Source organism: Dermacentor silvarum, chromosome 1, assembly GCF_013339745.2.
Source record: "Dermacentor silvarum isolate Dsil-2018 chromosome 1, BIME_Dsil_1.4, whole genome shotgun sequence".
Lineage (NCBI taxonomy): Eukaryota > Metazoa > Arthropoda > Arachnida > Ixodida > Ixodidae > Dermacentor > Dermacentor silvarum.
In genome coordinates this window covers 38,126,213-38,266,882 of record NC_051154.1, presented here as the reverse complement: position 1 = coordinate 38,266,882, position 140,670 = coordinate 38,126,213, and the positions used below count along the sequence as shown (strand labels likewise).

At 46.8% G+C, this 140,670-nt stretch overlaps 7 protein-coding genes across 14 annotated transcripts in view; 2 read left to right on the top strand and 5 right to left on the bottom strand.

Annotated features, from left to right (window-relative positions):
• Positions 1-3,755, bottom strand: part of LOC119460774 (delta-1-pyrroline-5-carboxylate synthase) — a 4,900-nt gene extending 1,145 nt beyond the window's left edge. The window contains exons 1-4 of the mRNA XM_037721863.2: positions 3,032-3,755; positions 2,687-2,914; positions 1,454-2,621; positions 1,298-1,393 (exon numbers count right to left, since the gene is read on the bottom strand). Coding sequence (XP_037577791.2) covers positions 1,298-1,393; positions 1,454-2,621; positions 2,687-2,914; positions 3,032-3,649 — 2,110 coding nt within the window. The 5' untranslated portion in view covers positions 3,650-3,755. The remainder of the gene's footprint in view (positions 1-1,297; positions 1,394-1,453; positions 2,622-2,686; positions 2,915-3,031) is intronic.
• An 11,606-nt stretch (positions 3,756-15,361) lies between these two features.
• LOC119460849 (60S ribosomal protein L26) lies at positions 15,362-25,582 on the bottom strand. The gene is made up of 3 exons (XM_037721963.2): positions 25,476-25,582; positions 24,822-25,008; positions 15,362-15,686 (listed from the first exon to the last, which is right to left on the bottom strand). Exons 2-3 carry the CDS (start codon positions 24,990-24,992, stop codon positions 15,417-15,419), a joined length of 441 nt encoding a protein of 146 aa, XP_037577891.1. The 5' UTR covers positions 24,993-25,008; positions 25,476-25,582; the 3' UTR covers positions 15,362-15,416.
• Positions 25,583-25,684: 102 nt separating this feature from the next.
• On the top strand, positions 25,685-34,467 carry LOC119460824 (synaptobrevin homolog YKT6). 2 transcript variants are annotated; one of them, XM_037721930.2, is made up of 9 exons: positions 25,685-25,767; positions 25,989-26,126; positions 26,265-26,347; positions 26,407-26,507; positions 26,679-26,737; positions 26,797-26,842; positions 26,924-26,989; positions 27,052-27,153; positions 34,240-34,467. In XM_037721930.2, exons 2-9 carry the CDS (start codon positions 26,020-26,022, stop codon positions 34,273-34,275), a joined length of 600 nt encoding a protein of 199 aa, XP_037577858.1. In that variant the 5' UTR covers positions 25,685-25,767; positions 25,989-26,019; the 3' UTR covers positions 34,276-34,467. The 2 variants fall into 2 exon arrangements, with proteins under 2 accessions (XP_037577858.1, XP_037577851.1); XM_037721923.2 differs by having other exon boundaries at positions 25,709-25,877.
• LOC119460785 (DDB1- and CUL4-associated factor 10) lies at positions 34,456-62,528 on the bottom strand. Of its 3 annotated transcripts, none has more exons than XM_049666825.1 (7): positions 62,312-62,528; positions 60,147-60,345; positions 58,771-58,884; positions 58,502-58,699; positions 56,737-56,908; positions 53,153-53,365; positions 34,456-35,441 (listed from the first exon to the last, which is right to left on the bottom strand). In XM_049666825.1, exons 2-7 carry the CDS (start codon positions 60,332-60,334, stop codon positions 34,698-34,700), a joined length of 1,629 nt encoding a protein of 542 aa, XP_049522782.1. In that variant the 5' UTR covers positions 60,335-60,345; positions 62,312-62,528; the 3' UTR covers positions 34,456-34,697. The 3 variants fall into 3 exon arrangements, with proteins under 3 accessions (XP_049522782.1, XP_037577803.1, XP_037577818.1); XM_037721875.2 differs by having other exon boundaries at positions 62,315-62,528; XM_037721890.2 differs by having other exon boundaries at positions 60,147-60,353; positions 62,321-62,527.
• A 26,462-nt stretch (positions 62,529-88,990) lies between these two features.
• LOC119460766 (spondin-2) lies at positions 88,991-109,551 on the top strand. Its single transcript, XM_037721853.2, has 4 exons — positions 88,991-89,191; positions 98,717-98,931; positions 101,208-101,646; positions 107,192-109,551. Exons 1-4 carry the CDS (start codon positions 88,993-88,995, stop codon positions 107,395-107,397), a joined length of 1,059 nt encoding a protein of 352 aa, XP_037577781.1. The 5' UTR covers positions 88,991-88,992; the 3' UTR covers positions 107,398-109,551.
• A 5,589-nt stretch (positions 109,552-115,140) lies between these two features.
• Positions 115,141-132,502, bottom strand: LOC119460757 (exosome complex component CSL4). Its single transcript, XM_037721841.2, has 7 exons — positions 132,374-132,502; positions 132,015-132,133; positions 131,419-131,579; positions 131,306-131,339; positions 127,228-127,278; positions 126,981-127,062; positions 115,141-115,302 (listed from the first exon to the last, which is right to left on the bottom strand). Exons 1-7 carry the CDS (start codon positions 132,387-132,389, stop codon positions 115,205-115,207), a joined length of 561 nt encoding a protein of 186 aa, XP_037577769.1. The 5' UTR covers positions 132,390-132,502; the 3' UTR covers positions 115,141-115,204.
• Positions 132,503-132,634: 132 nt separating this feature from the next.
• Positions 132,635-140,327, bottom strand: LOC119460726 (hexosaminidase D). 5 transcript variants are annotated; one of them, XM_049666806.1, is made up of 3 exons: positions 140,195-140,327; positions 139,888-139,991; positions 132,635-134,669 (listed from the first exon to the last, which is right to left on the bottom strand). In XM_049666806.1, the coding sequence occupies exon 3, from the start codon at positions 134,645-134,647 to the stop codon at positions 132,884-132,886; it is 1,764 nt and encodes a 587-aa protein (XP_049522763.1). In that variant the 5' UTR covers positions 134,648-134,669; positions 139,888-139,991; positions 140,195-140,327; the 3' UTR covers positions 132,635-132,883. The 5 variants fall into 5 exon arrangements, with proteins under 5 accessions (XP_049522763.1, XP_049522771.1, XP_037577721.1 ...); XM_049666814.1 differs by lacking the exons at positions 139,888-139,991; positions 140,195-140,327 and adding an exon at positions 135,709-138,258 and having other exon boundaries at positions 132,635-134,591; XM_037721793.2 differs by lacking the exons at positions 139,888-139,991; positions 140,195-140,327 and adding an exon at positions 135,709-138,256.
• Positions 140,328-140,670: the final 343 nt, after the last annotated feature.

Genomic DNA, 140,670 nt, shown 5'->3' with positions numbered 1-140,670 from the left:
AAAACGGGACTAGTCTGTGTTGATATACGTATCAAAATATTCGCGTCACCTATGTGCAGGCCTCAGAACGTAGCCCCGCGTTTGCCCTCTCCTAATATGAATCAAATTATGGGGTTTTACATGCCAAAACCACAATCTGATTATGAAGCACGCCGTAGCGGGGGACTTTGGAATAATTTGGGCCACCTGGGGTTCTTTAACGTGCACCTAAATCTAAGTACACGGGTGTTTTTGCATCTCGCCCTCACCGAAATGCGGCCGCCGTGGCCGGGATTCGATCCAGCGACCTCGTGCTTAGCAGCCATAGCCACTAAGCAACCACGGCGGGTGTCCTATTACGAATACTGCATGAGCCCAATGCATTGCATTCTAACTCTGCTAACTGTGGCGTTGGTAGCGGATCGTTTACGCGGCGATCACATGTAAGCGACTTTGAGTAGGAAGCAGGAGGCTGAGGAAAGTGCACAGGCTCTATTCTTAACGTGTGATAGTATACTACACACACTCATGTGCATGCCTCACAGTTATTAGTAGTGATAGGGTATTTATAGCAACGAAAAATATTACATGTATGTCTTCATTTAAGGAAGCTTAACGTATGCAGAAAATAACGCTATAGTCATTTTGTAATCAATTCTAACATTCTTGAACAGAGGTTAGTTTAGGGCGAGACGATTAGACACGAATTACCCAATTGAAAGGATTCGTGCGTTCGGCTACACCGTAAAGGTTACACGTCGCAGATGTTATATGCCAACCACATACTATAATTTGCCTATATGGAGCACGTTGATGACGCAGTCTTAGGTAGGATATCTTAATAAAACTAGAAAAACGGCTCATTCCTCTGATTTCTTCCTTCTGTGTTATTATTAAAGTGCCTGTTTGTTTTGCTTATTCTCGTATATTGTACTAATTATCGGCTTATGCGTCGCGTCCCCTCTTTTTTTTTTCTAGATCACCAGTGTGCGAAGAAGGGAAGTCTTAGGCCAAAACCAACGTTTCGACAAGAGCGTTTCATCAGGACCCTGACGAAGACAAGTCTATATATGTCGAAACGTTGGCTTCGTGATGAGGCTTGTTCGCCTTCTGTTGATCAATTCTAGTCTCCATGCTCCTGTGGCCCATCGTGGCAGCTTGCCTGCTCGCTGGCGTGTAGTGTATTTGCTTAATTGCTGTATCTGTCATGCCTGATGAGTGTGCGATCCCTTCTCCTCACAAAAATAAGAGCAAGAACACAGTGCGAACCCGCAAGCCGCCAACGGCGTCTTGACAAGACGAGAGTGGAAACACGTACCTAGCCCGAAGCGATAGCCGTCAGCGAACCGCGTGCTGCAGTTGTGGAAGACACAGGCACTGTCTGCTCCCTGAAGAAACCGCTCTGCATTATCCTCTGCAAAGCAAGGAATCGTTTGGAGCAAGCCTAGTATGAGGCCTGTAATTCCTCACTTACTGTTCTCCGTGACGATTGTGTCTGTGTGAGAGCTGCCGTGCGTGTTGATGTGCTCGAGAGCCTCTTCGACAGAGTCGACCACCTCGACGGCACACTCGAGCCCGCTGTATTCGATGCGCATGGAGGGTGCCGGCGGTGGCCCGAAGGTGAGCAGTTGCGCTAACCGAGGGCCCGAGTACAAGCTCACACCACGCGTCTTGAGTGAAGAGCACAGCTCCGAGAGCAAGCCGCCGTCCACGTGGTCGCGGTGCACCAGCAAGGTTTCCATGGCATTGCAGGCTGCCGGGTAGTCGCACTTGGAGTCCACCACAATACGCATGGCCTTTCGCGGGTCCGCTTCTCGGTCCACGTATACGTGACAGATGCCGTCGCTGTGACCTAGAACGGGAATGCCACGACTTTTACGCTGAATTTCGCGCACCAACTGGTTTGAGCCCCTGGGTATAACCAAGTCGATGTACCCCTCGAGCTGAAGCAGTTCGTCTACGTCTTCACGCGTGCTGACGAGGGCGAGAGCGTCGGCAACGCCGTACGGCTTCAAACACTCCTGCAGGAGCTCCCAGAGACAGCGGTTTGTATGAGCGGCTTCACGACCACCCTTTAGCAAAAGTCCGTTGGCTGTTGCCACCGCAAGCGCGGCCACCTGCGGCAAGCAGTCCGGGCGAGCCTCAAAAATGACGAGCAGAACGCCGATGGGCACCGTCACCTGGCTCAGTTCCATGCCTTCAGCCAGGCGCGTCCTACGTACTACGCGGCCCAGCACATTAGGCGACATGTTTGCGATAGTGCGCAGTCCGTCAGCCAGCGAAGACAGTTTGGCTTGTGTCAGGGTCAGGCGCGCCAGCATAGGTGCACTGAGGCCCTGCTCCCGCGCTGTGGTTAAGTCGCGCTGGTTGGCTTCCATTATGACTGGCGCGCGCTCTTCCAGCACACTAGCCATGGCCATCACGGCCTGTGAGCGCTGCGCCGCTGTCAAGGACTCCAGTGTGCGGCTGGCCTTTCGTGCGTCGGCGGCCAGCGACTCAAGGGGGATCGTCTTGGAGCGGTGCTCGGTGAAGAAAGTGCCCACGCGCTTGCCTTGCACGATGCGCGTGATCGCCATTTCCTCGAAGCCACTGCCAATAACCACGGACACGCCGCGTTCGAGCGCCCACGAAGCTGCCTTGATCTGTGAAAGAGAGAGAGAGCGCATTAAGAAACCCGCGACACAGCACGCAGCGCAGCCTGACTCACTTTGGACTCCATGCCTCCGAGGCCTGCCTTAGATTTGGACCCGAACTTGATGGTCCCATTGAAGGCAGGGTTGTAAGTGTGTAGAAGTTTTGCACCGTCCTGATTCGGAGGGTGTGTGAAGATTCCTTCCACGTCAGACATCATGAGCAGTAGGTCGGCATCTGCCTGGACGGCCAGGTGGGCCGCAAGGCTGTCGTTGTCGTTCAGACCCACTTCGTCGCTATGTGCCTGCGCGCGATTAGCTCATGATCTGTCGTGGAAACACCGAGACAGTTCTCGAATGATGTCATTTAGCAGCCTTCTGTTTAATTCAGTGGCTGCAAAAAGCGACTGTCAGTCACTTACCTGTTCCTCGAGCTGCGGCGAGGTCACAGCGTCGTTGGTGTTGATGATGGGTATGATGTTAAGGCTGATGAGCTCCAGCAGCGTCTTACGCAGCCAGTGCCTGCTCTCCGGGTTGTAGAAGTCTGGCCGGGTGACTAGCACCTGGGCGATGTTGACTCCGTATTGGCTGAACATGGCGTCGTAGAGAGCCATCAGCCCGCTCTGACCTACGGCAGCTGCGGCCCGCTTCTTGGGGTTTTGCGCCTCCTCGGCGGCTAGCCTCGAGCTCCTCTCACCACGCAGAGCCAGTGTCTCGCGCATCGACATGGACATGCGCATCTCGCGGTTGAGCCGCAGCCTTCCGAACGCCACGGCGCCGCTGGTCACCACGAGCATCTCGCGGCCCTCGTTGTGGAGCTGCGACACCTGCTCCACGATGGAGGCGAGCCGGCCCAGCGCCAGGCCGCACTCGTCCTCGCGCGTCAGCACTGCGGTGCCGAGCTTGACCACCACACGTCGCGCGGCCGCCAGCTCGCTGCGGTACGCCGCCGGCCTCCGACCGACCGCGGCTCGCTGCTGTGGCTCCAGCCCGGCACGGCTGCTGTAGGCCAGGCCACGGGCGCTCGCTCGAAGCCACATGGTCACCCCGCTCAGCACCGCCCAAGGACTGCTGGCAGGCCGTCCAACACCGCAGACGACTTTTGACGCGTGCCTTATCAGCCCTGCATTAGCTGGCGCATGGCCGGTGCATGCATGCATCTATCTCTCTCAACAGCAGCGCGCGCTGTCGGCTGAAGTGAGCGCAAAGAGCGTGATACAAAGGCTTCCCCGTATCCGTCGTCGAGCAAGGTCGAGAGTGGCTGGAGAGCCCATTTGTCGCGGATTCGCCTCTCCCGAGTCAATGACAGGTGAGATACGTTCGCCAGTCACGGCTGCCAATTGCTCGGCGATGCTGGGCCCACGTGCAGAAGCTAACGTTATCCGTGTTGCACAAGCACACATTTCAGAGGTCAAGGACTTTTATGAAAGTAGGAAGCACGATATTGCGTTACACATATATGCCGATGTGCTCCAGCTTTCTGACATTTTAGTACCAACCAAAGGATCGCTATTAAAAAAAAGCATGATATTGCGTATTAACTCTCATTACCAATAATTATATGTATCACATGAGACCATACGGGCTTTCACATAGCATTCCATATGATCATAAGTTATCATTGGATGCTGGAGTTATGAGGTAAATGGGTTCTTTTGGATAAGGATGTTGACTTTTCGATACGCGAGCAGCGCTCGGCTTCCCAGCACCTCGGCCCGACTTTTTCTTCCTTTAACTATAGATATTATATAGATCATGTGCAGTGAATATCCCTAGAAAGTACTGCACACAGTGGCCACGAGTTCCAGGCTGCATAACGCACTGCATTGACGTACCAGACCTCGTTTCGATGATGCTGTATTGCTGCCGACGTCTTCGCTGCGCTCTAAACGTCTCTGATTGACAAAACCAAGAAACTGCAAGTCATCTTCGTTTTACTCATGGACGTTGCTCTCACGTTGGAATACCTCTCTCTGCATCTTCTCCACACCGAAGCGCGCTTTATTTTGTCAAATGTCGAGCATTGGCTATCTCAAAAGTACTTGCTGACGGCCTATAGTTGGTGCATATATACTAGACATAATTATTGAGCGCAAAAAGCGCTTGTTCCGTATCCACCCCCCTTTCCTTTCATGCTGTGCTCGTTTTTTTTTTTTTTTTTTTTTTTGAGCTCAGTAATTATGTCAAGTTGGTTATCTTGCGTTCTGCTTATCTACCCACTTCTCGCTAATGCTTCGGCGCTGAAGAGATCACCACGACTAACACTTCACTGATTATTTTTCTGATTCCCTTAGGGAAAGATTTTCGCTGCCTTTTGTGCATATCTAATCAATCCAGTGAAGCAAAAATAATCAGGGAACAGAGAGGCTGGATTTGATTTTTACTCACCAAGCTTCATAGCAGCGGCGGACATCAGAATTTGCGCTGTAATCGCCAATACGATTATTAATTATTATCACACTACTTAACTGCATTCCCTGCTTTTCACAAGGCTCGGAAACTATCGTACTTAAAATCTGTCGCGAAGTGCATTGCAGTTCCAGTTTATACGTTTATGCACTGTGGGAAAAGGGAGTACAAAAAATATTGAGCAATGCATTAAACGACACATTTTGATTTCATATTTTTAGGAATGGGGCTAAGTACGAACCTTCTATCAAAAGTTTATGCTTGGAGTAGTTTGCTTTGAGTAGTTTGAGTAGTTTGTTGCAGTTTTTTATAAAGTTGCTAATAAAAATTTAAGTGAAATTCTGTTCATTAGTAATTAGACAAGCGATTACCTCACCAATTTTGATGTCCATCAGTGCTGAAAGCCTTATGAGTAAAAATTATCAAATTATCGTTTTGTCGCGAATCCGCTATATTTAATAATACGAAATAGTTGTCGCATAAACACGCGATAAAGCTAACAGACAATGAAGCCAATGAAAGCACAAGAAAAATCTATTATACAGCTCATATTTTAAAAAAGGAGTAATTTACCCTGTGCTTTTCTTGGCTTCATTGCCTGTTATTGGTTTCACATTGTTGTTACTAAAAAATATAATCCTCTGATTATTCTCGCTCCATTCCATAGCGAGGGCTTAGACTCTATGGTAGCCTTGATACCTTGAGGTAGCGTACAAGGGTTATTGGACAGTTTCCTGCTCCGAAGATCGCGCGCGACGTAACGCATGCGGTTTCATCGACATTCCACATCATGTTAGTGAGCAGGCGCCGGCTATACACTTTCAGAGCGAGGTTATAAATGCAGGTGCTCAAGAGAGTGGACGGAGGGATAGCCGTCGCCGTAACTCAACTGGTAGAGCCCCGCACCCTTCAAGCGTAGGTTGCGGGTTCGGCTCCCACTGACGGTAAATCATCTTTATTCCAATTTTTCTTGCAATTCATCGTTTTTGTTTCCTTTATGAAGAACTTGAAGCTTATCGCAAATTTATTCATCACCCCTTATTAATGATATGTTTCAATTAAAAACCAGTAATTTTCCACTGTGCTTTTCGTGGGTTCACTGTCTCGGCTTCACATCATCAATACACTGAAGAACCGTTTCTCTCTTTTGCTGTTGTCGTTACCTCAATCCTGGCCCCTCACATGACTGCAAGGGGCTAGTGTCTTCTGCGTAGCCACATAACCTCCCGTTTCAAGGCCTTTCGAGGCAAACAAGGAAACAGATTTAACTATAAAAAAAACGTTCCCTTCGCCACCGAAACATTTATAAAAATTAATAAACATAGTACTTAAAAAGAACCTTATAGTAAAAGTTTCTACCCGAGCGAGTACAATATACTCCTGCGTAACTACTCAGGAAGAGAGTGGTGTGGATCAGAGAGCAAACGGGGATAGCTGATATTCTAATTGACATTAAGAGAAAGAAATGGAGCTGAGCATGCCATGTAATGCGTAGGATGGATAACCGGTGGATCATTAGAGTTACAGAATGGATACCAAGAGTAGGGAAGCGCAGTCGAGGACGGCAGAAAACTAGGTGGGGTGATGAATTTAGTAAATTTGCAGGCGCAAGTTGGAATCAGCTATCGCAAGACAGGGCTAATTGGAGATCGCAGGGAGAGGCCTTCGTCCTGCAGCGGGCATAAATATAGGCTGATGATGATGATGAACCACTCAGTAGCACTTTTTCTTTCCTCACCATCTCCTTTACACTATACAGTACATGCATATAGCGCAGTTACTGTCGTGTGTAGAACCGTTTCAAAGTTTCAGGCTACACATATTCTTCGCACATATTATGCAACAAAAGTGAATACTGTATTGGTCTTTTTGTTTGGTTCTCCAAATGCTGCTGACCTAGCGCCAATCCAAACGATAGCCGTCTTTCTGTGAACCTCTTCCTGTAAACATCGTAATTTTAATTTTGATTAACAATGCCGCTCTAAAGGCTACATGCACTGCCAAACATATACCCCCCCACCCCCCGCCTTTTTTTTTTTACCCGAAAAAAGAAAAAAGTGAACTGGCTCCCAACGATTCGCCGTTGTGCAAAATATGCGCACCAAGTTCATTTACGTACGCAGAACATGCAGCGTTGTATCAATTCACCGCAGTCTCTATAAGGCGAAACGAGTCGCTTGATCAACACCAGCCTCTGTCGCAAATAATGAGAACAGCGCGTGATCCCCTAACTTCGTCACAAAATGCCTTGCTCTAAACCAAGGTTGTCGAGAGACTGACGTAGCAAATTGCTTCTGCGTGAGGTTACCGGTCCACTGTCCCCGTTCACTGCGCATGATCCATGAGACTCTCGCAGGGTATGGACAGTTCTTATTACATCGAGTAGCTGCAAGTGGCACTGGCAGCGTGCATGCGCTCCGCGTCGCCTGGGCATGCATGGTGGTGTTATATGCGCGGCCTCTTGGCAACCTCGATCAAACAACCCGACGTACGATTTATGGCGCGAGGGTTTGGTTCCTCCAGCATGGAAGTCCAGCCGCCTCGTTCCACTGCTCAAATCAGGCATATGACCCGTAGACTGCTAAAACAAGAGCGCGAAAAAACACAGACATAAAGAAAGGGCTGGACACCACAGCGCTATTTTGGGTGTTTTTTTTTTGTTTTTTTTTTTCGCGCTCTTAGCCTTGCAGTATACTAACACGCTCAAGCATCCACTCTGGTGACCCTTGGATACTTCTTGCTGTCCCATTTCTAGGAAAGTTGATCGAGATAATGGTACCGGTGCGCACAGAGTGGCATCTATAGAAATAAACATATGGGCTGACGCTATAGCCTCAGCTTTCGGTGCGGATGTTTATCTACTCATAACATCATTGACCTTGTCTCGTCTGGAGCTTACGATAACTTAACTTACCAAGCCATCTTTGACGCCTTGGAGGATGTCGAATCAGGTGGCTGTGCATATATAGAGCTATTTGAAGGATATGTCCTTCTCTGGGAAAACAAAGGATGACATCGCACCATGAAAGATGCCGAGAAGTACTACAAGGTGTACTCTCGAGCCGCACGCTCTTCATACCCTAGCGCTCGTCGGTCTTTGTTGATTCCCTTCTCCGATTTATTCATGTCTCAGTCTATATGCAAATGATATATGTATTTTGGAATCTGGAGTTAGGCGTCCGAATGTGCGTGCTAGACTCTAGGAAGCGGTCACGCTAACGTCAGATTGCCTTCGAGGACGAGATTTGGATATATCATCTAAGGAGTTCTCTTTGGATGAGAGAGAGAGAGAGAGGAAGACGGGCCGCATTCCAGGAGCAATAATAAATTGCAACATGTACTAGACCTGTGACGTTTCCTAAAGAAAAGAAAAAAACTTACTATTTTACCCGTGCTTTATAAGTTCCCACTGGAAGGTAGTGAGGTGCGTCTGTGTGATCGACACTTTTCTGTTAAAACTCACTGTTTCTGATTATCTTATATGCTACAGCTCGCTTTTTCTCGGCGTGTAGAACGAATCTCTGTGCCCAGCAGTCTGCAACAAGCTCAAGCCCTGTCCTTGCATGTCTTGACCTTCCCAGGTGTGCATCTACGGCAATTGCAGTCATCACGCGTCATGGACACCACATGCATCGCTATGTACACTCTTGTCGACGTTGCGGGTGCCTCTCAGACACTTCGCCCCGCTTCTACTGCACTATCTCACCCCCCTTCCTGCGACTATAGACCATGCACATCAGGGGCGTAGCCAGAAATTTTTTTTCGGGGGGGGGTCAACGACCTGAGCGTCAGCTTTCTTCGACGTGACGTGATCGATAATACACATCGGTAGCTTGAGCAGACTCTATACGTGCATATCAAAGCCATATGTCATAGGCGAAGTGCGTTTCACAAGTCAAGGGAGGCTATACACGTGAAAATGCACGTGTGACCAGGCTATACCTACTCACATAGCAGTAGCTTGTTCGCTGCGTCTTTGCGCTAGAAAACTTAAGTCGCGCAAAAACTCGTAATGTTTTTTGTTTTTTTTTTCGAAGCTTTCGTCGCCCTGCTCCCTCAAACTGCATTTCCTGCGGCAAGTGCATAGGCCACTGTGTCTTCCGCTGTGTGCAAGCGAGCAGCCGTCATTTGCCTTTACATCAACAGATTCAGAATTTTGCAGAATATTTCACCGCAAAGCATAGATATGACATGTGTACGCAGTTTTAAGTAGTACGTGCAACTCATTTCTGCTTCACTTACGCCGGCGCTAACAGGAAGCGGCCTGGTACCTCACAGAATCTCGACTGATCGGCCGAGATTCTGTGAGAACAACAAATGAAATATTGGTTGCCATCGCTCTTCTAAACATCCACCGTATCTCAACCGTATTCCGCTTGAGATACTGAAGCACTACTTTTGTGCCGCATGTGCCTCGGCATCGGGGTAAACTGCAAAATGTACCAACCTCACGCAAGATGCTTCCTCTACAGCACAGACGATATGCGGTGAAAGCCAATGTGCAGTGCAGCAGTGATAGCACCGTGTGTTCAGGCAGCACAGGCTACCTTGGTCAGTGCAAGATGGAGAATTACGTTAGGAAATGTTCACTTCCATAATTCAGGCGGAAGACAACCTTCGCACGTTTCATTCATGAGATATTTCCGTTTATGAAGCGCCACCCTACATATCTGTGGCTAAGCCAATTTGTACGTTGCCTGATTTACCAGCTTCTGCGCCAGCGCGGTGCGCCTTGAAGAGTCGATCCGCACGAGCTTCTGTAAACAAGCGGCACTTCGAAGTATACGTATGAAATAATACACTGTGCATGCATTGTGAAGTAAAGAACGAAATAAGATATACAAAACGCTGTCAATGAGAAGCTTTCAAACGCTGTCACACGTATGCGAAATGTTTAGGTCGCGATAATGCTCCGACATGGATTCGTTTTAAGGGAGGAGATTAAATGCACAGTCGGCCAGAAATGAAGCGATCAAACCTTCAAGCCCAACAGATTGTACTACCAGGTCTGCCCCATTTCTCAAACGACTATTGAGTGATTGGTACTGGTCATGCTGCGATAAGAAGGTGCTTTTGCCTGAGAAGCGACTGTTTACATGCTGTAAACTCACAACAGATCGAGCCATGCAGCAACGCAGCTTAACAGATTACCACACGCTGCAATGGCGGCATCTCATTTTTGGCCAGTTGAAAAGTTGATGCCCTGAAAGCACAAATCACTGTCACAAGTGGAGTTTCCATTTTTTTTTTTTTTTTTTTTTTCAGCTGCAACGAGCGCTCTCGGGTTCAGAATGAATTCTTCCGGAGCAATGTCAGCCCCGGTGCGCTATAGTAATCCGATATTATGGAGATGACGCACGTTGATGTAAACAGGGTGTTAACTTACGGTTATGAAGCGAAGTGAGGACGGTCGTCAGCGCAAGCACGCAGTTGACAGAGGCAGACGCGCAGGAGATACTCGTCGCTGTTGAGCAGCCGTGCAAATGCGTACGCGCTGAGGTGTGGTACCCAGGGGCGCGAACTGGAGAAGCGGCGCAACCCGATCGTCTTGGCAAGCAGCGGGCGGCCCGTCAACAAGGGATTGTCTCCGCTGGCTCGATCGACTTTGGATGCCGCTCCTCGGAATCCCGCGCGACTGTTCTCTCGGAGAGGAGGCCGGTTTTATTTCGCTAGTCAAGGGCGTCGTTTTCTGTGACAAGAGCTTGTGGAGCAGCTTGCAGATTTGTGATTCATCACTCCTTGTCATCAGTGACAAGGAGGCCACTGCAGCACGCATGCACTCCGTGCAGATAAACCTTTTATTTATCGTTCGTATTTGAAGCAGTGATGACCCCTTCTGATAAAACTATCTATGGTAATTAAAACATGCAGTTACAACTTACAGGTAGCGCATCAGTACCGTATATGAGACTTTATTTGGAGACGTCGGTAGCATATATGTCAGCCCGTAACATCAACATCAACAGCAATGCAGGCTTCTGCCATTAGTTAAAATACTTTTCCATAAATAAAATACGCGAAGACGCAGTAACATGGCGACAATTACAAACCAACACATGCCCCCATTTAAGCAGATTACACGCAATACACCCTGCACTGTACTCGTACAAATGCCCCCTTTGTAACGACTACGCTTCCCTATATCACACCACATGGGCGTGCCCCAAAATACAGGTAGCCCCACATATACCCAACCCCACACCCGAGCAGTGGGAGGCCGTGCTGACTAGCTCGGACCCTCGTGACCAACAACTGGTGCGGCGGGCCCGGGAGACAGCAAGAGCCGCAGGAGCCCTGGACTGAGGGCACCTCCCAGCACAAGCAGGAAGACGCCTGCTTGTTTGTTTCTCTTAATAAATGTTTTCCTCCTCCTCATGAGGATGTAAGGCAAACGCAAAAAATGTCACTTAAAGAATTTAAAAAAGAAGTTGCTGTTTCGGTTCAGAGAGCGTAGCAGTGACCGTGACAGCTACTGCAGTGCGTATTACGCGCTAACACTGGCACTGCTGTTTCGCGTAGTATCTGTTGCAACCAACGTTCGATGTAGAGCACGAACTGTCCGCTCAAATAACGGTCCGTCAAAAATCGAGCTTCGTATGTAGCCCGCCCGTTGTATGCGAAGGCACTTTGGTTCAAGACCGTCCGGTGCCCAACACCGAACGGTCCTGGACCCGTGACCAACGCGCAGTCTGGGCCGGATTTACAAGATCTCTGGTGAGAACGAGCCCCGTGCAGAGGTGTGCAATGACGAGAGCCGAACATCACAGGGAGCTGTACGACCGCCTTCGATTGCGCGGTGAACGCAGTTGTATACGTATGTGTGTGTGCGCGCATTCCTTCTTGTCCCTTTCATTCTCCCTTTCTTTTTTTGTAGCGAGAGCTACATTGGCCGCATGCTCGCCGTTTTGCTGTGGTCGGTGGCCTCACCGCAAGCTGAGCCATTGCCTAGCAACCGCCGCAGCTGGCAGCGCCATCTGGCATGACGTCAGAGGAGGAGCTGGTGAAACCGCGAGCTGAGCCGTTGCCTAGCAACCACCGGCGTTGCATCGCCCGAAGAGCCGGCGTTGCATCGTATATATAGAAGGGGCGGCTCAGTGGGATTCGTGGACAGATATAGAAAGTGAGTCGGAGAGACTGAAAGAAGCCAGGCTTCGTCGTCGGAACGAATCCAAGAGGAGGCAGAGAGCCGAGGAGACGGAGGAAGAAGGAGCCGCACGCCTCGAGAAACGTCGTAAGTACGAAGCGGCCAGGCGAGTGCATTCAGATGAGGATGGTTCGTCGTCTAGTTCGGCGTTTCGTGCCAGGGCCGCGGATCAACGACGGAATGAAACACCAAGCTAAACAATAACATTAACCGTACCTCTCGCTACGCACACCCAGGCATAACTGAGTTAAGCCACATCCAATTTTCTGCCCGCTGTTCCCTAACGCAGTGTATGGGAGCAAGCCAAGTGCAGGCTAACCTCTCTGCCTTCCTTTTCTTTCTTTCCCTGTTCAGTTTCTCCCTCAGATGCTCCGATGTAACAATCCCGTTTTCTGCACGCGTTGGGAAAATCACGGCTTTTGTATATCCCTCCTTCCCGACTGTCCTCGCACACCGAATAGCGCGCAATGTAGTGGCTGCCTTTGTCTGTTTATAGTTGCGAATATGAGTGTTTCTTTCGGTTGCTAGTTATACGCATCGTGCTTCCCGAGTCTTTAATTCCGAAGGCATTGAAGTTTGGTGCATACTGGCTTGTCTGTGTAATGCTCGCATTCGATGTTGCACTCACTACAATAAATTATCATCATCATCAGCCTATATTTATGTCCACTGCAAGACGAAAGCCTCTCCCTGCGACCTCCAATTACCCCCGTCTTGCGCTAGCTGATTCCAACTTGTGCCTGCAAATTTCGTAACTTCATCACTTCACCTTGAATATGTGTTTCGATTTCTCGTGAAAGTAATGTGCGCCTCTGAATAATACAGCTCAAGGACTAGAACTAGTATGTCATCTGCAACAGACGACTTTTAAAATTTCTGTAAAACTTAAAAATGATCACCGCGTATAGCACTGATGATACGTATATCGGATGTACGGTCGGCCCATATTGGAATTCGGCTGCGTATTATTTTCCGGCGGCCCCGCCTATAATACTAAATCTCTTGGTACTTTTATAAAAAGAAGCCAAATTAACAATTAATTTAGACGTTTCGGCCGGGGTCCAGCTTTCATCAAGAGTGAAATTGCAAGTACCCCTGCAGAGCCCAATCATGACCACTAGGGGCGCGATCTTGTACGTGTTCCAAAATGGAACGGAGGCGGTCCGTTCCATCGAGCCGCACACGATTGGTCAATTTCAACCGCGACGTTCAAATTGACCAATCGTGTGCCGCTCGATGGAACGGAACGCCTCCGTTCCATTTTGGAACGCGTACAAGATCGCGCCCTAGATTACTTTGCCAGTTCGCAAACTCCGCCGGGATGCAGCGGCAAAACGTGGCCCCTTTCGGTTCCCGCTCGCGAGGTGGCGCTTCCGACGCCGTTGGCCTAAAGTCCCTTTACGTTGGCCATCATGGTTACGGAGCCTGCGTGCTGCGTTTAACGCAATTTACGCAGTTAATTCTGTGTAAGGGGAGTTATTTCCGAGATTGTGAGCAAACGTTATTTCGATTGTGCAACTACAGTATCGTGTCAGCCACTTTGGCGATTCCACACGGCAGAGATGCGACTGAGATACCTCAATCTAGCTAGTGCTATGCGGGACTCTTATCCATTCAGCTGTGAAGATATTCGTGTTCAGTTCTTTTTAATTCAGTAATAAGATTACGTGTTTACGGTGGGTCACGGAACATAAGTATCTCATGCCGCCGAAAATATTGAAACCTAGTACTCGTTTGTTCGAGAACACTCAATGCCAGGATACGCGTTTTTTTTTTTTTTAAACAAGATACCAAAGTACTTCAGTGAAAGCTCGCCATTTTTAAGGCTATAAAACACGAAAGACGACGAGAACAACACAAGTCAAATTGAAAACAATGTATTAAGGCGAAAACCGTAGATGGCTCATGGGCCGAAAAATCCGACGTCTGGTGTTACGGCACCTAAATTCATGGTGCCACCAACAAAGGCTGTGGTTTGACCACCTGGGGTTCTTTAACGTGCCCCCAATGCACGACACACATGCGTTTTTGCATTTCGCCCGCATCGAAATGGTGCGGCATTTAATCGCGCGATCTCGTGCTCAGCGGCGGGTGGGGAAAAGAAATTATTAAAAGCCCTTCTACTACTGTGAAGATGGAAGCCAGCGAAACTGACTATGGTTGGTCTGCTTAATGAATATTGCCCCCACAAAGAATGGCGTATCATCGTTAGGCGTCACCCAACCGAACGTCTACTAGAAGCTGGCCGAGGCGTGCACCATTGTCGGGTTCCTGGAGGGCAAGACGACGCTGACGTTTGGCCTCAACATCGCGCTCCCTCAACTCGGGAGCGCGGTGAAAAAAAAGAAAACGTTAGCGGTAACGAGTTTTGAACCTACGACCCCACGCTCAGAAGCAGTGTCTCACCCACTGCGCTAAATGGGCGCCTCCTAGATAGTAGGCCTGTGCACTCCGCTTTACATGGTACGTGGACCGAAATTCCCATTGCCAAGCCCAGTGCAACGAAAGCGGCGTCTAAATCACCGCGGCTTACTCGGGAGTGTCCCCATTAGATTCTATGGCAGTCAGGCAAGATAGCATGACGTCACGGATCGAAGTGCACAGGCCTTGCGCTATCTAGGGCCGGTATTTTGTAGGGATGCCTTATTCTATACTAGTCTTATCATCCACCGCTCACGGCCGGCTGATCCCGTTGATAAGGTGAGCGGACCGTCGCTCTGACCACTGACCAAGCGCGAAAAGGCATTAGCATCGGAAAGCCACCGCTACAAAATACCGGCCTAGGAGACGTTGGTCAAGCGTCTCAACGCGCTCGCTTGCCCGCGACTTCGTAACTCAATGGGACCGCTCATAACGCGGCGTTCAATTGCTCATTGGTGCTTTCGCATTCACAACTCATAGGTGCTTAGGTATGTCAGGCCGTTCTATCATCACTGGTCTTGCAGACTTAAAGTGCCCTTAGGCAGATGGAAACCTTCGACGGTTATCGTTCTTGGGTCGATTTTCATAAGAAAAACCTGACAAACGAATGTAGAGACGGGAGGTGGCAAGTCAGAACCGATTGTGAATCTTCCTTACACGAAGGAACAAGTTTATTTTTCACAGGAATGTAGGCACATTAAAGCTGTCAGTACTGAATGGACTCGTGCAGAGATAAAATTGATCCGATCCCAGCACTGACTAAATTCGACCACTCAGGACAAGCCAAGCCCTTTATTAAACAACTCAGCCAGCTTCTATGTGGGTTTTACACTTTATGTCTCCATGGCCACACTCTCCTCTGTGTGCTTTCCCTTGCCCTTGTCCTTGAGTTGGCGGCCTCGTGCACGCCTTTCGAGGATCTTCTTGCGATCCTTGTCCATCTTCAGCTTGACAATCACCACCTTGGAGGGGTGAATGCCCACGTAGACAGATGCACCGTTGGCCTTCTCTCGCTGAATCCGCTCAATGTAGATCACATACTTCTTGCGGTAGACCTGCACCACCTTTCCCACCTGCTGACTCTTGTGGTGTCCACGTACCACCTGCAACAAGTCATCACAATTAGGCCAATGCACATACACCATACAAAATGCAATCCTGCTCTGCTGGGTGTTGCAATGGCAAACCAAACTGTCGCAGGCGGATTCATTTTTAATGCCTTAATCTTTCCACTGTTGTAAAACTGTAATGTTACCCTTCACTTTTTTTTCTTTCAAGTTTTCTCTGAGTCCCAGCGCAACTTCTCTCCAATACATCTTCTCAGTGGCCATCCACTGCTGCCACGACTAGTTCAGGCCATATGAGCGAAGTGGACACCCTCTCATGCCTCCACACATCCTTGGTTTACAGACAAGAACACTCAATGAGTTGCTGCTTTCACTCGCTGGTCTCTTTAAAAATGTTAAATAAAGCCTTTCAATAAATTTCTATCGCTCAAAGTTCGCACTCGAATCACCACTTTGCATTTTCACATATAGTACTTATCGCACTTGCCATTGCATATTGCAAAGCAGGAAAGCTGGTAGCTACTGCTCTGCAATACCGATTCCACCATAAATACATGACTGTCGGGCGCCATCTCTGCCAGTGCCCAACCCACAGAATCCAATGTTGATGTACCCACACTGGTCATCTGGACCCAACCAAATGGCAGTAAATAAAAAAGGTAACTAGCTGACCTGATTTTGTAATGGCATTTCACATTCCTGGCCCACACCCTCCCTCCCTCAATATCATCCTGTGCCCCTACCAAAAACCCCAATAAAATGATGGAACACATCCAGACCTCCCACACAGACCACACCAACAAACCTCTTCCAGTGCTTTCTACTAGGATAAGGCACACGCACATTCCAGTCATGCAAAAGCTGAAGACTTGAATCATGCAAGTAGAGTAAATAATTATATAATGTGCATCTGAGTCTAGTATATAAAGCTAAAGCAAACACCTTAATTCCTTAATAACGGTCATGGTTACCTCCTATAATACAAGTTAAAATTCTGCCCAAGCTGCTGCATATGTTCACACACCTATGCAGTTCCCAATATAACCAAAGAAATAGCATGAAAATTTGTAATGTGCAAGCTGTAAGCATACTGGTGCACCATGTTCAGAGAAGGCACAAATCAAAGCCAACACCACAAGGATGTCATGTGTTGTCTCCTGCCAACACCAATTTCACAGTGCGTGCTATCCAGCAAATAGGCTGTATCAAAGTGCCTTCTCTCGTCGACTTTATAAGTATGGGTAAGTTGGCACTGGGGAAGCGAATGTGAACATTCACTCTGTATTTGCCGTCTGTTAAGGTAATAGGCTGGAATGATTAGCTCCATGAGCTTGAACTAATACACTGTGATGCAGTACACCTGGTCCAGCCAGTCTAAGAATTGAAGCAATTTAGGAGCAGCCACATTAGCATTTTGTAGCAGTTCTGTAGCACAAAATGTTTGAGTTTTGGATCAGTTGGAGAAAAGCAAGTGCAAGATATTTGGTGCGGGTGATTACTACTACACAATTGTTAAATACTTCCTTAGAGCAAATGGACACAAGCAAGACGGACTGACGTAGCCATTTAGTTCACGTGCCCAGAGCAGAAAACACTGCAAACAGACTTTATTTGCCTGTGTAATTAGCACTTGTAGACTACTGAGAATAGTTTTATGCAATCAGACATAATACAAAAGCTACTAGAAATGCAAAAAAAAAAACAATTCTGTTAAACAAAAATGCCTAACCGCGGGCCCGAGGAGTCGACGCTCGATGTGCTTACTCAGCAGTCTGAAGTGCCGATGGAGTCAACACTTGATGTCCTTAGTCGCGAATTCCTAAACATCGAGTGCTGAAAGCAGTGGTGCAACAGCCAAAATAGGATGTGGAGCAATTTATGGAGCAGGAAAATCCAAATTTGGAGCAGTTTTGCAAAGAACGTTTACTCATAAAATTTACCCCACATAACGCACCCACCAACTTTGCATTAGATTTGTGGGGAAAAAAGTGTGTTCAGCACGCGAGTATATGCGGTAATTCACATTAGCAGCGTAGGTGAGGGCAGGGACACGATCGAAGATCGTTCGCAGTGCGCATTGTTTTGCCGTGCACGGTTGACCTAGGCCGCACCCAGCGAAATTGAACATGCGCTCCATACGACATCAATTGTGTCCCAGCAGTGCACTGCACGCAACTTTTCTCGCCAAACATGGGGAAAGTACACAATTTCTTCGCGAGTTTTTTTTTTTTCTGACGAGCAACTGACAATTATTTGGCGTTTCGGTAGTGGCCTCCTGTTTCGGATACTATTACGATTTCAGATATTACGGACTTCGGATAAAACGGACATGGTGATGGTGGTCCTGCCCTTTGCATCGGGTCTCCGTAGTTGGCCCTGTCCAGACCAGCGTGACCACATAAAAAAAAAATCACGGAAACATCTTTTCGTGAACTTCAGAAAAAAATATATATATAAATTTGCACAGTCATCGGCTCCACGCTGCCACCAAAACTCGAAGCGTTTCTTGGTCACCTCCGCAGCCCCGACTTCCTCCATCCTGAAACCAAAGTGTGGTAGGCAGCGCCTGTGTGCGGGCTGGTGGGAAAATGTCACCGCACTCCAGGACCATGTTGTGGAAACCCCCTCGGTGAAGCGTGCTCTCCAAATGCGTGTGCGCAGCACACCCGCACTTGCCTCCGCCAGCAGTGCACTTCCCTTCGAGTTGTCATAACAGCACTCTGTGCGGATTTCGAGCTTCTCACTCCGATATAACTTGAGGGACGACTTTTCTTCTGTGGCACAGCTGCCTCGTTCTGTCGACCTGGAACCGTGTTTCGGCTTCTGCGCCGCCTCCTTTAGACCGATTGTCGGTAATCCAAAGTGCCGACGCAGTGCAGCTGTTCTTGTCCATTTCGTCGACTTGTCGGCGAAAATGGTGCGAACCATCACCTGTCGTGCGACATTCTCCTCCGGAAGCCTCAGTAGCCGATTCTCGTATGTCGCATTTGCTACCGCCTCTCTCACGGTGAAGGAGGTCCCCCTGTATCGCTTCCACGAGTGTGCGCCTGTGCACTCCCAGCGCCAGCCTGCCTATCTCTCTTGCGCCCCTCTCCAGGAATTCTCACACTCCCGAGGAGAGGCATAGTACGGCGTTGCTGCCATCTTCCACAGCGCTTGCATCACCTCATATCTACTATACGACCACAAAGACCTCTGGCACAGAACTCCTTTTTGCCTGGCTGCTTTGCCTCTCATCTCTCTCGTATGCCGAGAAGTAGTCCGAGCTGGTTGTCAGTCTGATGCCTATATATTTTGTGCTGGCGCTGCCGAGGATTGGGTTGCCCTGTAGGCTTTATGGTGTGTCGGGCCGCGCGTCTCGTGCCCCCCAAACCAACACCACACACTTTGTGGCGCTGAAACTCAGTCGCGTCATCTCCTTGCCACATAAGTAACAACTTCTGCAGCTCCTCTGGAGAGCCTGCAATGAGCGCAAAATCGTCAGCATACACCAACGCTGGGATCCGTCTCTGCACCAGCTGCCCTCTCTCCTTATGCCTGAAAGTGAAGCCACAATCCAAGGCATCGAGACGTTGTACCACCCCTGCAACATATACCATAAACAGGAGTGGGGACAGCGGACAACCCTGCCGGAGGCCTCGAGGTATTTCTATCTGCACAGTCTTATGGCCATCCCACTCCACCTCTGCCACCAGATCACTGTAGATTGCCTGAAGCAGTACGCGATCCTCATCAGCCAGGCCCATCTCTGCCAGTATCTTCCAGAGGATCTCTCGGCCCACACAATCACAGGCCTTAGCTATGTCCAGGAAAGCCACATACAATGGAACCCCGGCCTGGAGCGCCAGCGTGATGACAAAGAGGCTGTCCTCTATGACGTCCCTGCCAGAAACCCATCTGAAGCTCTCCAAGAATTCCCACTGCCTCCACCCACCGCTGGAGGCGTGCCTCCACCACTTGCATGGTCACTCGATGCAGGACCAAAGTTATGGCAATCGGTCTGTAGTTTGTGAGGTCTCACTTATCACCTGAGCCTTTGCACAGAGGTCTCAGCTTGCTTCTCTTCCAATCCCCCGGTACCTTCTCCACAAACTCCTCGACCCTCGCCTGTGCTTTGGCCCCAGCGTCTTGATCAGGCTCACCGCTATCCCATCACACCCTGCTGCTGTCCCTGAATCCACTCTGCTCACCGCTCTCTTAAATTCTCTCTCAGTTGGTGCCAACCATAGATCGGCAGGTTCCTCAGGTGTAAGCAGCACATACAAGCCAGCCATGTCTTCAGACAGGGTGTTGGATTATCAGGGTGGTCCGTTGTAATGACAGTCGATGGTATATATGTGTGTGTGTGTGTGTGTGTACAGCAAAAATCGGCACCGTTTCATTGCAATGTGGTGCCTGTTGCCACATGGAACCAAACCCTTGCTAGTTTTGTACATTGCGTCGCCTACAAAGCTCGCGCCATCAGTGCCGGGTCGCAGGAGTACCGTACAAGCGAATTTCCCGTAGAGGATACGTACCCGCTCCGCTCGTGACAGCGCACACGGATACAGCGAGGATTTTGTTGAGTGAACGCGGCAATGGCGAATTACGCTCGTTACTGCATATACAACACGCTGCACTGCAACCAATATTCTTCGGGGCCCTCCACTACCAAACACGCCGTCTCATCTGGGCATGTGTTTGGATCTCGTCTGCACTAGCGGATCAGACTGGATTGCATAGCGATGTCCAAGCTGCAGGTTGCCAACGCAGCTTTTGTTTCCCTAGCATAACCAAGAAATTTCGCGAATGGTCAGGCATTTTGGCGCAGCGCGGCGCAATTTCAACATATATCGCGGTTTCGGAGCAGCTCAGCGCAAAAATACGAAATTGGTGCAGCTGTTGCACCCCTGTGAAAGGCTAAACCACGCGTCCGATCGAGGATTCTCATGCGCGAAGTCCGCGTCGCAGATGCTCGAATGCTTAGCCGCGGGTCTGTCCACGAACGGAGGGATTGGCCACGATACTGCATGTGAGGTCCGCGTAGCGCCCAAGGCAAAGGTGGCGCTTTGGCACAAGTTGCAGCACAATGGCGCAGTTAGACCACCACTGACCTACTGTAAAAGTAGGTCAGTGGTGGTAAAACCTCAAGTAAAGGCCATCACAGCCCACAAACAGGGAGGTTCCTGGACGCTCCAGTGGACAACATGCCCGTGACCACGGAGGCCCTTAAGGTAAAGGCCCATGAACTTACGAAAAGTCGAGGCCTTCCGAGAAGCCAGTCATGACTAAATTAGCAGATTTATGAAGCGAAAAGAATTTTCTTTGCAAAGGCAGACTGGCATGTGCCAGAAGTTACCGCAGGAATTTGAAAAGAAGCTGTTTTCAGCAGTATATTTTATTGTTGCGACAAAGCAACGCAGATCAACTCAGCCAGATTGGCAACGCCAACCAGACTCCGGTGTATTTTGAATGCCTGTCAACTCCACAGTGGAGTTAAATGGGGCCGAACAAGTTCGCCTGCTTTCGTCCGGCAATGGCCACAAGCTGGTGCCCTTTCTTGTTTTTAAGCGCAAGACTGTCCCAAAAGCTGCAAACTTTCACCGAGGTGTTTTACTGCATGCCAATGAGAAAGGTTAGATGGACACCGACCTCGTTCTTGACTGGATAGACTGTGCGTGGCGCAAGAGGCCCGGCGCTAGCTTAGGTCTCCGCTCTATGCTTGTGCTTGATGCCTACTGATCCAATGATGGGCTACATGCTGCTCAGTTGCTGGTGCAAAGGTGTCCCCCGACAACAATCATGAATCATTTTCTTTCAACAGCAGCAGTATGAAATGTTTGTGTCACTGTGAAATGTTTGTGACCAGCATGTAAAGGACAAGCTGCAGTTTGCCACACAGACCTGGTGGTAATACCGGGTGGGATGACTTCCCAGCAGCAACCACTAGACGTGTGCATCAACAAGCCTGTCGAGGACCGCATTCAGGCCCTTTATATTGAGTCACTGATGAATAGATGCCACACATTCACAGCCAGCAATAGGCTAAAGCGTGCCTTGATCGAGGAAGTGGCAAGATGGGTGGTGGAAGCTTGGATTGTGATTGCGACCACTATGGTCGTAAAGTCAAATGCGATGGATGGCACTGAAGACGACATGCTGTGGTCCGAAAGTGAAAGGGAGCTTTCTGAGAGCGATAGTGAATGAAGGACAGGCCTAATAAAGAGGTTCACTGTTAAAAATATAAAATTCTTCACACTTCTTTTCTTTCGGTCACAGAAGTCACGTGCACGTTAAGATTCTGGTAAATATGGTACTTTGAACAACACTTGAGTATAGCTTTGTTTTTTTGGCGCTATTCCTTAAAGTAACGATAGTTCTTGCTCACTGAAAGTTCAATTGTGCAGTTATGGTCCCAAAACTGCACAGTAGATTATGAGGGACGCTATAGCAGAGGGCTCGAGATCAATTTTGACCACCTGGGATTCTTTAACAAGCATGACAACCGAAACACATGCAATATTGGATTTTGCCTATCAAAATGTGGCGACTGCAAATGGGAATTGAACTTGGAAATAGCTGCAATTTGTAAGGGCCCCTTGGGCAACAGAAATATGCATCTAGCACGCAGATGAAATTATGGTTGGCAACTATAGAACTGCGAGCTGGCCAAGTTGGAATCAACTCAATTTGAAGAAGCTGCAATAAAAATGACCAAAAGCACGAAAAGACAAGGACACAGCACCATGTCTTTCCTTACTTAACGTCCTATTTATTTCACCTTTCACATTCCTGATGCACCACACATTTTATGAGCAACGCTGTTTACTGCCGAAATAGTTATGTACACAGGTGGTTTACAACCTTTGCTGCCCTGCAATACACTAAAAGCAAAATTCTGCAACCCTGTATTTCAACCTCAGCCAGATTAGTAGAGACAAAAGAGCAACATGCACATACAAAAAGGAAGCAGACAAAAAAGTGTCTTAAAATAAGGGCCTTTATCTCGGGTAAATCACAAGCAAATATTAAGTTGCCATCTCGTGGAAGCAGGAACCCTACTTACTAGAGTGTACAAAACTATTCATCCAATGATGGGCTACATGGTGCTCAGTTGCTGGTGCAAAAGGTGTCAGCATGATCATGAATGTACAGTGGCTTTTCATTTTCTTTCAACAAGAACAGCATGAAATGTTTTCAACATTTGTGGTCAGACCACCGCAAGAAGTCAGTAACAGTGCTGCCATCCACACTAGTGTTCCTGTATTACGTTCTGCATTCCACACAGAAAAGCTAAACATCTAGTACCTAGTTTCAGTAATGGTACTGCACAGTTAAACAGCATGCAATTTATTGTTCTTGTTCCTGTATTACGTCCTGCATTCCACACAGAAAAGCTAAACATCTAGTACCTAGTTTCAGTAATGGTACTGCACAGTTAAACAGCATGCAATTTATTGTTCTTGTTTTACAGTGACACCCTATCTGCAGTGGTACTGCAAGCACAAAGCATCAAAGTGCAGCTGCAAAGCTCTATGCTAACCTCAAAATGCCAATACACCATTCCACCCATACATCAAGTAAAATTAGAACTTGTTCACCTTCATTTCAGGGCATGGAGTACATTCACAAAATACTATGGGCTTTGCGTTCAGTTAATCGCATTTAAATATGAATTGAGTCATCCAACTCAATGAACTAAAACAATCGATATGATCTTATGAGAGATTAGCAGTATTGTTAAATAATAATTACATTGGGCTTTGTGGGGCTTAAGTTTGGCACTGTTGCAGACTGCATACCCCACTTCTAACATGCGAAAAGATTGATGAGAAATCCCATCCTAAAGCTGTTAACAGGGCTGACACTCCATCGTGGGTACTGAATAACGCAAGATTGTTGAGCGACTCATTTAGTGTAGAATTAGGACAATGCAGCTTTATATTTCTGGCTACCTGCAATATTGCTTGGCCTTTGTGGACACAGCACATTCACAAGTTCTCGAGCAGCTCCTTAACTTACAGCTGAATCTGAAGTGACTTCAGTGGGTAACTGCTAAGTTCATGAAATACAGATGCAATGCAGAGTACAAACAATTGGTGAATTGAAAAGGCGGGCTCTGCCATGCATGAAGAATATGATACTGAGACAGTCCTACAGCCTTTGTGAATAGGGAGAAATAAGTGCGCAAGACCGTGACTTGTCGATACCACGAGTGTCGCATTATGAAGTAGCACACTAAGTGTACAGCCTGTTGACAAGAAGTCTTGCTTCTTCCCTCCGCATCAATATTTTGGTGTTTAGACATCTTACTGAACTCCCAAAAATGGTTTTGCAATGCTCACAATGTTGCTAAAGCTAGCAAGGCACATCACGAGGTGAAGCTTAGCATGCGAACACGATTTGAAACAAAAATGACTACGAGTGTTACATGTGCAAGCACTGGCAGCACCACTACCATAAATATTAAATCACTTCATAATGTGCATACATGGTGCCTAAAACAACATACCTAAGGCATCCTAAGGCGTGTTTGGTGGAATAAATTGGTTTTGGGTCTCGGTGAACGTCTAACAGCATAAGAAAGATGGACAAGACAAGAATGAGACAATACATCAGTGCCCGCGTGTGTCACCTTGTCGTGTGTCATCTTTTTCACGCTGTAAAATATTCACCATGATGCCTAAAGCAGTATTAATAAAGTATTACTAAGGTATGAAAACTGGTAGACCAAGCAGGTAAAGTGGCCAGACTACAGACAACCTAGTTGGGCCACCAGATTTGTCATACCATGCCTCCACGAATATGCCTACGCACGTGTCATAATACGAATATCGCCATCAGTGTAGTTGGCCGAACGGTGGCAAAATTACGCAGCTCGTAGAACATTTAGTAGCGTTAAAATATTCGCAACAGCAACATACTAACGACGAACTTTAGTTCCAGTGTTGCGCGTAGTAGAGTTCGTCATGTGCATTACGTCCGCAAGGATAAAACTTGTTTCGCATCGCGAATTAGGAATTGAATCATGCGAAAGCGACAGGCCTGCCTTCTGGGCTTTAGATTAGCAGTATTTGCAACTAAGGATGCTGGCGGTGACAAGCAAGAATTTAATGGAAAGGCCATGCTCTCGCCACTACGGTCACGCACGTGGGAGCGAATGAAGGGCAACGAGTTGAGAACATATATTACCTGAACTTCGTCGTCTTTCCTGATGGGCATGCTGCGCACATTGTACTTCTGCCGAAGATCCTTCGACAGCGGTGAGCTCATGATCTTTCGCCGAATGTGTGATGGAGCATTGAAGTGCCTTTTCCTGTTCTTCCTCCGCGAAGAGGACACCAATCGGTTGAGCTTGGCCATGTGGTCCTTTTAAGGCCTTGAAAAAAGAAAAATGAGAAAACACAGCAGTACTTAGTAATGTCGCAAACGCTGCAATACAGTGACAAATCAACAAAATGGCAATGGCGATCGACAGTGGAGACGGGGCATGTGTAAATTCAACGTTAGCGAATATAAATAGAGGATGGCATTAATCAAAAAAAAAGTACAGCCTAGTTACAGAACCCCAAATAAGTGGAAACAGCAAGCTATTAAAACAAATGCCAGAAAGGTCAAGAACGTCAGAACACACCAATGGAAACACACTAATGGAAACGCACCGTAGGATGGGGCCTGCCCAAAATAATCAATAAGAACGTTTTTCTAGCTAAGAAACAAAAAAATAGTACACAAGTGGTTAAAACAAGGCACTATTACACGCGAACGGCACCAAAACGATTCAATATTTGCGACAGAATTTCGAGATTTGCTAAGATTTTCACAGCAACTACATTCGCCACTTACATATGCCTTCCAGCAACCAGAGAAGAAGAGGCACCGGCGTACTCTTGTTTCAGGGTCTATGGTCTACAGCTTACTCAAAGTTTCCCAAAATGTTTTCACAAAAGCAAGCTATATGACAATTAAAACAAAATTATAAAAAAATTGAGAAAATAAATAATATTATTAAGGTTAACTATATTATTTTAATAAATATGTCATTGGCAAGGAAGGTTTTGGGTGATAGGGTATAGGCTCACTTCCGCCTTCCGCTCTGAAATAGCTCGTCGATTTGGTCTCGGGCAATTTTATATCTGTGAGTAGGTTGCTGTGGGAAATTCGGCGAATAGTTTTGCGTTATAACATACGTTATGCTCATGAACGGCCAAGCTAGGTTGCTCATTGCTTAATCTTCCTATTAAATAGGTATGCAATCTGGTGACTAGCTGATGCCGTCAGTAGTGGCGATAACATACCAAATGGGAGCTTCCCCGAGTTGTCTTCACGTCAATTCAATCGGTGTTTCTTGTTTTCCAGACCAACACAAAACCCGGGAACCGACGTCAGTATGGTCAAGTTATTTCACATAGCCGTGTTGTATAAGCACCCAACGAAAGGCGTCATATTAAAATGCGCGAGCGATGTATCGTCGTTCAGCTTCTTCCAGCGATCGAGGTGCGTGTGAGCCGGTGACAAAAAAGTTTGTGTCAAAAGTTGGCACATACATTTCCTCGCATTATGTAGACCCTAAGTGAATTGTTTTAAATCTATTGCTCCTGACTACATGTAGCAACGCGCTTTCACCTGTTGCAGCGTTGTGGAATTTCTCAAGTTTTCCAGTCAAATCATAGTGTCTCGAAGCTGTGCGGCGACTAGGTCTTCTGTACGGGAGCGAGGTAGGCGCGACACTTTACGGGCGAACGGTTGTTTTAACGGCATTCCGTCTCTTATGCAGAATACATGTGCCACGTCTACGTTCGCAGTGACAGCTTAGCGGGCGTCGTCGTTTCTGACCACGAATACCCGAGCCGAGTGGCGCACACGTTACTCAACAAGGTAAGTTTAATATGTGAAACCCGGCTGAACACCAGCTTTGCGGATTCATGTTTGTTTACACACAGCTCATGAGTACGTGACGCCCTTTTCGAAAATGTTGCCTGCAAACAAACAGGAACGTAAGCGCTAGTACTTGCAGATGACTGTTTCGATGTTTCTTGTCCACCCTAGGTACTGGACGATTTTGCGTCGAAAATTCCGGCGCATACGTGGTCTTCTCTAGTAGAAAGGTAATATCAAGTGTAGCTGACTTTCTCGCATCTTATGCCTGCCTCTGCTACCCTTGTAGCACATGCCAGTACCAGGGCTTGGAGGCGTACCTGGCAAAGTACCAGGTAATTTGTCCGATACCTTTGGAGTGCACCATTCATTTGTATACTTGCAAGCACCGATCTCACTTTTTGGATTTTTTCAAGGTACCCACTGAAGCTGATGCAATGACCAAGATCCAAGCCGACCTGGATGAAACAAAAATCATCCTGGTACGTTTGCATCTGTGCTATGTTGTAGCATGAAATGAGCCCACCATGTTTTATCTGTGCAGCACAATACCATTGAAGCTGTCTTGGAGCGTGGCGAGAAACTGGATGACCTTGTGGCAAAATCTGAAGACCTGAGCATGCAGTCAAAAACATTTTACAAGACAGTGAGTGCTACTCTGGATTACTTTACGAGTTAGTCAGAAGCAACTCTTGCATGCCTACCTGCAATATTGCTTGGCCTTTGGGGACACAGCACATTCACAAGTTCTCGAGCAGATCCTTAACTTACAGCTGAATCTAAAGTGACCTCAGTGGGTAACTGCTAAGCTATTTAGCACAGAATTCTTGCCTCACAGCTATTCATAAGTACTGCTTTCTTTTTGTTAATTTCATCCTTGACCGGTGTTTACCCCTTTGTTATAACATCACGTAGGCTACATTCTAGATGTCATTATTTGCATCTGTGATGCAATACGAAGCATGTGGATTATTGTGGCTTGTCAAATGCACACTTATAAGCCATGGCTTAAGTCTTTAAGCTTGCCGCTTAAAGCAGCATATCAAGCTCTTCAGTACTGTGCCTCATTGGGATAATCAAATACAACTTACAAGAGCTATCCACTGTGAATTGTAATTTCATTAAGCATGTAGCTTGCAGAGCACCCAAGCCAACTCTGAAGTTGCTTGAACATGTACCCAATGGATTAAGAAATGCACCTGCTTCTACACACTTGTGGCATGTTGAGAAGATGGCAATTTTATCTATAAAACATGGGTAGCGTCAAAGCCCAGAATTGCTGGCTTTATGACATTGCGGCAGTATCTCTGGGCAGGACCTTCCGTCCTTGTGGCCACAGCTGTCAAAGCAAATTCATGTAGGATGCACTATCAACAAATCTGTTATATATTGTATTATTTGTACTTGGATAACCTGGACAGGTAGCAGATCATTGGAAAGTATTTGATTCAGAGCTTTGTGGCATGGGTTTGATTTGACCTAAGGTCACTGTTCAGCTGTCACCGTGACTGTGTGCACTCCATTTAAAGCACTGTAGCAAGGTGCATTGCTTGGTTAAGTAGTGGCATAAAGCGACAACATCCACGGTGTGCCGTAGCCTACACTGTCTCGTTCTTTCTATGTTTACCTCTCATAACAGCAATTTGCTCTGACCAATCCTATCACGCCAGTGCAAGCACTGCACACTACTTGGCACCAAAGTGTGACAAAGGTGCTGCAAATCAATTTGCCTGGAGCTTGGGGAGTTGTTAACTGCTTCTGCATCGGCACTTCTAGCAGACTGGTCCTAGTATTCTATAAAATGGCCCCAGGTTACATTCGGTGCTGGCACAGCCAAATGTGGGAGCAAAACCAATAAATGCAAATTTTGCTGGGCAGTGAGGCTGCCGCTCAACTTAAGTACTAATAACATGCTGATAAAGTAGTGTTCGAAAAACTTATGCTTTCTGTGTGATCACTTCAGATGTCCAAAGTTGAGTGCCCTAGAGGCCGTAGTATGATGTAATGGTGTATGGGCACTGATTGCCATGCCAGTCGCACCCAACTGCAGCCAGATATGAAAGCTGCTATATGTAGGCTGTAGAAAAAGACGAATAAACGCGCTCAGGCGGGCGCTGCGAAGAGAAGTTGGAACGATGAGCTCTCTGTCTGGTTTGTTCGCGTCTCGTTAGTTTTCTACATTTTGGTGCCGAAAACCTCCGTGCGGACTCGTTACTTTCATCGCACGTCTCCAAGTACCTTCTACTCTACCACTTCGCGCTGCGGGTGGCGAGGACTGACTGGATAACGCATCGTTCATGATTGGCGTGGAGACCAGATCTCTATCAAGAGTAGTCGGATGGATGGCCTCAAGACCAAGCGGTCGGCTCGACGAGCACAGAATACGAAGATTCTGCAGGAAACTCGGTTGCTGCTTACAGATCCTACCTTGGACAAGTCAAAGCTTTCAGGTATTTTTGACCGTCTATCTGCTAGCAACAACGAGCTCTCAAAACTTAACGATGCACTTGAAGAGCACATTGTCGATGATGAGCTGGAAGCAGAATACGTAACTGCTGCAGAATATAATGATCAAGCTATCAGCATGCTTGCCGAGATTCGTTGCAAGATCGCCGCTTTGGAACGCGCGGACAGTATAGCGGAGACTGCTTCTCAGAATCCAAGCCCGACAGTTCCTCACGCTATGCCCAGAATTTGATATGCTAACGAATCTTGATATGGCAACATTTAAAGGCCACATTCACAAATGGGCAGCTTTCTGGGAGCAGTTAGAGCAGACTGTTCATCTCAACAACGCTATATCGACAACGACCAAGTTTTTCTATTTACGGCATTATCTTGCTGGGGAAGCGGCAGCGGCCATTGCCGGTTTACCGACTTCTGAAGCTTGCTACGCAGATGCTGTTGAACTTCTCAAAGAACGTTTTGGCGATCTGCCCAGGAGAAGACAACCCGTCAGATTTATTGACTAGGGGCATATCTTTAAAGGTTCTACGTACATGTCGCAACTGGTGGAGGGGACCTGAATGGCTATCCCAGCCAAGATCAACCTGGCCTACAGACTCAGACATGAGCACATAGATCTACAAAGAGTCAGAGTGTGACATGCATCATGTGCTTCTTCAAGCACCGAGAATGGTGGACACTCTGACTTAAGGAAGTTTGGCAACCTACAGAAGCTCCTTTGCGTGACCGCCTGGGTACTTCGATTTGTGCACCGATGTCGTCTTATTCAAACGTCGTCTGGTGGAACTCTTTCAACAGAGGAGCTAAACAAGGCGGAAATGTTCTGGATCTGTCGTGTCCAGCTCGAAGTATTCACGAATGACATTGAACACCTTCGGCTTAGAGAAACTGTCAAGAAACACTCTGTATTGCACGATCTCCACCCTTACCTGGATCACAGCGGGCAGCTTCGACTTGGTGGCCGACTTGAAAGAATGAACGCTACGTATGACGAAAAGCACCCAGTTATTCTACCGCAAAGGCATCCCTTCACGGCCTTAGTTGTTACTGAGGCTCACTGTAGAGCTTTACATGGTGGGGTGGCAAGCACTATGATGCAGATTCGACAGCGTTACTGGGTTGTACGTGCTCGACAAGAAGTTAAACGGATCATCAATGCTTGCTTTCTCTGCAAAAAATAGTGTCAAACCTGTGAAGGTGCAATATGCTCCAATGATTGAAGACAGGCTTCTCACATCACGGCCGTTTGAAGTTGTGAGATTAGACTTTGCAGGCCCACTATATGTAATGTAAAGCAACATGAGACTGATGAAGTTGCATACAAAGCTTATATTCTGTTGTTCACATGTGCGACCACGAGAGCTGTACACCTTGAATTGACGAGTGGAATCTCTACAAGCTCCTTCTTGCTAACGTTCCGTAGGTTTTTGGCTCGTAGAGGAGTGCCCGTTACACTGTACTCCGATAATGCGAGAGCATCGCGAGATTTACATTTGGAACACCATGAAGAGCTCTCCATTTGCATCTTTTCTCTTGACGCATCGCATAGAATGGAAATTTATTATGCCAGGTGCGCCTTGGTGGGAGAGACTTATCCGATCAGTCAAGTCATCTTTACGCATGGTGCTGGGAAAGAGCAAGCTCAACAGCGAACAAACTCAGACTGTACTGCTGGAGGTAGAAGCGGTTATCAATTCAAGACCCCTAACCTATACGTATACGGACACTAGAGAGCCTTCTCCACTATGTCCTGCTCATTTTCTGGTCGGGAGCTCATTTCTTGCTTCTCCAGAGCGAACCAACAGTGGCGACGAAGCTCTAAGTGCACAGTCTACGCGACGTGACCTCAGCAAGAAGTTGCGATACTGCCAGAAGCTCGTGGACCACCTGTGGATCCGATGGAAGAAAGAATACCTCCTGGAGCTGTGGACACTTCACCTCTACCCATCGCATCCTAGTAGCAGTCTACAAGTAGATGATGTCGTACTCATCGAGGAGCCTAACATCTCTAGAGGTATTTGGCCACTGGGACGAGTCGTGGACGTCTTCCCTGGTCAAAATGGAATCATCCGAGCCTGCCGTGTGAAAGCTGAAGATGGCAAGTTTATAAGACCAGTGCAGAAATTGTTCAAGCTTGAATTGGACAACGCTACTGGGGGGCGGGAGTATGTAGAAAAAGACAAATAAACTCGCTCAGGCAGGCACTGCGAAGAGAAGTTGGAACAATGAGCTCTGTCTGGTTTCTTCGCGTCTCGTTAGTTTTCTACATCAGCAAAATTTAAGTGGTTTCTACCCAGCCTGTTCAACTTTTAGTCTTTAAAAAATGATGCCATAAGATCTCGAATATCATTGGTCAATCTTGGGCATCTCCTAATGAGAGCAGGCAGGCTCTCTTGTAGACTGCCACATTTTGCACCTTGAGAGCTTTGCTTAAACTACACTTCAAAGAATAATGGTTCATGCAGAGAAAGAACCAAGCTATATCGCTAGTTCTACAATATGCATGGGAAAATGAGATGTGTAAATTTCTTAACTGCCTACAGAGTGGCAGTCTGACTTCTCTGTGTAGCAGCTGCACCTAGCCTCTCCTCTACGTGTGGCCAGGACAACTGTGCACACAATTCAGCCACTTGAATTTAGCATGTGGAAATTTCTGTATCTTATGTGACCTGGTTCCCAGAGCACAAGTGCCACTGTGCTTCTTTCTTACTGCTTCATCAGAGTTAAGTGGCAAGCAGGGATGACCTTGCAGAATTTATCATGAAATCCATTTTCTGTGAAAATGTGCACAAGGGCTTGGCTTTGCAAGCAAGTGAACTATACAGCTTTGTTGCAGAAGCATTTGAAGAAAGGAACACACTCCATGAGCGTAAGCACAAATAGGAAGGAAAATACATTAGAGCATTTTTTGTACATGATAGAAGTTAACCGCGAAATCATTGTGCACACAGTTGTGGACCCAAAGCTTAGGACTATGGCCATGGAAATGCAAAATGCCATCTACTTGATTTTTTTTTTGTTTACAATTAATCCTGATCGTACCTGAAAGAGACAAAGGAGTGTAGTACACACACTTTGTACAATCTGTTTACAAAATAGTTTTGCTGCTCCAAGATAGCTCATCATTGTGCCTGTGCACAATTTTTCAGCGAAGGCATGGTTCTCTTAAAGGGCCCCTCGCCAGGACACATAGCAAATTTTGGTGATACGCTGGAAGTTGTTGCATGCCCTCCAAGGAGTGTTCTATGGCAAGGATGTTTCAAATTAGTTGATTAATAGCAGAGATAGAAATATTTGAAGTGCCGCGAACTCATAGCTTCCGGAGGTGAGCGACACCTTGGCAACATACTCTCTCTACTTCTTGCCCAGTCTAGCCTCCGCAAGCAAAATTCCTTCCCTGCATTCTCCGAGAGATGGAGGATTGCGTGACAAATATGCCAGGGTCCCGCCTTCTTTTCTTTCTCACGCGCGTTTTTGCTGAGTGGCTCTCTTCCGGTGACGGTCTTGTGCGCGAGCTTGTTGCAGTGTGCCACAACCACGAGCACTGAGGTAGGCACGAGAGGATGAAAAAGCATGATGCAGCACTGGAACATGGTAGAAAATAACATAGTTTGTAGAAAATGACACTACAGGATGTGGGAACAAGCAGCCGAAACGGAAGTACATCTCTCTTGCTACGGTACGAAGTAAAACAAAAACACGCAGGCATTCGGTTTGTATGTTTTATTATTTCTCTAAACTTTAATTTGTCTATTGAAGCAACAGACTAAACAAATAACTGAGGTTGCCTTGAGTAATTCAAGTCACATGTCACCATGAGTGACGTCGCAGCACGGCCATGTACGTAAGCACACTTGCGCGATTGATGTCGACTCGACATGCTGGCAGCGCAGCGCCCGCAAGGATAAGGGCAAACAGCGTTTAGTTTGAAATTTACGCTCTTTCTGTGGCAGGTAGGGATGTAATACTTAACAGACACGATCGTTAGCGTGCATTGTATGCACTGCGCTTGTCAGCTCAACATGGCCAGACTTGTTGAAGGGCCCTTTAAAGGGACAGACCACCATTCAGAATATGAATCGAGATAGCCCCACTGATGGAAAGATCGTGCCACGTATTGACTGAAATAAGCATTTTTTTTCCTACTAAACGAGAATTCAATTTTTACACAACAAATAACAAAAAATGACCTTTGGTGCCATCACTCGGCAAAAGCACAACCAATAGAATGCCCTATTATGTGACCTTCTATTAGTGTATGTGGCTCCTTGGCCTTTTTTAAATATTGAAATGCTATACTTTTTTTTTTCTGTTACAATTTTTTATGGAACTTTCAGTGTGCAGCTAAATCTTCAATATTGTTATGAGAAGTGGCACCATAGCCTTCGAGATCGGGTGGCGCACACTGTAGCCCATTCTCGGAGGCCATAGTGATGATGTGAGAACTTGCACCCATGGCCAAAAGAGGGCACCACATTGCTGCTTGGGTTTAAAGTGGAAGGAAACATAAACAGATCAGCTGTAGAGATCAGCAAGAGACGATTAGAGTACTGGTGGAAAAAAAGCAGGGAAAGATGGATACGACCTGATCTCTTAAAATCATAGGCAGCGGTACAAGGTAAATTTTTGAAAAAGAAAAATAATGAGAGGTATACAAAAATGCTAGATAAAGAACATGTATAGTATACCTGATTAAATCAAGCAGGCTAGGTGACTATTTGTCGCCGCCCCGTTTCAAAGGGGATGCCAATAAATCATCATCATCATCTAGCACTCGGATTTGCAGCAGCCACAGATACAACTTCTTACACCAGCATTTTATTTTTGGAAGAGGCGAGAATGTCTAAATGCAGATGGTTAATGAAAGTTGCACTCCTGCGAAATCCACCCACTGTTCTGCTTTCCCAAGTTGCAAGGCGGGCTATAGGCATCGCTCTCACTTCTCAGTGTTGCTGGCGACGGGACTGCTATTTTTTTTTTAGACTGTTCAGATCTAAAAGCTCTTACAAAATTTCTAAGCACTATGGGACTAACCACTGCAGCTATCAACACTACTGAAAATTAGCATTTCATTGCACCATAAAGAACTGGGTTCTTAAATACCGGTTGTTAGTCCCTTTAAGACAATTGCAGAAAACATGACTGCCAGCCAGTTGTAGGCATGAAAGGTGTGCTTAGCTGTTGAGGTACCTGTTGCATTGACTGCAGAAGTATAACATCAGATTTGTTACTGTAGAAAAAGTAATCTGTCTGTATTATTTTTCAGGCCCGCAAGACCAATCAATGCTGCACCATCCTCTGAAATCAACTGGAGCTTGTTGACTTGTATGTGTAGATATATATACGTGTTCTGTCAAAGCTGTTGTGGGCACCTGCTGGACACAGGGCGCTACTCATTGTGCAACATGGCTTTGTGTGAAAACAGCCACCCTAAAACAGTTGTAACTAAGTGGACAAATAAAACTTGACGTGGGCCAGCCAGTATATTCTAAAAGGTGCTATACAGACAACGTATGCATACTTTATTTGCCTCTGTGAACATATATATATACAGAGTGATAATTAACAATGCATGGCACCAGACTTGGTGTCTCAAATGCATGGCACCAGACTTGGTGTCCCATGTGCAATGTTCCTGTATCAAGACGCTCAACACGCGGGACTGCATTTGGCAGTGCTTAAACCATTCTCTTTCCATCCCCTCACACCCGAGGTCCATTGCACTCACAGCACCGGCTTGTGAAAGCACACCTGTCCATTGAGGCAGCCAGAGGCCAGAAGGAAATGGGTCGGTGAGAATTTAGTGCTCACAACGTAGTTGGCATGGCTCACATTTGTCAGCACATGGACCAGGGGACGAGGTGGAGATGCAGGTACACAGTCACTGAGTTCCTGAAAGTCGGAGTCAAAGGCAAGGAGGCGCACACCCCGTTCAAGCGGGGAACACACAAGTCGACCGTCAGTGCTGAAACAGAGTTCTTTGATCCAGCCCCTCCCACGATTGGGTTCCTGGGCATAATGAAGCAGCCGTGGCTGGGCTGCCTTGCACCGGACATCCTTGGAAGTACCAGGCCTGCCCAATGACTGCAGGCCCACAAGGGGTGGCTGGCCGGACAGCAATGCCATGGCCTCCTCCATGGTGCCTTCACTCACCACTGGGGGGCCATTTGAAGCACCCAGTGACACATGGAAAACACGCGACTCTGGAACATCATCAGACTCCTCAGCAATGAAGACCGGTGGCATCCATAGGCGATCCCAGTCACCATCCCAGAGCGGCTCGATTCCTGGCTGCCGCCGTTCCCAGTCGCCACCAGCCAGGCCCCCAACAAGGAGCTCGTCCTCAATGTCAGAGTCAGTGTCAGGCCAATCCCGTTCCTCGGAGGAGCTACTGCCAGCTGCACTGTGGCTGCCACTGCTTCCACTCTCTGGTGGTGGCTGCTCTTGAATGTCATGCACACAGGTCCACTGCACACACAAACATGAAAGAATATTTTCCACAACCACAGGTCTGACTGCACTTATTACACCTGCTCGTGCTGCACTGAAAGCAGGCAAGAGTGCCAGACACTTTCTCCACAAAAGCAACATTAGAGAGTTTGATTTCAAGACTCGCGAGAATAGTGGGCCATGACAGCGCACTCACGCAACCCAAGGCGGTTTTTGCGTTCCCGTCAACCCAAAATAGAGAAATACCATTACGTTCCCAAGCTGTCACTCTTGCTAGCAATTCAAACTGGCATGGTCGCCAAGGTAGCCGCGGCCCACACTTCATATACTGCCGTAATGCAGCTCATTGTTAGTGCAAACTTGGCCTGTTGCAGCTGATTAAACAGCATTATTTAGGTATGTTGGACATAGTGCTTTGCAACGCATTAAGGGGACCCTGAAATGATTTTGTACAAACTTGCTGAGTCGTTACGAAGGTCCTTCTGATCATTAAGTGAGGCATGTAAGTGTTTTGTGTAAAGCCTGTATTTATTAGGTTTTAAAAATGCACATAGCCACCGATCGCAGCGGCGCCGCCCCGTTACACTACACAAGTAGTTATAGCAATTGCGTCAGTTGGGCGAGCTTTCTGACTGGCTACCCAGGTACTATCATCGACGTTGGTTAATTTGTTCCTATAAAAAAATAGAGAATACACATGACAATTTATCACTACACTTAAGCACTTCCAGAACAGCAAGTGTCGTATGCTTATGTTATGTGCTCAGTGTTGATTTATTTATTTCAGGGAACCGAGTGGGTTACATTCGAAAAAGTGGAAAACAAGAAACAGCAGTAAATTTATATTAAACTAAGTATAATTGAGGCTCACGGGGGAAAAAAGAAAGTTGCATCAGTACAAGGAAAGAAAATAACCAGCTGAACAAATAAATCATGCTCAAAGTAGTTATACGTGCCTGCAAAACGCACACCACCTGTTTTAAAAAGATTGGCGTGCTAAGAAAAATACCAAAAAAGCTGACAATGATAAAATTGTGTTTATGACAACAGCAGGTTTGTTAAAGCAGCTTTGAACTTAGCATTATCAGATATTTCGACGACGGATCGGGGAAGGCGATTACAACTTGCTGAGGTACTGGGGATGAATGAATTTAAAAAATGGTTGGTGTGGCATGAAGGAATCCCAACCTTATGATGATGGACGATGCGGGCTGAAACGTAACACGAGGGAGTTATCAATTTATTCTTAAGAATGGGGTTGTCATGATATGCCTTATGGAATAGGCAAAGACGGAATATTTTCCTACGTTGTGATAGCAGTGGTAACCATAAGCTTGCTTTCATAGTAGTGACGCTGGAGTAGTGATAATTATAAAGAATGAAGTGAGCCGCCCGGTTCTGGACAGATTCCTGTTGATAGATGAACGTCTCTTGACTGGGGTCCCAGACAGATGCAGCATATTCCAGTTTAGTACAAACTAACGATTTGTAAGGAAGCAATTTTACAGAACTAGAAGAAGATAAAAATTGTGGCATGGCATATGTAGCCCAGCATGTGATTAGCGTTGTTGGTTATATGGTCTACATGCATGTTCCAAGAAAGATTAAAAGAAATAAATATGCCTAGATATTTGTAACAGGACACAGATTCAAGGTTACTAGTATTGAGAAGATATGAGGGCAATGTGGCATTCCGAGAAACACGCATGTACTTGCATTAGTTCCCATGTTAGCCCAGTCACGAGCATGGTTGATATTGAACTGAAGAAGACCTACATTAGAATCAAATTTCGTGGTTTATGATGCAGTCTGCAAAAAGGTTCATTGATGAACGTAATCCAACAGGTAAGTCATTGATATAGATAAGAAAAAGCAATGGTCCCAACAAAGAGCCTTGTGGCATGCCCGAATCAACTGCAGAAGTGAAGGAGGAAGTGTTAATAGCTGTGACAAATTATGAACAATCTGTATAGAAAGAGCGCAGCCATTGAAGAACGTTAGGATCAAGGTTAAGTTTACTTTGATACAATGTCGACCGGGTAAAGTGGGTCGTCACCGCAAGAATTGGGAGACGGCGACGATGACGAAAAATAGAAAAGACTGTATTCACTTCATTGGTACATGGTTGTGACTATCACAGTCTTGAGTGGTTTTGTCTCGCACAGGGACCAGGACGGCCTTAAATCACCCTTCGCGGTCTTGTGGCAGTGCCTTTGTCGGGTTGTCAAGTTGACCACCTCTTGCCCCTCGTTTCCTCTCCTTTGGTTGCGTCTGCTCAGGTTGTAGAGGGGTGACGCTTTCTCGGGGATGAAGGGGATTATCTCGTCACGGGAAAAGCGCTCGGGCATGTTTTCCACATTTGAGAGGTAGTTTCCAGGAAGATCATAACCGCCTTTTAAGGATGAAGATAATTGCCCCGACACGGGAACGTGCGCAGGTTTGGTTTAGCCACACCACTCTTCGTACAATAAAGTTTATTCATTCATTCCCGCAATTGAGATGCAGAGTTCTAAGCCGATCATAACAGCGTAGTTTTAGAAAAAAGCAGTTGATGAGAAACCTTGTCAAACGCTTTTGAAATATCTAGGAACATACAGTCTACAATGGAACCCCTGTCAAGGATAGAATTTAGGTCATGTGTAAACGATATAAGTTGCGTTTCACAGGAAAATTACTAACGAAATCCATGCTGGTAATCTGTAAACAAGGTGTTTGACTGTAGCAATGATGCAAGGTAAGAGTAAATGACACTATAATTTTACAAGCAATGCACGCAAGTGAAATGGGTCGATAATTAAGTGGCAAATGGCTATCCCCAGACTTGTGCAAAGGAATCACCCTCCCTCCCGACCTTCCAGTCTTCCAGAATGCAGACTGCCTGAAGAGATTACTGGAATAGATTAGAAAGTATTATAGCACTGTATACTTTTGTCGTGATTAAAAACTTGGAATTTATATTATGAGCGTCACATGACGAAGAAACTTAGTTTATTATTTTTTTCTATGCCAGCAATATCAAATAGGGTCCATTGGTAAAAAATCAGTACTGGGATAAGTAGGGGTTAAAGGACACACATTTTCGTAAAAAGCAGAAACAAATAGAGTTCAGAACAGTTGCGCACTCATCAAATAGGATTAGTAGATTGCTTGAGAAGATGGACTAACAGTAGATTTAATCAAAGATGGAGGAGATATGCTTGAAAAGCTTGCGGCCCTTTATACGCAATGCCTCACAACTTCAAGTGTACCAGAGAGCTGGAAGAACGCCAACATTATACTTATCCATAAGAAGGGAGACGTTAAATAATTGAAGAATTACAGACCCATTAGCTTGCTTTCAGTATTGTATAAAATATTCACCAAGATAATTTCCAATAGAATCAGGACAACACTTGACTTCAGTCAACCAAGAGAACAGGCTGGCTTCAGGAAGGGATATTCTACGATGGACCATATCCATGCCATCAATCAGGTAATCGAGAAATCTGCGGAGTACAATCAACCTCTCTATATGGCTTTCATAGATTATGAAAAGGCATTCGATTCAGTAGAGATACCAGCAGTCATAGAGGCATTGCGTAATCAAGGAGTAGAGGAGGCATACGTGAACATCTACAAGGATTCCACAGCTACCTTGGTTCTGCGCAAGAAAAGTAGAAAGATACCTATCAAGAAAGGGGTCAGGCAAGGAGACACAATCTCTCCAATGCTATTCACTGCATGCTTAGAAGTATTCAAGCTCTTAGACTGGGAAGGATTAGGAGTGAGGATCGACGGCAAATATCTCGGCAACCTTCGGTTTGCAGATGACATTGTCCTATTGAGCAACAATGGAGAGGAATTACAACAAATGATTGAGGACCTTAACCGAGAAAGTGTAAGAGTGGGGTTGAAGATTAATATGCAGAAGACAAAGATAATGTTCAATAGCCTGGCAAGGGAACAAGAATTCAGGATCGCCAGCCAGCCTCTAGCGTCTGTAAAGGAGTACGTTTATCTAGGTCAATTACCCACAGGGAACCCTGATCATGAGAAAGAAATCTACAGAAGAATAAAATTGGGTTGGAGTGCATACGGCAGGCATTGCCAAATCCTGACTGGGAGCTTACCACTGTCGTTGAAAAGAAAAGTGTACAATCATTGCATTCTACCGGTGCTAACATATGGGGCAGAAACTTGGAGGTTAACAAAGAAGCTCGAGAACAAGTTAAGGACCGCACAAAGAGCGATGGAACGAAAAATCTTAGGAGTAACGTTAAGAGACAGGAAGAGAGCGATGTGGATTAGAGAACAAACGGGGGTAGACGATATTGTGTAAGAGTGGGGTTGAAGATTAATATGCAGAAGACAAAGATAATGTTCAATAGCCTGGCAAGGGAACAAGAATTCAGGATCGCCAGCCAGCCTCTAGCGTCTGTAAAGGAGTACGTTTATCTAGGTCAATTACCCACAGGGAACCCTGATCATGAGAAAGAAATCTACAGAAGAATAAAATTGGGTTGGAGTGCATACGGCAGGCATTGCCAAATCCTGACTGGGAGCTTACCACTGTCGTTGAAAAGAAAAGTGTACAATCATTGCATTCTACCGGTGCTAACATATGGGGCAGAAACTTGGAGGTTAACAAAGAAGCTCGAGAACAAGTTAAGGACCGCACAAAGAGCGATGGAACGAAAAATCTTAGGAGTAACGTTAAGAGACAGGAAGAGAGCGATGTGGATTAGAGAACAAACGGGGGTAGACGATATTCTAGTTGACATTAAGCAGAAGAAATGGAGAAATGAATTAACCATGTAATGCGTAGGATGGATAACCGGTGGACCATTAGGGTTACAGAATGGATACCAAGAGAAGGGAAGCACAGTCGAGGACGGCAGAAAGTCAGGTGGGATGATGAGGTTAGGAAATTCGCAGGCGCAAGTTGGAATACGCTAGCGCAAGACAGGGGTAATTGGAGATCGCAGGGAGAGGCCTTCGTCCTGCAGTGGACATAAATATAGGCTGATGATGATGATTGCTTGAGTCTTTAGGGGGAAAGTTGAATTATCTCTTTTGTTGACTACTGTTATGATCGGCAAGGAATTCGACAGGTCAATGGGGGAAACCAAACCCGCGCACATTCCCGTGTCGGGGCAATTATCTACAACCCCAAGAGGCGGTTCTGATCTTCCTGGAAACTGTACCTCTCAAATGTGGGAAACAAGCCCAAGCGCCTTTCTCGTGACGAGATAATATCCCCTTCATTCCCGAGAAAGCGTCACACCTCTACGACCTGAGCAGACGAAAAAGGCGAGCTACCAGGAAAGAGGATGCAAGGGAGAGGAGATCGTCAACTTGACCACCCGACAGAGGACTGACACTTCCACAAGTTCCCCGAAGGAGACATCGGCCACCACGAGGGGATTTAAGGCCGTCCTGGCCCCCGTGTTAAACAAAACCGTTCGAGACTCGGATAGAGTCAAAACCATGTACCAATGAAGTGAATACAATCTTTTCTATTTTTCATCATCACGAGGCCCGCCTTCATCGCAGTCTCCTGATTCCTGCGATGACGACCCACCTCACCCGGTCGAGATTACAGTAAAAGCTCGATGATACGAATCTAACGGGGTCACGAAAAATATTTGTATTAGCCGAAATTCGTATCATCGAAACAATTAAAACTACTGTCGAATCTCGATAAATCGAACTCGAAGGGGCCCGAAAATTTGTTCGAATTAAAAGGACGTATTTTTGAAGTATTCGTGCACCATAGCACGATGCACGAACGGTGCGATCGTGAAATATCGCGGCGCGCAAGCGCATAGCAAGCGCGGGCCACGAAACTGCCCACACCGGCTAACGGTCGCTTCCCCATAACGACAAAAAACAAAGCTTCAGGGAGCGAGCGGGCGGCACCGGCACACGGGTGCGCACGGAGACCGTCGAAGGTGAGGGAGGAGGGCGGCAGGGAAGCGGATTTGGCCCCGTCAACTCCGCCGCTTCGGTGGCTCCCCTCGCCCTCCCTCTCAACTCCCTCGTAGCTCTCTCACCTTCGACTCCATGCGCACATCTCCGTGCGCGCCCGCCGCCGTGCTGGCGCCAGCTTATTTTAGCCGCCCCCTGAAGTTTCGTTTTCTGCAGTTATTGGGAAGCGAGCGTTTGCGGGCGTGGCAGTTTCGTTGGCCCGACTGTGCCTCCGCCGCTGCTTCCCTCTGCGCTGCTGCCGCAGCGTGCAAGGTCAACATGTGACTAGAAAATAGAGGAGAAGGGTTCACTGCCATTTTATACGCGTGGCTGAGACGTCGGCACTAGTGTGTGCTAGAATACGGTTGTCTAGAACACTCTAGTCGGCACGTACACGCTTGTTCCAGCGCGATGCAGAAACGGTGACCTTGCAATTTGAGAGAGGGGGAAATTTCCGCCGCTGGTTCTTTTTTTTTTCCCTCGTTCGTTCGCGTGCGGCATTGAGGGGTCTCCTGAGCTTTTGCTCTATGGCGGTGTCGGAGCAATGCCGGTCGGAGGTGCCGCCTGCTAAGAGCATTGTCGGTGCGCGGTATGTTCGAAATAAGCGTGTTCGAATTAACGAGATTCGACTGTAGCTAAATTAAAGAGTCAGAGGTGAACTCACTCAGGCACATGTACGTAAAAAGCATTTATTTCTTGAAGCGCCACCGCTTCAAACTCTTCGCGCCCAGTCGCGGAGTCCGCGCTGTCCGGCGCCGCGCCTCCGCACCAAAAGAGGAGAGAAAGCGCGTGACTGCGCGCTGTTCTCTTTCACGGCGGTCGGTGGGGCGGCGTTTATTCGTATCAACCAACGCAGGCTGTAAATCGATTCGTAACAACCGTTCTCCAGCACGTTGCAAAGTAATGGGGCTCGGCCGGGACCACAGAAAAATTCGTATCATCCGGAAATTCGTATTAGCCGTGATCGTATCATCGAGCTTTTACTGTATATCACTACACTCCAAAATTGCCTAGGGTTACTAATTAAGAGATGGCAATTTAGTATTGAAAAATGAATCGTTGGCATGCTTAAGAGCTTTTTTGTATTCGGTAGCCACAGCCTCATGAGCTGTCTCAACGTTCTAGAGTACCGGTTTTGCAGAGAGAAAAATGTGTTTTTTCTTATTACACAGCCTCTTTAACGATTGACTGAACCATGGCAATTGCCAGTTTGACGAGATGACTATACATGGAACGTATTTCTCGATGAGTGATGAAACTTCTTCTTTGAATAAATTCCTGTTAGCATTCGTGGAGCAATCATGAAAGTTGGGAAAGTAATCATCTAAAAAAGCAGAAAGCTCATGGTTAATAGGATCATAATCAGCATGTTTACAGTCAGATATATTTTTTGTGGTTACTCTGGTGAGGCACGGTGCAGCTCAAAGAAAAATGAAGCAGTAAGTGATCACTTAACCGCTGTAGGTACAATATGAGATGGAAAAGATCAGGCATAGTGGTGAGCACTAAATCCAGGATGTTAGTTGTAGTAGTCGTAATTGGAGTGGCCTGCATTACAAGCTGGGACAAGTTGAAATCATTGCACAAATTCAGAAACCTGCCGCCTTCGCTGGAAAAACGATCACAATTCCTAGGAACACACATTGGACCATACTATATTAGGGAAATTAATGTCACCTACTAAAGGAATGGACTATTCGAATACCGCAATGTAATCATATGGATGACATCATGAAGGTCATCAGCAAAGGTGGGTGAACAGGGCGGCAGACGATAAACGCTTAATATCAATTTCTTAGAGCAAGTTTGTGTTTCAACCAAAACAAGTTCTGAAGCATTAGTAAGATGGATAGCAAAAGACAAAACAGCTTCAGAGACTGCTATAAGCACGCCTCCACCACACCGAGCACCCCTGTCACACCGATAAATGTTGTAGTTGTTTTTTACAATTCGCTGCTATCAATCTTCGCAGATAACCAGGTTTCAGCAAGACAAATTATGTCGGCGTCAGAAGCATCGATAGCAGAGCAAAGATGGTCACGTTTTGGAAGAATGCTTCGGATATTTGTGAATAAAAGCGAACGTTGGTTAATGACCGGTAACTTTGGTCCACTGCTCCTCTCGCAGTGCTATTCAGTGGCGGGTGGCGCGGAGGCGCTGTGCACGGAATCAGAAGAATCAACCGATGGCTTGAAGGCGCTAGAAATTTGACGCACGCAATCATCACAGGGATTGTAGGTGTAGCACTTTTTATTTATGTACAGCTTGTTGAAGCGAAGCTTCAAAATTAGGGGTTGGCTTTTGCCGAATTCAACCAGTTTCTTCCTAGCAGGATGAGTAGCGGGTGAATAGTCACACTAACGGAAATATTTTCTGCCTTCAGCTTAGAGTTATTGAGGAGTATTTGCTGTTTGAGTTTGAAAGAAGAGAATTTGGCAATAATTGGCCTGCACTTATTCGGAGTTCACCTGCCAAGCCTGTGTGCTCTCTTGATCAGTATTTCAGATGGTGACATTTTCAAGCAGGATGAAAGCACGTTGACCAGCTTTTCCTCTGACTGAGCCCAGGACTCCAACTGGGTGTTGGATAGGCCGTAGAATAGAAGGTTGTCTCGCCGCTGCATGTCTTCAAGCTCGACATGCTTAGAGCGCAGTTGAACGTTTTCACCATTAATTTGGTCAAATGACTGGCGAAGGCGCTGTGCCTGCTCCTGGTACTTCTGAAGAGCAACCGTTTTGCATTCAACCTCCTTTAATCTTTTGTCTATACAGTCGCGTCCCGCTACAACGGAATTCACGGGACATGCGAAAAATTTCTTTGTGGAGGAACTTCGTTGACGCGAAATTAGTATGTATATATGTACGCCAAACGGCAAAGCCACGAACGAAACCATAGTCTGGGAAATCTTCGCGATGGCGTGGGGGCAAAGGTTGATACGTACCGAAGATGGTCAATAAAGTGTCAACTTCACGAGGGAATGCATTTCGCGCCGCTGTTACAGCCTTTTTCGTACATTGCGGCCGACGCCTAACTCAACGCGCGTGCCCGGCCGATCACGATCAAAACACTCATTTTGCGGCACATGCACCATCGCAATGAAGCAGTTTGAATTATCACAACATTATTGTATATTTATGACAAAGTCGGCTAACTGCGCAAGCTTGCGCTTACCGTAAGTTTTATTTCCCGAAGTCGGTCAGCCTGGATTTCTTATGCTTCACCGCAAGCAAAGGCGTTACGCAAGCCTCACAGTCCGTTAAAAGAGCCATCGCAATGTCTCTGTCATGGGCTCTTATAACTTTTAAGATGAGGTCAAAAGGATCCATTACCAATACTTTCAAAGCAGTTCCCGGAGTTAGAGTGTCTAGCGGGTTGTCATTTTCCCCAGACGACGAGACATTGGCATGATGTTGACAACAGCGGCTGCAGCGCGGCTGCCGTATCTTGAAAGCAATCTGCGCCGTGCGCAAAGTGCGCGCCCGCGCGGTCATCTTCAAAGCACTACTGGCAACTAGTGCCAGTAGTGCTTTTGACGTTTAGTTCACATTGAAGCAAGAGACAGCACGGAGGTCAATTCGCTCGCTGCTATTGTCGCGCCTCCTCTCACTCCAGCGTGGTGACACCTTGCTAGGTAATTTAATTAGTAAGCGAATGTTTACAAGTTTATACGGCCGATGAAAATACGATCCTTAGTTTGTATAGCTGTCTACTATTATCTGCCATCACAATCGATGCTTCGCCTTTCGGGCGAAACTGCGAAATGTTTTCCTTCTGCTTTCTGCCTCAGCATCATATGTGCCTTCTCCTCGAGAGAGAAATTTACGCTTCTTCGTTGGCGTAGCCATTTCGACCGGACACACACCACAGAAAACGGCAGCGATTGTGGTGATCCCGTGCAGTCTCGCGCAGGCGCGTGATGACCACGCGTGGCTATGGATTGCAGTGGCGAAAATCGGTACTTTGAATTTGATTTCGTTCGCAAAAACCTCGTTCAAGTGGCACGGCCGCTGGATAAAAAAAAAAGGTGCGGCCTGCCGCGTCGGGCGCGCTGCTATGGGAGCGAACGTGACGGCCGTAGTTGCATTGTCGGCCGCTTGGCTGGGCCGAACGGCGCTAGCTGATGGGGATGGAACGCGTCGGCTTGCACGTGCGACGGCATTCCAAGCGCGTTCCTGACGCATTTGCTATGCCGATGCCAGACAACAGGCACCGGCGTGTGGCGCCACGGCAAATCAGCGTTTTCGATGCACGTGGCAGGCCGCACCTTTTTTTTTAATCCAGCGGCCGTGCAAGTGGACATACGATCGTCACAGCTTTCGAAGGGCCTTTAATTTGACTACTCAGCAGTTCTAATTTCAATTCAGTCCCAGTTTCGTTCTCGAAAAGTTCGTTGAAGCGGAAATACCGAATAAAACGCCTTCGTAATGGAGATACTTTTTTGTATTATTTTCTATCGGCAGCTGACGAGGAATCGGAAAATCTTTGTTGTGGAGGAAATTTCGTTGTAGCGGCATTCGTTGTAGGGGGATTCGACTGTATCTGTTAGATGTTTCTGAAAATGCACCTGTGTTTTTTTTAAGGTAATCAACAGACTTGATTTAATCCATCTGGTCCTTTTCCATTTTTTTTTTGTTCGCGTGTTTTAGTTTGTAACATTGCGAACATATCAAACTGCTTAGACTGGAAAGCAAGCAAAGAGCCCTGCACTTGGGTTTGGGTTCTCATGCTAGGTTAGGTTACATCCTCGGACCGCATAAGCAGTTGGGTTGCAACTTCAAAGCACTCATGGAACACGCAAAACAAAACTCCCGGGCATGGGAACAGCAACAGACAGACATTGTTCAATTTCTTAGCGTACATAGACGTAACAGGGCTAACCTGGACGAAGAAGCAGAGCGGATTAGTAAGATGCATCGCAGTGCTGTTCACACGCCCATTGTTATGATCGGCTTGGAACTCTACATCTCAATTGTGGGAAATCAAACCTGCGCACGTTCCTGTGTCGGGGTAATTATCTTCATCCCAAAGAGGCGGCTATGACCTTCCTGGAAACTACCTCTCAAATGTGGGAAACATGCCCGAGCGCTTTGCCCGTGACGAGATAATCCCCTTCATCCCCAAGAAAGCGTCACCCCTCTACGACCTGAGCAGACGCAACCAAAGGAGAGGAAATGAGGGGCAAGAGGTGGTCAACTTGACAACCCGACAAAGGCACTGCCACATGACCGCGAAGGGTGATTTAAGGCCATCCTGGTCCCTGTGCGAGACAGAACCACTCAAGACTGTGATAGTCACAACCATGTACCAATGAAGTGAATACAGTCTTTTCTATTTTTCATCATCACGATGCCCATCTTCGTTGCTGTCTCCTGATTCTTGCGGTGACGACCCACCTCACCCGGCCGAGATCGTATCACCACTAAGGGCGCTGAGGTTCCGCCAGTTCTTCATATAGGCAGCAGAAGATGATGTTGTCGTCGATCCAAATCCTTGCTATGGTAGAGGAATGACCACGAACATGTGTCTATTGCGCGGCCAGGCAGATCCTCTTGCGTTGTTGGAGTGTGTGGTGAAAGACGACGACAATGGCAGCTACATATGCGACACGACGCGGCAAATAAGAGAGCACGAGGGTTGGTGGCAGAAGAAAAGGAAGAAGACACGAGCGAACGGGCAGCTGCGGCCATGAGGGCCGATCGAACGAGGGCCGAGGAAGCTTCGTGGAAGCAGTCCCGAGAGGGCTACCCGGGTGTATCGCTGGGCAGCCTCGTGACGGGTCGCAAGCCACCGAACCAAGGTCCTGCCCGTGTCCCGTGCCTGGCCGATTCCTGAGATCTGGCAGTTCCTGTGCTCTCGGGAGTCTGCTGCGTTCGCAGTTCCGGCGTCAGAATCCTGAGCCACCAACCAAGCAGCTGTCGCCGCGTCACCGCCACTGCCTACCCAAGCCACCTCCGACGCATTCGGCATGTCAAGGAAGGTTACGACCACACGTGAGCGACCAGTGGGGGGCCGTATACCGCGACGCTCGGACTTTGCGCACTAGTGGGCTAGGGACTGAAACTTTGTATTCTGCCGCGTAGGGCTTCATATGCTAACAGATAATATGTGTTAGAGAATCTTACTTGTGTCTGTGTAAAATAATAGTGTGAATTATATGTGTGTCTGTGCAACCCATCCCAATATCGCCTTCGAGTCTTTCCTCACCGCACCGCACGTCAACAAACGTGACGGTCCACGTTATTCTTTTACAGAGTGAAAGGGCAACTGGTTGGTATCACTGGTAGATGAAGATAACGCTATGGTGCTGAAGTGAACCCATGCCGTAACCTGGACGAAGAATCAGAGCGGATTAGTAAGCCGCATCGCAGTGCTGTTCACACACCCACTAAGGGCACTGGGGTTCTGCCAGCTCTTCATTTAGGCAGCAGAAGATGATGTTGTTGTCGATCCAAATCCTTGGTATGGTAGAAGGATGACTGTGAACATGTGTCTATTGCATGGACAGGCAGATCTTCACATAGACAGCAGAAGATGATGATGTTGATCCGAATCCTTGGTATGGTAGAAAGATGACTGTGAACATGTGTCTATTGCGTGGCCTGGCGGATCCTCTTGCGTCGTTGGAGTGACAGGGCAACCTGTTGGTATCACTCGTAGATGAAGATAGCGGTACGGCGCTGAAGTGAACCCATGTCGTAACCTGGATGAAGATGCAGAGCAGATTAGTAAGCCGCATCGCAGTGCTCATTGTTGGTCCTGAGATTTCTTCTCACAAGGACCATGAATCGCCCTTGTTGTATTGTGGACTTCAAACGTAGTGATTGGCCACCACCAGGATCTAAGCGTTATGGCTGTCACTTCATGCCGAAGGATTACTACCACAATAGAGAGCTTTAGCGTGCCGGGAAACACAGGCGGACTGGGCGTTTTTCCAGATGGGCGGAGGCATAAACGTGAGCGGCCTGCAGGGTGCAGCCAGCTGGTGGGACAGAGCTCAACCAGACAAACACCCAAATGTAAGCTAAACTCGGAGCATTAGCTCCGAGGAGGCCGCTCACGTCGACTCTAAAGCCCCTTCATCACAACAGTAGTAGTATGGAGGGGCTTCAGATTAAACCTCCGCCCAGCTCGCCTGCATTTACAAAAATACCGGACACACTTGGCACTGCGACAGAATACTCGCAATCGCTGCGGATAGACGGCCAGGCGGCTAGCGGAGAGGTTGGAGAGGCTTCGTGCACTGGCTCTGACACCGGAAGTAGACGACACATCGTCGCATCATGATCCAGAGCCAGTGAAGGTAGAGCTTAGCCCTGATCGCTCAGCGAACGAGTTTAGGAGAAGAAGCATGGCTAGAGAGGCGGGTAGCTCGTAATCATCTGCAGCTCTCTTAATACGAGATGCTTCACTTAAACTGTGACACGAATGTTTCAGTATAGGTGTACCCTACGTATCTACAAAATTTGTCCAAGCCGTTTCAGGGGCTCAGGGCCCGGCCACCTCTCGGCAGGTCAACTGTAGCACTGCGGCATCCATACGACAAGCCCTGGAGGAGATTTTATTGGTTTTACAGTTAAACCTGCTTATAACGAACCTCCATATAACGAATTCCTGGATATAACGAAGTTTTTCTATTCCCCGCCGTTACTCCATAGAAGCACATGTATTTGAGACCTCTACGTAACGAAGTGGCAGCGGGAGACCCCCTCGATATAACGAATTTTCCCCTTCGACAACCTAGAGATTTCGCCCCAAATTTTGCCATTTTTGCGCGAGCAGCAACCGGAAGCACCTTCTCCACCGCGACGGAATGCGAAGCGAGCGCATGTGTGCATGCGTGCGTGTGCGACGCGGGCCTGCATCCCTTGACCCAGCGATCTTGCTGCCGCGGGCGTGACATTTCCCCTTCCCTTCATTCAAACCTGATCCTGCCACTTGCTGCAGCTGGCCTAGCCCGCCAAGCCGGCACTCTCTCCTTTTCCAGTTGATGTTGCCGACGCGCTGGTACACGCTGTGACACATCACTCAATGAGCGCGGACACGCTCTGTCAAACGCTGGCGGCGTGTGAAAGCGCCGCTGGAGTGACCTTCGTGTCGTTGTCTATCGCTTCAATGCAAACTGAGCGCCGAGAACACACAGCACGCACAAAGCTATGAGCCGCTGACGCAACTACACTGCTAGACTCTGCCCCAATGCAGATTGCTTTCAAGATACGACCCGCGCGGCCGCGCGCCGCCGCGCAGTACGCAGTTGATGCCAGAGTGCAGTACAACACCGCCCTGCTATCCCTCCCCCCTCGCTCCCGTGCCGGTGCCTCAAGCGCAACGGAAGGCGCGCTTCCTCCCTGCTTTTCTTGCGCGCACGAGATTTATACGCAGTCGTCGGCTCCCCTCGCACTTTTTCCCTCACACATACAGCATATGGCGCACGGCGACAGCGTTATCGCCCTTAGACTTTATATGGAATATCTATGAGCCAAAACCAATTTTAGGGCCACAACGCGTCATGGACACCATCATTATATAGCAATATACGGATATCAAGGGCCATACCTTTGCTGGCGGAAACCGAAAATACGTCATAGTTGTCGCCCCCGGCACTTTGAGCGGCCAATGCCATCGTCAAGCCATCAAGCCAAGCGACATGAAAAGTCAAAATGGCCGCTTGGGCCGGCGCAGGGTGGCAGTTCGCAACGTATGATGCGGGAACGGTCTCACAGTTGCGACGCAACAGCGGGGCTACCAATGCATTGGGTTCTATGGGAGCTGTGCCGGGACCGGCCGAAAACGACGTAACAGCCGGGAAAACGCAGCCACCAGGAACGTAACAGCGGGGTTCTACTGTAACACTATACGACACTACGACACCATCGTGATGGTCGCTCTTCGTTCCCGATGCCTCGCGCTTGCACGAAATGACACGCGTCCACGCATCCGGTACCTGGTGCGACATTCCAAGGATGAGTGCTTCGACGAAAACAGAAAACGGGTGCATGTTACAATTAGGGCGCGTTAGAATCGATAAATACGGTAAGCGTTTCTTTTTCAAATTTTGTGCCGAACCTGCATTTAACGAAATCCTCTTTAAACAAAGTTTTTCGGGAATTTGTCAATTTCGTTATATCCAGGTTGAACTGTATTACCAGTAGCGCTTTGTGGGGGGCAATAATAACTCTCCAATTTTTCGATAAACAATTTAATCGCGATTAATCAGTTTATGTGACATGAGCAAAAACAGGAGAACAGGTATTGTCGTACTGCTGCGTGCATTTCTGCGAGGCACTGTACATGGTGGTCACCATACTTTTTTTTACAAAGATTCTTGGCACAGCTAGCTAGTGTTTCATGAGCCACCTGAGCGTGAAGCTACCTGCTCATGAATTAGTGAAGGTTCACTTTGGTTTCTTTAGGTTACCAGCTAATTTTCATTCGTTTCGTTGTGCATTACGAGTGCTGTGTTATACGAAAGACGCATGAATTTCGTCCACTTTTGTAGGTAAGTAGGTGTGAAACCATGAAATGTATTAACGCGACAGCATTAAGGGCCCTGTGTTGCAGAAAATACAGTGTCGGCGTCGTGGTCCGGTAGAGAAAAATCATTCCAAACCACGCATCCCATACCACGCAGGTCCTCCGCGTGGTGCATAGACGTTACTGAACTAATTCAATTTCTCAAACTAAAGTGTGTCAGAAAATCCGTAAAGTACGACTTGCATACAACCTACAGACATGATAGCGTCGGACTGTAATTTGAATATACGAGAAAACACAATTCTGTTACGGAAAAACTCAAACACAAACTCCTTTTTTAGCTGCAATTTGAGGTATATCTTAGGGGGAGCAGCGCGCCCCACTCGGTTCCTTGCAACACCATCCAGATGGCGCTCGCCTCCGCGCATCCATGGCAGCGGCGGCGGCCACCTTGCGAGAAAAAAAAACAAAGAACCAGAAAGCTCGCCTTCGTGCATAGCGTTCGCTGCCAGCGTTTCCAGGTAAACATTACGGTAGCTGCAGTTGCCGGGAAGCGTGAGAAGCAGATAGAGATCTTTGAATGCTATCGCGTTCCACTCTTAAAGGCAACGCTTCAGCGTTGTTGTTGTGTCTGAGGTTGTCATTGATGCAAGGAAACTAGTGCGCTGTGCTGCAGCTAGACTCAATTTCTCTGAGATATATCTTTACCTTTACTTTAAAAAAGTTGCCAGATTGCCAATTTTGCTTGATTGTAGTGCTTGATTGAATCGGCACATTAAATAAATGCTTGAAATACACTCAAAATAATATATTTATTTGCAGAAGACCCATACAAAATTGTTTAATTCTAGATGAAGTTGGCTTCACTACACCTGCTTGAAGTTTGCTTTTTAAGTGCCAAATAAGTAAAGAAAAAGTGAGCATTCAAAACACAACTTCTGTGGGCTTTCAGAGTTGTGACGCAACTGACTGTAGATTCATATTTAATCATGTAAGAAGGTCCTAGTACAGTACACACGGAAGATAACTTGTTTTAACATTGCAGCAGGTGGTCCTGCCTTCATCGAGTAATCACTCTGATGGAGGCAGGACAACCACATCAGGGGATCGCAACTATCATGCACCAAGATTTAAAAACATGGAAATGCCACGTAGCTGGTCAGAACCAAAGTAATGTTGTTTGCCATCGCTTCGAATTCTCAGATTATGTTTTGCATTCCGCCTAATTGCATAGTCTTAATTATTTAATGAACTTCTCAAATATTTTAATTAGATGAAAAGTGTCAATGAGAAAATTGTAGAGCAACTTGAAAAACTCCCAATACAATTTTCTGTTGCTGAATAAGTGCTACATAAAAGTATTTTTCTGGTCCTGAAAGAAGCCTGCGAATACACGCAAAGTGCCTCGAGCCGCCAGTTGCGCTTCAATTTTGCATGTATTCGCGGGCTTCTTTCACCGTAATGCCAATGCATTTCTCAGCAAAGTTCGGGAATTAATATCTCGAAACTGGTGTCATCCTGAGAATTCGTTCCAAGTGGATCTGCCTTGCGAACTCCACGGCTAGAATGCATTTCAATTGCTTGTGCAAGTAATGTCCGCCTCTTCGAGTAGACCAGCTCATGAACTAGAATTGTGCTATTTGCCACAGGCCACCTTTAAACATTTTTTTGAAAGTGTTCGCTGACACACCCTGTATATATATATATATATATATGAGCGTGTGCGCGTGCGCTGTTTACTGGTCGCCGTCCTATGAGCACCCCCTCCACTAAAGGGAGACTTTAAGCCCTGTCCTTATAGGTTCAATCCCCAGGCCATAACAAACTTTCCTTCAACTGCAAAGTTTACTTTTGAAGGAGCCTCCATGAACAAACTTTTTAGCATTCAGCTGTAGTTAGTAAGATTACATTTTACTTCACCTTTAGAGGCCACAAATACCAATAAGGCCAAAACAACTGTACTGTTCCCAGTCTCTACATGGCAAGAATGATGAGACCGAAAGGAAGCAGATTGCATCAAGAAAAGTTCAGCATGCATAAGAGATGGTTCGATAGTTGCACTATGTTTTATGTTCAAGAATAAGCTTCTTTGACAATAAGCTTCTTTGAATAAGCTTCTGTACCAGCAGGCACTAATTATAGTGACCTTTACATGCAATTTCAGTGTTGTATTTTGTGTATGTCAACTCTTTGTGTTGTGTTTGTGTTCCAAATAAACTATAGTCAAATGTTACAACCAAAGTCATCGTCCATGTTCCTTGCTTCTGCATTCACCTCTCTAGCAGCAAAGTGTGTTTTTTAAAGGTACCCACCTCTGATTTTTCATTCCTGCTTGTGTTGCGAGATAGCACACACCACCCATGGGGATGAACCTGGAGGGAGGAGATGATCTCCGCATCATTGTCACTCGGGAAGTCGCAGATGAGCTCAACCCTATTGCGGCGTGCAGTGAAGTGATGCCCACTGCAGTCCCCCACATGGTAGGCCGCTTTCTCAGAAGCTCGCCAGCGGTATGCCTTTGGAAGCTGCATGCCAGGAGACAGTGAATAGTATCACACTAACTCAATCTACACTGGTACAAATACACCATGCAACAGCTACAGTGAACAATGAAGTTGTACATTAATTACATTGAGAACAGCGTTTGCAAAACATGCCTTGGCTCAAATTTCAAGCTAAAGTGATCAAGCTGTGATAATGTACACGGGACCTTGACCTTTGTCTTCCTCTTCCAAGGTTCTGCAAAATTTCATCATCATCAGCCTATATTTATGTCCACGCGCGGAGGCGATGTTAACGCCCTTGGACAAATTTATACGGTACACCGCGGCAACCACGACGGCAGAAATGCGCCTGGAGTGGAAATATATGTCACCCATACGCTTGCGTGGGACCCTCGTTCACGGAGTGAAAAGTCACTTCTTTTTTTTTTTTTTTTGAATCGCTTACCAAATGAACAGGTGTGTCTTATACACTGGTGTGACTTATATACGTTTTTTTTCTGGAAAAACTGCAGTTTTAAGGGGGGTGCGTCTTATACAAAGGTGCGACTTATAGACCGGAAAATACGGTAACTGACAAGTTCAAGATGTGCTTGGTGCATTTTTCTGCAAAGATTAACAGCAGACCGTACTTCCTATTACGCAAATCCAGAAAGTCTTCAAGTCTGGATACCTAAAAAGTGCTCCAATAGCACAAGCTGACATTCACTTTATCACAGGGCAACCAACACAGTAGTGAGGTGCCAACAAGTGGCTTCACGTACTGTGTAAATGCCGTTAGTAGTGCGTGACTAGTGTTTCATCATGTCTCGCACAGTTTTACTGTTTTGTTTTAATAGAAGGGTATCACATTACATGCATCTGTGTGCCTTCCAATCAGCAAAATAAGACTACAAACTTTCAGGACAGAAATTAATGACCCCTCTTGGAAGCCACACATTAATTACTGTATACACTCGAGTAAGCGCTGGACCTTTTTCATAATCCTGACGAGATATGGCCATTAAAGGAGTGCGGGTCATTTCAGTTGAAATTTTCTGGCTATGTATGCGTAATCCACACGATGCCTTGGCACCAAAACAACAACCGCTATTGTTTTCATAATGCATTTGTTTGTTCATACATGCGCGGCAAGCAACTGCTAATGCCTGTATAGCCATCACAATTGGCACTGCCGCCACTGCTCAGAATCGGTTCGGCAGCACACTTGTGTGGATACAGTCATCCTCCATGGCATTAGATATATGCCTAATACTTCAAAGCTTTTCATAACATCCAAAAATGCATGCCACATGCTCAAAATTTTCTGCAAAATTTCTGCTAAATTCATACTATTTCATTGCTGCTTTGCTTCAATTCCGCAACTGGGACATGCGCATTATGGCAATTAATTACAAAGCAAATTTGCGGCATTTAAAGTTACCTAACATCATCCTGCAATTTGTCTTGCAAGTAGTGTCCGCCTCTTCAGTAATCCAGCTGATGTAGCAGAATTGTGATATCTACTACAAACAATCTTTAATAAGTCTGTTTCCACGAGAATAGATCACCCAGTAATGCATAAATGTAAGGTATGCAGACACGGACACAAGAGAAGTGGACAACACGAACCTTTTTGCACTACGAATCCTTACCAACTAGCTTAGTTTTCTGTCGTTCTCAGATAACCTAGTATATGGTTTTTTTTTTAAACCACACAGAATTTTTGTAAGTAACCTGTGGCAGATAGCGTAATTATAGCTTTTGAGCTGGATTACTCGAAGCGGTGGACATTACTTGCATGAGAAATTGAAATGCATAATAGACTAATCAACAAAATTTCACTAATCAACTTTTTATTGATTACTTTACGGTACATATTGCAATTTATTAATTGTAGCCAGTGAGTTTGCAAGGCATATCCGCCTGGAAAGACTTCCAAGGATTGCACGGTTTCCAGATATGCGCTGTGAAACTTGTGGTAAAAATGCACTATTGTTCCACTTGCTTTTTTTCTCAAACTGCAGTTTCATGCATTGAAGCACAAAAGTAACTGGAATGCCCATGTACTTTATCTCCCACCGTGAGAATACGTATCTCGAACTGGTCATCCAAAAAATTTGTTCCAGGTGGACATGCTAAATGAACTCATTGGCTACAATTTGTAAATGAGAATAAGTGCCACAAAATAATTAATTAAAAAGCTAATTAGTGAACATTTTTAATGGTCGATTATGCATTTCAATTTCTCATGCAAGTAATGTCCGCTTCTTTGAGTGATCCAGCTCAATGAATAGAATTATGCTATCTAAAATAAATAAATCTGTCACAGCCGATTTTAAAAAACACTGCATGTTCTAAAACAAAAGCACCCTGTATGATCTCATAAGCCTCTGCTCCATCTTGTCATACAAATGAGCACTTCCCCTCGTTCAATCCTTAAAGCAATGACAGGAACTACCTGCATGCCTCCATCGCTGTGAACATGCTTTAAGATACACTTCGAGAGTGTATATTTTAATATTTTTTTTCTCTATGTATGTTTTTGCAGTTCTGAAACCCACCCCTTTCTGTAATACCCCATGTACCCTGAAGGTGTGTTTGTTCTCTTCTGCATCCGTGTCTTTCTTTGTGTCTGCTTCGCTAGTATGACAGGGCCTTATAGCCCTGAAGGTATTGAAACATTTATTCCAGCTAAAGTGCTGCAACTTCTACTGGTTCATAAAATTAAATTTAGGGGCATCTTATACAAAATACTCACTGCATATAAAACTAGCATTCAAAAATAATGCCTAATGCCACATGTGCATTTTTTTCATGCAATTTTGCAATGGTGACGACTACACTCTCAGTGCTGCACTGGTCAACATGTCGTGTGCTTTCACATTTTACACTGGGCATTCTGGATCATGTTGTTCCACGGTGGATTGCTCTCTCTTGCTCTGCCACCAAGGTGAGCCCACTTGCATCCACAAAGAGGACAAATTAGGCCATTTTTAGCATCCTGTGCAAACAATGGTGCAATATGTGCTTTTTAACATTACAGCTGCATTTGCTGCTGCTGCAGGGCTTTATTCTAGCACCACGGGTAATTTTATTAGCATTTAAAAAGATAGCAGCAGCAATATTCTTGTTCTTCTAACAACTTCGTAACTACAAAATCAGAAAACACTGCAGAAATTAGAGACATTATTTCCACAAATAACTGCATGCAACAACTCACTCCGTGAAACAGCACAGAGTATTCCGTTTTCTTCTGGTCGATTTGGAATCGTGAAATCTGAACACCTGTTCCTGTTCAAGTAGCAACTCCAGAATGACCAGTGAAATTCAGGTCTCTGTGGAAACTTTCAAGATCTGCTTTACCAATAAGACATTCAATAAAAATGAAGCAAAGATGATGTTCTAGCGCATACCTTGAACCCACGTAAGTCATATGCCAGTGTCTGCAAGTTGAGGTCATGAATTACTACCAAGTAGCCCCCTGTTGTACAAATGACCATCTTCTGGTTGTCTGGAGTAAGCCGCATCCTCATTAGTCCATTTGTGTAGAAGATTCTCTGGAACTCTGTCCCATTCTCTGAGAACCTGAATAAAGATGACAAGTTTCTCGATTAATGCACATATATGGTAGTACAGCTGTATAGCAAATTCAAATAGCAGACCAAGATAAGAATTACTAGTGCTAAGGTCTAAAATATATGTAGGAGATCACATCCTTAAGTGAGTCACTTAAAAGTGCAGTCAATAGTACGCATTCACACAGTGACACATGACCACTGTTACTCCTCCAGGCACCATTACATACCTGCCAAGTTCAGACTAAATCCGGGAGGTCTTCCGACCTGGGGGGGATCAGTGGGTTACACAAGCCCCCCTTTCCCCAAACTTCGATATTTTCAAGTACTGCCAGGAGAACTTCATTACAATTTTATTTACAGATATACAAATGACCACATGATCATCAAGGTCTCACTTTTATAAGCATTTCGTTGTTGCTAATGGTGCCTTCAAAATTTCATTAAAATTTAATTAAATACTCGGGTCTCACCCGTCCCACAACTACCATCTGATTATGAGGCACGCCGAAGTGGGGGGATTAATTTCGACCACCTGGGGTTCTTTGACGTGCACCCAATGGACGGCACACGGGCGTTTTTACATTTTGCCGCCAATGAAATGTGGCCGCCGCGGCCGAGATTTGATCCTGCGAACTTGTGCTTAGCAGCACAATGCCAAAGCCACTAAGCAACCACGGCGGGTGTCCAAAATTATTCAGATAATGTTTGATTGTAATAAATTTCTTTCCTTTCACAGTTTGTGAGGATGACGTTTCTCAGCGTCTTGAATGAGCGACACATGGACGAGCGGCGCTGCGTCCTCGTATTTTTCACAATGTTAAATTGCCGCTCGCACTCTACATTGCTCTGTGGTATCAACAAAAAACCCAGCATCACTTCGGCTGAGCACTACATTAAAAATACTTGAAGATACTTTTTGCGCTAGCGCTCCTTCCTTTTAAAGCCATGGCTGACCTTTGCCCTACGCAATGCCAGAGCGGCCGACGCCGAGGAGAACAATGGAGAGTCTAGTGGTGCTAGTAACGGAAGGCGGCATTTGCTGGCTAGCTTAATAATGAGACTACGGCCACTATGGCACCCAACAACCCCATCAGCGTAAGGAGCGCCTCTGCAATTAATGAAATAGCGCATGTATAGGGTTTCCCTACTACTTTCTTAACAATGTTTGCTACCTTCTTAACAATGTTTTGCACGACGAACTTCCAACTGGATTAGATTAGAACACAACAGCAATTTCCGGAAGAGTTTTCTGTCAACTGTACAACCGGAAGAAATGGTCCAAATCCAGAAGTCTCCCGGGCAGGTATGCCAGTGTGACAGTGCAACATGTGATTGGTGGAGCTTTTGCTAGGTAGCTGCACATATACGAGTACATTCAAACATTATTAAATGAAATAACATCCCAGGAATGCTCACTTATTTATGATGCAAAGGAGTAGCAGAATCTGCCAGCTTTTTCAAATGCATGCATGCCACTTGATCAGTCCTTTACATCAAGAAGTGTTATGTCGAAGTGCTATGTTTTTAGCAGTCTACTGCTAGAACTCTAGATGGCATGGCACCTACGATGTTAATGAACAAGTACTTGGAACAGACTCACTTATTGATGTCCCACGTGTGTATGCTTCCATCGAATCCAGAAGTCACAAGTAACCCCTCTGCTGATGCATATTCAATATTCTTGACCCAATTGGAGTGGCCAACAAGGGAGCGTATCTTGCGCGTCAAGTTTCGCACATCCCACAACGCCACCGTGGTATCATCAGAACAGGTGGCAAATGTCCGAGAGTCAAGAAACCTGTTGAAATAAAGTTTTTGTTTTGCTTTCCTTATCTCCCTCTAAAAGACTCACCCATTTGTAATACATACCTAGCATAGTTGACACAATCACTGTGTGCTTGTTCGACTTTCCTAATGAGCTTGTGGTTGAGTGGGTCAAATATTAGGATGCTTTTGCCTTCTGTGGCTGCAACCAATATTGAACTGGAAACGAAAATGAAATGGTTTCAGCCACTGAAGAAGGTCACCCAGAGTAAATGCACAACACATCAGCGACAAAACAAGCTACCTTTAACAGAGTGTGCACCACTGTGCATGTGCCGGATGTTTCTAAATAGTGTATGTTTTCTTTGTTTGTTCTTTCCCCACCCTATCCTTTATAAACTAACCTTTACAAACCACTTAATTGCCCTTCCCTCCACTGGCCGATGTTCAGTTGGCAGCCCTGAGCCAGGCAGTTACGGCGGGCTACCAGCAGAACCTTTCCTTTTCCTTCCTTTCTCTACCTAAACAACTAAATACTAATACAAAGTAAGTTCGTAACATCAAAATAAACTAGAAGACGAATGGTGAACAATTATGGTACAGGCAACAACACGGCAATATATTGTTAAGTGAATGGAGCAAGACTCCACAGCAAGATAATCCAAGTTGCCATCAACGCAGCCTTTTTCGGCGTGCAACAAAAACGGTTTGCAAACTACATTGAGGACCCCTTTTATGTGAGTGAAAGTAGACCCAAATGAGAACAGGAAAAACATTAAAACAAGAATGTAATGATTTATCGAACTGCAAGTATGAAACGAGCTTACTCAAAATGCTTGAAGAAAGTCTGCATCACTTCCATTTAACTGTCCAACTACATATTTGCACTTATGTTTAGCCTGCATCATTGATCATTGCATCATTTTTGAAAAAGGGTCATTCACATGCATACATAAAATCTCGAATCATTGAAGAGAGCTGTCCAGGCCAGTATTGAAAATGAGGATGGGGCTTCATTAAAAAGGGGCCCCACAATTAAATATTCTTAAGCAAGAGCTCGCAGACACTCGATTGTAAGCAATTTTCAAGCATATACATTGCCTGCTTTTGCACTTTACTGTCAGCATAAGTTGAAATGCGAGCAGAAATAAGTAAATACAGACATGTGTTGAGCATGATTGCATGAAGGTACGGTGGTGTATTACAGCATATCCAGACGCTCAACATGCTGTAGTACCCAACCCCCAAGTAAGGTATTTTATATCACACAAATACCATGCATACTGGTGAACTTGCAACGAAGAGGCATGTTCTGGTCTGCTCTGTCATGTTTGCATGTCAATGTAAGTTACGAGTGCATAAAAATTACTATTGATGCACTGCTATTACAAAGGTGCAAGTTTGCACACATGCACAGACACCAATTTCAGACAATATTAGTAAAAGCCACAAACTTGCAACAATACAGAGAAAATGAATACCCTTCAGGGGCAAATGACAAGTTGAAGATGCCCCCATGGCTAGAATGGATCATTTCAGGTTTTTCTGATGGCACTAGTGCACGGTAGAGAGTCTGGTACATGCGATCATTGGCACCAATGTACGAGTGCAGGCCTAGGCGTTGATGGTCCATTTTTCTTCCCCAGAAGTCCACCTTTTTTGGTGCCATACCGGATCACTCTTTTACACTGCAAAAGTAACATTGATACTTCAGAAGAACTAACTGTTGGGCTAGTTAGTCTGACAATGTTGACTGGAAAACTAAGGGAAACTAAATTACACAAAAACACATGGAACAGCAAAGGACAAGCACTACTACTAACTGCATTGGTAGTAAAACAGATTGGTAAAAAAAAGTTGGTAGTAGCACTTGTCCTCGTCTGTTCTACTATGTCTTTGTATAATTTAATCAAGCTTAGTTTTCCAGTCAACATAACATTAATAGATCAGCAAAACAAACAAAATATTTGACCGAGCATGGACATTACTACACTTCAACCATGCCAATTTGTAAAAACATCTGAACAAAACCTGCATGTTACCAGCCTGTTGAAGCTTCTGATAATAATGGCATATATTTTCACCATTTCTGTGCAACAAAATGCAGTAAAGCAAAAGTTTGGTCAGGTTGGTTGGGGGTATCCATTCTCGGGTGTCAATGCTACACAAAAGGGCAACTGTACTGTAGCATCCTTTTGTCTAGCTTTGTGCACAAAATGAAAATGAATCACCAAAATGCAGACAATTTTATTTTGCTTGTGTAGCAACATGTCTATTTATCCTGACAACTTAATTTTTTTTTAATTATTTTACCACCTGCTCTTCAGCATCCGAACATTTCACAGCAGTTGCGTTTTGTGCTATAGTTTATATAATAGGACACCTAGGCAATGGTACTTCCTTGGGTCTGCCAGAAGTAAAGAGCACTGGCATTCAAGAACGCAAGTTTAGACAGGCCTGACCACTTGTCTGCAATGCGACTTTACTATTATCTTTGTACTACTCGAGTGTCGTTAAGAATGCAAAACAAGTAACGTGAAAGTAGCAGACACTGTACAGGTAGGTGTCAGACTCGGTGCTCATGGCATGTGTTTCAACATATTAATTTTTTGAGTGCCAGTGTCGAATAATTCTAACTTTTTCATTTGTAATGAAACTAGGGGGACACTGATGCCAAAGTGCTGTTATACTAAAGATGACAAAATGGAATATCTGAGATGAGAGATTTGAGCACATCTATGATAGCGTCAAACTTCAGGGACACTCATCTGCAGCAGTTACATAGCCTGAAGTCGCAGAGTCTCAATAAACGACTTCCACTAACCCAGAAATACTTATGGCGCAGAAAAAGGCGGGTACGCAATAACAGACGGTTAGTAACAGATGTAGTGACTTTAGTACTAGATTATTTGAAAAGTTTCTGCACGCATGTTGAACTCGCAAAGGCTCACGGTCGCACAATACTGTTTTCGAGTTGATTTTAATGTTTTCGCAGTCACAGAAAGAACCACTCTCCGTACCTGCGTGCAAGCTAATGGAACGTGACACAGCACTCCACTAAATGCTATGACCAAAATGTAAAGAACCCAAAAGACATTAACGATTCAAAAGCAGCTTAAGATGCGCAAAGGGAAACTCACGAGAAATTGCAAAAAAAGGCACCCGTGCACTAGTCGCGCAAAGCCAGCGTTCGTCGACGAGACAGCCACTGCCAGCGAAGAACAATCGTCAGCTAACCACGTAGAGAGCTTACGATCGAGACACGCCAGGCGCAGCGGAAGCACAGGCTATGAAATTACACCCACATCGCAGCTCAGGTATACCGAGCAGATTCCCACAGCCAACACGCACGACAATGGTGCATACAAACCACACATACCCGACACGGTAGTAAAGGCTTCACTTCGCTTTGAGCAAATCGTAACGTCAGATACGAACTTATAGCTTTCACGAGGCCTCGGCTGACCTCAACCGAAACTCAGCAGTATAGAAGACGTGTTTCTGTAGCTTGCAGACTATAATGTGTTACTAAGAGCTAAGCGGTCACTGAAATGGCACCTGGCTTCTCGAGAATCATCTGATCATAACAACATCAGACCCCATCACAAGGTGCACAGTACACAAAACACGCAGAAGATCGATCGACAACGGTTACCTCTGCTCCACAACTTCGTCGTTACACTAGAAGCGGACGATTGTTAGTGATAGAAGCCAGTGTACTTATTCGAAACAACGGGGCTGATAGAATGCTTGCAGGACACATTGGATAAGGTGTCGAAAACCACTCTGCACGAGCTACACGTTCCAACTCAAGCGCAATACACAACACACAGTATACACACACACGCACACCCGATGGAGCGGTCGGGGAGCCTCCTAGCGTCGGATACACGCGCCGTGGCTGTTGAATGTGAAGTCCCTAGATATTTAAAAGCATCAAATCTAGGGACTTTAATTGAATGTATGAACAGTGGCACGAAGAAACCGGAAGGCCTCAAGCAATAACGTTGGCCGCGAGCGGAGAAAGGAGCGAAAGAAGAAATGAGCCGTGGGCACGCGTGCGTAAAACGTGACACAGCAACATAGCAAAACGCCAGCATAGGGGCATTATGATACAGGGACTTGGGGACTTTGCGGTCAGGGAAACCGAACTAAATAGGGAACCGGCCCAAATGGGGAACTGAACTAACAAAACTTGTTGCTGAGCTAGTTGGTTCATGACTTGAAAAGAAAGGTTACGGCGCTAAGCAGACAAGGACGAAGTAAGACAACAACATATACGGACGCCATGCCGTTTGTGTCTCACTTCTTCCTCGTTTGCTTAGCGCCGTAAAATGTCTTTTGAAGTCGGGAACTGAACGCCCTTCAAAACAAGAAACACAATTATGTAGAAGGCGGTGGCAAAGCACCTTCATTTGGCGAATAATGGCCTTGTTTCTCGGAACACCGCGTGAAATGCGCCACCGCGCCTGCGTGTTGAAGAGATCAGTTCTGTCAAATTGGCAGTGAATTAATATGAAGGAATAGATTCCACCTATCGCACTCGCATACCCATTATGCTACGACCACTTACACCGTGGCTACGACACTCTGACGCAATTCCTTGTGCTTCACTTGCCACGGGACCAAAACAAACGAATCGATAAACTTGATGGAGCTAGTGCAGCGTAATACATGCAGGTGGGTACACGACGGTTATGGCTCCAACACTACGCCGCAGTCGGCGTGACGTGATATGAGGATCACGTGTGCTCCACAAGCGCCGAAGCGAGGTGAAAACGAATGTTTGAAGTTCCACCTGCGCTTTGGTTCTGCTTAAATGAGGAGAATTTCCCGCTTCGGGGTCTGCTTGAAAACACTTGAAAGCACTATAATTGGTAGTGGTGGACTTAGAAGGCGTCCAAACATGGCAGGCTACTGCTCGGTGCCGCAGTGCCCGACGTACGCAACGCAGCGCGGTGTCAGCCTTCACACGTGTCCGCAGGACAAGAAGCTGCGTGAAGTTTGGATCGCGAAACTTATAACCGGCAAGCAGCCATCTGCTACAACTTGGTTGTGCAGCAAGCACTTCCGCGACAAAGATTTCTGCTACGATTTCTGCTGCGGCGTCCGGGCTGCGATGTTCGGTGAGTAGCAGAAAGCGCGCACGGAGACGCTGCCCGCGCTTCCCTGTTAATGTCACGAAGCTTTGGTCTATGAAGTTGTTGATGCTAGATACTGGCAAATTTACTGGAATGGAGGAGGAGGAAAAAACTTTATTCTGACAGGGCATTCGGGACCTCCCAGGTCCCCTGGGTCCGCGCGCGACCCCACCGCACTGAAACGTTCATGTTTAACAAAAGTAAGAAGCACATTAAAAAAGGGCACGGCATATGCTTATGTGCGTGTTAGCACCAAACAATGTAGTGGGCTAAAGAAAAAGGAAGCAGCAGCGGGAAATTGCTCGTTGAGAAGACCGATAAACAACAGTGCGGGGCAACTTGAGAAAGAATGATAAAAAAAAATTGAATCGTTGCGACGGCACATCACAAGTCGCCGTATAGGCGTCGAAGTCCCAGTTATAACGAAATTATTTTTGAACAGCTCTGATAGCGTCCACGCAACAATGGTTGCTTGTGTACTGTCAAATGCTCATATGCTGCGGCCTAAAACTCACGGCATGGTGCGAGCACGTGCTCGCAGCGAACGCGAAACGATGTGCGCGGGCATGCATGCTGACGCGCAGTCCTTGACTGCGAACCCGTGCAATGGCTTCATGGAAGCTTCGTTCTGTTATGCTCCATTTGGTTATACAGACAGCCCGCTATAAGAACATATTTCACATAGTTTGCAAGAAGCCGGTTCGGGGAACTCCATCGCGGCGACCGCGCGCGCGGTCGCCGCGACGTGTTCGATAAAGAGATAGCGTTTGTAAACCATTCTGTGCTTTCTGTTTGCCCATGATTACTATTTCGACAGTGAAAAGCTTCTCTCGTTAAGAGAGTACTCACAGAAATGTCCAGGAGGGCTCCCGCGTGGTGCTTAAATTGAGCGCCGACAGCCAAATGACACAACACTACGCAAACTTGCCGAACCAATGAGGGAGCGCGCCTCGTTATCCTTCATTATATACGCGAGGCGCTTCCGATAGATGGCGACTCCGCCCCAGATATACTCTATCTGCAGTTCATTGCAGCACTGTGGAACCTACACGTAGTCTAGCCAATAGGAAGGCCGAATGCCCGACGAGTCCGCGTCGCGTCATAGAATAAAGAACCAACCGGCCGCGTCGTAGCGCCGGTTTTGAATCGCAGAACACTGTACAGTTAGCGAGGTTTTGTTGCAGTATGCAGCGAACTGCTTCTCGAACGCCGTTCAACTGAGCTGCTGTAGACGATGTTTTGTGTCCTATCTTGAACCGCTGCGATATCCCCATTGCAGGTACCGCGTAAGCGGCCGCGGAAGAGGTCTGTGTAACAGAACTATCTGCAAAACATGTTCGGTATATCCGTACTTGTAAGCAATGTAGGATAACGCGAAATTTTTGAGACCCGCAAGCGGCATTTTCGACTTATTCTTTATTCCGGGGATTGAGATTTTCACCGTCGGCTTTGCCATCGTCCAGAGTGGAACTTTCGGTATGTCATGCGGTGCAAGTCCGACGGCAGTAGATCTCGTTGCGACAATACGGCTTCTGAGTATGGCGGCGTTAGGCCGTATGCTTGTGACATTTGTCAGTGGATGATTCCTATGCCTAGTTAGTAGCCTTAAATGCACTCGCACTGGCTCATGTTGCAGATTAACTCGAGCTGGGCATGCGCGTGCCTCTGCAATAGTGGAAGTACATCGTGGTAAGTAAGTTGTAAGTGAGGGCGAATGCCTTTATAAATGTTCACCTGCGCCACTGCATCTGCTCGGCGTCTACTTGGCGTTTTCTCGCTACTGTCATCACTTACCAGGCTAGAGCGGGGTAGTAAATTAATGGTGCAGTGAATAAGGCCTTTACAGCGTTCCGCATCGTCAGTGGCGTCATCTGCTAACTCGAAATCAAACCGGTTTTACGGCTGGGCGCCGTGCCTGTAGTCTTAACAGCGTGAAAACAGACAGCCGATCTGAATAATTACGACACAACATGCTTTGACCTCAGCCACAGGTGAGACTTAGCGATGGCGGATTTTGCTGCTTGTTTCTTGCCGACAGGGTGTTGCGCCTGCAGTAACAAGCGCGAATTCTGATCGAAGCTGGTGGTCGGTGCTGTATGTGCGCTGCCATGTTGCTATAGGGTAATCACGGTTAGGGTGTCTGTTACAGTTACCGGTGGTAACTGCCACAGTAATTCTCGATTACGACGTACATGCGCAAATGTCCTAACATGTTACATATCGCTGTACCGTATCATGTAGCGAGCAGAAATAAAGCTCGTTTGTGGTGCCAATAATGAGCCAGTTGCACCCGCAACTATATATTTCGCTGCGCAAGAAGATTACCTGTGTACGCCTCGTACTTGTCCTTTCTGGGCCGAAGAGATGAGTCTCCGGAGATTTAATTCAGTCAACTACTAAATTTATTTGCTTTGTGAAAAATATGATTAAGGAATTCAGCAGTTTGCATCAGGCCATAACTTCTGAATGGTCAACAGAACATGACAATTGCTGCGCTAAAATGAAAAAAAGAAAAGAAAACCGCTGGCAGTGTTTTTTCAACTTTATTGTTGAGCGTAGCGCGCAAAATTCAAAGAAAGGGCATCGATCGTTCGGTCAATATCGTCATCTGACCATCCTGAATGGTAACTAGCTCCTGTGGCGTAGCCAGACATTTTTTTCCGGGAGGGAGGAGGTACTTTTCGGGAGGGGAGTTATGAAGGCCGCATACTAACACAGAAATTTCGTGGGGGAGGGGGGGGGGTGCCACCCCCTGACTACGCCACTGCTAGCTACATTTAGCATTTAGAATTTATTGATTATTGATCGATTAGCTATTTATTGGCTACGTATTTGGGCTAGGCTATACTTTCTACCGGTGCTAACATATGGGGCAGAAACTTGGAGGTTAACAACGAAGCTCGAGAACAAGTTAAGGACCGTACAAAGAGCGATGGAACAAAAAATGTTAGGCCTAACGTTAAGAGACAGGAAGAGAGCCAGGCGCGGATCCAGGGGGGATGTCCGAATGTCCTGCCCCCCCCCCCCCCCTCAGATTTCTGCATCGCCCCCTCGCTGACAGGGGGATGGCCCTGTCGCAAAAAAAAAAAAAAAGAATATGGCCACCAGCATTCTTCAAAAGTATTTTTCGCGAGTACCAGTGGTATCAGCCATGTAGAAGTAAAGCTAGCTCACTCACAAGCTTAGTTGTATTCCGTAGGAGTGTGGTGTCGCGAAGTTGCCGTTGTTATTTTTTCTCATGAACACCTTGGACCTCCTGGCGCCTACCGTTCCTTACTCGTCCCGTCGGTGGCGTCGAATGAACGAGGGGACGTCCCTTTTGCCAAGCACGCCGATGTCCGCGCGAGCGCCTTCGCGCCTGATCAACTTAGTTCCCCCTTGGGGTGTCATCGGTTGCCTGATTGGCGGTCATCGGTTCCGCGACCAACCTGCTTAATGAAAGAGATCTCTCGCTGAAGTGTTCATATATAAATAATAACAACTAACAGCTAAACTAAGAACTACGCATAGGCAACTTTTTTTAAACTGTAGCACTCATTGTGATCACAGTTACACGTTGACAATATCCAGTACGAGCACAGTACCGTTCGTACGCTAAAAGTTTTTCATTGTAACTTCGCAGTTTTATTGTCGTTCATTAAGCATAGGAGGCTCAAGCCCGCCGGATCCGTTTATCTGAGTGGGCGTCCTCGCGGAGCGGGGCGAAGCCTCGAGCCGCGGCTGCGAAGTGGGGGAGCGTGACGTCAGAGGCCAACGCCAGCGCGCGGGCCTAGGATGGCGTCGCGTGGTTAGAGAAACGGGAGCAGATGCGCGCCTTTTGTAAAAGGATGACGTCGCGTGGGAAACAAAACATGAAGACGCTGGCTCGCGCTCTCGCCTACTACGCCACATCGTTATTCTTGTAGGTGGCGTCGTGAGTCTTCATACGCGGTGATTCGCATATCGTAAACAACCAGCGTAGTGGTTGCTGCGTTGGAGGGAAGCGTTACGCCCGTATTCAAGAACGTTCCTCTAGTCAACACACCACCACGACTCAAGAGAGAAGATGGCACCGCCATCCCTCCACAGAAGTGGTCACTGAGCTTCATGATCATTCACGGGAATTCATGAGAATTGTCGCGTCTTTATTGTCGATTATTCTGCGCAGTACGACAATTGAAATTTGGAGTCTGATATCTCGGAGCACGGACACGCTAGAATAATTCTTCCGACTGATACTGTGTAGCAACTCGATTGTCTCTAAATTTTCAATACAAACATACCCACTTACTGCAGTCAACAAAAAATAATTGTTCAACTTTAGTTAATTGGGCTGTTCACAGCGATAATTATCATCTCACTTTGTGCCCTCCTAGCCACATAACTTATTTGCACAGGTGGTCTTCGCGTGCCTCCCAGTGCCTAACTTTAAGAAAACCATAAAGCTCAGTTTTGAACACCCTGTATTATCAGGCGCAGCCGCCAAGCACATGGCTGTATTGGGTAACGTCCTTTTCCTATAAGCTCGGAGAAACCGATACCTGGCTTCGCTACAGGTCTTCTTCCTCTTTCGGGGGTTTTACGTGCCAAAACCAGTTCTGATTATGAGGCACGCCGTAGTGGAAGGCTCCGGATTAATTTTGACCACCTGGGGTTCTTTAACCTGCACTACAACGCAAGAACACGGGCGTTTTTGCATTTCGCCTCCATCGAAATGCGGCCGCCGCGGCCGGGATTTGATCCCGCGATCTCGTGCTCAACGCCTGAGCTGACTGAGCCACCACGGAGGGCTACAGGTGTTGCTTTGGCCGTATAAAACGCGGGTTTATCGTCAGGAAAAACGGTAAATTTCGGTAAATAAGAAAGGCTACTATCATCATCATTATCATCATCATCATCATCATTGACAGAAGCTGACCCCCCCCTCAGAAAAAACCTGGATCCGCCCCTGAAGAGAGCGGTGTGGATCAGAGAACAAACGGAGATAGCCGATATTCTAGTTGACATTAAGCGGAAAAAGTGGAGCTGGGCAGGTCATGTAATGCGTATAGGATGGATAACCGGTGGACCGTTAGGGTTACAGAATGGATACCAAGAGAAGGGAAGCGCAGTCGAGGACGGCAGAAAACTAGGTGGAGGGATGAAGTTAGGAAATTCGCAGGCGCAAGTTGGAATCAGCTAGCGCAAGACAGGGGTAATTGGAGAACGCAGGGAGAGGCGTTCGTCCTGCAGTGGACATAAATATAGGCTGATGATGATGAAGAAACACTACCAAGTCATCCCCAGCATTTTCCGGAATTTATTGATTATTGATCGATTAGCTACTGATTGGCTATTTATGACTGACTAAGCTTAAGAAGTCCCAACCATGCTTAGCTGACTTAGCCAGGCTGAGCTTCGCTAGTTCACAGGGGTATGTGCCATTGCGCTTGGACCCTTTCTGCACTACCGCCAGGATCGGCCCATATTTTTTGTCCGCGACGGACGGACTAACGGACGGCTTAAACAGCTAGTCCGCTGTTAGAAATCAGCCTTTTCTTGGTGTCAGGAGTGGCAGATGACTCTAAATGCCCAAAAATCTGTAACGCTAACAGTAAGTAAAAAGAACCAGATATCTGATTTTACTTACATTATATGAATGACTCACTTCTCACTTGTGTATTTCAGCGTAAATATTTAGGAGTCATTTTAACAAACGCTCTACGAGGGGAAAGCCATGTTAACAAAATAACCTCAAGTGGAAATCAATGTACATGCTGAGCACTAAAGCGACATTTCTCTCTTACGCCCCCAGATGCAAATCTGCTGGCCTACAAAATGCTTGTTCGATTAGTGCTTGAGTACGCCAATATTGTTTGGTTTTCGTACACAAAAGAACTCATTTCAAGAATGGAGGGGGTGCAGAGGAAGGCAATAAGGTTCTTTTTTAATAAATACAAGTTAACGGATTCATTGAATGAATTGTTAAAGAGAGCTGGTTTATTAACACTGTAAAGTAGGGCAAAACTAGCACGACTAAAGTTTTTGTTTCAATTTAATCATGGTGACATAAACATTCACGTATCCGTTCTTGGAATCGTTCTAGGTCGACACGCCAGAAACACTCACGAACACCTAAACAAGTCCTAAATAATACACCTTTAACTGAAATTGCTTTAAATGTTCATATTTCCAAGCACGTTTACAATATGGACCCGCCACTTTCGGTTGTGTTGTACCACGGCTTGCAGCGAATATCGGGCGCCGAAGATTTTTCCATGGTTGGCGTGCTGCGTAAAGGCAAGAAATCATGCAACGCCGAATACGTGTACGCCGTTCAAGAAATAAGCGGCGAAGTTTTCGCGCGGTGTCAATCACAAGTCAAGCGAGTCACGCACGTGCGAAGTTGAACTTCAGGTAAGGTTTGCACGCTGCTAGATTCAGGCGCACAAACGCGAGGAAATGCTTTCTATAAATGAATTCACATCAGCGATAAGCAGACATGTGTACGAACTTCTCGAGCGCACGATCGTACGCGCCGCGACGGCAGCGGTCTTTCGACATGCCGCAAAATGGCGGGTCTCCTGCAATCTTTGATGACTGCATGCCGCTAGACAATTAATTATGCCTGCGCTGTAGTAGCGGCCATCTGTCCCTTTAGCAATTGATAAATAACTGATGCAATGCATATAAGCTCGCAGTAACGTACGTACGTGCGAATCGCGCTGCAGCGCGCGCTCGTGCACTGTTCGCTTGATGTAGCTTTTAATGACAGCGCTCGAACATCGATGTGCTGTAATCAATACTACCTTGCTGTGCTGCCTCAACGTGCTGGCTTGTGGTCAAGGATGAGCACATTCAACTCTCTAACCTGTGCTGCTCGTAGTGGGGTTGTGAATTGTCACCGAATCAGCCCGACCATTTGTGGTCATTTGCACACACCTGGTCACTTCACCACTTCGCACTGGTCGAATTGTTAATTTTCGCTGTGGCCGGGTCTCGAATCGAGAATCACCAGCCATGCCTGCTGCTATTTCGGTCCTCCATTTCGCTTACCCAGCGCGACGAACTGCAGTTATCCAGCGCGCCCGACGCTCCACTTCGTGAGGCCTTGAAGGAAAACGGTAGAATCTGATGTTGGGATTCAGGCCTTCTTGTTCATGGCAGCCCACGACGCAGCAGTAACGACGGTAACGCTTTTTCGAGGCTGAGCTAGGTCTGTCCGGATCGGCGTCGCCGATGTCTTCTGCTTCCAGCATTACGTCCTACGGCACACGGAGAGTCCGTTTTCGTAAAACTATAGGCTGCGGCCAGCTCGCAGCCTGGTCGCCATGGTCTGTGAGAAGTGACGAGCCTTTTCGCACTCGAAACAGGGCAGAAAAAAGTGCGAATCGACGCAAAATGCGGGCTAGAAACGTGCTTCGCCACAGCCAGGGCTCAATACTATCCAAGCTGGTACTACTAGAGCACTGCACGGGCCGATTTTTGTGGCCCGGGCCCGGCCCGGGCCCGTTTTTACATTGGGCGGCCCGCCCGAGCCCGATCAAAACATTTATGGCGAGACCCGGGCCCGGCCCGGGCCCGGAAATAATCTACGTTACCCGCCCGGCCCGGCCCGCCACCCCTTTACCTTAAGCCCGAGCCCGGCCCGAGCCCGACTCGAAACCGGCCCGAACCCGGCCCGAGACCGAAAAATACATGTTTTTCAGAGTTGAGAAGCCCGAGAATAACTCGCAGAAAGCACGAGCCCGGCCCGGGCCCGCGTTAAAAAACCCGAGCCCGGCCCGGGCTCGGGTCAAAAAGCACACGCCGTGCCCGAGCCCGGCCCGAGCCCGTGAAAAAACTCCTCTACCCAGCCCGGCCCGGCCCACGGACCGGGCCGGGCCCGGGCTTTCGGGTAAGCCCGAGCCCGTGCTACCCAGATGACCGTGCTCTAGGTACTACCCAGATGACGTTTTTCGCCGCCACCAGGCGCCGCTACTATACCTCAAACTCCAGCGCAAGACGCCCATGGGCGAGCGAACATGGAGGAATAGAGCGACGTAGTGCAGCAAGTACAAAAGTTAGAAGCTGAGTTCTTATCTACAGTGCAGCGCGCTCTCTCTTTATATCCCGTCCGGGGTTCTGTCTTCACAGCACTGAGTCTGGAACAAACAATGTCAACGCGTCTTTATGCTTGTAAAAACACATTGGCATTATTCGTGTACTCGCGCGTGGCGCGCCGTGCATTCTTTGTGTATTTAAACTAAAAAAAAAAAAAAACAGAAAAAAAAAGCTATTTCGCGGTGTAACGCACGCGCATAAGAAAAAAGGGCCGAGCACAGGCAAAGAAAAAAAAACTGCGCGCGACATTGGGGTAAGGGGGGGGGGGGGGGGGGGGGTGGCGAGCCGGCGGTCTGGAACGCGAGACACGGTCTGGTCCAATCAGGAACGCAGGCGTAAGATCGGGCCATATCTGGGCACAACCTAATAATAGCACAAGCGTCTCGTGCGCGCTCCTGCAAGCTCCCGGCGCCAACCTGCTGCGTCGGCAGACGGGGAGGAGTGAGCGTCCGAAGGGAGAGTAGGCGCCGTTGGTACACACACGCACGCACACACACACTGCTCGCGTGACTTCCAACGGTCATGTCTCGCCGACTCGTCGGCGCCTCCCTAAAGCCGAGGGGCCTTACGCCTCACGGCCCCTTGGGCCTGTCTGCTGATTTTGAATGTCTGCGCTTTGCGCTCGCGCTATCGTTTGCCACACTAGCTAAGCGGAACATTAGCAATGGTGTAAATGAATGTACATGCTGAGCAGTTTCTGTGAACAAGTTTTTTTTTAAAACCTGTATCGGGATTTTGGCTGAATAATCTGATCGCACCATCGCGCATCCTGTCATTGTATTTTTCGTGATTTCTATTTTTTTTTTTACTCATGCCAAGCTTATTGTTACTAATAATTTCATGTATTCTCCTAGCGTTTTAGTGCTTTCCATGTATAAGTTACTTGATTGTGCTTCTTTTGTATTTGTATGTATACCCTCCCTGCAACGATCTCGAGATAGCAGTATTCATAGAAAATAAAAACAAAGGCTACGCGACTTCCGTTCGCCTGCTTGAGTAGCTTTAACCCGCTCTCTTTTCGCTGCAGGAAAGGAAACATTTTCCCACCCTTGGCCCGCCTAACAACGAAAATGATTGTGCGGAAGAGCCATTTGCTCAATAAATGCCGAGAGCACGACAAAACTATAACCTACAGCAATGTAGTACGCGCAAGTTTGGCAGGGCTGGAGAAAGCGACCTGGCTTCAAAACACTTCCGACTGGCAGCAGAGACAGCACAACGCGACAAAAAAGAAAAAAATAGCACTGATTTTCTGCTGAAATGCACCAAAATCACTTGCTTCACGCAGGTCAACAGCGCTATCTCATTGTTTCTCAAGTATTACACAATATAAAATATAATCAACGCCAAGATGACATATAAGACAGACCTATAGCTGGTTCTTGGCAACCACCGAGTGTACGTATATGCAGCCTTAGCCACGGTGAAAAGCCATGCGCAAACCGCAGAACTTATTATTTAATGTCTCAACTCGCGTAACTCTGGAAGTGGCTCCACGCCTCCCGAGCAAGCGCCGAAACTGGAGAGCCAGTACGTGTCAAGTGACGAGAGGAAGCGGGGCCGAGAGGAGTTTGGGATGAGGAGATAAGTCTATGTGCTTAGTTTTTTTCAGCCCCGAAGAAACTAATAAATTAAAACATTTTGCAGATTTTATTTCACTTTGCTACCAAAGCAGTTTTGGGGGTAAATATCACAAACATGTGATCTGCCCAGAATACCTGTAGTCCTAGAATTTACACCAGTAGACACGGTACATTGACCATAATAAAATCCGCTGGCTATTGGATTTTGTGTTTGTGCTCTCTTTTGAGACTATTCTTGAGGTTCTGCCAAGCGCCATTACATTTGAAATAAATGTTCAAGAACAAGCATGAGATACTATGGCTCGAGTGTTCAGTTCCATATTTAAAACAGCACTAAAAAACACGGACAAGGGAGAACACGGAACGAGCGATCGTCCCGTGTTATCCCTTATGTTCGTAGTAGCGAAATAATTTTGAATTTTTACTTTTTGGATTTTTTGCGCTGTTTTAAAATGAATGATCCGTACCAACTAGCTCGCACCCAAACCCTTCTGAGGCTCGAGGACACGGGTTCGATGCCCAGCCGCGGGGGCCGCATTTCGATAGGGACCGAATGCCAAAACCCCAAGTGCTCAAAGTTAATCCGGAGTCCGCCACTGCGGCGTGCCTCTTAATCATATTGTAGTTTTGGCAAGTAAGACCCCGGAAATTATTATTATATTTGAGAATTCTAAATATTGCTTATTTCGGCCGCATTATTAGGAAAACTAATAAAGTTACATGAATGAAATTTTGCGTCCTAAATGTAAATTTTTTGAACTCTACTTTATCCAAAATGTAGCTTCCTTGAGCATGTAGTTGCCGGGCTGTTTAAAACAGAAGATTGCAATATTTGGCAATTTTCAAAAGCAAATTATCCAAAAAGCAAAAATTAAAAATTATTTTGCTACGCCTAGGAACTAGATAAATATGTCCTAAAGCTACAGAGCAAGCCGCAATGCAGTAAGTGCGGTAGTTTCTTCTAAATATGGTCACAACTGAGACACAGTTCGCAAAAACCATGTATCTCATGCTTGTTCTTGAGCATTTATTTCTAAATCACACCAATCAATTTCTTTATATTATATATAGTTGGAATCTACAAGAATTAAGCTTTTTATGGTTTATACGAAAACTTCATATCTTAAGTAGAAGAGCCGCCACGGTTGCTCCAAAAGTACTGAAAACGGGGGGCTCGTGCCGCCGGAGTGGGACCGCCGCCTTAATGCCAGGCATTCCAGGAACAAAAAAAACAAAACAATTATCTTGCCTTCAACTTCCGTAAAGATCAATAACAGCTTTTGGGGCATAAGCGAATACTATGCTGCGTCACAACAGCTTTGCAGTCTCCGTCGAAGACACATCAGTGTGCTTGAGTCCTTGGCGCCATGACGCCGCTTTCTTACACCCCGCGCGGCGGAGACCACCGTTTCAGTCGAAACGGGCGGTGAACAGACCAAGCACCGCTGTTCCAGGCTTCCAGAGAATGTTTCCTATAGACGCCATAGGTGTTTGTCACCGCGCCTCTCGCATTGGAACTGCGATTCTCTGTGTTCTGACAAGTTCGAAATGTCGCCGCATTCTGCTATCTAATCTGCTTTCGCAATGGTGCACTCCAAGACTTCCAAAGGTTAATGTTAGGATTGTCTCGGAATGCGGTCTCTATGAAGGGTATACAAGGTTATTTTAATACGCGACTCGGCCTCAGGCCCCTTTAAAATGCAGCCGATTTCCCCCTATAGCAGCTTCTCTCGTAGGCTGGGCTGCCAGAGGTAGAATATCTGTTGCTTCGATGACGCTGTCTCGGCCCCTAGGCGATAATGTGACCTGGCCTCAGCTTCCCAGAAGCGTGTCCTCGGGGTGGGAACATAGCACGGCCAGTTGGAATGTGAGAGGCATGGTTACATGCGAACACCTCTCGCTTCTAGTGAAAATTCACGGAAAGAGCTGTACGTGCATGATCTGTTCATCATTTCAACGACAGAGGCTGTTGTCTCCAGGGCGCGGAGTTTGGGAAAACGTCATAATAGCGTTCGGAGCTCCAGTTCACCGATGTATCTCGGATAGAGTCCCCCCCACAGCCAGCCTCCTGTCTTGCTACGCCAACGATCACCGGCGAAGTACTTGGTCGAGTTCCAGCGGTGTGAACGTCAGCCTGGGTCGTCAAGATAGCTATTTGTTTTGGTTTCTCACGGGGTCCAGGCCCGTCGCCAGGAATTTTTTTCGGGGAGGGGGGCACTTGCTGCAGGCCTTGATTACGTGAAGAAAACACTTAGTTTTCAGTAATTATTTTCGGTAAAGATCAAAATTCCGTGCGGCGGGCCCCTAGCCCCCTCCCCTCCCGGCTACTTCTTTCTAGGGTTTTACGTGCCAAAACCAGTTCTGATTATGAGGCACGCCATAGTGGAGGGATCCGGATTAATTTTGACCACCTCGGGTTCTTTAACATGTACTACAACGCAAGCACACGGGCGTTTTTGCATGTCGCCTCCATCGAAATGCGGCCGCCGCGGCCGGGATTCGATTCCCCCCCGGCTACAGGCCTGGGTCATAGTAATGACGAAGAGAGCAATAGTGGCGCTGCTGCAGCTGGGCGACTTAAGTGCGAAAGACGATGACCCAAATCTCGCTTTGCCGACGTTCAACGCTGGTCACTTCACTGTTTTTAATAAATACCGTTACAGCCCCAGCCTCTCTCTGCCTATCTGTCTGTCATTGACATTAGACGTGTGCATGCTTGCCGCCCATGCTCGCTTAGCTCGCCTTCGGTCGGATTCAGCCAAGAGAGCGGGAAATAGCACGAGATATTGACTATCCGTATACTTAGTCACCCACTCAACGCCGAAACACACACACACACACACACACACACACACACACACACACACACACACACACACACACACACACACACACACACACACACACACACACACGCACGCACGCACGCACGCACGCACGCGCGCGCACGCACGCACGCACGCACGCACGCACGCACGCACGCACGCACGCACGCACGCACGCACACACACACACACACACACACACACACACACACACACACACAACACACACACACACACACACACACACACACACACACACACACACACACACACACACACACACACACACAAAAGGGAGAGCAAAGCGGTATCTATCATTGCATATTCACTTTTTCTCATGTATGCGAGCGTGCGTGTCTGTTACTCTGTGTTAACTTGGATAACCCCTCTTCCGCTCTGCGTGTTTATCGGAGCCTGTACGTGTACGTTTAAGAGGGAGGGAGAAAAAAATGAGGACCCATTCCACCCTCTGAAAGCGGATGGCCAGCGAAGCTGTAGCAAATCACACAGGATTAAGCGTCTTCACTCAGTGGAAGTCATGGCAACATTTGCCCCTCATAACTTTGATATGTCTGCCATGAGCGCACCAGCCCATCCATATTCTCAGGCGTATTAAAAAAATGTTGCAGTTTCACCCGAAAGGCGAATCCTCGATTGCGATAGCAAATTAGTAGACAACTATACGAACTAAGGATAGAAGTTTTATCGGTCATATAAACTTGTATACATTCCTTACTAACTAAATTAACAAACACGGTGTAACGCGTGCACAGGTAAACGTGGACACATCTCGCCCGATGACCGCGGAAACTCGCTGTCAGAACGCTGGAGTGAGGAGGCGCGGCGACAGCCGCGAGCCAATTGACCTTCGTTCCGCCTCTCGCTTCAAAACGAACTAAACGTCCAAAACACAGCGCATACGAAGTTACCGGTACTAGTTGAACTTTGTTCACGTCGCAAATCGCTTTGAAGATGAGGCCCGCGCGGGCGCGCTCTTTTTCCACGTCGCACATCGTTTTAAAAATACGGCGCCCGCGCGGCCGCCGTCGTACCGGCCCACATGAAGCGAACTTCGCGCGGCCCGCACAAGCGCGGCGGAACGCCTGCGTGCCGCCGCCGTGCTGCACCCACATGCGGCGAACAACAGGCGGCCGCCGCCGCCGCCATAATTTCAGTGTTGCTAGAAACAGCGTGATTCCATGCCCAGTAACATGCAGTGACACTGAACCATATTGGTCGCGCCTGGACAGTTGTGATCAGTCAATCATTGTACGCGATGCGCACAGCTATTGGGCCCATTCACACTTGCCACTAGTAGGCGAGGTCGCGCGACCAGTCGCAAGTATAGTCGAAAATGGTCGCTTTCTCGAAAGGCGACCGTTTCGGACCAGTCGCTCGCTGCTCGATTTTTCAGTCGCGCGACCGCAGTCGCAGAACAGCTGAACCAATAAGATGCGAAGGAACAGGACGTTCGTAAACTCCGTATACGCTGTCGCTTATTATTTTACGCGGCGATGACATTTCAAGCAGACGTGAACGGCATATCGCGAGAGTCGAGACATTTCGGTTTAGCGACTCGTTGGTCGCATTTGTCAGTGTGAACATCGTTTGTCTTGAGTAGCTTTCTGGTCGCCAGTCAGAATCGGTCGCGGGACATCGTCTATAGTCGCAAGTGTGAATGCGCCCTTTGTCGCATTCGCTCTATATATAGGCTCTTTGGCTGGCTAGCCGATTCAAATTCGGCGGCAGAAAGTCGGATGCGACGGCGTCCTGATTGGTCCGCGCTGACAGCCGTCATTCGCCGCTTTCGGCGAGCTGTTGACTGCCGGCGAACATATTCAGCTCGCCTTGATCGACGGCGAACAGCCGCCGGCCTCAGGGCGGACGCCGCGCGCGGCTGTTCGCCAGTTTTACGCAAGAAAATCGCTCCATGTGGGTCGGGCAAGACGACACCCCCGTGCCTCGCGCGCGACAGAAGTACGCTTCGGCCCCGCCTTATTCCCTCGCGCGCGCGAGATTGAGCAGCAAGCGTCGGTTAATTGATCCTCGCAAGCTTTCACTCGCACATACAGCGTAACGCCGGCACGCGGCGACGATGTTACCGTGTTTTTACTATATACGGAACCTCACAGCGACGTCCACGGCCACGGCAGAAGTGCGCTTGGAGTGTCCATATAATTGCTATCGCAATATAATATAACCGCTAGCTCATTTCACTATACATTGTCTCACTCATTGTCTCCCCATCATCATCATCATCATCAGTCTATATGTATGTCCACTGCAGGCCGAAGGCCTCTCCCTGCGATCTCCAATTACCCCTGTCTTGCGCTAGCTGATTCCAACTTGCGCCTGCGAATTTCCCTAACTTCATCACCCCACCTAGTTTTCTGCCGTCCTCGGCTGCGCTTCCATTCTCTTCGTATCCATTCTGTAACTCTAATGGCCCACCGGTTATCCACCCTACGCATTACATGGCCTGCCCAGCTCCATTTTTTTCTCTTAATGTCAACTAGAATATCGGCTATCCCCGTTTGTTCTCTGCAGATCCACACCGCTCTCTTCCTGTCTCTTACCGTTAGGCGTAACATTTTCCGTCCCATCGCTCTTTGTGCGGTCCTTAACTTGTTCTTGAGCTTTGTTGTTAACCTCCAAGTTTCTACCCCATATGTTAGCACCGGTAGAATGCAATAATTGTACACTTTTCTTTTCAACTACAGTGGTAAGCTCCGCGTCAGGATTTGGCAATGTCTGCCGTATGCACTCCCACCCAACTTTATTCTTGTATAATTTTCCTTCTCATGATCAGGGTTCCCTGCGGGTAATTGACCTAGATAAACGTACTCCTTTACAGACTCTAGAGGCTGGCTGGCGATCCTGAATTCTTGTTCCCTTGCCAGGCTATTGAACATTATCTTTGTCTTCTGCATATTAATCTTCAACCCCACTCTTACACTTTCTCGGTTAAGGTCCTCAATCATTTGTTGTAATTCGTCCCCATTATTGCTGAATAGGACAATTTCATCTGCAAACCGAAGGTTGCTGAGATATTCGCCGTTCATCCTCTCTCCTAAGCCTTCCCAGTCTAAGAGCTTGAGTACTTCTTCTAACCCTTGGATTATTACGACCATATTGAGTGGTTTCTATCTTGGTGTGCACAATCTGCTAGCGCGATAAGTCATCACTTCGAGTGAGCTTGTACACACAACATGCTTCCATTTTTCCGCAAACAAGATGAACCAATATCACCGCTGCTTACGTTCAAGCATTCACCACGTTCACACTCACTTCCACTCACATGCACTCACTCATGTTCACACTCACCTGCCCTCACACTCACTCAGATTTACACTCACTCACAAGCACTCAAACTCACTCACGTTCACACTCACCTCCACTCACTAACAAGCACTCACCACGTTCACACTAACCTCGATTCAAACTCACAGCACTCAGTCACGTTCACACTAACCTCCACTCACACTCACTCACTCATGTTCACACTCACCTGCACTCGCACTCACCTCCACTCGCACTCACTTCCGCTCACACTTATTAGGCACTCACTCGCATTCACACTCGCTGGCATTCACCTCCCCTCCCACTCACTGGCACTCACCTCCACTCACACTCACTGGTACTGACTTCCACTCACTGGCACTCACTCGCGCTCACCTCCACTCACACTTACAGGCCCTCACCTCCACTCACACTCACTGGTGGTACTCACTCGCACTCACGTTGACTCACTGGTACTCACACTCACTGGCACTCACTCACACTCACTGGCATTCACCTCCACTCCCACTCACCTCCACTCACACTCACTGGTACTCACTCGCACTCACCTGCACCCCCACTCACTAGCACTCACTCGCACTCGCACTCACCTCCACTCACACGCACCGGCACTCACCTGCACTCACACTCACTGGCACTCGCTCACACTCCCTGCACTCACACTCACTGGCACTCACTTCCACTCACACTCACAGGCACTCACTCACACTCGCACTCACCTCCACTCGCACTCACTGGTGCTCACTCGCACTCACCTCCACTCACTCAGTGGCATTCACCTCCCCTCACACTCACTGGCACTCACCTCCACTCGCACTCACTTTGACTCACTGGCACTCACACTCACCTGGCACTCACTCGCACTCACCTCCACTCCCACTCACTGGCACTCACCTCCACTCACACTCACTGGTACTCACTCGCACTCACTTCTACTCACTGGCACTCACCCGCGCTCACCTCCACTCACAGGCACTCACTCACACTCGCACTCACCTGCACTCACACTCACTCACAGTCACCTGCACTCACACTCACTGGTACTCACTTGCACTCACTCACTTGCACTCACCTCCACTCGCACTCACACTCACTTCCACTTACTGGCACTCACACTCACTTTGACTCACTGGCACTCACACTCTCTGGCACTCACTCGCACTCACCTCCACTCCCACTCACTGGCACTCACCTCCACTCACACTCACTGGTACTCACTCGCACTCACTTCTACTCACTGGCACTCACCCGCGCTCACCTCCACTCACAGGCACTCACTCACACTTGCACTCACCTGCACTCACACTCACTCGCAGTCACCTGCACTCACACTCACTGGTACTCACTTGCACTCACTTTCACTCACTTGCACTCACCTGCACTCGCACTCACACTCACTTCCACTTACTGGCACTCACACTCACTTTGACTCACTGGCACTCACTCTCTGGCACTCACTCGCACTCACCTCCACTCCCACTCACTGGCACTCACCTCCACTCACACTCACTGGTACTCACTCGCACTCACTTCTACTCACTGGCACTCACCCGCGCTCACCTCCACTCAAAGGCACTCACTCACACTTGCACTCACCTGCACTCACACTCACTCGCAGTCACCTGCACTCACACTCACTGGTACTCACTTGCACTCACTTTCACTCACTTGCACTCACCTCCACTCGCACTCACACTCACTTCCACTTACTGGCACTCACACTCACTTTGACTCACTGGCACTCACTCGCACTCACCTCCACTCACACTCACTGGCACTCACCCGCACTGGCACTCACTTCCACTCACACTCGCACTCACCTCCACTCACACTCACCGGCACTCACCTGCACACACACTCACTGGCACTCACTCGCAATCACTCGTACTCACACTCACAGGCACTCACTCACACTCGCACTCACCTCGACTTATACTCACTGGCACTCACTCGCACTCGCACTCAAACTCACTTGTACTCACTCGCACTCACTTTCACTCACTGGCACTCCACTCACTGGCACTCACTCGCACTCACCTCCACTCACACTCACTGGTACTCACTCGCACTCACACTCACTTGCACTCACCTCCACCCACACTCACACTCACTTTCACTCACCTCCACTCACACTCACTGGTACTCACTCGCACTAACTTCCACTCAGTGGCACTCACACTCACTGGCACTCACTCGCGCTCACCTCCACTCACAGGCACTGGCACTCACCTCCACTTACTCACTGGCATTCACCTCCACTCACACTCACTGGTACTCACTCGCACTAACTTCCACTCAGTGGCATTCACACTCACTCGCGCTCACCTCCACTCACACTCAATGGTACTCACTCGCACTCACTCATACTCACAGGCACTCACTCACACTCACTCGCACTCAGTTCCACTCAGTGGCACTCACACTCACTAGCACTCACTCGCGCTCACCTCCACTCACAGGCACTCACTCACACTCGCACTCACCTCCACTCACACTCACCGGCACACACCTGCACACACACTCACTGGCACTCACTCGTACTCACACTCACAGGCACTCACTCACACTCGCACTCACCTCGACTTATACTCACTGGCACTCACTCGCACTCGCACTCACATCCACTCAAACTCACTGGCACTCACTCGCACTCACGCCTTTGAAATGAGTGCGAGTGAGTGTGAGTGAGTGCACTCACGAGTGAGTGCGCCGACCTATGGCTCAGACGTGCGTACCCTGCCCCCCTTCGCCCCACCTCCTAGCGCTCGCACACATCTCCCCGCTCCCCTCCCCCCTTGCCCGCGCGAAAATTCGGCGCGCACCCTCGCCGTCTTCCTCACTTGCGCGCGCAAGACGCTGCCGCACCTAGAGTAACCTAATACCTTACCGCACCAAGCCACCATCCTTCTTGGTTCACCCTCGCATACTTTCCCTCGCACCTACAGCATACGGCGCGTGGCCGCGATCTTATCGCACTTAACCATTTTACGTAGGGTTGTTCGTTTTCGGGTTTTATATATTGGCACATGCCGTCACATATGAACCATCTGCTGTGGCACATACACGCTTGGGGGTTGGAAGAAGAAGAGAACGTTTTTCTTTTGGTCTGGTACCGGTAAAGACGTGGACTTCTGGCTGTCTCTGTTGTTTCGCCCGCGACATTACTGGTGGAGATTCTGGGTGAATGCACCTTCGCTCCCAAGTTTCCGCCGTCACTACTAGCACCTTACAGACAGCCACAGATCCCACAGCAAGAAGGAGCCGCCGCCTGCAAGGACTACCACCCGAAATTCGTTCCCTCGTCATCGAGACTGGAAATAACAATGTAAACGACCACTACAAACTAGGCAAGCCAAATCCACGATGCCCAGTATTCTCTCCCGCATGTTTTTCATGCACCCCAGACACCCAGACCGTTCCACGGAGACAGTTTTGAAGATGTTGAAAACTGGTTGGACCACTTCGATCGGGTTGCCAGCATCAACGAGTGGGATGATGTTCGCAAGCTGCGGAGAGTTTACTTCGCGCTAGAAGACTCTGCGAAGACGTGGTATGAAAACCATGAGGGTTCCTTTGCGACATGGCAATAGTTTAGCCGACAGCTCCGCGATGCGTACCGCAACGCCGAAAGAAAGGAGAGAGCTGAACCAGCCATCTCTTCTAGGAACCAGCGGCCCAACGAGAGAGTCGCGATGTTTGTCGAGGACATGCTTCGTCTTTTCAGACGCCCAGACCCTGCAATGCCCGAGGAAAAGAAGGTGCGACATTTAATGCGTGGAGTCAAGGAACAGCTTTTCGCCGGCCTCGTACGCAATCCACCAACAACTGTGGCCGAGTTCGTGAGTGAGGCAACCACGATGGAGCATACTCTCCAGCAGCGGTCGTCACAGTACGAACGCCACGACATCACGGCTACTGCATGCTCTCTTGGGTCCGACAGCGAGAAGCAGGCCCTCGCAGACTTCATACGAAGCGTTGTGCGTGACGAACTCCGGCAACTCCAAGCAGTGGGTGGGAGCAAGTTGTCATCTTCAAGGAAGGCGGAATGTGATCACGCGTTCGAAAAGCTTGCCCAGGCAAGAAGTAAGGGAGATCGGACGCAGCTTCTCGATTTGCAACTTCTTACCTGGTTTCGGGATAAGGATCACCTCGGCAAGCTTCCACTTCGGGGGGATGGTGCCGTTCTGCCAGTAGGTGTTCAAGAACGCCGTGAGATCTTGCAGGGCGGTGTCATTGAGGTTGCGGATAAGCGAATATGTAATGCGATCAGCCCCGGCAGCAGTGTTGCGTGTGCTGGCGCGGACGGCCGCATACACTTCCTCGATCGTTATTGGGCGGTCTAGGAGGGCGTTTGGGGAGCCTTGATAGACAGTGTTGGCAGGGGGTAGAGATCGCCAAAACACTTCCTGCGGAGCTGGTCGAGAAGATCGTCGTCAGTGCCGTCAAATGCATGAATGAGGCGATGGATGGTCTTGTTCGTTTCAGCTTCGCTGCGGGTGGGGTCGATGAGAGCCCGCCAAATGTGCCATGTGGGCGCCGTCCACAAAGAGCCCTTAAGGGTGTCTTTGAATTGCACCCAGATGAGTCGGGCTAGGCTGGCGGTGTATTCCTTCGCTTGGGTGGTGAGCTGGGCAATTTTGACCTTAAATTTCCGATTATGTTTTTGAGTCTTCCAGCGGGGCAGTAGACTGCGACGTGCTTCCTACAGGTGGAGCAGGTGGCCGTCTACCTCGGGGGTTTGGGTGGTGCGGGTGACGTGTTTTGTATGGCGATTTTGGGTGCGGCGAAGCTGTTCGCACCAGTCCGTAAGGCTGGTGTTAGCGTCGAGGGTTTGCTCGGCATCGCATCGGAATGCATCCAAATCCGTGATTTTTTCATTCCCGATGGGGCGCCGCAGGGCATCCTCAGTGAGTTGTGTGCGAAGGATATAGTGGTCACTACCCAGGGTTTCCATAAGATTCTCCCAAGTGTACGTGGAGCTGCCTCGGATGAAGTTAAGGTCCGGGAAGGTATCACGGCAAACACTATTTCCGATACGGGTGGGTGTGTTAGGGTTGGTGAGGAGCTCGAGGCGGTAAGTGTCGACGGCAGCGGCAATTTGCTTGCCTTTGTGGTCGCAATTCCTGTAGCCCCAGCTTGTGTCTTGGGCATTGAAGTCCCCGAGTAGGATCAGATCCTTACCCTTGGCAAGGGTACATGCACCTCGGATGAGGGTATGAAAGTCTGTGTGGCGTTGCCGGGGGGAACTGTGCGTTCGCTGCGGACGCGTCGCGCGTCGCTGCCGTTTGCGCGGTAGGAGGCGAGTTTACCTGCGCGTTGCTGGCGGAGCCTGGCGGGGACTGAATTCCAGCCGGCCCGGTAGCCTGGCCGGGCCGTGACTTTACTATTTATTGCTAGTAGGTACAGCGGGGGCGTGGCACTGCGGGTCCCGTGACTTCCGCTTAACACGTGTTGTCATGGCAATCGTGGAGACGCAGCGACAAAGCTACCTTGCCGAGCGCAGCTCCTAGGTGCCTAGGGACCGAATCGTTTAGGGACATTTTGCAAGGCGCTTTGAATGTCTGGCGGTGTCTGGGCCACGCCGCTCACGCTTTATTATTCTAGCGTTTGTTCTAGCGGTGAAAAGCCGTGCAGTATAGTGGTGGTGTGGCATGTAGGCTTTTGAACGAGACGGTCTTTGGAGGGACCGCCAGTAGTTTGTGCGCAGGCGCGAGTACAAGCGCAGGCGCGAGTACAAGAGAAAATCTGGGGGCTTTTGCTCCTTGTATATCTGACTTGGCCTAGGTACTACGGCGGAGAACTTCCTTTGCTCGTTTTGTATGCGTTTGTCCCTAGGCTAGCCGGCATGTGCGTTTGCGTTGATGGCGCCGTGCACAAATTTTGCTCTTGTGCTCCTACGATGTTTCTGGTGAGTTTGTTGCGTTTTTTGTTCCAACGGTAACATATGAAATCGTGCGATAGTCGCGAGGGGATCATTGAACCTGAGAGATAGCCATTGTAAAATTGTAAAGTCGCGGCCGGGCCGGGCCAAGCCGTCCGAAGCGCTTGTCGGCGGGCTCGGGCCGGACTCGGGCCGGACTCGGGCTTGAAGACACGGGCCCGGGCCGGAGAATGCATTTCTCCGCAAAGTTCGGGAATTATTATCTCGAAACTGGTGTCATCCTGAGAATTAATTCCAAGTGGATCCGCCTTGCGAACTACACGGCTACAATTTGTAAATTGCAATATGGGCCATCATGTAATTAGTTAAAATAAACTTAGTGAATTTTTGTTGATTAGTCGATTATGCTTTTCAATATTTCGTGCAAGTAATGTCCGCCTCTTCGAGTAGACCAGCTCATTAACTGGAATTGGGCTATCTGCCACAGGCAACCTGAAATAAATTTTGAAAATGTTCGCTGAAACACCCTGGATATATATATTGGCAAGTCCCCATGGCAGAGGCTGACCGCTCCAAGACCACCTTCGTCACACCGAACGGATTATACGAATTGGATGTCATGTCATTCGGCCTATGTAATGCGCCCTCTACTTTCGAGCGTATAATATGGACAGTATCTTGCGTGGTCTCAAGTGGCACACGTGTTTGTGCTACTTAGATGATGTCGTTGTCTTCTCACCTGATTTTCCAACTCACCTATAACGACTAAGAGATGTATTAAGCTGCCTTACTAAGGCTGGCCTGCAGCTTAACATCAAAAAATGCTTCTTTCCTCCTCGTAAGCTTATCATCTTAGGCCACGCCGTATCCAAAGAAGGCGTGCTTCCGGATCCTGCAAAACTCCGTGCGGTTGCGGAGTTCCCCAAACCCACCAACCTGAAGACACTACGCAGTTCTGTCGGCCTCTGCTCCTATTTTCGCCGCTTTGTGTAGTAACGGACCACCATGCGCTGTACCGGCTCTCCTCATTGAAAGACCCCTCTTGCCGCGTCGCACGCTGGGCGCTCCGTTTGCAAGAGTACGAAATCCGGGTCGTGTGCCGCTCTGGACGCAAGCACACCGATGCCGACGCTCTCTCCCGCTCGCCAATTTCACCTGACGTACACAGTCTTTGCCCACTCAACTTTGTCCTGTCAGCACTTGCCATCGATGGCATGCGCTCTGAGCAGAGCAAAGACCCGTGGATTTCTTCTCTTTTGGAGTTTCTTGCTGACCCTGTCACTGTTACAGCATCTAAAGGGCTCGATATACTCCGACGTAACGTCGACGCGCGCGCACGCTGGGCACAGCGACGCTACGCTAGCAAAACGCGAGGCGCGACCGACGCGACCAGCGTCCGTCGGCGCGGCCCGGCGGCAGCCGGCGCAAAATGCAGCATGCAAAAGCCTGCGAATACATGCAGAATTGCCGCACGACTGGCCGCTCGAGGCACTTTGCGGATATTCGCGGGCTTCTTTCATGCTCGGAAAAACACTTTTATGTAGCACGTATCGAGCAACGGAAAGCTGTATCGGGAGTTTTTCATGTTGCTCTACAACTCTCTCATTGACACTTTGATAAATAGGACAGTACTTCTCGAGTTAGATAATTAATTACAATTAAAGAATTAAATATCAGTAACGAAAAAAATACTGGCGGCTACTCCACTGTACTGGAAACAATACGCACTAGGTTTGCTTCGCGTAACGCCGTTCCTCTTTTTTTAAATCGTGCGCTGCGCGATAGCTGGGACACCCTGTATATATATATATATATATATATATATATATATATATATATCTTCGCGTGCTAAATGACATCATAGAACCATATTGCACGACTAAGGTAAATGGATGCGCATCGGCGGAAAAATAACAGCACAGGCAATGGGACAGATCACTGATGTTGCCATGGGAGAAGCAAAGATTTTGGTCTTTTATTCCTTATACACTGCAGCTTATTAGACCTGGAGAAGGTGAGGCATGACACATACGGTACAATCTGTAAGTAAAAAAAAATAATTTTTTTATTGCTTACAGGCCGGGCCTGGTCATGCACACGCAGGCCCTACTAAGCTTAGTAATGAACGCCCGGGCACGGGCTCAGTCACACGGGCCACGGGCGGGCCCGGGCTTGGAACCACGGGCCCGAGCTGGGCCGGGCTGGGCTCGGGCTTCGTAAAGTGGGCCCGTGCAGTGCTCTAGCCTGGCCTTCCAGTTCTCGTGCTCGGTCCTGGCGCTTTTGTTTTTGCTTCTGGCGCCGGGAAAGCGCCAGTTCCCAGCTGGTGTCGGACTGTGTCCTGTTGTTGGGCAGCCTGCGGGAGCAGTGGGGAGGAGGCTCGGTCGTCGTCACTGGCTGAGGTAAGTTCCTCCAGCTCCTGTAGGTCCGCGAGCTGGGGCGTCGGGGGGGGGGGGGGGGGGGCTGCATGGCCGGAGATTGTCCGGCTAGCAGACCGGATGTCGTAGGTGGTGTATCCGTGGGGTTAAGGAGCCACGTCCCGAGGCCTAGCAGGTCATCGCTCGCGGAGTGCGAGCTAGGCCTACTTGCGAGGCTTAGCGGGTCGGCGCCTGCTTCGTTCTTCTCGAACCGATAGGAGGAGGTGGGATGGCCCTACCAGTTGAGAGTGGAGTCTTAAGTGTCCCGCCGATGAGGGCTCGAATCTCCGGCACAGTGCCTGGGCGATAGCGAGGTGGACTGGTCAGAACGGGCAAATGTTGTGGAGCCGAGGTGACGTGCTACCGACCGCTCAGCCCGGCGGCCATGTTGCTATCCGCGAGCGGGGAGATAAACGCACGCTGTTCAGTACTGTAAAAAAATATGCAGATCCAATATGCATGTTGGAATGAAGGGAAGCTTTCGTAAAGCAGTTATTTAAATGCTACAAAACTGGTAATCTTCTGCACGGGGTTTTGCAGCATATAGCGATTTCGTGCCTGTCCGCGGGACCCCTTGCTGTGCACGCGACCGCGGATTGTCCGCCCCACTGTGTTCGGTCGATTTACATTTTCCGCGTAACGTCCCTCAATGCCTTCCTCGTCAATGTGAAGTGACATTGACCAGCTTCCACTGTATAGAGTCCAGTCCATATATACATTTCTACCCATATCTCGATCTCTAACCTTTGCTTCTTTTGAATAAAAACAATTGACCGTTGTCTTTTCTCCTGCCGCCGTTTCGCCTCCTTACGCAAAATTTCCATTGAATTCTCTCTTCGGCACCTCTGTTCCGACTTTATTATAGTTACTATAATAAAGTTATTATGGTTACTTTGGGAATCCCTTCAACGCGGGTCCGCAGTGCGGCATCCATCTCTGAGCCGATGTGCGCGCTGCCGACGTACCCGCAAAGCACGCCTTTTCATGCGCAAGATACCGCGTCAAGCCTCCGTGGCTCCGAGGCGTCCGTCGGCATCGTACCGAACGGCGCGCGCGCCGCGCCCGCGTATATATATAAGGAGGCGCGGTCGGCCGCCGAAGGCAGACAGACGAGTGCAGGCCATGGCGCAGCGGCGCGCAGTTTCTCCTCCGCCCGCACTGCGGTTCGCGCTCCTGCTGCTGGTGTTCGGGCCGCGGTGCTACGAGGCCTGCCGGGGCCTGGCCCAGTACCGCGTCACCCTGGCCACCGCCTGGACGGCCAGCCGCTTCCCCAAGCACTACCCGCAGTGGAGGCCGCCCGCCCAGTGGTCGCAGCTCTTCGGTGCGTACGCATAATGAATAATGACGCGTGTGGCCCACAGCGGCCATTCCCATCGGTATGTGCACGAGCGGACGTTCACCGGCCGTGCACCATAGGGTTCGCGGCAACCTGCTCTTGTGAAAGGAGCACTTTTAGAACGCTTGAGATCGCCTGTAGACATACATACACGCATACATACATAAATACACACACACACACACACACACACACACACACACACACACACACACACACACACACACACACACACACACACACACACACACACACACACACACACACACACACACACACACACATATATATATATATATATATATATATATATATTATTGGCCAGGCGTTATTGGCATTATTGGCCAGGCTGATACTATCGGGGAGCAAAACAGCACATTAAGTTATGAGATCAACCATGACATGCAATTACACATTTTGTATCAACGTTTTATTGCCTCAGGGTAGCGCTGTCGTTTAAGGGAAGTTTCGCCCTGCCAAAAATCAGATATAGGCGGTAGTGCTTTTAGAGAGAACAATACGTTTGGAAATTAGCCATATAAAGATAACGTAATGTAGCAAGAGCTTCGTATATGTGAACAGCATCCAAGACTATCATTTACGTATATATGTTACGAAATTATGGCTATGTACACACTTGAGCTCTGCGTGCCTTAACTGTATGGCTATGTTCTAACTAACCGTTTATAGCGAGGGAATCGCAGCTGAATTCTGTAGAACGAGGTTGTGCTGCAACATCGGCGTCGGCACAAATCGAGAAATCCGCACATGCACGTACAACTTGCCATTGCGTCTTCGTCTGGCGACTAAACGTTGCAGTTACCCGCGTCACGTTTTGATCCCCAGTGCAAAATACACGGTCGCGTTTTGTTCGCACCCGGCATCTGTAATCTTAAACAGCAGGGTAACTAAATACTTCATAAACGGTACGTGCACGCTAGGCATTCTATGGTAGAAATATTATTCCAGTGCTTGCATTTACATCGTAACGGGTCCGCTAACTATTATGCACGCTGTTTCGTTCAGAGTGCTTCGTTCGAATGCTGTTTCGTTCAAAGTGCAAAGCAGCAGCCGCGTGATAGGTAGCACATTATCAAGGCAATACTTGCACTGTTTGGTGCAATATCACTGTCGGAAGAACTGGCAGTGGGCCACGAAAAAAAATATATATATATATATATATATATACGCCTCGGTTGGTTGGTTGATCCTCATTGTAATGGTGCAAACCACTTGGGGTAATCGGCCAAGGATAGCGAGCGCCAGAACAGGTCAAACATGTAAAAGGGATTTTGACGAATATCTTATTCACCGAAATAAATAAGTGAAAATTTTGAAATGAGGAGTTACCCGATACAGGTATGTATTGAATGAGGATAACTAAATATATTAATGTAAAGAAAAGCGAGAATAGGATAACATACAGAATTCAGCATGCAATTCTTCCTGTCTCGCTCAGGAAGTCTAAAATGGCTCCACAAAGCATTCTTGTGGTTAAAACGCAGAGCGGTAGAGCCGAATGAAAGGACAACTTCAAGAGTCGAGTTCCGGGCAAGCTTTCCGAATGGGATCCTTCAAGAGAACTTTCATTTGAACTAAAGAAAATGGTGTGCAGAAGAAGGTGGCATATACTAAACAATGTTATAGTTGGAGGAAGTGAAATGTGCCAGTGAGATTTGCTGTGTCACATACAGCCTGTCGTGCAGTGCGCTTAAGCAGTTATCTTCTTTACTCTCTGTTATCCTCTCTGCCTGTCCTGCATTCGCTTTGCTTGCACTTCATACGTGATTTTGTGGCCCAGTTGGATGAAGCTTCATTTTCGCAAGTGTTCGATACCGGCTGAGATGCATTCTTTGGGGGAAAAAAATAGGGGCGATCAATCCGTGATGTTTCAAAATTTGTTTCCCACTGTGAACTGCATTCGAGTTGCGGCATCGGGGAAGGATATACGGTTTGCATGAGGAAAAATATATAGTTTCGATCAGGTCAGCTCATCAATGGGGTTATCTGGTATAAGCGATATTTTTTTTTTCTGCATCAACTAACGCGCGGTAGAAAAAAAAAAAAATAACGGCTGTAAACGCCCTGCACGTAAAATTATCTTTCCGACGAAGACCTTGAACTCTTGAATAATTGCGAGACGAAGCATAAAATACGACAGATTCTACAGTCTTACAAGAACGGGCAGTTTCCTGTTGCCAGCTAATCTTCATAGAGCGACACCACTTCGGATAAACTTGCAGCAGAGCAGAAAAGGCGAAGTTATAATGTTGGGGTGCGGTATGAGCGAGAACGTTTGCATGATGCGACGATCAATTCTGCTAAAGGCGCTTAAAGCGATTTGCTGTTAACGAACCGCTTTTGCAAATAAGGACGCGATATATTGAAAAAACGACCGCGCTTGTTAGTATAAATCTTCATGACGGAAGAAACAACACGAAAAATGGTATAGTTGAAAGAGCAGACTGAACAAAGCACTTCTCCTGTCCGCTCTATCATGTCCCGTTTTTCCGTCATGTAAGGTGCGACTCTTACTTCGAAACTGGAATATACGCTGCAATACGTTGAATATATGTAAGCGTGATTATCTATGTGCGTTCAATGGAGGGCCACCAAATTGAGGGCGCTATGTCGAGGGTTCAATCCCGTTCCTGGCGGCCGCGTTTCGATGTAGGTGAAAACGCTCGTGTACTATATATTTAGGTGCGCGTCAGAAAGCCGCAGGTGGTCAAAATTAATCCGGAGTCCGCCACAATATCCGGCGTGCCTCATAATCAGAGCGTGGTTTCGAGACGTAAAACCCGAAAATTTCATGTGTTTGATTAAATTGAGGGCGTTGACGTCGTTGATCGAAAACGGTATACTAAATCTAAACCTTGTTCTTTCCGCCATTTCCGAGATCAGTTCTCGCGAGGCTGAAATTGTCGGCAATCTCGTGGACTTGGTGAGGGCTTACGTGGTTTCTAAATTATTTTCCCAAAGATGAATATTGACCAAGTTACTCGCTCGAACTTCTGTCTCTTCTGTCAAACTGCAGTGTAAACTGAGTGGAAAGATTATATAGTGCAAGATCGTTTCGGGAGTTTTCAAACAGTGTAAAGCAGTAGCGCCATACAAAAATTACAGGTAAGCTTATAAAATTACAGGTAACTAGTCATATAACTAGTAACCTTTTCTTTTCATTCTTTCTTTTTTCAGATAAATATTGGGCTAGGCAATTAATTTCTGAACGGTACTTCTCCCACACCTAGCTGACGCGATATATAAAATTTAATTTTGACGGTCGGATCTTGGGTCGCGCGTGGCATGTCTCCGCTTTAAAAAAAAAAAAAAAAGCAAATTAATTCTGGGTTTGTCCGTGCCAAATGTCTCCTCATCGACTCGTCGCGTGCTTTGCAAAAAGGTCGAATTTGGTATGTCTAATTTGGTGCGCGGTTAATCGCTAATCCACTTTCTCTGTCCGGCACCTTCGGTTCGCAACATTATATGGGCAGAGAAAAAAAAAAAAAAAGAAAGGAAACAGAGAGACGGGTTGTAACAACGGGACTCACCCCCGGCACCATGCGCGCGCGTCATCGCCGGCGGCGCCCTTGGTGCCATTGCATCAGCGGCGATGACGGCAGCGTTCGTTCCGAGGCCGCCTACGACCACCCCGCGACTGGTCACAAAGCCCCTGATGGCCTCCACGTGGCGACACTGCACCGGGCTGCCGCGGCAAAAGCAGATGTGGTGATGATGTTAAGTGGACGCTATGTATGTAAAGGCCACAACATTAATTTAGTCTCATTAAGAACTCCTTAAAGTACATTATGGAGTTTAACATCCTGAAACTGCACTGTGCGTTATCAGGGACGCAGTGGTGAAAGACTCCGGGTTAATTTCGACCACCTGTGATTTCTTTTTTTTTTTTTTTTTTTTTTTTTTTTTTTAACGTGCATCCACCTAATGCACAGTACAGTTGCATTTTTGAATTCCGTCCCCATGAAAGTGCGGCTGGGAATCGAACACTCGACATCTGCTAAGTGTTCTTTCAAAACCATATATTTTCATTCGACTGGTGGAAAACGCTCGATTGTTGCTGGAGAAAAAGGAGGCCATACCTCATTTTAATTGGATTTCGTGCTGAAACATGCGCCGATACGTCATCGTGACGTCACGGACTTAAAAAAAATTATCTTCTTTTGCCCGTTTTAGCTTCGGAACAGCTCTGAGAACTTGCTAGGCTGAGGCGTTGGTTCCTTTACGATGGTACGTCATCCTTATCCGTCGCTAACTAGTTAACTAGACCCGGTTAAACGCTGTTTAAATTCATGACGTCACGTGAAGCTGGTGCGCCAACTTCAGGGTGTTGGGCTCCTAAGCACGAGGTCACGGGATCGAATCCCGGCCTCGGCGGCCGCATTTCGATGGGAGCGAAACGCGAAAACACTCGTGTACTTTGATTTAGGTCCACGTTAATCTAGAACCCCAGGTGGTCCAAATTATTCCGGAGTTCCCCATCTATGGCGTGCCTCATAATCAGATCGTGGTTTTGGCACGTGAAACCCCATAATATATGCTAAAATGAGAACAAAGCAATTATGCAAGCCTGTAACTAAGGTTTCGCGATTAGATGCCGATTCTATGAAGTCTTTTGTCTACAGTTGATCCACATCGGCATGCAGTTTCATATATCTGCTGCTGTTGGCCGTGACACAGACTCATTCATCGTCTCAGGCCGGAAGTGGTGTATACAGGTAGCTTTCACGTTCTCACACACGTCCCTAAGTTTGAGCAGGCAAAACGTGAGTAATGAATCGACTTGATTATCCCCCTTTCAGTGTGGAAAAGTTGTTTGCGTCAGGAGTAACGTCCGCGTCGTGACAGCAATCTGCTCTAAAAGCCCTAATAACCTCCTTTAATGAAAATGATATTGCATCCATGTAGTAATACTTAGCATGTCCTTGTGTGTATGTGTTTATTTATTTATTTTGTATTATTCGATTGAATAGATTGATTGATTTGTGTTTTATTGCAGAATGTGCCACATTAATTGTTGATGTTATATATATATATATATATATATATATATAACATCAACAATGTGGCACTATATATATATATATATATATATATATATATATATATTGACGGTTTATATGCGCGCTTACGAAATGCCCCTATAATTGCCAGAACCTCTTTTCAAATCACGTCATGTTATCTTTGATCATTGGACAATTTATTGTTTGTGCAAAAGCCAGCGATATAGTAGTTGCCAGCATTTCCAATTCCATCCAAATAAATCACTCGCTCGCGCTCTTTACTGTTTTGAGGCTGCGTTAGGCTTTCAGGGTTGTTACCGTTACTTGCCCCGCCTTCGCCATACTATAATGCTCCTGTCACACGCGCAGAGTCGATTGACGTCGAGATTTTCGAGCGCAATGAAAGGACAATGTGTAATCGAGAGAAGAAGGTTCCGAGTCAAACGTGTTTGAAAGTACTCGAGTTCGATCTGTACTGACTTCAGTACATTCGAATATGTGTCCGTGTGACAGGTGTATTATCAGGCGTGTCAGTAACGAATTACATGGAATTAATTGCTTGTAATAAATGACATTTCGTGGTAATTTTGTAATTTGACGATTACTTTAATGATGTCCTGCAGCTACGCCTCGATCACCTGAACATGTCAGGCTGCATATTTGTATACCTCTCTTGAAAGTCCGATCTCTGAGTTTTTCTCTTATAATACATTTCTCCCTCTCTCTCTTAGAAGCGCCTTTATGGGGCCTTCATAAGCGCTAAGAGCTGCTACTCAATTCTTCTTCGCTTAGCGCAGTCTATCACCTCTCAGATATAGACAGTTTAAACGCCTATGTTTCTATCTGTTAGATATCCAGGTGTTTCATTTTAGCATTAACTGAATTTTTAAAATCACTTGTGGCACAAATCTGCTTATTAATCTGGATCACTCGAAAAGGAGGACATTACTTGGAGTGCAAATCGAAATGCATAACTGGCTAATTAACAAAGTTTCACTAATCAACTTATCACTTAATTATACTTTAGGGCACATATTTCAATACACATATACACAAGGCACTTCCACTTGGAACTAATTTTGTAAATAGCACTAGTTTTGAGATATCCACAGTGAAAATTGCGGTAAATATGCATCGTTGTTCCACTGACTCTATAAAACTGCTTTTTATGCACTGGAGCTCAAAAGTTACTGGAAGACATGCATTTAGTCGCAAACCTTGGGAACGAATGGGCAGGAAAGTAATGCTATAAAATGGGCAGGAAAGTAACGCTATAAAGTAATCAATTACTCTATAGTAATTGCTCAGCTACTTCCATGGGCAGTAATTGGTAACCGTCATCAATTACATTTTTGAAAGAAGTAATTATAATGGGCACCGGTTACTTTTTTTCTGTAACGTGTACAATTCTGGGTATTACGCATGTTCACAACACAAATACCCTATCACACAGGCAACTTCGATCCTTATTGAACTAGGTCTGCATCGAAGTTTTTTAATTGCGATCGAAGCGACAAGCATGAATTGATTTAGGAGAAGTCAAGCATGCTTGATAATGACTTGTGTTAGTACATGGTCCACACTGCAGTCTGTTTGCATGGGCTTTATATGAAGCATACATGCTCAGAAGTGTGGCAGGGCTATAAAACCATCATCATCATCATCATCATCATCATCATCATCATCATCATCATCATCATCATCATCATCATATATTTTATGTCCACTGCAGGACGAAGGCCTCTCCCTGCGATCTCCAATTACCCCTGTCTTGCGCTAGCGCATTCCAACTTGCGCCTGCAAATTTCCTAACTTCATCATCCAATCTGGTTTTCTGCCGACCTCGACTGCGCTTTCCTTCTCTTGGTATCCATTCTGTAGCCCTAATGGTCCACCGGTTATCCATCCTACGCATCACATGGCCTGCCCAGCTCTATTTCTTCCGCTTAATGTCAACTAGAATATCGGCTATACCCGTTTGTTCTCTGATCCACACCGCTCTCTTCCTGTCTCTTAACGTTAGTCCTAAGATTTTTCGTTCCGTCGCTCTTTGTGCGGTCCTTAACTTGTTCTCAAGCTTCTTTGTTAACCTCCAAGTTTCTGCCCCATATGTTAGCACCGGTAGAATGCAATGATTGTACACTTTTCTTTTCAACGACAGTGGTAAGCTCCCAGTCAGGATTTGGTAATGCCTGCCGTATGCACTCCAACCCAATTTTATTCTTCTGTAAATTTCTTTCTCGTGATCAGGGTCCCCTGTGAGTAATTGACCTAGATAAACGTACTCCTTTACAGTCTCTAGAGGCTGACTGGCGATGCTGAATTCTTTTTCACTTGCCAGGCTATTGAACATTATCTTTGTCTTCTGCATATTCATCTTCAACCCAATTCTTACACTTTCGCGATTAAGGTCCTCAATCATTTGCTGTAATTCGTCTCCATTGTTGCTGAATAGGACAATGTCATCTGCAAACCGAAGGTTGCTTAGATATTCGCCGTTGATCCTCACTCCTAAGCCTTCCCAGTCTAAGAGCTTGAATACTTCTTCTAAGCATGCAGTGAATAGCATTGGAGAGATTGTGTCTCCTTGCCTGACCCCTTTCTTGATAGGTAACTTTCTACTTTTCTTGTGGAGAACCAAGGTAGCTGTGGAATCCTTGTAGATGTTTGCTAAGATATTCACGTATGCCTCCTGTACTGCTTGATTACGCAATGCCTCTATGACTGCTGGCATTTCTACTGAATCAAATGCCTTTTCATAATCTATGAAAGCCATATATAGAGAGGTTGATTGTACTCCGCAGATTTCTCGATTACCTGATTGATGACATGGATGTGATCCATCGTAGAATATTCCTTCCTGAAGCCAGCCTGTTCTCTTGGTTGGCTGAAGTCAAGTGTTGCCCTGATTCTATTGGAAATTACCTTGGTGAATATTTTATACAGTACTGAAAGCAAGCTAATGGGTCTATAATTCTTCAATTCTTTAACGTCTCCCTTCTTATGGATTAGTATAATGTTGGCGTTCTTCCAGCTCTCTGGTACACTTGAAGTTGTGAGGCATTGCGTATAAAACCAGCATACTAGGGCGTAAATTCGAGCTATAGTTGTTTTTTTTTCCTTATCATCAAATAGAAGCGCGTAAAACGAGAGACGAACATAGAAGAGACGTAAGCAACGCTTCAACCTCTTGGATAATTCGACCAAGACTTGCGGTCCCGCAAGAGTCGAACTAACAGGGGTTGACTGAACGTGCATCAGCGACCATTTCATGCGTGATTTTCAGCGTAAATAAACATTCTCGGAAGATGGTTAGTATGTTTTGCGCGTCTTCACTCTACAACATGGTGACGCGGTCAATTGAGACCCGTAAGTGTTCGACTAATCAAAAACTTTTAAAACAACACATTCCAATTAAGGCGACTGAAAGGCGTTTGTCCTGCGGCGCAAAAACCAAATCAATGTGGCGGCAAGACACAGATGAATACACACACCTTGCTTTTGCAGGTAAAGACAGTCCTCCCAACTAACGTACGTCGAGCGCAATTAAAAAAAAAATTAGTCTAAGAAGTCACCCACAGGTAGCCCAACACTGTTTTTAAAATTAAAGGCACCAAAGCGATCAATGGTCTCTTCTACACGCTTCAACATTAAGTCTTGTGGCAATAAATATAACACATATAAAAATATAAAATTATAAACGAAAATATATAAAGTTGTAAACAAAACCGATGCCAGCGTTTGCCTTTTTATAAAAGTTCCGTGGAATGTACTAGCTCAGCATATCGTCGTATAGAATACCACAACGGCAGAATAACGGCACATAAATGGCACGGGCATGCAGTGTGCATTGCGACTCTGATGAAACGTGACGCGCGGAGGCTAAGCCGAGAAGCCCGCGTTCCGTTTCAACTCGAAAACGATACATTCGTGTGCATAGCATATCTAGAACAAATCTGCATGGCGCTGCATGCCGCGCTTAGGTTTCTTCTGAAAAGGGGGGAAAAATGGCGATGAAGGAGGAGGGAGGTATGATGGAATCTTTTGAACGCTACATATTGGCGTTCAAAGGCTTCATGCGAGCGCGAGAACTGTTCTACACCGATATTGCAAGGCTAAAGTTCTGTCAACTCCTCTTGTGAGAGAGCGGCTTGTCCCATTCATAGCCCCACTTTCGAGAGTTCTCGTGCCCTAACCCGTCGCGGTGGCTGAGCACGAGTTCACGAGTTCCATTCCCGGCGGCTGCATTACCATGATGCTGAGCCGTGCTCCCATCGGGGTAGCAGAAAATAGCATCTTCTTCCTCTCTCTGAACCACTCACTATATTACCACGGAAGCGGAAAGCAGAAGCGCTCGCGTATCGAGCTTTGCGAGCACGTTTTAACCCCGAGCCTCCCGCAGGGGCTTCTGTCACGGCCCCGGCGATGTTTTGGGTCTGGAAACTGGAGGAGTTCAATATAGGACAAGCACCCGCATAAATGTTTGCAGGTGTGAGCCACAACGCCAGTGTGCACGTTTGGCGCGAGGGTCGCTTGGCGAGCGAGGGCGTGCGCCAGTTCGCCGAGCACGGGCACGTGGGCCGGCTGAGCAGCCAGCTTGCGCAGGGCTTCGGCGGCGTGCTGGACGTTTTCCACGGGCCAGCCATCGTCAAGGGCAGCGGAGCATCCAACGCTGCCTTCTTCGCCGACGCACGCCACTCCAGGGTCAGTATACACTTCGGCGGCCCAGCGGCGCGCTTTGAAAAAAAAAAAAAAAAAAAATCACGCATCTCCACGAAGCACTGGGGATCGTTCTTACCGTAACATTGCCCGCTCGCGCATGTAAATGAGTGACAACGCGTGTGTACAGTATGTCGTGTTGAGTTCTGGATTCCGTTGTCCCTTCATTATCACTGCTTTGTGGTCCGTGAAATGTAGAGCCAATGGTTCTTCGATCGGATCTAGCCTGAAGTTGGCAAAGACAAGGTCTATGCACGTTCCCCTGGTGGTTGTTGGTTGTTCCAGTCATACGAAATGCATCGTAGAGCGTATCGAGACGTCATATACTACACAAGCCAGTCGCTGTCCGTGATGTCTACGTTAAAGTCTCCGACAAGTACGAACGAAGGGGTTGTTCTTGTACTTTGTTTCGTATTCGCGCATGGCTAGATCGATGTACTTTTCTATGTTGCCTCGGGAGAGATTCGGGGCCAAGTACACTGTCATGACGACGGTTCCGTCGGATAGCTTTATTACAGCGTGTTCGCCGTTGTGAGATTGGCTCGTTATTGGTAGGTACACCGCGGTCTCTGGCAATTTCACGTACATCCCAACACCACCCGCCGAACGCTCTGCTTCTTCTGTGCAGACGATGGGGAAGAATCCATTGATGTGCGGTCTCGCGTTCCACGTTTCGGTAAAGCAAAGGACGTCTGCTTTCGTTATTATGGGATCTCGTTCGACGTCTTTTGCGTGGGCATCGAGAGAGCCCGCCGCGGAGAGAAGAGAAGCGGGAGTCGGGAAGTGAGCTAGGAGCTGGCGAGGAGGAGACCGCGAGCGCATGCGCGCGCCGCCCTCCTGGTTGCTATGGCTACGGCGCGGCCAACGTTGGCCGTGAGCACGGACAACGTGGACGGACGGACAAGCCTCGACCCTAAGGTGCTTCGCCATTAAAAAGCGACGCTTCTAAAAGCCTTCTGACTGCGGTCTCATGTGCACTTTTTTACGAGCGGGGTCCGTTTGCTGAAACATGCTTAACTCACGACGCAGTTGGGTTTCGTTCGAGGCAGAAGCATCGCTGCAGCGCGAGAGTGCATCCACGATCGCGCAAACCCGCTCGACAGATACGCGCCGGGCTATGGGGTCATCCGCAACGGCTGCTTTGTGTACACGATAAAGAGTGGTCCAAATTATACCGAAGACATTCACTACGGCGTCCCTCATAACACGCGCTGTGCAGTTTGGGCACGTTTAACCACGATTTAAGTAATTCGGAAACAGCACCGGCGCGCAGATGTTCGTCGTCGCGGAAGAAACCCTCGACGGAAAAGGATGGTTCGGTGCTGCCTGACATACAGATACGGGGGCACGCCACGCCGCGTAAAGCCCATAATAAACCCCGTTTGAGTTCGTCATATGTAAAGCCAGAGCTGTTGCACGTATTTTGTTAAGATTCATATCATTTTTCATTATTTTGCCTTTCGTCACTGGCCAGGAGGTCGCCGCGCCGTCTTTGTCCCCCGAATCGGCCTCTCGGAGCGACGGGTGATAAGAGAAATGAAAAATCGTTATCCTTCGCGCGATAAGCATGAACTTGTGAAACATTAATTCTCTTTAGATATTCTCATATTATTGGATCACATTTGAGTATATCAGTTTCAAGACGCGTAGTCTGTGAGGACAGACTATCCGGCATTTTAATGTAGCATATTGCTGGACGTGACGCCACTCAAAAGTGAAAGTATCTCCGAGAGCGATCGATCGAGGAAAATATGTGGATCCCACGCACTGTGGGAATCGATGTAAGTGTAATGTGTAGTTTGTTCAGCGTTTAGTGCAATACGAGAGTGGTGAGTTGATGTTAAACGTTACCTTGCGTGCACCAATGTTGTTTGTCTGCGTAGTACACAGAACACACAGGGAGACGTGTTTGCTTGGAGGCGTTGTGTGCCATTGTTCATCATCTCTGAGAGCGTTGAGCAGTATCATTGCCTCACATGGCACATCGCATCGTGGCAGAATTGTTAAACTTTAATTGAACTATGGGGCTGTACGTGCCAAAACCACGATCGGATTATGAGCCGCGCCACAGAGGCGGACTCCACATTAATTTTGACACCCTGCTAAATCACTTTATTCTTTCCAAAATACAAATTGGAAATGGATGCTTGAGTAAAAAGCTGGTTTGAACAGCTTGACTATAGGCCCTGATATCCGTGGCAATGACGGACACTGTTCACTGGTGGCGCTCTCCTTTACGCAACTCGTGAGTCTCTCCACAGGTGTCGGTCATGTCGCGACTGGTTCCCAGCCCGGACTGGTTCGTGGGCGTCGACGGACTCGAGCTGTGCGAGGGAGGCCGCTGGCGCGACCTTTTGCTGGTGGACGCGCATCCACTAGACGCCGGCACCGACAGGGGCCTGACGTTCACTGCACCGCGCTGGGCCGCCCAGCCGGCAGAGAACGTCTCGCGCATCACGGCCCGCTCGCCCAGCCACCCGGGAGCCTCGTTCCACTACTCGCACCTCGAGAATCTGCCGCGCATCGGCGTCTTCCAGTTCCGCAAGCTGCACGAGTACGCCTTGCACGGGGACGCCTTGGCCGACCAGCCACACGGTCACAGGGAGACTGCAGCACCGGCGGCATCGGAAACGATGCTCAGCACCCCCGCACCTTCTGCGGAACCCAGCAGTACCACGGGCAAACCACCGACGGACAGCGGTAATTGCAATGGCGCGCCGGAGCACAGGGCCGGTATTTTGTAGCGATGCCTTTCCGATGCTGATGCCTTTTCGCGCTTTTCGCGCTTGATCAGTGGTCGAAGCGATGGTCCGCTCACGTTATCAACGGGATCAGCCGGCCGTGAGCGGTGGATGATAAGACTAGTATAGAATAAAACATGACGCATCGCTACAAAATACCGGCCCAAGAGGCCTTTTTATTATGGACACTCCAGGCCACGGTGTAAGATATATACTCTTACACCGTGCTCCAGGCGCATCTCTGCCGTCGCCGCGGTGTTCCGTATAAAGTCCAAGGGCGATAACATCGTCGCCGCGTGCCGTATGCTGTATGTGCGAGTAAAAGCGTGCGAGGGTGAGCCGACGATGGCGGCTCACCCTCGCTGCTGCTGCTGCTACGTATGGGGCGGCCGCGCGGGCCCATACGATCTGCGATGTACGATCTGCGATGAGTACAGATTATGGGTGCGCCGAGGGCTCGCGTTGTTCGACAGGCAGCACTAAGTTCAATTCGCTCGCTGCTGTTACCGCGCTTCCTCACTCCAGCGTATTGACAGCGAGTTTCCGTGGTCATCGAGTGAGATGTGTTCATGTTTGCTTGTGCGCGCGTGACACCATGCTTGTTACTTTAGTTAGTAAGCGAATGTTTACAAGTTTATACGGCCGATAAAGCTACTATCCTTACTTCGTATAGCTGTCTAGTAATTTGCTATCGCAATCGATGCTTCGCCTTTTTTTTTTTTTTTTGACGTAGGAGTGGCAGCACTCTGTTAATTATTTACGTAAATAGGCGAATGCAGCGGCTTTTGCGTATAAAGAACATATAGCTGCCCCGAGCTGGTCGCACTCGCGAACCGCAGGGACGTAAAAAACCGACAAAAAGTTGAATTTCTGTTCGACGGGCAACGTGAGGGCACGTCCGACAGAGGGTAATCGACGACGGCTTTAGCGAAGGTGGCAGGAACTTGAGATCGTGAGTCAGCGTCTTGCCAAAACGCCTCCCCGCCATACACAGAGATGCTATCACAGCTTCACTCGCGTACGCCATTTTATACTGTTCCTTGGGGATAATCACTTCTTGGGAGTATACTTTTAGGGCTCAGCTGACTCCTCAGCGTCGGATTATTATGTACGTTCAGCACGCCGCAATACGGTTTCTTGCGCGTGAACCGTTGCTATGCAGCTTGGAAGCCTTGTATAATCCCGCCCCGTGCGGTGCCCTATAGGGTTCCACGCGGCTCCACTTTGATTTCTCAGATTAGAGCACTGACACATCCCTAATTGATACTGGTTAATGGCTGATAGTGTTCAACGTTCCGAAGCAAGGGTCTATGTGAGATTCCGTTAGGGCTCCGAATTAGTGTAGACCACTTGTGGTGCTTTAATTACCACAAGCGCTTTTGCGTTCCGTTCCCGGCGGAATGCGATAGTCGACCGCTGCCGGGAATTAAACTCGGAACATCGTGCTCAGCAGTATAGAAATACATATATCATCTTGAGCCACCGACAGCAGGTAACGATTGCAGTATCTTCGAGTGCCAGCGAGTCGCCACGTGCACGCAAACCGCGTGCGAGAAATATATAAGTGGCGCCCCGCCTCGCCTTCTTTTGCAGCAGGTCAGGCCGTCTGCTCTCGAACCAGGTCGCCTGGCGCAAACAGTTTAGTTTGTGCTGAGTCGTCTCATCAAGAATACGCGCGTGTTTTCCACGCCAATCAACTGCCAGAAGCGGCGCGTACAAAAGCCATGCACCGCGAGCTCGGCCATCTCCGGTTCCTGCTCAATTTTGTTTTCATGACGCGCCTTATGCCCAGTGCGTCGTCGCAAGCCGGCGGCTTCGTCGTGACCGCAGTCAAATTTCCGGCGAGCAGCGAAAACAAAAGCAACACAGGGTCAGCCCGTCAAATGGACAAATTGAAGCTACTTGTGCGCGACCCCGCACGCGTCACCGACGGCACCCCCTGTCAAACATTCTGCTGACTGCGGAGCCTTCTGCGGGCGCGCTGCCAAGCCTCAAGTCAAACAATTCAGACTGCCTTCTCTGGTTTTGTTCATTACAAGGCCGAAGGCTAGCCGGGTCGCGTTGTCTGTGGTCTCTGTATACCTGAAGAGTGCGCCAAGTTTTGAGAAGTGAAAAGATAAAGGTGGTAACCGCCGGTTATACAACCGGCGGTTACACACAATCTAGACGCCTGGGCGCGACGAACTGTATATACATACAGTTCGTCGCGCCCAGGCGTCTAGATTGTGTGTAGAACCAGCGAGTTTGGTTCTTTCATCCACACCGCTTGCCAGATGGTCAGTTTACCACAGTTGTACAAGAGCCAATGGAAAATTTTCCGGGTACAAATCTTGGAAATGCGCGCTCTATCTACGGCATCGGCCACGCACTGTGCCGCCTTGAAATGTGCTGCCATCCGCCCGGCAAAAGTTCTGAAACGGCGGATACCAATGGGTCCAGTAACTTTAGCAAGATACATCGTGTCTTCTGACGCTTGCGAATGCCCCCGCTGGTCATTATAGGTGTTATGACGAGCAGACGGTAACGGGATGAGATTGGTCGTTTTGAACACAATTCTCGAGATTTCTCCGCCTGTTTCACGCTTATCACTCAGTGCAGTTTGTTGACGGAACGGTATATCGACACTAGCAGAAAAAAACCGTTCTCGTATTCGTTGCTTATCAAAGTGGGATGTACCCATTGTCAAACCGACATGTCTTTAAAAGCCAACGCGATGCCAACGCGCCTTAACCATGCAGCCAAGATGGAGCTTGGAAGGAAAACATATTTCCTTCCATGAGAATAATCGTCTGGCGGTAGAATGTCTCCAATGAACACCAAACCACTTCTTCATTTTACAGCGAAGCAGGATTTTTTCGTCTCCGTCGACGGAACAGTCGACAGATAACCACTCCACGAATTGAACCGAAAAGTGCATATCTTCATTGGAATTACGCATGCAAGACAGGCCCCAGTTTAAATTAAGAAAACCACAAAACAAGTGTCAAAATCTCATGATAGATCATAAGGCGCGTTCGAACAAAGAGAAGCACGGAGCGTTCGCTACATGTGTTTCCTGGTAAAGATTACGGTTGCAAAAGCTGCAATTGCCGGGAAGCGCAACTTTAGCATACGAAGCAGGGAGTGACGTACGTCACTACACTTTCATATGTAACAAAAGAACCCGCCTAGAAACTGATTTAATTTGTGTTGTGATAGCGCTATGGGAAGGTCACGCATAGTTAGAACTCCCGACGAGCAGCGTGAACACGAGTACTACTCACTTCTATAGGGTAAAATTTGATCACGTCACGCCGGTGATCATAGTTGGAGACTTCAATGTAGACATTTCAAAACCAGACAAGAAATAGTTTATCCAGTTCGTGATGAAAGATTTTGGTCTCATGCATGTGCTTCACCAATCCAAGTCAGTCAACCACTGTGCACAGGTCGTGTATAGATTTATCTTTAGCTAAGAATTTCTCTAAAATAGGAACGGAAAACCTCAGTGTTTACCACAGCGATCACAAAGCAGTTATCAATATCGTTTCAAATAAATAAAGTATTGGTACAGTGCATTTAATTGTCTCGCCGTCAATCGTTCCATGTAGTGCATTGCTCAATCGTTCAAGGCTGCGCCACTTTGGTCTATCGGATCAGGTGATGCCACAGCTTCGTTCACCAATCACCTTCACAGCGTTGACCCCCCCCCCCCCCCCTTTTTTTTTTTTTTTTTTCATCTGCTGGTTGGGGTGATGCGTTTCGTCTCCAGGGCGTCATCTTGGCGCCCTTACACTTTATAACCCATCGGTAACATATGTTGCCATAAGTGCAGTACCACATCTCTTGTACGCTAGTTAGAACTCTGTTACCCCAACGGTAACAAACTTGCTAAATCGGCGCTCCGATAGGTCCCACATAAATAGTAGAATCTACGGAGGGGTCGCGAATTGTGAGAAATTATGACGTCTCCCAGAAAGCACGTTCTCGGCATTTGGCTTCTCGTCTTCTCAATTCACCAATGTTTAAGGTTACTGCGCCCATTACTACGAGAAAGTAATATCCGTGGATGTTTTCGCTCCGCATTCACTCTGCGCTGGGTAAAGGCGCGGTAGCAGTTCTTTGTTGCCTGCTGATTGAAGGAGCGTCCACTTGAGTTCCCACTATATATGGAAGCTATAGATGTGTGTGCAACACACACACGCACGCACGCACGCGCGATGTCGAGCGCCCCGCCCGACGTCGCGCCTTTCGGTATATACGTGCATATCTCCGGAAACCCTGTGTCGCTAGTTCATTGTAGCTATATTCACTAGCACCCGTCAAAGTCGGGCAGAGTCGGGATATACGTTGGGCTGAAGTCCGGTTGTCGGGGTCACGTATGAACGCCAGCGGGTCGAGCCTGGCAAGGGTCGGTGCGGAGTTGGGCCAGCTTCACCAGCAAGGATGGATGGTTCAATGGATCATCTTGAAAAAATGCGTCCGAACGAAGCTTGTATCTTCTGTGCTTGCTCCGTTCTCTCGCCTCGTAAGCGAACTGCTTCTGGCTATCACGTGCTCCCGCGTTATCGCCGTATGCCACTCCTTTCACCCTTCTGCCTTTACTGCCACTATCACTCATGCGCATGAGTTTTACAGCGAAGCTGTCTATGGCTAGGATCCCGGGATGTTTTCTCGCGTCCATCGACAGAAAACTATCATCATCAATGACTCATACCCCCGTAAGCACTTACACACCCGTAAGCCATGCAAAAAATAGGCAGAGGCTACAAGCTCTCAGCAAAGTGAAGCGAACAGTGCATATATCCTTTGGAATCACGCATACAAGATACAAAACAGCATACGTTTCAATAAAGAACAAGCTCAAAACAAGCATCCGAACCACATTCGGCCCGGCCTGAAAGTTTAAAAGGGGGGCTTTCGAGGGGCGCCACCGTCGACTTGCTTTCGCAAGCAAAAAGTAAAGAAAAAAAAAACAAAAAAAAACAAGCGTTTTAGGAGAATGATAAGGCGCTTCTGATAACAATGCGAAGCACATAGCGCTCCCTGCATGCGTTTACCGGTAAAGATTACTGTTGCGCAAGCTGCCGCGGCGACGCCAGCTTGCGACACGGGGAGTGACGTCTCTAGCCTTTCGTATATGAAATTACCAGACTAGCAACTGATTTCAATGTTATTGCAGCACCGCTATGGGCGGCGGCGTGCTGTCAAAATTAACATTACTCCCATTCCTATCATTACTCTAAAATAGCACTACCACCATTACTCTAAAGCCAGAAAGCATTGCGTAGCCCCTCAGCAGTTCTAGTGGTGGTTTTCAACATCCTCTTTCGCAGGGCCGGGATGAAGAGTTTTTTTACGACAAACGTCGCCGTCACTAAGACGAGTCGATACTTTTCGATGTTAACAAAAGTAATACAGGCTACCACGGGTAAAAAGGAAAATTAATATGGCTGCATGGCTGAGGCGTGAAGTGGTCGCGAGTGTGTGTGTATGCAGAGTGGACCGCGTGCGGTGCTGCGCAGGCTCTTCGTCGTGCCAGGTGTCGGGCTGGTCGGCGTGGTCGGCCTGCAGCCAGACCTGCGGCCTGGGCCAGTCGCGGCGCCATCGGCGGATCCTGCGCTATCCGGCCAGAGGTGCCGCTCCCTGCCCGCCGCTGCACGAGCTGCGTTGGTGCGGAAGCGCCAGGACCTGCAGGAAGCCGAACACCTACTTCCGGTGGAACCGCTGAGCCCCGGCCATTCCGAGTGCAGGGCGCTTCGAAGACGGCCGGCAAGCTGTCTCCAGGCAGCTTTGCGTATATACCCTCTGGTCGGTCTCGCCGCGGAAGGGTGTGATACCCAATCCTCTTCGTTCTTTGTCTCAGGGGGTGCTGGATGAGTTACGTGTCCAGCACGTTCGCCACTTCGGGACTGTCCGAAGTGAAACAATGCCTATCGCGCGCCTCGTCGCCACAGCTAGAGCTGGCAAGTAGGTGTAGTAAAACGAAATTTTAGAACAGCCTCAACTAGCGGTCGGCAATTCATAGCATGCCCCACGGAGACCATTTGTCTGGAAGCGTTACTGTGCATAGGGTGGAAGCCACCTAGTAAATTATATTAAATGAAATTAAAGGGTTGAAAGACAAGCAAGAGCTTGTCTGAGAAGCTAAGAACAAAATGCGGTGTTGTAATTTGTTATTCTTTGGAATTCCAGACGACGAAAAAGAAGGCTGGGCCACTTCTGAGAAAAAAGTTAGTACCTTATGTTCCGATAAATTAGGAATCATAACTAACAGTTCCCAGTTTTAGCGCGTGCATCGGTTGGAAAACAAGCTTAATATAAATGTAGGCCAATAATTGCTACGCTCACACTCTTAAAAGATAAACAAGCAATGTTGGCCGGTGCGAAAAATTTAAAAGATACTGTATGCTCTATTCGAGAGGGTTTTTCACTAGCTACACGACAATCAAGCAGAAGCTTGATCGAATTCGCTAAACAACGGAATCGACCTTTGAAACTCGCTATAGAAAAATTTCGCATCGATAATAGCACTTACATCAATGAAAGTTCTTCTAATGTTGTAGTCCAATCTGCCAAATAGCTATTCGGTGCTGAACGCCGCCCTAAAATTCAGTGAACATCAACTTCGTGCGCTTGTTTGAGAAGCTGAGAACAAAATGCGGTGGTTTAAGTTGTTATTCTTTGTAATTACACACGAATAAAAAAAAGGCTGGGCCACTTCTGAAAAAAAAAGTTAGTGCCTTATATGTTCCGATAAATTGGGAATCACAACTAACAGTTCTAGTATAGCAACTTTCGGTATCATTTACTAACATTCGCAGTCTGTTTTTAAAGAACGACCAGCTCGAATCATATCTTGATAGTAACTCCAACGTTCTAGTACTAACCAAGACATGGCTACACTCCGATGTATTTGACTCCGAGCTATTTTATAATTCTAATCAGTATGCCAGATGCCGCTGTTATTCTGTACATAACCACGGTGGCGGCGTGATATACTGGTGTTCAAAAAAAAAAAAAAGCGCCGTAAGATCCTTCCTTGTTGACGCTAACTTAATTTACACTTGTAGTCTGGGTCGCCTGTTCCACCTTATCTGGGAGGTTATTGATAAGCGCATGCTATCGCGTATCTGTATCCGACTGTTGTTTTCGTGCAGGAGCTTCATAAAGGTATATACCAGTGCTCTAAATCACTTTCCTACTAACAACGTTTATGTATATGTAGATTTTAATTATCCAGATATTGACTGGTCTCACCTTCATCGACTTCTGTCTAAACTTCAATCTCATCAAGATAGCTCGAATATTTTGGATCTTATTCTGACCACATTTCCGCATACCAAAAGTCCTGTCTTGCAAACTGACGGCTGTAGTGGCCATAACCTTCTGCAGTTTTCAATTAATGTTCCAGTTAAATTTGCGGATGTTCAACTTAATTTATGTTGGAGATAAAAGACGCAAGGAGGAAAACGGAGGAGGCGGGTATGGCGAAAGGGTGAGAAGACAAGCGTAGTGCGGCAACAATGATTATGGGATGGCGCCATAGTAGCGCGCGTCGTCTGGTAGGTATGTCGGCGGCGGCTGCTGTGAATCGCGCCCGCGCGTCACCCACGTGCTGACTCTTGCTATCTCCAGATTAGCCGAGGCAGTCGCGCCACACTTCTCTCCATTTGCAACGTGCTGCACGAGACAGATTGTCCGCGCCAGCCAATATATCGCGAAATGAAAACATGTATAAAGCTGCGTTCAAATTTCGCATTAGGGAGTTTTGTAATTGTTGGCGAATTTTTAGTTTTTTTTTTTACCTGCTCTTTTGATGACGTATGACATATCGCGTTTTTAAAGTTTCTAACCTTTCGAATAAACGTTCAGTTGCCAGTCAGCTCCGACTCTTGTCTCCTCTCGTGCCTTTGCTTTTGTTCTAGTAGTTCGCGCTCCAAATGAGCCAGTTTGTTTCTTTCAATGTGTTCAATGTGTGTGTGCGTGTATGTGTGGGTGGATGCGTGCGTGCGTGCATAGATGTATTCACCTACATGCTACTCTGCAAGCGAGGGGCTACTGCAGAGGCGGCACCGCGATGCAGTGCCGCACAAGCTGTAATCGCGCCTTTTCGGTACGGCCCTAGTCTCCTTTTTTAACTACTATAGACCCACCAAAACAACTTGTACACTTCAAGGCAGTACAGGTAGAAAGAGAGGAGAAATGGACAACACTGTTTTCACAAGCGTTTGTGCGACGTCCAATGTCTAGAACAGGAGCGGTTCTTTACAGTACGTTCCAGATGGGCCCGCCTCGTCTGCAGAAACAAACTTACGTTTAATGGTCCTATGAGTCCACTTAGCATGCTGAAAATAAACATAATGCTGGCAAAAGGCCTCAGAGAGCACCTGATATATGAGATACGTTGTCTCTGGCAGGCCGTGAGGCAAGCGAGGATTTGCGCAAGTACGATTAGTGTAAACAATGTTTCATTATTGAGCATATTTAAAAAAATAAACTGATGAGGTTTTACGAGCCACCACGACCTGATTAAGAGGGATTACAATTATGAGGATTCCGGATTTATATTGACCAACTAAGGCTCTTTAACTCTTTCCCTACCATGGGGAAAATAGGTGTTTTTTGTATGGTACGGCAGATGTTTTTGTCTGAAGGAACTACTGCACTCAATGTTTAATGTAATACATAAACAGAAAGCAAAGTGAATGCACTTTGCTTTCACAAAGTGAAAGAGTCCGTGCTATTGGCCAATAGCTGACGTCAATCAAGAAGGGTGTTTGGATCAGTGCGTTTCTTCCTATTGTTACTGTTTATACTTAATGACGAAATTTAATAACAGGCTGAACTAAGCGGACATCTGCTTTTGAATTTCTATAATTATTATGTACTTTCGGACGAAGCCGACCATCGTCTGCTCACGCTCAGCCGCAGCCGCGCGTGTAGGAATTAAACTTTGTCCACCATGCTTATCAGTGTCGTAGACGTTGGGCCGACTAGTTTTGAATGCTCTACTAGCTTCGAACCACGCGAAGCTTAAGGTCAGACCACACGCACGCACGCTTGCCAGCGCGCCCTGACTCCTGGCCGCTCCTGGTTAGACGCTTTGGCAGACTTTATTGATTGCGTTTCAAACGCGCTAGTTGAAAGTGGCTGCTGCTATCCGTCGGTCAAGCTGTTGGACAAATCCAGTCCGCACCACAGTCAGAATGCAGCATATGAGCGCGAGCACGCATTCAAGCCCTGTCGCGTACAAAGCAAACGCTGGGCATACGCATTACAGTTGCACGAAGCTGCGGTCTGCTTCGTAGCGTAGATACCACGGCCGCCGCGGGGTGCCGCAATGATTCCAATGGCTAAGAGCGCTGCGGCTCGCTTAGTACAACCGCGTTTGGCTTACGTTTGGCGCATTGTATGCGCTAAAATTGATGGCATCTATGTGAACATCCAAAATAAAATTTGAATTTTGGGAATGCCCCGCTCCGCCGCAGCCTTCACAGTGCAAATCATTGAAGAAGTTTGATTGTCAATACCTCCGCTTCTGCTGAACGCATTGAAGTACTTTTTGCGGCAGAGTATTTCTGAAACAGCCTATTTTAATTTCAAATGCATTTCGCCACTTTGACAAAAAGTGGTTCAGGGCCCCTTTAGAGATGAGACGTATAAATACCCCCCAGAAATGTTTATTTTCTATCTAAATGTGCAAACCACATTGAGAATAAGCATAATCAACGAAAGAAAAAAAAATATTTTGCGGAAACTTTTTCAGCAACATGGGCTTTGGGAAACACCAGGCAGAAAACTGGACGTGGGTATCACCCCAAGCCACCAATGACTTGGTTTGGAACTTTTACAGACACCTCTCATCATATAGGTGTAACCATAGATGTTGAAGCTAAACATTTCAACAGAATTACCTGTCTGGTTGGGGAAAATTAAGACTTAGAGATTGACTCCAACCAAATAAGGAAATTTACTAGCCCGACGTTTCATTCGGCTCCTTCTTCAGGGGGTATTCTTCGGAGGTGGCGGTGTGCCGCTTTTAAAAGGTCCGTCGTAACAAAAGGAGAGGAAGGGGGAGAGAGCGTAAGGTGCGGAGACACTTGGCAGGGCACCTGTTCTAGACAGACAAAATAGGTGGTGGACCCACCCCCACCACCTATTTTGTCTGTCAGAACAGGTGCCCTGCCTGTCTCCAGAAGTCTCTAGCTGCACCAACCTATCAACACAGCGGAAGGCCAGGACATCATCAACAAGGCTCAGCAAAGACTGGTGACAGCGCGGATACACGAGTGCCACACAGTGATTAGGAAGAAAGAAGTCGACGCGTTCTTCGCCAGAAGACAGCTCGAACACAAGGTACCCCATCTTTTTTCATCAATTGATTCGTTTGCGAAGACCATTGCGTCCTCAGAGAAAAAGAAACACCGCGAAACGCAGAAGAAAAAACTCTCCTCTTTAATCAAGCAAACCGAAAAACCAGGAATGTTGGACAGGCACACAGTAATGAATTTATCATCGAGAAAACTCACAACAGAAGAGACTTCAGTCTTGGCAAAAGGTCATAAATTCAACGTCACCACAGATAACCTCCCCCTGCCCAAGATTGTCGCCGCCCTCGAGAGCGGCATCCAGCAGCTGGACCCTAAAGTGTGGGAACCGCTCAGAATAAAAGCAATAGGCATAATAAGGTGCAATAACAACTGCCGAAGAGAAAGAAACTTGTCGTCTGACGAAATAAGAGCGCTGCGATTACTGAGGGAAGATGGGGACATTGTAATTCTACCAGCGGACAAGGGCAACTCAACCATCGTGTTAAACATGCAGGACTACGAGGAAAAGGCGTCCACCCTCCTTAACAGCCAAGACTACGAAAAATTAAAAAAGGACCCCACCACAAGGACCCAATCAGTACTGAATAAGACGCTGGTCGAAATTTTCCGAAACCACCCAAATTCTCGAAATCTTTATCTAAAATTAATGTGCAGGAACGGGTCCGCACCAGCCTTTTACGGCTTGCCAAAACTCCATAAACCCGGAATCCCCATACGGCCAATCGTAGACTTTTCATGCTCCCCACTTCGATCACTATCCACATACTTGAACCAGATTATATCACTACTCACCCGAAGGACAGCATCCCACGTGCGCAACCCCTAAAACTTCATCAAGCTCATATCAAATGTACGCCTCGAAGATGATGAATGCCTGGTCTCTTTTGATGTGATCTCTTTGTTCACCAGAGTACCCATTCAGTTAGCTATATCCGCAACAAGGGATGCCCTAGAACGCGACGACACACTCGACGAGAGAACCCCCTTGAGTGTAGACGAGATCTGCCGCCTTCTCGAGCTATGCCTATCAAATACCTACTTCCTTCCGAGGCAGCTACTACAAGCAGGTGAAAGGAACTCCCATGGGGGCCTCAATTTCCGTCACCATGGCTAACCTAACTATGGAAAATATCGAAGACAGAGCTCTGAGTACTTTTTCCCCGAAGCCAAAAGTTTTCCTCAGGTACATGGATGATTGCTTCTGTATCGTGAAGGAGTCGCAAGTCAAAAACCTGCAGAGCCATTTAAATTCCATAGACCCGGATATACAGTTCACGTCGGAGCGCGAACAAAACGGATCGTTACCATTCCTAGATGTACAAGTTACACGAACCAACAGCAATCTAAAATTCTCAGTCTACCGAAAACTAACCCACACAGGCCGCTACCTACACTTCTGATCCAACCATCCGGCAAACCACAAGGCATCGGCCGTAAATTCTTTATTGAAAAGAGTCGAAACTCATAGCACATTAGAATCAGATCAAAAGAAAGAAAGGAGAACGGTTCTCAATGAACTCAAAAGGAACGGCTATACAACGGAATTCATTCGAAAAACAACCCAACAACAAAAAAGAAAAAACAAACTACGAGACCTCCAACCGTTAACTCCTCCTCGACCACAGAAACGAGTGTCCATCCCATACGTCAAAGGTACCAGCGAAGCTCTCAGCCGAATATTGAAAAAAGAAGGCCTCAAAGTCGCGCATAAACCGATGAACACTTTGAATATCCTCATTCCTAAACCAAAAGACCGTCCATCAAAAGAAAAAGCTCAAGGCGTCATCTATAAAATCAGCTGTGCCGACTGTCCGGCGTCGTACATCGGGGAAACCAAAAATCTAAAAGAAAGAATCAGACAACACGAAAACGACGTCGGAACATTCAACCGAATACGCAGTGCCGTCGCTGAACATTCCGAAGACGCCGACCACAAGATTTCTTTCCAAGAAACCCAAATCCTTCAAACAGAGACAAACTGGCGAAAAAGGCTACTACTCGAGTCTTGGCACATTCAGAACACGGCGGGTAATATAAACCGCGTGAAGGGCATTCTTCCTTCTTTGTATGTTCATGGCCTTGCAGAAGCTACGAAGGGAAGAAAGGACCCCCCGCTCTAGGTCAGCAACAGCAAAACAACTCGTCCCCCACCCCCCCTGTCCCTCGTCAACGCATTCCCGCGATTAAAGGGCGCCCAGCACCGGTCAACCCAGCCGACCAGCGACGCCAAAGTCCCCCCCCCCCCCCACCCCACCCCCATCACCTATTTTGTCTGTCTAGAACAGGTGCCCTGCCAAGTGTCTCCGCACCTTACGCTCTCTCCCCCTTCCTCTCCTTTTGTTACGACGGACCTTTTAAAAGCGGCACACCGCCACCTCCGAAGTATACCCCCTGAAGTAGGAGCCGAATTGGTTCCGAAACGTCGGGCTAGTAAATTTGCTTATTTGGTTGGAGTCAATCTCTAAGTCTTAACCATAGATGTACACATTAGCTTTTCATCAGGTGTGTGATACCACTGCAACTGGAGATCTTGCATCGGTCTCTCTCCTCTGACCATGCTTTCTGTTTCCCTTTAATTTCAAAAGAAAGCGAGTCGCGTGCAAAACTTCTTCCTTGTCCTGTGTTCCTGCTCTAAACCAACAAGTGACATTTGTTGCCTGTCATTAAGTGTTGGCTGAAGACATCCAGCCAGAAACTTCGTACTTAATACTGAAACTCAGAAAGAAAAAAAAAATTTTTCTGTTATGTTGCCTGCAGGCAACACTCATCCATAAATGGTAAAGAAACATTTAGAGACGACAATGAAACCACAGCAAATTGAGTGGCTCCTGCTTCAACTAGTACAACCATGTTCCAAACATGCTTTTCACCATAACCCACATTGTTGCCCATCTATTAGCCAAACAAATCGTCAGCACTACAGGACATTTTCCCCAAAATTTGTATATTGTCCTGTGTGAAGGACCGCTGAAAGCAAGTTTCTTGTGCAGTTGAAGACACAATCAGCCAGCTTGTTTCCCAGAGTGAATAGGCCCAAAAACTATCAATCCATCAAAGAGCATGCCTTGAAATGTATCTACATCACAAATACACATGGCATGACTACATCGAGTGGAAGTAAATCAGCTCATACAATGGAGTGCTACAGGTACTGCCAAAGACATTTTTAATCCCTTAATACAAAGCCAACCTCCCTCCAGTCACTTAAGTAGCTGGTGCCAACTTGGCTACTTTCCTTAGTTCTTTGACACTAGACACTGGGCACTGCATGGCTGTCCAGCTGACGGGTACCATTGGAACACCTGGAAAGAGAGAAGCAGGTCTTGATAAAGCTGCAACATTATGCCGTTACACTAATTCCTATATTCTAGAATGTTCCGCCATTTGACACTCCACCACAACTCAGAAAAGCAGATGGCAGCACCATTTCTTGGCTGAAGTCATCACTGCACTTCAATGGCACTCCACAGCGATTCCGAAGTGATTTTGTAAGTAGGTGCTCTTGGCATTTACTCGAATGCATAGAAGTGAAGCTCTGTTTCTCCAGCAACTCCTCGTCGTGGGAATGACCGAGTACTGTTATGTCTTCTTCAGTCAAAAAGTGGCACTGTGCTCCACTTCGTAAAGTCAAGGAAGAGCATTGAGTCAAGGTGCCTTTGTGAATATGGGGCTATGAATGGCTTACTTCTGTTAACCTTGAGCTGAGACTTCTGTTCCGACTTATGCTGCTGCTTGCACAAGTCCCAGCACAAAGTCAATAGGAGTTGAAAAGCTTCTATTCAAGAAGCTTGGGTGACATTCTTGGAACAGTTTGTCGTTAAACTTGCCCTAAAAATGCCAAACTTTGATGCATAGCAAGTATTGCACCCAGGTGCTTGAATAAACAACCAAGACTGCAAACAAGAACCCACCAATGTCATAAATGGCAGCTTTGATGGAAACCATTCATGACTACACACAATACGCAAGTTCAAAGTGATTAGTGTACCATCAGTTTTTGATGGAGAAGCAAAAGCTGACATCTATGTCTCAGATTAATATGCTTATTGTTATATACCTCGCATAGTAAAAAAATTTACAAAGCAGAAACTGCGCATGTGAGAGCAATCAGGAGATGCACTATACATACAGACAAGCTGCAGAGCAAGAGGCCCTTATAGAGTACTGCACGGGCCCGGCCCGGGCCCGTTTTTACATTGGGCTGCCCGCCCGAGCCCGATCAAAACTTCTATCGTGAGACCTGGGCCCGGGCCCGGAAATAATCTACGTTACCCGCCCGGCCTGGCCCGCCACCCCTTTACCTTAGGCCCGAGCCCGGCCCCAGCCTGACTCGAAACTGGCCCGAACCCGGCCCGAGATCGAAAAATAATGTTTTTGAGAGTTGAGACGCCCGAGAATAACTCGCTGCACGTTACATGCACACCACCAGAAAGCCCGAGCCCGGCCCGGGCCCGGGTCAAAAAGCACACGCCATGCCTCAGCCCGTGAAAAAACTGTTCTACCCGGCCCGGCCCATGGGCCGGGCCCGTGCTTTCGGGTAAGCCCAAGCCCGTGCAGTGCTCTAGGCCCTTACAGTAACAATAAAAATCTAATCTACAGCTTACATGTTCGAAAACATGGGGGAAAATGCTTTATTTGCATGAATATATGAAAAAGAAGAAAACACCAGAAAATTATCTATTTACATGAATAAATGGAAGTATTTTTTTCTTTCTTTGTGGTATTTCCTGTCTAGACATAAACTACACATTTTAACCTTTCTTCAATGCACAGGTTGATCTACCAAATGTATGAGCTACGGTGGAAAGATAACCCTAGACTGAGTTTTGGAAGTCTGTGGGTAGACTTCCTCAGGCAGCTGAAAAGTAAAGCGATGCAAAAGGGCTCTCACAAGGAGAGTGTGTGAGACTTTAGTGATGTAGTGTTGCTCAAGGAGAGAAATGATGCGTAAAATAAATGACCAACTTAAAGTTTCACATTACAGGAGTATATTTGTTGTATGTCATTTACACCCTTCTAACGCCTTGCTTGGCTGTGGTTATCACATGCAGTAGCAAGTAACTTTGCGATCACAATAATGTATGATTTTACGTTTCAGACCTTAAGCTGGCAGCCCTACAATATAGGGTATTTTTTTTAGCAGCACCAAATTTTTAGAAATTTACTGTTGTACATATCAAAATTCTAACCCTTGAGCTAAATTACTTGAGAGGTGGCCATTGCTTCTATGAGAAATTATAAAGTTTAATTTGATAATGAACATAATTACACAAACATTTTCATTATTTATGTTATGGCACATATTGCAATCTACAAATTGTAGCTAGTGAGTTTGCAAGGCATACAGACTTGGAACGAATTCGGAGGATAGCAGAATGGCACCAGTTTCGATATACGCGTTGTCAAACTTGCGTAACAATGCACTGTTGTTGCACTTAATTTTTTAAAAAGAAAACACTGTTTTATGCATTGAAGCAACAAAGTAACTGGAATGCCTATGCAGTTCGTCAGACGCTTTGAAAATTAATATCTCGTAACTGGTGTAGTCGTGAGAATTCATTCTAAGTGGATACTCACCTTGCGAACTCACTGGCTACAATTCGTAAATTGAAATATGTACTATATAGTAATTTAAAAAGTGAATGAGTGTAATCATGTTAATTATTCAATTAAGCATTTTGATTTCTCATAGAAGTAACGACTGCCTCAACGAGTAATTTAAACTCGGGGGTTATAATTGTGCAATCTGCCACAGGCGATTTTTTAAAATATGGTGCTAGCTAAAAAAAGACAAAAACCTGGTATATTGTTACTGCACTATACCTGCCCTAGTATGGCAGTAGCTTTACAAATACAATCCCCAATTACCTCAAACTTTGGCTAGAGTAAAACCTGTATACCATTGCACTGCAATGAACACTGAAACACTAAGTTCTTTTGCCATCATTATGTTTGATTTCCATAACATGAGAAATGCAGCCAAAAAGCCGCAGCTGAGCTTTTCGTTTATCACGACCAGACGCAATGTAAATGTGCAAGGCGAACCGCCCAGATCACGCATCTGTTTACAAATTTCACTTGTCCAAGCTGTTGAAAAGCACAATGCTGTATCCCAACATTGTGCAATAGCTTTGTTTCTTGTATCAACAAATGCTGCAAAATAAAAGAATGATAGAGAAGTGCAGTAACTATTTCCCATCCTTTGCTTCAGGGCTGTTAAAGGGGTTCTGCTACACGGCTTAAAGGGAGACAGCGCACAAAAAAGAACTTTTGAAATGTTGGTAGAATTTTAACAAAATTTAAAGGATATAGCAGCACTATTATAATAAGCCTCTCTCCTAAGTTTTACTGTCTTGCATAAATTTTTGCAGGAGTGATGGCTGGTACATGCATTAAGCGCCTATGCTTGCTTGGAAAAACATTAGTTTTGAAATGAGAAGATGGCTTGCAATATTTATGCCTTAGATTGCCTCGTGAGGGCCTGGAGTATACAACCGTTCAGTTATTTCACTATGCTTATTCGTTTTTCACAAAGAGAAGAATCCTTCAGACGAATTGTCAAAAATGTTTTCCACCATGCCTCAAAAGTTCTCTTAAAATAAAACAAGTTTAAAGTGGAGAGAAAGCAAAAAAAAATAAAAAAATATATATATATATAGTCCACAGTTGCACTCTCAATGAATATTCCCTCAGAAAACAACATAATGCTAAGGAAATTTTGCATAATATGAAAACGATAGCTCAATCTAATTTCAGACTTTAAGAAATAAAACATTCGGAGGCAATTTAGTGGTAAATGCGAGGGAAATGCCATTTGCATTACGTCACACCTCTTTGAGGTCCCGGATCCATGATTTAAGCCACGTTCACAACATTGCAAAGTACAGTTCAGGAGCTCACTCGACACACGTCCTGCCTCTTCGAGGAGCGATGTGCAACTGACGGTGGTCCGGAATAGACCACCATAAGTTGAAAGTATTTAATAGGTACATTTACGATTCTTCTATATTATGGTCGTAAGCTTTCTTTGTAGCCGTCAGTGGAAATAAAGTGCTGCCACTAACTTGTGAATGTGGTGAAATGGGCTATTTATAACATTTTCGCTACTCTAGAATTTATAAAAAGGAAAAAAAAAAAAAAAGGTACATTTATCGAGAATCGAAACCACACTTTCTGCGTGGGAGGCGGAGACGGTATCCCTACACTAAAGTCTAACTCAAGATGGCAGCTATCTGACAGACGTTATGACATGTTGTAAAGCACATTCAATTTACTTCGCAATGCTTTCTTTCTGGCTGTCATCTTGTTAGGATATTTTTCTGCTATCAATCTGGGCAAATTATATACAAAACTTGGCTCTCTGACAAATGCAGAACCTGTGGTTACCGCTGAAAGCGATTTTCTTTTTAATCTGTGGGTGACCGCTGTGTTGACCAGAAAGGTTGGTGTCGACATTTATGTGCAGCGCTCACATCTTCTAGTGTGTAGTCGCTGTGCAGTTTGCTTCCTGCAAACACGTGCAGTCCAAGATGAGCATAATGCAGTGCTGGTACCATTCATGTTCCTGCTGCCAAAGAAGACATTGCTACTCATGCACTTTCATCTGAGAACCCCTCTGCATCCCACTGCCTGCCCCATTGCCAGAGCTGTAGCAGACCATCCGCAATACTCAGGCGGAAGCGGGCAATTTGTTTGAAGAAATGTCTAGATTTATTACATTAGTGTACTCATTTTTAAGGGTACACAAATTACTGTGCATAGACATGCTATTAAAAATAAGCTTAATGCTGTGGCATGTTTCAAGCATTCCCGATGATGCAATGCGGGTAGCCAATCTGATAGCTTGCACAATTGACATCACGCGGCCTCGCTACGTAGCAGGGGATGGAGCTGCTGAAAACTCGGGGGAGCGGTGCCACTGCGATCGATAGCGATGCTCATGCGTCTCTTAATGATCAGAACAAGCTACCCTAATGACACAGTACCTTTACACGTCAAAATCGTTTCAGGGTCCCTTTAAGGAACACCTACTATGTTCCATAACAGTGGCTCCTTTCCACACATTTTCTTCACCGCATAATACTGCTGCACAGAGGTGAAGTTGACATAAGAGAACCAACCATTGGACAACGCATATTAAATCTTAGCCTCATACGCGCTCAATGCATGTCTCGATCTGAAGCGCACTGAACCCTACAGTGCCTAAACACAAATGGCTTAGATTTAAATCTGACTTCAGCTAGCTACCTAGCACTTTTTTTTTTTTTGCAAGGTGACACGTTGGGGCAGTTTTTCGGGAGATTTATGGCCATGTCCAACAATCGGGAGGTCAGAATTCGGGAGAGTTGGTAGATATAAAAGTTGGACTGAAGTAGTTTTTCATGGAATGAGTTCTTGTTACACAAAAAGAATTCAACTCTATCCCGAATGAATATTGCTACGTACTGGCCTTGTCGTGTAGGCATGCTTGTGGGTGTTTCAAGATTTCCCTGAGAGCTATTTCAATGAGAACATATGGTTGCTGTTGCAGGATGCAGCAACAGCAGGACACAAAAAACTAAGCCAACTCTGAGAGCTCTCACCCAGCCTCGTGGCTCCTCACTGCTCAGTCAAATGCTATAGGGATGCAGGGCAACAGTTTTTCTAATGGCTCTCAAGCCAGGGCAACAAAGTTGAGCACCCATGTGCCAGTGATTTCTCACTGCATTACAATGCTGCGTGCACCAACTGCCTGCAGTTAATGTGCTGCGTGGTGGTACAGAATGATGGTGTAAAGGCCAACAAGTATTAATACTTTGCTTAAAACAAACATTACAATGATACTGGTACACCGACACATAGATCTATTGAATGTACTTTGTCGTATTTTTACTTGAAGCACCTCAGAGAACAAATTGGGGCTTAATATGGACCAAAGTTGACACATAGTGGCATTAAGTGCATGTTATCTTGGCCCAAGAAGATTTTTGCTCAACATTGCAGCTGTAGTGCAATCGATATAGCAACAAACGTGAAAATAGTTTTACCCACTAAAAAATTTCGAATTCGGCACATTGCTGTCAAAATTTGGAACGCTTCCAACATTTTGCTATGAAAGTTACCAATAAACAGCACTACCTTCTGAAGTTGAATATTTATTGTTTAGGAATGCAAGATTGGCTGTGCTCACAGTGGAAGAATATTTAGGTGTTGACACTGCGCGCGAGCGAGCGTCCAGATTATGTTCGGCCGCGCGCGGGCGCACCGAGTAGCTCTGCTGCGAGCAGATAGATGGCGCCGCGGCCAGCGGTCCCAGCTTAGCGGCGCCGGCGGCTTGGCACTCCTCTGCCTCCGCTAAATTTTCGTTCATAGTGGAGTGAGTAAATCTCAAAGCGCGAAAAAAAAATCGTTATTTCACATTAAAGTGATAAGTGTACCAGGCTTCGCTAACATGAAGGTTCCTTGTGCAGGGCGTGGATGACGTGAACACGGATCAATCGGGCAGCACTCAAAGCCCATTGAAGTTACGCTCGCGCGAACAATTTTTCGTCCGGTCTAGTCGTTCATCCAAGCATAAAAACAGAATAAAAGCGTTAGCCCACGTGCTACCCCTCGATCAGAAGAAAATAGTGACTGCACCAGAAAATGTATTTCATGCTTATCGCTGCTTCCATTCACACTCAGAAAACCGTTCAATCATCGTTGCGCGAATTAAATGTGGCCGCGATATAAATTAAGAAATGAAACGGCGCAAGCTTCCGATATGCAATGCACTAGAGCAATGTAGCTGTTCATGGCTAGAACTTAAGATGAGAATGCACATCAGCTATGTAAAAACTCTCTCAAATGGGAATTTATTAGGCGGGACGAAGGCAGGCATCTATCTTGAATTAGAGCATCACTACCACAGTTTACTGATGAAAACCTGAGCAAATCCCTTTATATTCCAATTCCACTTAACATAGAGCGTGTATATTATTCATTGGGCTTTCGTACATTGAGGACTGAGTGGCTCTTGCAAGATCTAAAAAAAGAGGTGACTTTCTTTTTTCTTAAATTGCATATGAGAATGTGCCAATGTAAGCGTGTTTGACAATGCATGCTACAGCCTGTCCGCAAATACACTTACACCCACCACACAAAAATCCCATAGACATTTTTTTTGCATAGACACAATACGAAAAAACTTGTGCATGAAGCAGCTCGATAATTTTAGTAGGTGATAACCATCCCAGAAGCTTGCGGTCTCATTCACTCCCACAATGGAAAAATGTTGTATAAAAACATGCAAGCATGTAATTGTAATCTACACCGCACGCGCATTGTAGAAAAAAATCAGTATCCAGGATGGAATAAATTTGAAAATGAGGCACACATCTGCACAGAAAACCGCAGTATTTTACAGGGTGCACAAATATTTCAAAATATGCAAATGTCACGTAGCTGGACAGAACCATAGTAATGTTCTTGCCGTCCCTTGGAGATACTCAGTTATTTTTTACATTCCGCCTAATTAGATAATTAGTCTTATTTATTGATCAACTTCTCAATTATTATAATTGGATTAAAAGTGTCAATGAAAAAATTGTAGAGCAACATGAAATACTCCCGATACAGCTTTCTATTGCTCAATACGCGCTACGTAGAAGTGTTTTTCCGAGCATGAAAGAAGCTCACGAATACATGCAAAGTGCCTCGAGCGGCCAGTCGCGCGGCAATATTGCTGTATTCGCGGGTTTCGTTCACGCTCGGAAAACACTTTTATGTATCACGTATTGAGCAACAGAAAGTTATATTGGGAGTTTTCCATGCTTCTCTACAATTCTCTCGTTCACACTTTTTATCAATTATAGCATTAAAAAAGTTGATTATTCAATTATGAAAATAATTATGTAATTAAGCGGAATAAAAAAAAATAATCTGAGTATCTCCAAGCGACGGCAGACAACATTACCTTGGTTCTGTCCAGCTACGTGACATTTACATATTTTCAAATGTTGGTGCATGATAGTAAACCACCCAGTATATATCTTGTACGTGCAGCAAAATTTGCACAAACTACTGTGGCACACAGGAGGTTCTCTCTTCCGCAGCGGCTTTCGAGGTTTATTTGACCATGTGAGGTTATTTGGACCGTTTGGAAATAAGGTGGGAATCCTTTTATCGAGCGCTCCGCGTAATATGCCATCGATATCGTATCCTCTGAAAAATGGCTGGTGCAGACATGGTCGGTAGGCGTTAGAGTTCGGTCTGCCCTCAGATTTTCACGGTGCCACTGCTCTATACGACCGCTGTCGGACGGCGCTTTGAATAAAGGCACACGCTCCGCACAAGTCAGGTATCCAGAATTGCAGTTCGGAACGAAGCACTTTCTAGCCATTTCAAACGCCCCTCAGACGGCCGCTGCCACCTTCGTTGATGGCCCGTGGCGACAATACCGAAGCACAAGCTCATGAAACGAACGCGAACAAAAATCGTGCCTTCAAAACAGCGCAACCGCACATTCAAGCACGAAGACGAAGCAGCGGCAGCACGCGCCTTGCCGCCGAGGCTGGGACCGCATACCGCAGCGCCCTCTACAACGGCGCCGAACCGGCTGCAATCAAGCCGAACATAATCTGGACGCGAGCGAGCGGCGCTTTCGCGCGCGTTGGGGGGAGAGTGTCAGCACCTCTCCTTATTCTTACACCGTGGCTGTGCTTTAGCTCTCCTTAGGTGTTTTGTATTGGAGCGCTTCTTTCCTTCCTTTGGTATTGCCTAGCACGCTTGTAGCTGCAATGCTCTGCCAGTGGGCACACCACCATCTATTCCTAATTTACCATACGGCACGATATCTTTGTTTCTATTTCCCATACATTTTGAAACAACACCTTCATGTATGTTGCCTTTCCTCCTTGCTTTTGCCTCCGCTGTCACACAGTGCAATGTTACGAAAGCTGAAGCTGTAAAATGCGTGTAAAAAAAAGGAACACAGAAAGCTGTACTACAAAACCACAGCATACATATAGAGTTCGAATCTGTTTATAGCTACATGACAGTGTAGCTATTACAATAGCCATTGTAGCAGCTACACTGCAAGTGTAGCAGTTGTGAGTGTAGCTATTATTAGTACAGTAGAGCTAGCACAACACCATCTGCACTGTCTGCTGATAATCACCAGTGATATGGGTGAAGGCATGAGCACATTTTACGAGAAGCCGAAACCCGTATTCAGGCTACTTCAAGCCGGTTCATACTGTGAAGGATGAGTCGTACTTTTTGAGCACTAATTTCAATAGGTGACATGGACAGCAGCACTCCTGAAGGTTCCGCACTATTAGCGCCATCATCGGTTTGTGCACGCAGAAGGTGTCTGCCTTTGACAGTGCATGGTCATACCCGTACCTACAACACCCTTGTCGTACCCTTGTCCGTCGATAACCACCAGCGCTAAAACTGGTGGTTATCAGCAGACAGCACTGACAGTACTGTTGACTATGCACTCGTGTGTAGTTACTAACAGATCTGAGCTCTGTACACATCTGTAACCATGGGTGTTTGTAAACAGAACAAGCTCACTACTATTCTTACCATGGAATGTAACCGCAAAGCGCTCTTGTTTTTGTCACTCAAATCATGATTATTTAGATAAGCCCTGCCAATGAAAGCAACCCTTCAACAGCACGTCACTGACTTCACAGCTTGCTTGGTGGCTTTCAGAACACTGCAGTTTTCATGAGAATGTAGCTGTGTTCAAATGCAGGTGCTTGTACTCCCTCCTGCATTTGAGTGTAGCCGTAATGAGGCATACTGTCGAGAGCCTTTTGTTTTGTGCTTTAGTGTTTGCCCTCTCTGCTGCTTTCTTGTTTGTGAGCTGGCTCTCAGTGATCATAACCACAGAATGAAGCCCACCAACAATTGTTGCATAACACCGCCATGCCACAGAGCAACACAAAGGGCTGCCAGGGTTTTAAAGAGCCACAGGAACGGTAAAGGAACTTTTTATTTAGGTCACCTGCTGCATATTATTATGCAGCACTGGATATTTCAGGTCAACTGTGGCATGTACAGGAATAATATTGACCAGTTAAGTGTTCAGACAGAATCATCTAATTATCTAACCAGTGAGGATGTTTTACTATGTTCATGAAGTGTTGCGTCCTAGGACCCCTTTAGCTCACATATGCATACATGTCAACACTGCAGGTCTGAAACAAAGGATTGGGTCACCATGCTTGAAAGTAATGTGTTAGCTTTCCTGAAACACATCACAATCACGCCACTATGTGGGTGTAAAAAAGCCTGTATCTCCCCTTGACACTGTACTTGGCATTCTTTCTGCTGAAGCTATTGGATCTGTTGGATCTGAAGAATCTGTTGCTCACAGAACTTTCTTTTACTGAGCAAGACTTATATTTTAAGAAGAGTTATCCGACGAATGCCCACAAAGACTAAAGAACTATTCATAAAATTTTTAAAAATTAATCTCATAAAAACACGCAATACGCTAAGGTGATGAAAAGCTTGTTTGCTGATACATCCATTATTTTCCGCAAATCTCATTGATCAAAAGTGCCTTACACACTTCTCGAATGTCACAAGTGTGCTCAGTGCCTCTATAGTTCCTTGAGGAAGCCAGCACACCTCAAATCTTCAACTGATCAATCACCTGGCTAGTTATCAGCATGTGATCGGCTAGAATGTGTGCATTTTAACCCGACGGTTCTTCAAGAGCACGATATTGATAGACACATGATCAAAAAAGTCAAGTTTCGCCCGAAAGGTGAAGCATCGATTGCAATAGCAAATTATTAGACGGCTATACCAAGTAAAGATAGTAGTTTGATCGGCCTATAAGCTTGTAAAAATTCGCTTGCTAACTAAATGGTCACGTGCTCACAGGCAAACATGAGCACACTCAATGACCGCGGACACTCAATGTCAAAGCGCTGGCGTGGGAAAGAGCAGCAGCAGCAGCAGCGAGTGAATTGCTCTTTGTGCTGCCTCTCACTTCAACGCATCTAAGCGGCAAGAACACAGCGCACACAAGGACATAAGCACTCAGCGCGGATGCACTCTTTACCTATGTACCCACCACAGATCGCTTTCAAGATAGGGCCAGCGCGACCGCACTCAATTGCGCCATACCCAGCCGCCACCGGAGTGCGATGGAATACAGCGCGCTTCCTCCCTTGCACGCAAGAGATCAAGCCATCATCCTTCTTAGCTCACCTTCACACACTTTTACTCGCACCCACAACATACGGTGTGCAGCCGTGATGTTATACGAAACATCATGGCGACAGCAACGCCAATGCCGACGGCCGAAATGCACCTGGAGTACCCAAATAATTGATATTGCAATAAAATTTCTGTTCTGTTTATGTTCCTGATGACAAGAGCGCTTACACAGCCATTAGCTGATCAGACTGGACACTGTCAGACTACATGAAGCACCACTTGGGGTTGTCGTGCTGTGTTTTTGATTTTGGGCTGTTCCTGGGGTTTGCTGCTATGAACTTGCTTTGCCAAATCCTTGCTTTTAAATTAATACATTAACTCATTGACTCATGGCTGAAAGATCAAAATTTGTTTGCAAAATAAAAAATTGTAAAAGTAGAATTCACGAAAATGGATTTCAATTGTGCTGAAAGAGCGCAGTAATGATAACAGCTTGACCCATTCAACTGACAAATTTTGCATGGACTGCTCAGTAGAGGTAAACAGTAAACAGTAGAGGTCAAACAAGGAATATCTCAAGCTGGAGCCAACATCTTGGCAAAGGGACTTTGCTTCGTCAAAGCAAGAACTCTGATACTAAGCACCAGAAAGCAATGCATCTTCTGTACTGATTGCATTGGTGTCTTATTGCTACTGTACCACCCCAACAGGCGCCAGTTGTGTGCATGTGCTTGGATTACCATGATATCCATACGTAGTTAGTACCTGGTAGAGGTAATAACAATTGCACAACATGCTGCGAAACTATGCTAAAATCTGTTGTTCAGAGTCCTCAACTTACCCAAGGGACCCAAAGCCACAACTACTCCGAGCTTGTTCTCGGCAGTTGACAGGTAGTAGGAAAGTGCATCACCAAGGGATATCTTTCATAAAGTCAAGGATAATAACATGTTCTAGACACATTACGCCATTTCAACATGGCTTTACCAACTGAAACGGTAATTCAGGCTAGTTGGTCTCGCGTAATATGTAAGACATAATGCATTAAACAAGAGACGACTACAGAAACAATACCAAGGGAAGGATACTACTCTGGCCAGGACGATGTCACCTGTCCGAAAACATTTGTGCATCTCGACCTGAAATAACAAAAAAATCAGTCTAGGTCAACCAGCACATTCTACACTCAAGGGTGACACGCTACACAAGGCAAACTATTCAATTACTAGCTACAACTAGAGAACTGGTTGAAGAACACAAGCATAAATGAAGCCTCAGGTACAAAACCAAGACCGAGATAAGTCACGGAGTTATTTGAACAGCCAATAGATTGACTTTACTATTCTCATGTGCAAATAGAACGGTTTCTGCTGATGCAACGGCACCGATAGTCTGCAGCTTTACCACTATCTTTAAGTACAAGGCACGGCTTTTAGAAGCATACTAAACAATGCTACATAGTGGGCTTCACCATTATGTTTTACGAGTTTCTTTGATATATCCACAAAGGCACATTTCTTTGCTGCTGCTGCTGCTGCTGCTAAGCACAAATGTGTGTGTACGTGCACGTGTGTGTGGAGGAACACCTATCATATTTCTGGGAGTATGTGTGCAAGAGAACACCTATGAAAATGATTTGCTTATAGGCATAGGGTCACACAAACGCACATTAAACCATGTTTCATCTCGAACTCACATTTAATATAACGTTGCTAGCTGTTTTCATCTAAATACTATAGCATTTTTATCACCTTTCCATAACAAGAAGATTTTGCGTATTTGCGTTTAGAATTTGGCACTTCTCTCCAGAAATTGCAGATTCAGATGCAACCACAATAGAAATACAGGTTGCATGCAATGTATTATCAGCGTCAAATGAAACCTGAACAGCGGAGCGCGTGGCGCAAGCATAACTGAAGGTATAGTGTGCGCTGTCCAGTCATCACCATTGACAGGCGTGCACATCCGGTTTTGACACTGCACGCGATATTTTCACTTCTGTTCTGGTTCTTATATTTGAAAGGGAGAAAAGAAAACTAGAACAAAACAGAAGCTAAAATATTGCAGCTTATGGCAAGTATTGTCGCACGGTTTGCCGAAACCTTAAGTGGTATTGGCGTCAAATGAAACGCGAGCAGTGGTGCGCGTGGTGCAGTTTGCACCGTCATCATTAGAGATACATTCGCTCGTGCGGTTTGCCGCAGCTGCACCACATTCGTTCTTTTGATCGGCAAAACTGCGCAGCGCAGTATCGCTGGCAGCCGTGTTGGTGGCCGGCATGGGCGTGCAGAGCGCATTTGGCTGTTTGACTCCCAAACGAGCGCAGTGCAACCAAAGCGCATGTGTGCACCTGTCAATGGTGATGACTGGACAGCACGCACTATATGTTCACTTATGCTTGGGCCACGCGCTCTGCTCAAGTTTTATTTGACGCTGATAGTACACGCTGTGGCAACCATGGTGGCCAGCATCAGCACCACAGCATTTGTACAGCAATATAGAGGGTCACCACCAACTGCCATTTGATTCTGAAGAATTTCTCTGCTTTCAACAATTACCAGCAGAAGAAGTTGAATGGAGTAAGTAGCTGCATTATTCTTACAGAATTACGTGAAATCATCACCTTTCTTTAGAGGTCACACGAATTGGCCTCTGATATTTATATACTGCTACATCCACAGACACACTGTGCACAAACTGTGAACTGTTAACTAAAGTAATTTATTTATTTTATTTATTTATTTATGTCATACCCACAGCGCCTCATGCTAGTACAGTGGAGGGGGGGACCGAAAAAAAAAAAAAAAAAAGACAAAGCATATAGAGCGGTAGCAAGCACAAGCAGCATAAAAACAAATCGTATACATATAACAGCGGCAAAGAACATCACAATCAATCAAGACAGGTGAACATGCTCTAGTGCTTTAGCAAAATGTATACATAATTAAAGTTACAAAAAACTCACCAATACAAGAAGAAAATGCAAATTAGTATTGAACAAAAGCTTACTGTATACCAAGAGCTATAAACAAAAATAAATCACAAGAAAACCTAATAAATACAGTAGTGATCCCCCCAGGGAGCAGCACGCATACTCAATGACTCAAATTCAGAAAGAATTATTTGACAAGTGCAAAAAAGATTTCATTAGACGATGTAATTGCCACAGACTTATCTAATAGATTCCATTCACACATTGTTTTAGGGAAAAAAGACATGTGGAATAACTCTGTTCTGCATGCGAATTCCAATACCTTATACTCGTGGTCAACTCTATGTGAATGATAGTTAGGTTCCTTTATGTAAATATGCCTGTCAATACCAACTTTTGCATGATAGATATTGTGAAAAAACTTTAATCGAAGTCTGCGTCGTCTACAATCTAGTGTGTCCCATTGCAATAATTCTCTCGTGCACGTAGGACTGAAGTTTCTGTCACAACGTTCGAAAACAAATCGAACAGCTAAATTCTGTACCCGTTCTGTACCCGTGTTGGGGGTCCCAAACAACACACGCGTAATCAAGAACAGAACGCACGTATGTTCTATAAAGCAATTCTTTAGTTGATATATTAAAGCTCTTGGCATGGATGAGCAATTGTGTTACTTCTTAGTAGAGAAATACAGAGATGATTGACCTACGGTGTTTGACATGCAGCATCTGACCTGGGCCGGTATTTTGTAGCGATGACTTTAAATTAATAATGCCTTAAAAACGGATAGGCGGGCTAGTTGGTTTGGCATCATAATGAAACTTTTGCGCACACAACAACACGAAACCACCTACCACAACGAAGAAGTACCTTGTGTACTTCTTCGTTGTGGTTTCGTGTTGTTGTGTGCGCAAAAGTTTCATTATAATAATGCCTTTTCGCGCTTTGTCAGTGGTCAGAGCGACGGTCCGCTCGCGTTATCAATGGGATCAGCCGGCCGTGAGCAGTGGATGATAAGACTATTCTAAAATAAGTCATAAGGCATCGCTACAAAATCGCGGCCCTGCATGTGTTGCTAGAACTGTATTTATTATGAATGCCACTTGTATCGAAACTAATATATGCAAGTGTAAGGAAATCACTTGGTCGTGACTGGGCTGTTTCCCGGACCCCCACCACCAAGGTTCCACCAACTCCAGTAAAAAATGGAGCCTTACACAAATGGAAAGAGACAGAAGAAGGGGGGGAACCTGTCCCCCCCCACTTGAAGAAAAACTCTTTCAATCACAGTTGTCATCTGTATCTATCATGCCTATAACAACCAGCTGCCCTACGGCAGCAATGGCATGGTGAAACTTGAGATGACATTTGTTCACATTTCAAAAGAAAAGACGCAAGGTATACAGCACGGCATTTTAGCTTTATTCCTAGATTGTAGTGATAACATTAATGCACAAGCAGAAAAACCCAAGTCATACTGGGATGCTCCTTTCACAGCTACAGCGCTTTTGACACTGTGTTACCTTGCAATTCACTAAATATATGAATACTCCACAGCAACATTTCATAGCAGTCTCAGCAAACACTGCTCATTGTTGATCATCAGATAACAAGCACATCAAATTCTACACCCACCTGGTTGGGCTGAAAACCATTAACCACACAATTCTCAAGACTAGTGCTTTACTGAATGTGCCACAAGCCCATCAGCATAAGCATGTGCTCAGAGAAGATATTGCTTTTTCCCCAAATTTGTGACTGATGTCAAAGAACAAGCATGAAATTCAACAGAAAAGAGCCAAACAAAAAAGAGACCCAGGAAGAAGTGGAGCAGGAACCTGTTATGCTTTGAGGGCGGTAGCAACATATGTTGTATAATCTACTTGGAAAGCAGACAAAACCTGCAGGGTACATGCATATGTGGCATCAAATTTTTACCTGAAAATTCCAAAGCTACACCATCATGCAATGATGTACTGGTAGATTTAGAAGAAAACACGCAAGAGATACCTATGTGGACAACATAACTGGCAGCAGCCCATGCTCACATATAGTGCCAATCATCCCAAGATTGTTCAACATGCACTGCTGAACCTGTCATGATCCCACTGAGGACCACAACCAACAGTTTTAAAAACAATGACATGAAGATGTCTTTATGTCAAAAAGTTAAAAAATGCAGACAATGTGCCAGCATTGCAGGTACACAAACAAAATGAGTAAAAAAAAATTACCGTGTCTTTTTCAAATTCTCGAACATCTTCCTTTCTGGAAACGAAGAAACTCATAATAGTAAGACTCGCAAGTTATAAGCTTAAAACCTTTCCTAAATTCAAAATTCACTTACCGAATAATACCTCTAAATGGTTCGCAGAGCTCACAGTCTTCAATGGCTATGATAGAGCATTTGCAGAATCTGTGTGTGACACCTGTGATTTTGACTGTGACTATATTTCCTGGCGCAGGCACATTCTGTCTAGTGCAACGGTGTACTTCAACCAATGTTTTCTGAAATGACAAATTTTGTCATACCATTTTAATTGCACTATGACACTTGTGGACATATGCAGACCATTAAATTTACTGGGAAAAAGCAATGATTTATTCCGTGTAAATTCTTTATACATCGGTGCTCAAGCGCATATTTAGTTCAAAACTTCCTTTTCCTCGCACTCCTCCGTAAACTTGAAGCTTTTTATCAAGCCAGTCTTATCTCGTGAATAAATGGTTTAGGATGTGTCTGCCTGCTTTAAGAACGACTACGAGCAGCTAAAATACACAAGAAAAATCCACCACGACTCCTTTACTAGGGGGGTACAACTATACTGGTGACTAAACTGTGACGTATTACCCAAGATACTTGGCAAAATTCCATGGCAAATTGCAGTGGTGGTGCGTGCTAACAAGCATGCACGTACAAGGCACACTTAACTGTACACTCACCTTGTCCTTTTGACGCAGGATTTTGATCAAACCTGCAAGACTGGAATAAACATAGCCATTCTGGACATAAGTGCCATCTCCTCCAAGAAATCGATCACCAGAGGCGCAGAGCCTTTGCCCTATAAATGGTAAACAGGACCTCACTTGAACACAGACGGCAACAATGAACGGAGGTCATCATCATGGTATCCAACTAATACGCTGGTTAACTGAGTCAGCAGCAAACTACAACTAGAGCTACATAACCAAACGCGCAACAGGTTAGTCGATGGGAACGCAGGCGCTCGTTTCCTGGCTACTGCATTTACATTCGTCCTTAGGCAAAATATACTAACTTAAGCGTACATGCTGGAACTTACCTGGAATGCAATACATTCTACAAAAGTTTTACAAACGAAGACATGCAAGCAACACAATGCATACAATCACGAGCGCCGGCACTGTGCCGCAAGCAGCTCAGCCGTACTGGAATGGCTCGGCTTCGTGTGCGTCTTGGGTTGGATTGTCCAAAGCCATTGCTTCCGGATCACGCTTTTGCTGCAGCCAACGCAGCTCAGTCGTGAGCTTGTGGATGGATAATGAATGATATAAATAAAAGAAAGGTGAAAAGCACACGGAAATGTGAATAACTTAAAAGGGCCTTTTATTGATGCACACTCAGTGAACATAAATATGTAGCACAGTACAGCGAACACCAGAAAGTCCTGGCCGTGTCTCAACAAGAGTGAGGATGCATATAGCAGGTACAACAACAAAATGATGTTCTAAAAAACCCACTCACTAATAATAATAAAAAAAAAACCAGCAAGTCCCACACTCCACATTTGTTCGTGCACACCCCATGAGAGTCCCTAGAGCACTGCGTCCCATCAGACTCCCCCAACGTTGAAGCGGCGAAGGTCGGGCAGCGGGTCGAGTGGCCGCACGGGCCAAGTGCGCGTCTTCTTGATGGACAAGGCGTCGTTCCACAGCTTTTCCAAGCGCAGCACCCATGGATAGATGTTCTGCTCGATCCACTCTGCCACAGTGTACTCATCGAAGACTTCGCGCAGCACGTCACGCGCTTGATGTATGAGGGAGGTGAGCGTGTACAGTGTGGACGAGTGCTCTTCAAGCACTTGGTCCACGCGGCTGGGCAGCGTCAGGTTGCGGCGAACATTGTACTCAGTGATCCAGGCTTTGCCTATCGTCACATCGTGCATGTAGTCGTCTGCTTTCTTGATGGCTTCGCTATGCGTCTGTGTCAGGCGGAAGACTGCTGAACCCGGGAAAAAGCAGCCATAGCCCTTCTGCCATAGGTAAGGGTCATTTTGCAGGTCCATTGGCGACCGCGAGTGGCTACACTTGAGCAGGCTGTGAAACCGTGACAGCAGTTCGGTGCTGTATGCACCATTTGAGAGCACCAGCAGGTTGAGTATCAGGGACGGTAGACCAGCGGGAAAAAGCTCACACAGAGTTGCAAAGTGATCATAGCGCTGCCAGCCAGTCACGACGATGCCGCGGAAGTGAGGGAACTTCGCGTGCTGCTCATTCATCACTTCAAGCCAACCTTCATTGTTCTCCAGGTGCATGCGTACGTTGGGCACAGTCAAGGTCTCACCAAACGCACCCTTAAATGCACTGGCAGCCCAGATGGCTTCAAATGCTTCACTATAGGTAGCCCAGTTGCTGTAGCTGATGAACCGGTACACATCCTTGACATAGGACCACACCATGGGCTCCACAAGCTTGCCCAGTGGCTTTAACTTTTCAGCACTGATCTGACGCAGCATGTCATCCCAGATAATAGGTACCCGGCCATGGCGGTCTCTTACGTGGCGCGCCACACGCTGAACATGTGTCAGAAATAGTTCTTCCCGATCTCGTTGCATGCAGCGTGAACAGTAACCCATGTGGAACACTTCATCACAGCCAATGTGCAACCATTTGACATTTGGGTGCAGTTCCAATACTTGATCTACAATGGTACTCACTACCGTGAAGCTTTCATTTCGTGAAGGGCACAGAGCTGTTGGGTGTTCATCAGCTTCTCGTATATGCCTAAACTCTGGGAGCTTAAGCACAAACTCCAAGTGTCCAAATGTCTGCACCAGAGGGATCACTTCCAAGTTGTTTTCTTTGGCAGCAGCCAGAATCTCTTCTACCTCGGACTTCTTGAAAGCATTCTTTGCACGTATTGGCTCTAATGAGCCGTGATATGGAAACATGTCTTCATACTCCAACAGGATGCCATTGGCACCTGCTTCTCGGATGAGCAGAAAGACCTGCTTGAGATAGGCCACCTTGGGAGGTGCCCCCTTCAGGTCGAAGTGGACGAACCGCAGCTGGGGGATGAAAACTTTGCTCTTCTGTCCACTAGGTGCTGGCTCCTTGAAAGGCTTGGCTTCACCGGCCGCCGACTTCTGCTGCTGCTGCTGCTGGGCGGCCCACTGCTGCTCGGGAGCTGCTGGAGGAGCCATGCCGAACGGGGAGGCCAGCAGCGACTCGCCCCGTGCATTGTGGTTGCCCAGGGAGCTATACTGGACTAACACAACCAGCAGCACCACCACCAGCACCACGAAAAGTAGAATGGGCTTCCTGCGCCACATGGCCAAAATAATCTGATGCACGCACAGCTTCCCTGTGGCTAACATTGCCCCCGCTCACTGCAGCAACCTGAAACAAACAAATCCCGGCATGAGCAAAATGCATGCAACACCACACTGCCTTTCCATGTGCGCTCATGCAGTGTCGCACACTCTCGGCTGCTGCAGCGTTAAGTTGGGCAAGACGAAAACAATTAAATGCACAATGCCAGCGTCCACTGTCCAATGTGAAATGCAGAGAAACTCAGATGCAAACAAAATTTAGAACCACTGCGGCGTACAGCAATCTGGAACGACCAATGCATTTAGTTACGATTAGTACATGGTTACGACTGCTTCCAGGAAACCGGGGAATCCCGAACGCCAACCATCAGCAGGGAAACAACTTGCCCCGTCACGATTTCGCATCTGGCAATCCACACGGGAAAAAAACGCGTGAATGCAAAAAGCAGCAGGTGTCAATTTCACTGCAGCCTTTTTTACAAACATCTGCATAAGCAATTTAAAGGATCACAAGTGGTGGAACATTCGAACTTAAACAGCAGAATCAAGAATCACGTATGTGCTGGCAGCAGAGTGACCATCCAGGAGTAAAACACTCCTGGACAGTCGCGTATCGAGGAACAAATAAGAATGCAAACGCTTCCATCAACGTGCAACGTTAATGCAAATAAGTGCGGCGCCTGTCTACCGATCGTCGTCTTCCCGTGCTTATAAGCTACAAAAAAGCCGAGTGGCCATCGTAACACCTTGCGCAAACTACGGGACGCTAACCACAAAAGCCGGCGCGTCCGTAAGCGCACAAAAACGGCACTTAAAGCAAATGCTCCACGCATACAAAGTACACCATACCAGTGCGCTAATCGCTGGTATCTAATTATGCAGCATCGAACGTACACACAGAGCCACGTCTAAAAGCTAAAATTTCTACCGAGAGTAGGAAGGCGCCTCGTGGGTGGACATTATGCTACAGTGCACGCACAACACAACCGTTGGGGAAAAGCCTACAGCCTGGCAAAACAAGCTCGAGCCTTCTTCGAACTGATATCCAAATGACACTTCTCAACGAAGTGCTTATAAGAAAAAAGAAGAAGAAAACACTACGTTACCCTGCGTCTTGCATGATTGCCGGCGACAACGATGATTTGCCGATGAACGACAAGTGAAGATTTCAAGGTAGGTTTGGGTAGGGAATAGGAAAAAAACAATGAACGGGGGCGAAAATGAAGCGAACAAAAATGGATATGCGGATGAAACTTGGAAATGTTCTAGTGTTACGTAGACTCTCTGGTCCGAACGACTTCTTCCTTTTTCTTTCTGCTTACGTTCTGCAGTGGAAAGGCGCGCCACCTACATAAGCAATCAAAGCTAAGCGCCGAAATCGACAAAGGTGATAAGGGACGCTAACAGACCGGACATGATACCTACTGTAGAAAAAACAAAATTTTAGAATGAGTGACGCATTAGGAAATTATCTGTACAGTACCGCTCTCCCACCATAGATATTCTCCCGCAGCTCCGCAGCGTCCACATCTCCACATCGCATATGGAGACACACGCAAGAAAATCAGCGAACTAACTACGGATCGTGCGAATCATCGTGCAGGTGCCTTATAAGAGATCGCAGTGGTAGTCATACATGTCATACTACGCATAATACGGTCTGTCACATCGGCCTTGTATTTACTTCACTGTGAAAGTTTGCCACTGTTCTCAAATGTCGCCTGCTCGTAGGTCGCGCCGATTTCTGTCTTTAGTGTAGCAAAAAACAAAGCGTGCCTGTAATCTGTATGAGCCATTGCTGGTTGTACATACAATAAAATAATCGGCTCCGAGCATTATTACTAGCTTCAGATGGGACAGAATATCTTGACAAGAGGATCTCGGCTGGTGCCTCCATACAGCCATTGTCGTCGTCGCAGTTTTGTTTATATTTAATTGTTTGCGTACTCCGTACGATGTTACAGTTGTTATTGTAAGAGACTGTTTGGCTTTGCTTGGGGCACGATAGTTACAGCACAAAAGCCATGTAACTGCTGCACGGTCAGATACCTGGCTTTTGTAAGGGAGCCCCTTGTCACCGGCGCTCAGCGGAGCAGGCCTTGCTAAGAAACTGCGGTTTTATCATTTTTATTTGCACTGCGCAAAGTGAAATCTTACACCTATGCTAGATAGGTGCATGGGTGACTTATATGTGCAGTAGTGCTACGATATAGCTTGTATTGCCATTGAAACTAAAGTGAATGTGTAATTTTTGCGTGACATTTTAAACAGGAAGCAAGAAGAATGCGTAACCGAGGGGTTCGATTTTTGTCGGTAACCACCTTATGATGCCTAAGAAAGCATAGGGGTAGTTAACTTTTTAAAATAAATGTAGGCTTAATAATGAAAGTGGAAGGCAATACAACTTGCTGCTAGTGAGTCAAACATACAGTGGAAGCGGTCTCCGCTCGGCTTACTTGAGTACTATTTGTGAATGTGTACTGAACAGTGAGCCAATGGCTCAACCCAGGCCTCGGAAGTGTTACCAGCGCCACTCATGGCTATTTTCCATTATGCTTTCCCTGGCTTTAGTGTCTGCTTCGTGTAAGTTTTATACAATACATACTATGCATGGTGCTTAATTTTGAATACGGGATCGCTGGAAAGACCGACAGGGAAGTGAACTTGTCCACTTGCAGATTCCCAACAGCACGCAAGACTCAAAACAATTATACATCTAGCTTTAGTCATTGTGCATGGCTACAAATTTGATCTTACGGTTCTGTATTCAGCGAATACCAGCTGCCTGTTTCCAATGGAAAATCTTGTCATCATTTTTCTCATCTCAACCACATGCCTACAGGCAGCATGTAATTTTGCACTTGCCAGGCATCACATGTAGCTTGTTATCAAGTATTCTTTCACAACCTTCAGTGACAGCATGGTGGTTGTATTAATCCAGTAAATGCAGTCTCCTCAACTAAATGACGTCCCAACTCTTGCGAGGTCTCGTGGTATGCAAACATTTTCGCTCAGTGCTAAGGCTGAGTCTCGCAAATAGTGTCTTGAAATTGAAATACTAGCATTGAGTGGGCCATAGTGGGTTCTGGGTCGCCATGCACGATACATAATGGCATGAACACTTGTAGCTGCTTACTTGTTTCAGTGCATCTTCTTAGTGTACAGTATTTTGCGTATACAATGCAGAACTTAAGTTGTTTTAGTTCTTAACCATACAATATAAAACAAAATTATTCAGTATGAACACTAAGGAGCAGAGCCAGTTACCTTTAGCCTGGTGAAATCTTTGAGACTCCATTTGGGCACTTACTTGGTGGAAAAGGAGCGATTACTAGCGGAGAGAATGAAGGCCAAATTTTCCCTTTTTGAAACTGCATCTGAGCCGCGGAGTTGGTATATCAGTGCAAGGCCACAGATTAAAGTATTCTTTTTATGTTTGGATCATTTTTGCACAGAAAAAGTTGCCAAACTTGCTAGGTTGTCTTTCCACTCTATAGAATGCAATGTACTCCTTGTTCATCAATAAACTACCTACCGACTCTGAGCAGAAGTCGTTAAAATTCAGAACATCATGAAGAGCTAGTGGGGGGAATTTCAAGGCGGCGTTGTCAACTGTCTTTCGCATTTCTTTCAGCTTTCCGAGCCTCCATTCAGGGTTACACCAATCTTTGTGCCCCCCCCCCCCTAATTTTAGAATTCTCATTTACCAATTCAGCTTAATATTCCGCTTTAGTGCCCCTTTAGAAGTCTGATGCATGTTTTCACAGCCTGCATGCTTATTTTTTAAATCATCCAAAAGGAAATCAAACACTGTCCGCTTGGTATAGTCATTGCACCAATGAATATCTTAAAAGAATTTGCTCTTTCGATTGTATTCATGAAACTGAAGAGGGAGTCTAAAACAATACAAGTGACCGGGCTCATAATTATTTCATAATACCATGTGCACATTGGCCTAACACAGCAGAGATCCCTGCCTTCCCTTTTCAGCTCTAGCACCCTCTTTGTTTGTTACAAAAGTGCAGAGGCCACAGTTGTTGTTGCTGCTGAAGAGTGCTAGCTCCCGTGCATTGGTGATGCATGCAGTCACTGATGCTCGGCCACAGTAGGATACAGCATTAATATAACTATCAAAAGGCCAATGACCATACCCGCGACACTTTTCGGCAGTGAAAGTCGTGGCCGCTAAACTTGTGACAGGGTTCAACGTTTTCGGTTTAAACCAAAAGACATATGCCACATTTTTTTCCCTCTGGAATCAGGTTCTTATCAAAAAGGGTCAGAAAAAGCAAAATTACCAAATAGCTAGGACAGTCAATCAGTGTGCAGCTTTATGAGCCTACATGTGCTCCGATGCAAGGAGCCTGGCAAAGTCAAGGTGACACGACAGCCCCAATGCCTCTCAAGCAATGTTTACTTTTCTTATTTGCATCCATTTTGCCTGCCAATGGGACAAAAACACGAAGCGGGGGTAGGGCCAGGTGTGCACAGAGGGTCAGGGGAGCCTTGGCCTGGGCCCTTGCGGTCTTCGTGCTGTGGCCACTGCGCTGGATGGACTGGGCAAGTTCACTGATGCCAACGCAGGATGATATCTAGCTAGTCAATTTTTCTGTGTTATTATTGGAGCTATGTGCCTGCGTAATGTTACAAATAAAGTCTCATTCTATTTGTGTTCAAATGTCTATTGCGCTTGCTCATAATTCCTGCATAGTCGCATCACCTAATGGCGCTGTGCCTTTGCGAGACTGCACCTCTAAAGCTTTGTTATTTTTGTTTACTAAATGCAACCACAGATTTGAAGGGCAGGATCAGCAATCATACATGCTAAGTATGTCTCGGCATCAGCAAAATTAGTGAGCCAGATATTTGCAGAAAAAGAAAGTTTGGCTAAGATCAACACAAACATTTATCAACTAAAAACGGCAGTGAATTTTCGTCTGGTAAGATATATTCACAGGGGGAAAAAAACAAGGAAAAAAACATTGTAACTGGAAATAAAAATTTAATAAAGTGTAGCGAAATTAGGAAAATAAAAACTGAAAATGCTGAACCATAACTATACCTTTAAACACTGAGGTTTGGACCATTGAAATGACATCAAGAATGCTTTGCTTGGCCAGTTATGAAATACCTCCATTACAATGTAAACACAGCTTATTTCACATACACATTTCGTTAAGACACATTGTTCTGGACACTAAAGCTTTCATGCCATCAATTGCTACAAGTTAAAAGTACAAAAATGCCAAGTAAAAATTTTTGTAAAAGACATGTTTGTTGCTCACCACTGTTCACAAAATGGCTTCCGGTTAAATATTTGCCGAAATATCACGCTTCAGATGTCGGTACTTTAGTATTGGAAAATCAGTATGGCAGTTAGAGACTAAACCTAAAATGGGGTTGAGGGGGGTGGATAACCAAAAGAGGGTGCAAATTCGTTTCAGTATAGCAAACAGTGCAAAAGCTTACAACATGAAAAAACTTGCAGGCCGCATGGCCTAGTATTTTATAAACATACACCAGGTGCGCTACACACAGACTTGGAGGAACAAGCTTGAACTGCAAGCCACTAAACATTCAACAAACACAAACCTGCAAAACACGTCAGAGTAATTATATGTGTACTTTCGAGTGAGTGAACCTTTTCCTTCAGCAGGGGTAAGCTCCTACTCTGGGAAGGCTAGAAAGTAAAATGTTGCCGACGGTGCAGCCCAGGTTCTAGTCCCAAGATTCTCCTCACTTGTTGCTAGTCTTGACGTGACCTTCAACGGACAGCATTTTTTACAAGGCAGACATCCAATGGTGAGCACTTGAAATGTCAGTAACATGACAAGGCTGAGAAAGCGGGCAAAGACAGCTATTCGTCCTCGTCAAAGGTACACGCTAGTTCAGGCCATTTGATTGACAAATGCTGCACTGATGGGTTGGAGCAGTGAAGGCCGTGCCGCTGCATTGGAAAAGCAAAGCTCTTTGCCACGAACTGCATGCATCTATGACTTTAGCCTTGGAGCTACCAGGCATACAGGTGACTACAAAAAGTTGCTGAGACTTGAAATGAACGCTGGTGC

Bases quoted from the DNA above. Each gene is read 5' to 3' on its own strand.
- LOC119460757 (XM_037721841.2), bottom strand. The intron at 131,580-132,014 runs GTGAGTGTACAG...TTGTCATTTCAG, and splicing joins TCCTGCGTCAAAAGGACAAG to AAAACATTGGTTGAAGTACA. The intron at 115,303-126,980 runs GTAAGTTGAGGA...CTCTCTTTCCAG, and splicing joins TGTGGCTTTGGGTCCCTTGG to GTGTTCCAATGGTACCCGTC.
- LOC119460824 (XM_037721930.2), top strand. From the start codon at position 26,020: ATGGTCAAGTTATTTCACATAGCCGTGTTGTATAAGCACCCAACGAAA. The intron at 26,127-26,264 runs GTGCGTGTGAGC...CACCTGTTGCAG, and splicing joins AGCTTCTTCCAGCGATCGAG to CGTTGTGGAATTTCTCAAGT. The intron at 26,738-26,796 runs GTAATATCAAGT...CTACCCTTGTAG, and splicing joins TGGTCTTCTCTAGTAGAAAG to CACATGCCAGTACCAGGGCT.
- LOC119460785 (XM_049666825.1), bottom strand. From the start codon at position 60,334: ATGGCACCAAAAAAGGTGGACTTCTGGGGAAGAAAAATGGACCATCAA. The intron at 58,885-60,146 runs GTATTCATTTTC...TTTCGTTTCCAG, and splicing joins TTGTCATTTGCCCCTGAAGG to TTCAATATTGGTTGCAGCCA. The intron at 35,442-53,152 runs GTGGGTACCTTT...TTGTGTGTGCAG, and splicing joins GCAGGAATGAAAAATCAGAG to TGGACCTGTGTGCATGACAT.
- LOC119460766 (XM_037721853.2), top strand. From the start codon at position 88,993: ATGGCGCAGCGGCGCGCAGTTTCTCCTCCGCCCGCACTGCGGTTCGCG. The intron at 89,192-98,716 runs GTGCGTACGCAT...AAATGTTTGCAG, and splicing joins CCAGTGGTCGCAGCTCTTCG to GTGTGAGCCACAACGCCAGT. The intron at 101,647-107,191 runs GTAATTGCAATG...GGTGCTGCGCAG, and splicing joins CAAACCACCGACGGACAGCG to GCTCTTCGTCGTGCCAGGTG.
- LOC119460726 (XM_049666806.1), bottom strand. From the start codon at position 134,647: ATGTTAGCCACAGGGAAGCTGTGCGTGCATCAGATTATTTTGGCCATG.
- LOC119460849 (XM_037721963.2), bottom strand. From the start codon at position 24,992: ATGGCCAAGCTCAACCGATTGGTGTCCTCTTCGCGGAGGAAGAACAGG. The intron at 15,687-24,821 runs GTAATATATGTT...GACTTGTTGCAG, and splicing joins GGAAAGACGACGAAGTTCAG to GTGGTACGTGGACACCACAA.